The sequence below is a fragment of the Lontra canadensis genome, unplaced genomic scaffold (assembly GCF_010015895.1).
Source record: "Lontra canadensis isolate GAN:19392208 unplaced genomic scaffold, GSC_riverotter_1.0 scaffold97, whole genome shotgun sequence".
Classification (NCBI taxonomy): Eukaryota; Metazoa; Chordata; class Mammalia; order Carnivora; family Mustelidae; genus Lontra; species Lontra canadensis.
Window position 1 is genome coordinate 5,035,505 of NW_022631091.1, and position 142,931 is coordinate 5,178,435.

The 142,931-nt window shown below is 50.2% G+C and overlaps 2 protein-coding genes across 4 annotated transcripts; both read right to left on the reverse strand.

The window, feature by feature from the left end:
* Positions 1-11,993: 11,993 nt before the first annotated feature.
* TBXT (T-box transcription factor T) lies at positions 11,994-20,720 on the reverse strand. 3 transcript variants are annotated; one of them, XM_032837218.1, is made up of 8 exons: positions 20,515-20,720; positions 19,828-20,092; positions 18,910-19,044; positions 18,033-18,094; positions 17,858-17,919; positions 16,106-16,279; positions 14,428-14,557; positions 11,994-12,375 (listed from the first exon to the last, which is right to left on the reverse strand). In XM_032837218.1, exons 1-8 carry the CDS (start codon positions 20,718-20,720, stop codon positions 12,102-12,104), a joined length of 1,308 nt encoding a protein of 435 aa, XP_032693109.1. In that variant the 3' UTR covers positions 11,994-12,101. The 3 variants fall into 3 exon arrangements, with proteins under 3 accessions (XP_032693109.1, XP_032693108.1, XP_032693110.1); XM_032837217.1 differs by having other exon boundaries at positions 16,106-16,282; XM_032837219.1 differs by lacking the exon at positions 16,106-16,279.
* A 7,497-nt stretch (positions 20,721-28,217) lies between these two features.
* On the reverse strand, positions 28,218-78,982 carry LOC116854972. The gene is made up of 8 exons (XM_032837245.1): positions 78,905-78,982; positions 66,135-66,209; positions 42,133-42,219; positions 40,199-40,308; positions 35,814-35,874; positions 34,958-35,160; positions 32,504-32,589; positions 28,218-28,396 (listed from the first exon to the last, which is right to left on the reverse strand). Exons 1-8 carry the CDS (start codon positions 78,980-78,982, stop codon positions 28,218-28,220), a joined length of 879 nt encoding a protein of 292 aa, XP_032693136.1.
* Positions 78,983-142,931: the final 63,949 nt, after the last annotated feature.

Here is a 142,931-nt window from a genome sequence, read left to right on the forward strand (position 1 = left end):
AATGTTTATTATAATCTCAAACATTATATTATTTCTTTGGATCTGGTCAACAATGTTTATTATAATCCAAACATTATATTATTTCTTTGGATCTGGTCAACAATGTTTATTATAATCCAAACATTATATTATATTATTTAAATTATATTATTTAAAATCTAAATCCAAATATTATATTATTTAAAAATCATTCTTTCTAAGCACAAAACATTTCGCAACTTTTCCTATGAATTTGCATTATAAACTACAGACATCTCAATCCCAAATGAAAGACTCAAGTCGACTTTTCTATCTAAACCTCATGAAAATGTTGATGTGATCTGCATCTCAGTTCTTCTCTTAGCAAGATCTTTGGACCAATAAAATACTTTTTAGATATACTTTTAGAATGGTACCAAATTGCTGATATTAAATAAGTGTGTTCAATGTTCACTATCTCTTTTCCTGAGAGATGGTCGATACTTTCCACATCAGCACTGAAAGATTATAAAGACCCCTCGTAAAATGCAGAACAGATGCCCTACGGTTTGGCTTTCCCCTTCTGAGCTGATCACCGGGCCCAGAGGGCGAGGGCTTCCTGTGGCAAGGCCCATCCTGAACCGAGCCCTTCCCGACTGACACCCCTTCTTTTGTGAAATCCATTCAGTCTTATGGTTGGTAGACTAATCAAGTAAAATTTTATCTCTTTTTAAAGGAGACAAAAGAAAAGACGGGGCTCCTGGGTGGCTCAGTCGGTTGACGCCTGACTCGTGATTTTGGCTCCAGTCACGATCTCGGAATCGTGGACGGAGCCCGTGTGGGGCTCCCTGCTCAGCAGGAAGTCCGCTTGTCCCTCTCCCTCTGCCACTCCCCAGCTCATGTGCATGCTGTCTCTCCCATAAATAAATGAAATCTTTGTAAAGATGTGATATAAACAACGGGATATCATTTAGGCTTAAAAGGAAGGAAATTCCCTTTCACAGGGATGAGCCTTGAGGACGTTAGGCTCAGTGAAAGAAGCTCGTCACAAAAGACAAACCCTGTAAGATCTCACTTCTGTGAGTCCCTCGAGTCATCAAATCCCCAGGGACAGAAACGGGAAGGCTGGTGGCCGGGGCCAGGAGAGGGAGTGTTCGAAGAGGACAGAATGAAAATGTTCTGGCCATGGATGGTGGGAATGGTTCACGACGATGACAGTGTCCCTGAAGCCACTGAGCTATACACATAAAAACAGTGACGATGGCAAATTGTTTACGGTGTATGCATTTCACCGCGATTTAAAACCACCCAAGTCTTGGCTGGTCTTGTCCTGCCCGGTCCTGTCCTGCCCCCATCCCTTCTACCTCCCGCCCTTCTTTGCTCCCTCCACTCCATCCGTGTAGACCTTCCAGGTGCTGTCTCTGCTTGCGTCTGGGTCCCCAGGAAAGCGCTCCCAGCAATCTCCCCCTGCCTGGGGCTTTGGGACTCGGGCTTGGCTTCAGTCACTCCTTGGAGACATGTTCTTCACAATCTTCCTTAAAGCAGTCCCGGCCCAGGTTGCCCTTTCTCCTAAGACTTAGCATGATTCAAGTGTGTGTCTTCCTTTAAAACTTCTCTGTTCTGGATGGAGCGATGGGGTTTCCTCCCCACCCTGACACAAGGTGAGCACATACGTGTGTTCGCTGTGTCCTTGCTGACAGAAGGGGGCAGGACACCAGAGTGGTGGAGGTGTGGGGTCGGCGCGCCTCACTCTTCCAGCACCCGTCTGCACCTCACGACTGCCTCACCACCCTCCACGTTCCTCTCCCACCCCTTCCTCCTTCCACCCCTGCTCCCAGCATGCAGATGCAGCACCATCTCCCCTGTATAATGTCATTTAACCTATCAGACGCCTCTTGGCTTCCCCCTTGGAGCCATGGCAGCCTTGTCTGTGTGTGTGTCAACCCTCCGAGGTCCCACATGTCGGATCTGGGAGGCACACCTGCCTTAGTCCTGCCAAGCCAAGCACACTCGGGTTCCTGGGCACATGTCTTACCCTCCCCCCCACTTCCCAGCTGTGTGACCTTGGAAGCGATAGTTCATTACTCTCTACCTCAGCCTCCTTTTCTGTGAAAAGAAGACAGGTTGCTCAGGAGGTTGAGCTGACAGATGTAATGCACTCAGAATAGTGACAAATGCATCAGAATCACCCAAAATGACAGCTGTTACCAGCTTCCAGGATCTAAGGGCTGGCAGTCAGGTCGGCCGGCTTGCTTCTGTGGGTGGCGGGAACCAAAGCGGTGTGTGTCTGGGTGCTGGGAAGTGAGTGTCTCATGGGATTTATTGGGGGGAGTCTGGGACCTTTATGATGCCCTGAAATTGAACAATTGTCCTTTCGTTTGATGTCTGGAGGCTTTTACACCTGAGTCAATGAAGATCCTGGTGAGTCAGCAGTAAACCTTCCCTTTCAAGTGGAGAAGTGGAGGGGGGGCCATAGTGAGCAAAGTTGGGAAGAGGAACCTCCATTTCCAGAACCTCTGCACACAAATCAGCTCCAGGACAGAGTCCGTGTGGCAGGGAGGGCCGTTCCAACTCTCAGCAGGGAAACCGCTCTGCAGGGAAGGTGGGTGTGGACGCTGGTCTCGTACCATGCACCCGCCATTGTCCCAGCATTTACCCAGTAAGACCCCTCACTCAGCTCACAGACAAGTGTCTCGCTTGAAGTCTTCTCTTACTTTATTTGCCTGGTTTGTTTTCCAAGGGATTTTGTTATGTAAACATCTTTGTAATTACAACGTTTTCTCCCGCCAGTTTGTAGAACCAAATTTTACTTTAAGAAGAATGTTTATTAACGCAGGTTCTCTGTGAATCGTGGTATAAAGTAATTACAGGTGACAAATGAAGGAAAGGATAAAAGGGAGGGGGAAGCTTTTCTTTCATAAGGACTTTTAAAATAGTATATTTTAATGACATTTGAAATCATTTACCAAACACAGAAGATACATTAATTAGGACTGGAACACAAAATTTCTTAATTATACACATGACAAGTCATTAAGAAGCTATCACTTAAAAAGCATTTATTTGTCGTGGGGAAAAAAGCACTACATTATTTGGCTCAAAGTTGGAGAGGTGATGCTAAGCCGCGCTACTGTCTCCTAAATATTCAGTCTTGTCTCCACAGGACGCTCTGCGCAGGGAGTTAGGGTTCCCCATTCCACTGACGTGGGGCTTAGCCACGGGGCTTGACTTGGCTAGTAGAATATGGTGAAAGTTAAAGCTTGCCGGTTACCAGTAAAAGGTTTAAGAAACGTGGGAAGGTTGGGGAGGCGGGCAGCACCTGGGTGGCTCAGTTGGTTAAGACTCTGACTCTTGGTTTCAGCTCAGATCATGATCTCAGGGTCATCAGATCAAGCCCCACACGGGGCTCAGATTGCTCAGCAGGGGGTCTGCTTTTCTCCCTCTCCCCCTGCCCCTCCCCAAGCTCGCGAGCACACCCTCTCTCTTTCTCTCACCCTCTCTTTCTTAAATAAATAAATAAATCTCAGGGCACCTGGGTGGCTCAGTCAGTGGAGCACCTGACTCTTGGTTTCGGCTGTGGTCATGATCTCAGGGTTGAGAGCTCGAGCCCCACTCAGGGCCGAGTCTGCTTCAGAGTCTCTCTGTCCCTCTGCCCCTTCCCAACCTGCTCTCATTCTCCCTAAAAATAAATAAATAAATCTTTGAAAAAAAATGCTTTAAAGAGAAAAGAAAAAAAGGAAGAAAGAAGGAAACATTGGGAGTTTCTGCTGCTGGAGATTCTGTTGAATCTCTTACCACTTCCAACCTCCACCGTGAGAACTCAGTCAGTTGAGTATACCCAGACAAGGTCTCCCTCAAGCCTGGTCCCTGTGGAAAAAACCCATGGACAGTTTTTAGACCACCCCTGCCTGGAGCAGAGCCACAGACCTCAGTCATAAACAAGGACACGCAGTGTGAGTGAGAAACAAGGATTCGGTTTTCAAGAGTACCTGAGGTTTAGAGGTTGTTTGTTACACAGCGTTATCCCATCAAAAACCGATTAACACGGCTGGAGGACAAAGTTAGGTTCTACAGAACTGGGGGACTGAGTAATCAACATACAGCTCGCTAGGAACGTGGAAGCTCATGAAATGCCTTGTGTAATGAGACGCTCCAACCATGCAGTCATTGGAGGTGGGTGCACGGAGGCTTGATGAGGGGAGATGCTCATACAAACGTCAAATGCGATCCTGTAGGATCAGGGTCGCTCTTCCTTTGCTCACATGAGAGTGTAGGCTTGTTCTTAAACAGGCTAAGGGGGAGGTATCCATGAAAATGATGACCTCGTTTGTTAGGGATGGATTATTTGCTCTTTCTGAGAAAGAGAGAAGACTTTCAGAATAGTCTTTTCTGAACTAAGACCCTGAACAGATTGGTTTGCTCTCTCAGGCACCAAAGTTATCTACTGTGAAGACATGAGGCCCTTCACAATCCCAAACCTCTGTAAATGAAGAAAGACAAGGAAGAGAGAAATCTCAAGGCACTGCCTGTTTAATGAGAAAGAGCCTTGCTCAGTCTGGGGAGCATCAGACGCTTGATCCTCACGTCATGAGTTTGAGCCCCATGTGTGATGTAGAGTTCACTTAAAATATATATATATTTTTTAATTTTTTAAAAAAAGAAAAAGAACACTTGCTAACACACAGGTGTGGCCCAAAGAGCCTGTTGTCCCCTCCTCCTCAGGAGCTGGCCCCGGGTCCAGAGAAGGCATCTGATGTCTCCGTGGGGGACACTTCTTGGTGACTCTCTTTGCTTTGGTGTAGACGAAAGACACAGCCTACTGTGTGTCAGTGGAGGACAGGTGCTCACCCATCGACACTCGGAAGAGGCCTGTTGGTTACCAGCGGCTGGTTATCATCCCCTCACAGTCTTGCAGACACAGCTGCCCCTGCAAAGCCGGGTCTCCTGCTCGCAGAACTCGCTAAGAAATTCAACTTTCAGATGCAGGCATTTCATTCAGCTTCCAGGTGAGCTTTTACCGTGGAACAGAGCAAGCTTCACATCGCTGTCACCGAACTCAAACCTTGCTTACAAATTCTCTTACCTTCTATCGCTCATAGAGTGCCCCCCAGAGAATACTTGTCCGTGTTCCTTCTTCAATGTTCACTTTCTCGCTCCGGTGACCAGCCAAGCTCTGTGTCATCTGACACTCCGCATGGCTGGCTGGCTCCCAACTCTGTGCTCCAACCTTCAGAACCAGGGTGAACTGTTCATCTTCATCCCTAAGGCAAAGCATTTTCTGAGCCCCCTGAGCTGTCTGGTATTGTCTGCTCTGCTCTTGGAGCTCTCCGTGTAGCTGACTTAGCCTTTGCTCTTGGTGGCAGCTGCTCCGTGCTCTCTGTGGTCGAGACGTGTATTCTGACGTACACTCTGTGCTCTTCGTCGTGTGACTTACTCTCCTGAGTCCAACAGAGCTCGTACTTGACCTTCTCTTGGCTTAGTAAGATATCTTCACTTTCTCAGGTTTAACAAATTCTCTGTAGACCCTTACAACATTTCTATAGATTCCTGACTTTTCAACCTCATGTCCTTTTTTAAAAAAGATTTTATTTATTTGAGAGAGAGAGAGAGAGAGAACAAGTGTGGGAGGGGCAGAGGGAGAAGGAGAACCAGACTATCCATTGAGTGGGGAGCCGGATGTGGGACTCAAACCCAAGACCCTGGGATCATGACCTGAGCTCTAGGCAGATGCTTAACTGACCGAGCCACCCAGACGTCCCGACTTTTCAACCTCGTGTCTTTTCTTATTAGCTGTTGACCCTTACCTTCAAAGGCAACCGCATTTTTACTGTCTCAGATGGGATGCTTTAAGCCCTCTGCTCTGTCTATCCAGACGTAAGCCAACCATTCCCTCAGAGAGTCGTGTGTGGTTTCTAGATTTCCCATAGAGATTTTGCTGTTTCTCTCATGTTTTCTTAACATTCTAACATTTACCATCAGCTCCTCTCAAACTCGACGGCTGTCCACATGGACACAAGGGTAGCACCCCTGCCAACAATCTGAAACCCTCTTCAAACCCATTCGCTCCCATGGCCTCTGCGTCCTCACTCCCTGGTGGCCTCTTTCCTTCCTCCGGTACGATGCCTTCCTCTGTTCCCTTGTGCACTGCTGATGCAAGCTCCTGGTGTCATTTGGGTTGTGTGTCTTCTGTTGAATACAATTCACAGCACTTTTCAACCAGCCCAGCAAGTAGACAACGGGACAATCTGCTTGCTGTCCTGAAGAGTTCGTGTTCTGGAGAAAATAGATCCATATTTTTTAACACCATCCTGCTCCTTATCTGGAATCTGGCACTGTCTCTGCAAATCTTGGATGCTCTGAGGAGTGAGAAGGATGGTCTGAGACTCAGTCAGGAACATTCACCTATCTCACTCTCTCTTCCTCCATTTCATCTTTTATCCCGTGGCGTGCCCTATTGTTGTCTTTGGAGAAGACGCTGGGATTCAGGATACCTCTTGAACTTGGGTGAAGGGAGGTCTCCCAGCTACTTCCTCTGGGCACCTCCCTTCATACCTTGTCGCCACAAGCTCAACTTGAGGAGCCCCTTGAGAACTGTGGAAACTCCCACAGATCAGTGCTGCGCATTTATGTCCAGGTTTATGGCTGGACAAGTCACCGATGCATGACGGGGAGCTCAGGCTACACGGCCCTCTGGACAATTGAGGCAGGTGTGAGATAAAGTCCTTACAATTTTAGAGATGTTTTGCAGTAGAAAGGTTTTCTAGAATCCCCCTGATCCGTTCGGAAGTCTTAACAAAGGTTGTTTCATACCCTTGATTCGGTCTTCATCCCACAGCCGTGCAGTTCAGGCAGCGTTTCCGATTTGCTTTTGGCCCAAGCTGGACAGACTAGATGTGAGAAATGATTCCCTAGCAAGTTCTGGAACCTGTAAATTCCCTCTACGTTTTGTTTGGAGACTGGCCAGTTCCTTTTTTGAGCTCATCTCTTACTGTCTTACCAACCTGCTGCTGAAAGCCTTTCAGTCCTCTGTGCGGGCACCAGCTGCCCAGTCCCGCACGCTCCCCGGTGACTTCCCTAACTTCCCAGTTACCGCAGGTAAACAGTTTTACCAAATGTTTTGTGCTAGTGAGCATGGGTAGCCACACCCCCAGATTTAAAAGGTTCCTGGCCTTCCGCCAGCCATCCCAAAGCTAACCTCACACAGTTCAGTTTTTGGCTACGGTGGAGTCCCACTTCTAAGTACCAGTTTCCGTATCTGTTTGCTTTTGCTGCAGAGCAATCCCCCACAAGATCTTAGTGATGTGACACGATGCCCATGGGCCTGCAGGCAAAGCTCCCTTTGACACCGCAGTTCTGCGGGTCGGCTGCCAGGGCTCTGCTCCTTCCGTGTACCTTCTGGGCCCAAAAGAGAAGAGTTTAGCTCCCAGCGACATTCTCGAGGAAGTGGCTGAAGCCTTGTCTCCCCACCAACACATTGTCCCTCTTGCCCACGTTCCCCTGGACAAAGTAGGTCACACGGCTAATCTGGGGATGTGAAAAGTGAGAAAGGAGACTCTGCCCTTGGGGGAGAGGAGCTGAGCAGTCCCACGGTGAAGGGCGCAGATACAGGCAAGAGTAAAGAGGCCGATAATGACAGCTGTCACGGTCTGCCCTCGTGGGAACAAATGATCCCAGCATCAGACTCAGCACTCGGTCCTGTGACCTACACCACTTCTGGACGCCACTCTAGCAAATAAAAGGCTTCTGCCCCAACCCCCAGGCCCTACGAACAAGAGACAATCACAGTAAATATTCCCAGCAGTCGCCGGCCCACAGCAGGTGTCGCTGGCCCTGTCCTCCGGGTGGAAGACGTGCGTGGACAGGCCCCGCTCCTATGTCCTCAGGAGGCTCCCGATCCATTGCTCCCCTTGCTCACCTTATTCTGGACTATTCTGTGCTCTGCGGTCCAGCCTACGATCAACACAGATACTCCAGCTTCGTGTTGACCCGCATTTCTGCCCATGGCAAATCTTCTCCCGGGGTTTTCTTCTGACACATGGGCGTCAAGATTTCAAGTGCACTGGCTGTAGGGAGCACCGCTAGGTCTTGCTCGTCCCACGTCTGACAGCCCATGCCTTTGCTTTGTTCAGACTGCTTGCACGGACTCTAATTCTCGACAAGCCTGAGTTTAAAATCACCAGCTTGCTATTTGTTTTCCAATTGGCCCATCTTTTTCAACTTTTTCCTTCTTGTTTAGAACTGAATATTTTCTATAATTCTGGTCTATCTCTTTTGTTGACTTCCGAGCTGCAATTCTGTTATTTTCAAGGTTGTTTTGAGTTGATGGCACGTACCCTCCTCTCATCACTGCCGACACTCCAGGGACAGTGTCCCGCCTCCAGGCTGCGCGGCCACGTTACTCCATGGTGGCTACATGTCTCCCCGCCCCAGGGCTCTGCGGTCATATATTTGTTTAACATGTTATAAACCCACACGGCATTGCTATGATGTTTACATAAAATTTATTTGATAAAATACTAACTTTTTGCAGGCTAATGACATCATAGTTTTATACTAATATGTTTGAAAACTTCAAAACAATAAATTTTATTTATAATTCCTAATGTGAAATTATTTTTTAAAATATTAATTTATTTATTTCAGAGAGGGAGAGGCAGAGGGAGGGAAACAAGCAGATTCCCCACATGAGGGCCTCAATCCCGTGGCCCTGAGATCCTGACCTGAACCAAAATCAAGAATTGGACACTTAACCGACTGAGCCACCCAGACACCCTAGAAATTATTTTTTAAGTATTTTATTTATTTATTTATTTGACAGAGAGAGGGATAATGAGAGTAGAACACAAGCAGGGAGAGTGGCAGAGGGAGAAGCAGGCTTCCCACTGAGCAGGGAGCCCGATGTGGGACCCGATCCCAGGACCTCAGGACTATGACCTGAGCTGAAGGCAGAGGGTTTAAGACACTGAGCCACCCAGGTGCCCCTAGCCTCTTCCTTTTTTATATAAGAAAAAAATTAGAATTATAAACGTATTTAGATATGAGAAAAATAAGCTTTTCTTCTCACAACTATAGCTTTGGGAATTGAGGAGAAAGGATTTTAATCACAAGCCACTTGCCGGTTTCCGGGTGTACTGCCATAATCCAAATGCAGTGTTTTTATTATTAGGGCTCTATAATTTTCTAGTGTGGGATAATGCATTTTTAAAATATATATATAATATTATGCCAAAAAATAAAAAGAATTGGAGATTTAGATCCCTTTAACGTTATGTGAGCTTCTCGTTTTCCGATTGGCTGTAATTTTAACCTGATTTCAGATGTGCCATCTTAATCTTGCACACATATCATGGATTCACTTGCCCTTTTTCCTGGTCAGAAATGTGTTCATGACACATCTCCTTTTAAATACATATTTTGAAAAGTATTTTTCCTTTTAGAAGACATAATCCCTATCTATTACCACCACCTTCCCCAAAAAGAAAAAAGAATGAAACAATCTGACCACAGACATTCAAAGTGGCAGGGAACAATGTTTAAAGATCACTTTCACCTTGTATAGACCCTCTGGAACCCCAAAGACAAGGAGGTCAGATTGTATAATTCCTTCTTTTAAAATTGGGCTATATATTTATTGTTCTTGAAAACTTTAGAACCTACCTTAATCTTGGTAGAGAAACAACTCAGGACTTTCCCTTTGCATTCTGAGTTAGGACCGATGGCCAAGGATCTCAACTAGGTGTTCCTTCTATGCAGCCGTACCTCTTTCTAAGGGTTCCATAAATAGAGCTGGCAATAACTTGTTTTCTTAGCCTGGAATCTTACCTCCGATGCTATAGCACACGTCACTGTTTCTACCCACTTTCCAAGAGCTTTCTCTCTTTCATTTCTCACAACAACACTGATGGGCGAGCATTTTTTTTCTTTGTCTTTGCAGATAAGGAACTTGAATTCTTGGAGTGGGTAACTCTCACTCAAATCCAGGTCTTCTGCACCAAACTGCAGGTTCTTTGCACTATGTGGCTGCCACTGCCCCATGGCACAACCAGAAAAACACTGTTTGGTTTATATAAATATTAATTTTTGAATTTGAACTCTGGGTCACCTTTGGAAACTCAAATGTGTCAAGATCCAGTCCACCTTCCACATGTAAATTCAGTCTCTCCAGCCAGAGTGGAAAGCCCCTGCAGAAAGGGCCGTGTGACTCAGTCTCCCTGTGGCCCCCGGCCATGCCCTCCAGAACCCTCCACCTGGCTCCTCTTATGCCTTCAGGTCAGTCCTGGAGTCCTGACACTTGCTGGCCTGCCAGGGGACGGGCGCTGGGGTGGACCCTAGGAGGACAAGACCCTGGCGGCAGCCTTCACAGAGCCGTGTGGACTCCCAGCGCTGTGGGAGCCCAGGGGGCTGTCCACGCCCTCAAAGCCCAGCCCTTCTCCAGCAGCCCCTGCTGGCACCTCGGCCGGGCAGGAGCCACAGTGCAGACCGGGGCCAGTTTCATCTCCCAGCTCTATCCGGGAAGCAGCTTACTGAGAAAATATTCTTCTAATGTGTCTGTCTATAAATCATCTGATTTAGGACGCATCTGCATGCAAGCGGCATTAAATCTAGTAGTTGTGACATAGAGGAAAACTTTCAAGGGCAAAATGGTTGAGGAGAACCATGTCCCCCGTGGACGGCAGGCACCCGTACTCTAAATACTCAGCCCTCTGCACTGAGTTCTGGGTTCACACTCAGTAAGCCAAGTGGATCAGTGCGTGTCCCAGAAGGGCAGGTAGACCCGAGCGCTGGACTGCAACCCTGGCAATGATAAGGCATGAGTTCAATACAGTAACTCATAAGTGAGCAATGCTGACTTTTAAATGCTTCCCCCACTTCTTCAGGAGGGTTCAAAGCCCCTTAGCCTTATTCCTCTTAACCTCCAGCGTCCGTGATACCACGTGCATCCATAATGCTGCCTTACTGGCCAAGCCCCAGTGGATGGGCCATCCACAGCTCTCAGCAAGCAGAGCTTCTGAATATATTAAGCCCCAAAGAGTAGCATCAGATTAAGGATTCAGCCACTAGATGGAGAAATTGCCCCGATCAAGCACAAAGCACCATTCTGGTTCTCTGCTGGGAACACAAGCAGGAAAAATACTTACAAATGCCATATTGTCCAAACATACAAGCTGTAACTTTTTGTCAATTCATTTGATAGGCTTTTCTTTGAATTGCTTGAATCAGACACACATCTCACGCTTGTCTTTACTGTCCTATGCTGTCATTATCCGCAATTCAGTGCTGGCTACCTAAGCTCTTGAAAATCACTTGTCATCTTTTGCATGTTTGTGGTAATTAGCATTGAGTAAATGCATGCGGATTTCACTCGCTGCTCACTGGAGAAAGTATCAGGTTCACAACAGATTTAAAATGCTGGTTTGGGACAAGGTCTTCACACCAGCCATCACAAAATCCCGCCCCAAAAGAGGAGTCTAGATAATAACTAAACCAGCCAAATTTGGATATTGCCTTTATTTTGCAGAAAATGTTTCCTGCTGATTGTCTTTGGCTACTTAGAAGAAAAATATAAACAATCATAGGTTTAACAATACGAGAGATTAACTATCTATGCTTGGAACATTCTAGCAGGCAGAGCAGGCAAAGCCGCGTTTCAACTACGATCTGCGGTCCTCAGCTGTGATGACGGGATTCTGTCCGTCCCAGCGCAGCTCGCGCCATGGCCCGGGCCACAAAGGGCCTGGAAACTACCGCCAAGCAAAGGCAGGGAATTAAGTGTGCTTTTTACCTTGCCCATGTAGGACCGCTGGAGTTTATAGACTCCGATGGGCCAAGTCGCCCATGTGCCCTACGAGAGGCAGACAGTTTCTGGACCCTAGAAAATCATTTTTACTGCGAATCGCGGTAAGTCCGGCCAGCGGCGAGGCTTGCGAACCTATTCACCTGCGCACACCAGCGGCCGCGGACGGCGGGCACCGCGCTCCCCAGAACAGCAGAACGCGGCCCCTCCTCCCGCTTTAAAGGGAGGGTGATGGGGACTACTTCCTCCCCTGGACCCACGAGCTGCCGCGCTGTACCCGGAACGGCAACCAGGTCCACAGCGGAGGCCCCACACGAAGTCCGGCGTCTGTCCCAACGCAGGCCTCGCTTCACATGGAAGGTGGCGACACCGGCGTCCACGAGGCTAGGAGGCGGGCCTGCGCCGCCGCGTCGTACTGGCTGTCGGGAATGTCTGTGGCCGTGGGGGCCCCTTCGTACAGCGGGGATCCCGACGAGGAGGAGGCCTGCCCCGGGTGGGTGAGAGGCGCCGCGTGCGCGGGCGAGCCCCGGAAGAACTGCGCGCCGAGCCCGTTGGCCATCGCCGCCGTCGGGGCCCCGGGCGTGATGGCGCCGTTGCTCACGGACCACAGGCTGGGGTACTGGCTGAAGGGGAAACGAGACGCTCAGGCCACCGGCGACGCGGAGGGAGGCGCACGGGGACACCGACCCCGACACCCCCTCCCCCGACTGGCGCCCTGGGCGGGGCCGTCCCCGCAGGCCGTAGGCTCTGTCGGGTGCACAGAGCCACTGTCCCATCCGGCGGCGAGAAACCGAAGCAGCGGACGGGACCGCCTGCAGAGCTTGCCGAGCGCTCGTGCTCCAGGCCGGTCGTCTGGGGCTCGGGACCAGACACCCCGAGAGGTCCCGGGGGACATGCCCAGGCGTCTGTGTTCATTGGCCCCGCCAGGCTGCTGGGGCTCTTGCCGTGGACACGGCACCCTCCCGGACAGTAAGGTACAAAAGGTGCCCGACGCCGGCACCGTCCCCCGCGCCGCCCGGTGCAGTAGCAGGTCCACGGGACACCGCGCCGGGTGAGCAGCCCGGAGCCGGACCCGGGCGCAGATCCCAGTGCGGCCCTTCACGGGCTGTGTGGGGCCCCTGGGCTGCGGCCAGTTTCCAGTCTGTTTCCCGACGCGCGGAGGAAACCGCTGGACACGGTATGAAGTCCTTCAGTCTAGCCGCACAGATTTAAACCACATCCAACTATGCTAACGTTGCTTTGAGAAAATGTCTTTCTACAGAGGAACGTCTTTCCCTTACTCCATGTTGAGCTGTGCTGTTTACCAAGCCCCGCGCCGTATTTCAGGTGTATCTGACCTTGAAAACAAACCTGAGCTGAACAAAGTAGTTTACTGTCCGCTACATGGAGAGAAGAAACACCGCTGAGATGCCCCATCAGAATGGGACGGCAGTGGGACTGCAGGGACCCCAGAGCTAGCGGTTTGCAACCTGCAGGTTAGTCTGTTTAATGGTCTGCAGGTTCTGGGCCACCTCTGGCCCTTGAACAGCTGGCTGCTTTGTGCATTGTTCACTTAATATTTTAAGAGTAGACAATTAGGGGCGCCTGGGTGGCTCAGTGGGTTAGGCCTCTGCCTTGAGCTCGGGTCATGATCTCAGGGTCCTGGGATGGAGCCCCAAATCTGGCTCTCTGCTCAGCATGGAGCCTGCTTCCTCCTCTCTCTCTGCCTGCCTCTCTGCCTGCCTCTCTGCCTACTTGTGATCTCTCTCTTTCTCTCTCTCTCTCTCTGTCAAATAAATAAATAAATAAATCTTTTAACAAAAAAAAAAAAAAAAGAGTAGACACTTAGATTCTTATTATAAAGGAATTGTTTCCTAGCCAAAAGGATTAAGATTTTGGGCATGTTTTGGTATTCTATATACAATAAATCACACTGCTTTCGTAGTCAAGATAACCTGTCTACAGACTCACTCTGCTGTGCGCCAACAACCTGCTAAATCGTTTAATGTCTCTGAGCCTGTTTCTTCAGAAAACAAAAGTTGACTTTCAACTTTGACTTATTTTTTTAATAACCCTACGAAAAACAGCAATACATTTACCAATCAGCTTGATTTTTAAGGAAATCTCCCTGTACATTATTTTCAAGCTAATAATAAAATATTCACAGTTCTTTACTAGTTATCAGAGTATATGTTCAGGACTTTGATCCTGTAGCCACAGAAAAGCCAACACTTTCTTTTTTTCCCTTAATTTAATAGCTCTTGTCAAAAATGATTCTAGAAACATTTCTTCAAATTTCACCTGCTGATCCCAGCAACTCTGTAAAGACAAGCTGAGGACGGGTTATACAGCATATTTTTTTCTTGTAGAAACGAGGCTCAGAGAGTTTAAGAGACTTGTCCCCTATAGGAACTAGGAAGTACCAGAGCCGGGATGGGGGTCCTGGTTTCCCTCTGTTACAGCCCAGCTCCACGCCTGCCACCCCAAGGGCACTGGCCCTCCCGGAAGACAGACTGGAACACTAACATGCGGTCATGTAACCTGGGATCCCAGGTTAGTGACAGAACTACCCATGACAGCCCGGCTGCCCACAGTGGGCAGCAGAATAAAAACCCACAGTGGGCAGCAGAATAAAAACCAATGGTGTCACCCTTACGATCCCGGGACAGTGCAGGTCATGTCCAGACATGCGTTACCTGGAGCTGCTGGGCGGGCCGGCCCCGTGGCTCATGGGAAGCATGCCGGTGTGGGCAGGGGTCCCAAGGCTGGGCCAGCTCTCGTGGGATTGGAGCATGGACAAACACGGCGATGGATTGTCAGAATAGGCTGCGAGTATAAAAAAGCGTCATTAGTGGGGCGGGCGGGCTTCCAAGAGTGTCAGGATGCAGCGAAACACTAGCAACAAGTGGAGCTACCCCGCACTGGAGACAGAAGGGGTGCGGCATGGAACAGAAGGCTGTCCAGCCCGCCTGGAGGCTCCGTCGGGGAAGCTGCTGCCTTTGGCTCTGGTCATGATGCCACTAGGATTGGTTCCGCATCGAGCCCCCTGCTCGGCCAGGAGCCTGCTTCTCCCTCTCCCTCTGCCTGCTGCCCCCCTGCTTGTGCTCTCGCTCTCTCTCAAATGAATAAGTAATTTTTTTTAGAAAAAAAAAAAAAAGACTATCCATTGGCCCATTTAATTGGTCATCAAAGGCAAATAATTATGGTCAAATGTATATATTAGATAATAAATTCCAGTAAACCCAAGCTTTTTCTTTATCTTCACATCAACAGATGCCTTGTAGAAAAGGAATCCTACGATCACTTGATTGGGAATTAATTATCTTTAAAAATAAACATAAATATAACTTTAACCTGCCTTTTCCCAAATTTTTATTTCTTAAGAGATGAAAAGATCTTGGGGCACCTGGGTGGCTCAGTGGGTTAAAGCCTCTGCCTTCGGCTCAGGTCATGATCTCAGGGTCCTGGGATCGAGTCCCACATCGGGCTCTCTGCTCAGCAGGGAGCCTGCTTCCCCCCCCCCGCCACTTCTCTGCCAGCCTTTCTGCCTACTTGTGATCTCTGTCTGTCAAATAAACAAATAAAATCTTTAAAAAAGAGAGAGAGAGAGATGAAAAGATCTTAAAAACCATTATTCTGGGCAAAACGAAAATATGATCTTCTAGCCTCAGAGTCTAGCCGCTGGTTGAACAAGACCCCATGACCGTTTCTTTACCAAATCAGCTCCTTTCATTTCAAATCAGCTTTAATTGCTTAATTGTTTTATGGTGTTCATTAGCTATGTTCCTCCTTTTAAAGCCAGACAAAATTAAGTCTGGGCATACGTGGTGTTAGAGGAAGTTAGACAAATGGATCTTAATGGTCTGGCCCTGTGTTCATCGTCTGTAAGCACACATCGGGCTCCTGGGGCCGCTCATTGGGTACGCCTGGGCCAGGTTCGAGGTGACGCCTCTGCTGGTCCAGGCACCATACATGGAGAAACAAACTTAGGGGATCAGTGGGAGAATCACGGACGATCGTGCAGGGGTCTAGCCAGTAACTCTTACACCTGGTGGACCCAACATCATCACTTTGGAGAGGTTCATGGGTACCTAGAGACAGACCCACAGTTCTGGGGTGGAAAAGTTCCAGCAGTAACAGTGCATTCAGAACCACAAGCCCCTGGCCTGGACCTCATGGGGGCTGAGCCAGCAGCAATGGCATGGACCTGAAACAAAGGTCCCTCTCGAGCCACGGAAGACCTGGCCTGGGTGTGTGTTCCAGAAGAGGTCCTCCCCCGCCCCCGGATCGCTGGAGTCCGTCCTACAGATGCCTTCCTGCACAGTGCTCTTCCATCCACCCCCAAACCCAGGCCGACTTCGACGTAAGACTTACTTGGAGAATTATTCCGGTGTGCGTAAGGGCTGGGGTAGGGGGTTGGCCGGTGGTTCCTGAGGGCAGGGTACCTTTCACAGCCGTGCGTGGAGGGAAGAGAGAGGGGCCCTCCGAACTGAGGGTGGGGGGTGGCGGGTGGGCACAGGCTGCTGGTTCCAGGGATGAGCCAACCCCCTGCTGTGAGAAAAGAATGCTGAGTAACTGGCATTTGCGTTGCCTCCATCTGTTTAAAGGATGGACATGAGAGCTGAGACTAGGAATCTGGGGGTCTCTTCCTGAGGGGTCCCCGACCAAGTGAGGTCTCCTAGTCCAAGTCTTAAGGCATCTGGGCTTCAGCTCCACAGCAGAGGCCACAGGTTGACAGGATTTCCAAACCCACAGAGCACCTGAGAAGAGCTGGGGACCCCAGTCGTGGCCAACGACTACTGCTTCCTCAACCCTCTTTCTCAAACCTGCCAGAATCTTCCCAGGCCCGTCAGCTTCCAAGCCCTAACTGCTGAGCATGAGAAAACCCAGAAACATGAAATTCAGAGCCAGATGAGCTCGAGACACACAGGGCTGAGTCACGCCCATGGTGCCCCCAGCCTCCATTCAGCTGCTCCGACCACCTCCCCAGGACGGGGAGCTGTGTCCTGGCTGGACGTGTGCTGTTTTCTGCCCACTTTCCTTCTGCTTTAGGCTCACCTTCTCCCCACTGTGCATGTCTGCCAGAAAATCATTCTGACGCCACCCCGCCCACCTCTCACACTCCAATCTCTTCTCTAATCACTGCTTTTAAGTTTATTGTTGTTGTTGCTTTAAATTCAGAAAAGTAACCCCCAAGAGGACAACTACTCTGGCTGTAATTTCTGACAAACAACCTTCAGACAACATTGAAATGAGGGAAAGGTCCGGATCTGCCCACAAAGCCTCCCCTCTTCACGTGCCAGAATGATGGCACCCCAAGCCCCTTCAGGGGAGCTGTTGGTTAAATTAGTGCAACAGACGATTAACGGACAGAGAACGGAAAACGAGTGTCGGCGGAAGGTGCCGTTCTGGTCCCCACTGCCTCTGCAGGCGGCGGCGAGCCCTGACTCTCTCCCGATCATGTCAGTCGTCCAGGCTCCAAGCCCCTTCCCTGCATGGAGAGGGCAGCCACACGGGACTCTGTCTCCTACAGACGCTGCCCCACAGACCTGCACCACTTTGCTCCGGCTCATGGAACTCGGAAAGGAAGCTGGACTTACAGCACTTTCCCCATCCTGCATGCCACTGTTCCCACCACCAAAACCAGCCAGAGCTGCTGGGCCACTCCTGGAACTGAAATGGGCTTCGGGAGAAGCCCCATCTGCTCATAAGCATCGTTCCAAAGACGGCCCTTCAGTCCACCACCATTAACCCAGACAGAAACCATCTCCAAGTGCGGACGGTGAGGGGCTTCTCCCTCAGTCCGACAGAGCAGAGTCTAACCCCCACCAAGACCTCCACACTCCAACCCAGCCATGGTGGAGTCTGCCTGGAAGCTGAACAACAGAGCCTGGGGGGATTGTCCCCTGCCTTCTCCATCCCACGTGCCAGAAGCGCATTCACAACCCTCAGGGAGAGCAGAGGGTGAGTGGAGACCAGCCCTAACACAGCTCCAACATCACGCGCCCACGGAGGGCCACCTGCCCCCCAGCCAGAAACATGCTCTCGCCTGCATCCCCAGGTCTGGCTCTCAGCAGCCTGGTCCTGGAAGCAAGGGACGTGGGGACAGAGTGCAACAAACCGTACATTGGGAGTACCCGGACTGCTGGCTGTCTCCAGGTTCCTCCATCATATCTTTGTGATCACTTCTGTCAAAAAAGTGTAGAGTCGTCAAAAAGGAGAACATTCAGAAAATCGGATTTGCAGCAATATCTCTCCTTACTGTGTGTTTCTTTGCCCAAAGGGTAGAGAATTCTCTCACCTTTCCTTTGCATCAAGGAAAGCTTTTGCAAATGGATTGTATTTAATTTTAAGAGCCGTGATCTGAAAAACAAGAAACCACATTGACTGGTACACTGTCCATCAGCCAGACGATTTGATTTGGTCCTGAGAAATAGGGAAACATCAGTACCCTCCCACCCCCGCCCCCTTTAAATATTCAAACATAATCAGACTTCCTTCCAGATCTATTTTTCTATTTGGGTCTGAAGTGGCTCAGTAATTGTCATACTTCTCAAAGAACAGTACATTTATGGAAGTTCCTCAATGCTGCTTTTCTGAGTGGAATTCACAGTGAGTTCAACCTACTGCTGACGACATTCTCTGTGCATAGATCAAACAAACATGGCTCAAAGCATCACCAGAATTGGCTTAGGAAATAGCTCAACACTGACAACTTAACCAGCGAGTCACAAAATGTCTGTCCTTTGGGGTCAGACTTAGAGATGTACAGGCATGAACTGGGATTTTGTGTGTAGCTGCCCCTTCCGTTTGTAGGACCCTCCATGCTGCCCAGGTTTGCAGGGTTGCCCCCTACCCCTACCCTTCCGGGAAGATCTCCAAAGATTTCCTCTCTCCTTCAACTTGTTCTTAAGAAATTCTCACAGTATTAACCTAAATATTTGTTTTTTTTTACTTGGAGCATTTAATAGATGGTTCTTATTTTATAGACAGGTTTACAGAGGATTAAAGGAGAAACAGGTGAACAAGCACTTATCAGAACTTCTTCCCTCCGTCCCAGTCTGATGGTGATAGCAGATTACTTGAAAAGGCGAAACTTTTCAGTCTAAAGTCCACCAACACACAGGCTGTCTGCATTCTTCGCGACCTCCCAGGGCACATGCCACCCCGCCGCTCACCTCCTCGTTCTGGTAAGCGGTCACGGCGATGAACTGTGTCTCAGGGAAGCAGTGGCTGGTGATCATCCGCTGTGCGCCCCCTACTCTCACTATGTGGATCCGGGGCTCGTACTTGTGTAAGGAGTTCAACATGATCTGCGGGAAGCCCACGGACAAGACCGTCAGATCACAGGACGTCCATCTGCCCTGCTGCTGAGGACAGAAACACATCCAAGGAGCAGCAGACGCCGTCGCTCACAAGGAAGTGTCTTTGCTGCTGAGGCTGGTGGGTTTCCCTCCAGGTGCCGCTTCCCACGACTGGTTTAGGAAAAGGAGTGTGAGGTGCTCCACACCGTGAAAGGCAATGAATGCCCATCGTGAGATCCTTTGACCTGCTGCATTAATGTTCTGAAGCTCCCAGCACGGCTAGAGGCGCTTTAAAAGCCAGAGCTGGTTTGCGCTTTGCTTAAACATGGGGTCTCCCAGTAAAAACGCCCCAGTAAAGCCACCCTTAGAAGAGGACAAATCTACAAGTCTGTTCAGACCACGCAGCAAACACCGTGGTGCAGGTTGAGCCTGAAAGTGCCCCTTGAACACCAAGGCTGCTCTTTTGTCTGCCCCTAGGGAAGCTGTAGGCTTCAATGCGCAAGTTCCAAAGCCTGAGACCCCCTGAGTCTCCAAAGGTGAAGCTCAGCACCGCCCCCCGGCCCAGCTCCTCACCCTGGTGCTGCCGTCATCAGGTTACTATAAACAACACTGATGGCTTAACAGAAGAAGGCTGTGATGTTTCTCCCAAACAGATGTCACCTCCCGCTCAAGCACAGTCCCCTCCGCCATGAGGAAGGTGCAGACCCAGCCTGCTGGGCACTGTCCCCGGCCCCCCGCCATCCCCCAGCCCCCGCCCATCCCCTCCACCACTACCCCCTCCATTACACCCACCTGACCCCCTCCGTTGAGTTTGTTGGTGAGCTTGACTTTGCTGAAGGAGACCGGCGCCTTCATCCAGTGGGCCCCAAAGTTGGGGGAGTCCGGGTGGATATAGACGCAGCTGGGCGCCTGCGGCTCGGGCTTGCCCCCGGGGACCCACTCTCCGTTCACATACTTCCAGCGGTGGTTGTCCGCAGCCACAAAGTCCAGCAAGAAGGAGTACATGGCGTTGGGGTCCAGGCCAGACACGTTCACCTTCAGCACGGGGAACATCCTCCTGCAAAGGAAGGGGGGCAGCCGGCGGACCCCGTGTCTGAGGCTTTAGACCTTTAGATGTAAGGCAGGAAGCTTGGGACAGAGGCATCTGTCATTTGGGGGCAAGGAAAAGCCCCCCAGTACCCCCTCCCAGAGTCCCCCTAAGTCCCCAGCGTCCTCCACACTATCCCATGGCCCCGGGAGGCAGGGTCTGAAAGCACCGAGCCGAGGGTTCCCGCGAGCAGACAGGGCACGGGTCTGGGAGACTTCTCCCAAACTTCCACGGAGAAAGCCCCAGAGAGTGACAATTAGGGGACGACGCTGGGCTCTGTCGCCGAGAGAGAAAGGAGCAAGAACACCCCCACTAGGAGAAAACCGTCCGGCGGGGAACTTTCCCCCAGGCCTCCCCAGGCCGAGCGCACGCCCATCTCCGGGCGCGCCTACCTGCCGTTCTTGGTCACGATCATCTCGTTGGTGAGCTCCTTGAAGCGCAGCCACAGCTCGCTCTCCTCCAGCCCCACGCGCAGCTCGCGCTCCGTGGGGTCGCCCTTCTCGCTGCCCGCCTGCAGCTCGCTCTCCACGGCGCTCAGCAGGTGGTCCACTCGGTACGGCAGGCTCTTCCCCGCACTCTCGGCGCCCGGGGCGCTCATCCTCCCGCCCGCCCCTCCCCACCGCCCCCGGAGCCCGACTCGCTACGCGAGAGCCACCTTCACGCCGGTCAGCGGCCGCTTTCCCGAGACGGCGCGGGGGCTCCCAGCACTGGCCACAGAGGAGGGCGCGGACCGAGATCTGGGGGGGAGGGGCGGGGAGAGGGGTGAGGGGGGAAGTGACTCCACTTGAACTCCCGCGAGGCACAGCTAGAGGAGGTCTCTGGGGCCAGAAACTGCGTCCCCTCCCATAAATAGAGCAGCGGCGGCCGCGGAGGGGGCCGGCGGATTGGGCCGCGCGCCCTTTGAAGTGCGGGGACAGCTGCCCATTGGCCGCGCGCGGCCATTTCAGACCCGGCCGGCGGGCTGGGGCGCCCGGGGGCCGACAATGGGCTCCCGCGCCTGTTTCATGCAAATCCCGAGCCGGGCCCCGCGCGCCCCGGCCCAGCCCCGACACCTCCGCCCTCCCCCAAATGTTTGCACCTCCATCAAAGCGGCGGGGCGGGCCGCGGGCGCGGGGGTGGTGGAGGAGCCGGGCGCCCGAGCTCGCCCCGGCCCGCACGTCCCCGAGGGGCAGCCTGGCCGCCGGCGACGCGCCCCAGCTCTCGCACCGGTGCCAGCCTGGACCGCACCGCGGGCTCACCTGCGCCCGGCCGGAGGCCCTCCGCGCCCCGCCCGCGCACGGCGAGCCCAGCCCCGCGGAAGGGCGCGCCCTGTCCGCTTCGCCCGGGTCCCGCGGGTCTCGCTCCTTTGAAGGCTCAGCGCTCCACCGCGCGGAGTCCCGTCCCGACACGTCCCTCGCCCCGCGGCGCTGCAGGTGGCTGCGCTAACACCCGTCCAGCCCACCCCGGCGCCCCCCCTCCCCGGTTCTCGCGCCTTCGCCGGTGTGGAAGGGGGAGCCCCGCGCCCGGAGTCTCTGCCCGAGGCTGAGCTCCGCGCCCGCAGTGGGAAATACTCAAAATTCAACCAAAAGAGTCCTTTTAGGAAGTTTTCCCGCTTCCCGTAGGAAAACAGGACGTTGATGACGAGGTTTGCGTGGCTTCTGTGGGCTGATCTCTGTTTCTGTGGAAGGTGGGAGTGAGCAGGGGCTGGCCAGGGTGCTCTCGGGAGAGCAGGGTCTGGGGTGCGCCTCCCTGCCAGGCTGGCTGGCCGCCCCGCCTCGCGGTGTGGGGAGCGGGTGGTTTATTACCTTTCGGTGAGAACCTCCGCGGGGAGAGCGAAGGAAAGGTGACAATGAGCAGGAAATAGTTCAATAAGGTCTCTTTAAACAATAACATTTCTCCCAAAACTGGAGCCCAGGATGAGAAGAGGAAGCAGAAGCTCCGAGCGCTGGCCACGAGCCTCGGAAGCCCTTGCCCACCACTCTAGCCCGAGCGTGTGGTTCCAGACTGTTTCCCGGTCTTCTTCGCACGCACCCCACCCCCGCACCCTATGGGAACCGCCAGTGCATGGGGTGAAGCGCCCCATTTAGAACAGCCCTGCGCCCTAGCTAGGGGGTCTTCCGGAAGGACTTGGAATGTGCGCCGGGGCTACCCCTTTCCTGCCTGCGCCTGGCGCTCCAAGCCGCGGGAGGGATCCCGGCCGGGGGGCAGACGACCCCCGGCCTCTGCTTCCGGGAGCCAGCGCAAGGATTAAGGGTCTGGTGCCCCCCCCCCCCCCCCCACCAGCTGGAGTAAGGATGTTCCAGGGCTGATTTTGCGCCCCTTTCCAAATGGGTACTGAAAGTCTGGAAGCCCAGCACGCCTTGATACTATCGACATTTCTCAGTTTCTTTTGTTGTCTCAGATGCCTGGGATACCCAAGGGGATGACCGGAGTGGGGAGTTTTTCTTCTGGAAAGAGGCACCAAAAGGACTTCATTTGCCCCTGACACCCAGACCCTCCTGAGTCGCCCTCCATCCGACTCTTCTGGCCACGGGGATTTGGAGGACTTGTGAGTGCATCTTTCCTAAGAGAATAAAAGTGTCTCAAAGATCATTTCCCTGGCCTCAGACAGCCTGAGCTCCCACACTTGGAGGAAAGGTGAAAGGCTGGGTGTGAGGGGGGTGGGGGAGGAAGGGTGGGTCGCCAGTGGAGATGGTGGGTCTCCAAAACCTAGGTGGGAACGGAGGCATCCAATGCTCCCTGCCCTAAGGCTCCAGCTCTCTCTCCCTGACCGTCCTGGGGTTGTTTCCCCAAAGTCCAAAAGAGCTCACCAATGCCAGAGAGCTTTCGGATCCATCCAGAACGCTGGCTCTGACCTCAGCGGGCCCCCTAACAGCAGTGAGCACCACCAAATAAGGACAAAAGCCCAGGGAAAGAAAGTTAAATTTCAAACGTTTGCAACGACATTTTTACCCTCCACAAATAAAGTCCAAAGTGTCCAAGGACACCACCCAGAGAGGTAGCCCCACTTGCTGGCAGAACTAGAGGCTGGGAGTTACTGACTTTGCGTCCCTCTGGGGCTCTCCTGGCCTCCCTACCTATTCTTCCCCCACCTTTCTCTGCCTCATTTTCTGAATCTTTGTTCCTTGGTTCTCAGGACAAGCATCTCCACTCTCCAGGCTTTTCAGTGAAGGCTGTGGTGCATGACAGTTTACAGCCAAAAACTTCCTCAGGCCCAGCTGTAAAGGATTCCCAGTTAATAACAATGTGCCTCCTTGGTGGGGAGGAAGCACTTTTGGCTGTTTCTCTCCCAAGGTCTGCCTCTGCTTGGGAAGCCCAGCTATTGGAGTAAAAGGTCCTATGGCTGGGCCTCAGGATGCAAAGGGTCACCCCCAAAATAACTTAATGAACACTTTATAAGAAATCTCTCTAGCGTGCGCGCACACACACACACACACACACACACCTCAGTTCCCATAGAGGCAGTTTCCCCCAGCTCCCACCCTTCCCAAGCAACAAAACCATTTGTCTTTTAGGAGAAGGCATCGATGATGCCCCAACAGGCTCAAGGCCAGTGGGCACGGGGGACAGCATTGTGGGAGCCTTCTTTTCTGGGAGAAAAACTACATTTTTTTTCTGACTATATGCTTTGTGCTCAGTGTGGAATATAATATGTATTATGCATACAGGAAATGTGTGTGTGTGAACATAGAAACCTCAAGCATTAATCACAGCCCACATTTTGGTGGATTTTCCTCACCTTTGTTCATTCCATCCTTCTCTGGGGCTCAGTCTCCCTCACCGGTGAAGCAGAGTTTTGCCAAAAGCATTGGCAAGTCCTAAAATGTAAGAAGGGTGCTTCCCAGCAAACCGTTTCTGTCCCCAGTTGGTCTGTTTGTCTCCCCCATTGAAAGAAACCTAGTTCGTTTTAGTATGGCTTTTAAAGTTGATTTTGTAATTCTGTGGACTCCTCACCATTAAAAAATATTTTTGAGGCTGTTGGGTTGTTTGGGGGCACCTCTGGCTTGTGGAAAAGACACAGGTATGTTTTTCCCGAGTGCATGTGGCTGTTCCCATGGCTGAGGCCACTGTCCTGCGGCCACAGGCAGCCAGGCCTCCGGGCCTGAGCTCTGGCTTGCTCTCCGGGGCGCAGGCATGGATGACTGTCCGCTGAAACGCACTCCGAAACCAAATCCGTCCTCACTAGACATTCTGTGTGCTTTGTGGTGCAAGACAGCATACGGTTTCCTGACAGAGTTCACACATTAAAGACAAACACACGCGCGCGGCGGGAGAGGCTCAGGCCTGGGACGGTCCCAGGGCCCCTTCAGACCACAGAGCTGTCGCTCCCGTCCCTTTGGATTCAAGGCTGTAGAGCAGAGCTCGGGGGGCAGCCGGGCTGCGGCCCATCTGAGGGCGGGGACCTTGACCATCTTCCGTGTGGACACTTAACATTGTCTATCCCTGTCTCCGTGCCTTGATTCCCCTTGAATGCAGGGGAAGCCCTTCCGCGGTCTGTCCGGCTGTGGTCCGGATTGCAGTGACTGTCCCAGTCGTCCAGTCATCCTCAGGAGCTCCTGGCGTCCAGATCTGGCCCCGGTCTTGCTCCTGTGGCCGTGGCTCCTAGTCTTTCTGCGCTTATGAAGTGGCTCGTGATGTGTCCATTGGCCTCTGTCCTTCTGATTCTAGTGCCTCTGATGGGGAGCTCACTCCTGTGGCAGCCCCCATCCCATCCAGGACCCGGTCATGGCCGCACTGGCCTCTGGGTCAGTCTTGCTCCCTGAGGCTCTGTTCCTGTTTCCCACAGGCCACGGCTCTCCGGGCCTCCCTGAGAAGGCCCCGAGGTCTGCTGGGCTTGTCATCTGGTTCCTGTAGTTCACTCTCTCCTGAAGCTGCTTTTCTTCCGATCCTTACAGATAATCTCATCGCCCTCATCCGGCTCACTCCCCCCAAACAGCGCGGCTGGCGGCTGCTTTCCGTGGACCGGGGGTCGTGGACGTCCCCTCACAGCGGCACTGCGAAGACAGGCGAGCCGCAGGCTCTGACTCAGTTGCTGTGAAACCAGCCCTTGGCCCGTGGGGGGGGCTCGGCAGGTCCTCACCGAGGGATGGGCTTGGCAAAATTGAAATGCGGCCTGGAGTGTGTCTCTAAGGAGAAGCAGGAGCCGCGGATCCCGTATCCACCTGCACGTGGTCGGGAACGTTCTCCCACACGGGGACTCAGTGTTCATCCTTCCCACTTACGAACACGTCCGAGCCGCGGAACCAGACAGGCTCACGGATTCAGTCCGTGGTTTCGAAGACGTTAAAGGCGGGATTCCCTGTGGACATTGTGTATAAGACGAGGCCCAAAGGATGAACAGAAACGAACTCTCCCAAAGGAAGCGGTGAGTGTGCGGGCATGGCAGCCTCCCTCCAGGCTGAAAATTACTCCAGAAATCCTGGTGGGAGACTCCGCGTAACCATCTAAGTCATGATCACACGCGCAGCACGGCGACGTCATGACCACACACAGCAGGACGGGACCTTCTTTCTCCTTTCTTTATACCTTCTCTATACCTGCACCTAGATTTTGGAAAGTCCCGTGTTAGTGCCAAATGAAATACGAAGAGTCAGATCTATTCTCTGGTAGAAAAGGATGTTGGGAATGATGCAGGTTGAAGGGCCCACCCCTGACCAGCTCTGGTTTCCATCGTCGCTCCTCAGCAGGAAGGGTGGACATTAGGTCCAGAATCCTGACGGGTGGTGATCGTTGCTCCAACAAAGTCTGGTGCAGCTAAGAGCTCACAGACTGGACGTCCGTGTGAGGGGGCAGCAGCAGCCTCCGGGTGCGGACCCCAGGGGCAGGCCACACGTGGGATTGGAGGACACGCAGAGACACGGAGACCTGAGGAAGGCAGAGAGCATCCGGGATGTTCTGTGCTGATTCTGGAGCCATGGTGAGGACAGCAGCTAAGAGAGAGTGGCCTTTTCATGACAGCAGAGATTCGAAGACACACTCCCTGACCTAGGAAGGCCAACCCGGTAGGACATTTGTTGAGACAGATGTGCTATGGGTGTGATATGGGAAGAGAAAGGGGGCAGCGGGCAGAGAGGTATGGGAGTGAGGTCCCAAGCAGACTGCTTGAAGGGAGTGGGCTTTCAGCATCTTCAAGAATAGCTGGGAAGATCCTGAGAAGATCTGCAGAGTGGACTGGCAATGAGTGGGGCACTTCCAGGGGGATCCTATAGAAATTCCCATAAATACACAGATGAACACAAAAAATGAACAAAGAAGACTGAGACAACAATCAAATTGTAAGAATGGTTTGAGGGTAGCTAATCCAGGAGCAGGAGAGAGAAGACAAAGGCAGAGCCAGGCAGGCCCACTCCGGAGGACAGAGGATAAAAGTGCCGGAGGGGAGCTAGCCTGGCTCCCGTGTCTGGTTGGAAGGATGGGGAGGGAGGAGCTAAGGTGGGAGCTCCGTCCATGTCCGGGACCAGACTGATAGTAAAAATGGGGCCACAGGAGGGCTTGGCAGGGCTGTGAGGAGAGATTCTCAGTCAGTGGTCTATTTGGAAATGAGAATTGGCACATTATACATACACGGGAACTCACACAGCTGGCGGGCTCCTGCCACCCCCCGCCCCTGCTCACCGGTAGGAGCTGTTAGCCTTTGCCGAGGTCTCTTGCACACAAGGAATGGTCCACAGCATCCTCTGGGCACCAGCCCTGCGGGGGGTCAGAGCCCGGCTTGTATGTCCAGGTAGCTAAGGCCCCCCGACAGAGGAGAAACAGAGCAGCACACGGGTTCCTGACTTCTCTTGTTTTAAACTCACCGTGTTTCCCCTAGACCAGCTTCCATACACTGCAAGCGGGAATAAAGGCAACTTTCCCCCTTTCGCCCACCACAGGCACATGGCCAGGCCTAGAGGGGGACCGGTGTGTGTGTGTGTGTGTGTGTGTGTGTGTGTGTGTGTGTGTGGAGGGGGAACAGGTTGGCTTAAATACTTTTAAATCTGAAACAAACTTTAATCATATGAAGGATGACAATAGGCTGGGAGGTGAAGGGCGAAAATCTCATTCCTTAACTTGCCACCCAGGCAGAGAGGTTGGAAACCAGAGGCGAGCTCACAGCCGATACCTTCTCCTCGCCGCCTTTCTGCAGAAGCCCGTAGTAGTCCATGCTGTTCTCTCCCCCTCCGAAAAGCTGGCCATAGTAAAGTTAATGCAGATCTGGGAGGTGAAGAAGGTCCCCAGGGTCAGGCAGGGAGAGTTCCAAGTTATGCCAGAGATCTACAGTAATTCCAAAACGGAGTAGGAAGACTCAAGTCATGTTCCTAATCTTTTACTGACTCAGTCAACGCTTGTCCACTTGCCGCCTACCTTCTGGCCATCGTCCTTACCCCAGAGGAAGGCTTTGCAAGCACCACGCCACTACGAGATCTTCTTCACGGGGTGTGGGAGGGGGTCGTGAGATTGAAGGCCGTGAAGGAAACTCATACAGACCTCTCTGCCACAGTCTGAGTGCAGCTAGATGCAGTCATGGGTTTCTCATGTTTGGGACAAAACAAAACTGTGTTAAAATTTAAAAACCCAATTAAAACTCCAATATGTGGGAATTTTGTTATTTTTTACAACAGGCAATAATGTGAGTCATCAGTTGGCTAGTTGGCCAGAGAATCGGATTAAAGATCAGGTAAATTATGGCCTTCAAGTGAGAAAATCGTTTGACACCTGTAGCCTGTAGCCCGAGTTTCTGTCACCATTTATAACGCAGATACGCGGGTTCCGAGGAAAGGCCTGGGGAGGTTAACAAGATGCCATTCGGAATCGGTTTCATTTCCAGTTGTGCGCCGAGGTGGCAAAGGTCCTCCTAAAATCGATGGGCTCAGTGTCCAACACAGGGCCACAGTTTGTTCCTTAAGTCTTTGGAAAATGAGCACTCCTGTTACCAGACCTACAGGAGACTGAGGTCTACAGGACGGCGAGGTGCGGAGTGGTGTCGTTATAAAAAGAGTGCTCACACAAACACCGTCCATTACAAAAAATGCAACAAACATATTGAACCACTGATCACCTATTTGCCATAATCCTTTCTTAAAATATTAAATCCAATCTAGCAAATTCTTTACGTGCATTTGGCTTCCTTATCCGTTTACCCGTACACGAGCATCTTGCCCCTATAGTCTGTTTTCAACACAACAGTCAAAATAAACTCGTCTTCCATGTCCGTCCTTAGCCCGACACTTCTGGACAGCAAGGCTCCGTGCTGGCATGCTGGGCAATGACTCTCTACAGAGACAGCCTTCAAGCTCATGGCCAAGAAGGCTGTTGCTGAAATCACAGAATGGGAGGCTTCACAGACCAAATGAAGAGACTCAAATGACAAGGTTTAGTGAATCAACTGGAGACACAGCACGAGAAGCCGAGGAAAGGAAATGGGGCAGATCGGTTCACGTGGGCAGGAGACCCCCACTATCTGGGCCCAGGTATATGGCTCTCTTGGCTCTAACATGTTCCCAGTGATGGTGTGGAGATGAGGACCAGCCCTGAGGCTGAGCAAACCAGCTCAGCAGATGTCCAGAGAGTAAATCCGATGGCGAACCTTCCTGGATTCGCGACCCAGCATCAGCAAGACACACTTGTGGGGGCTCCTGTTTCATCGGACCCGTCACCCCATCTCCTCCACCTACAGCTCACTCTGAAGGGAATTCCAGACGTCAGATCTGCCTCTGTAAAAGAAGGATTGCAGTGTGTATCCCTGAAAGATAGGGTTCTTTTTAGTTAAAACTAACCCTAATACCATTCTCAAACCTAAAAAAGAATTCCTTAATATCATCAAAAATCTAGTCAGTGCTTGGGGCACCTGAATGGTGCAGTTAAGCATCCAACTTTTTGTTTCAGGTCAGGTCATGATCTCAGGGTCCTGAGATCGAGCCCCATGTTGGGCTCTGCTCAGCACGGAGCCTGCTTAAGATTCACTTTCTCCCCCTCTCCCTCTGCCCCTCCTACATGTGCTCTCTCTCTCTAAAATAAATAAATAAGTCTTTTTAAAAAAATCTAGTCAGTGTTCAGATTTCCCTGTTGGTCTCATGAGTTCATGAGAAAATTCTTACATGTATCTTTTGATGCCCTGGTGCAAGAGTGTGCACAGCTGGATTATAAACCTAGAAAAGGAATTTCCAGGTAATGTCTTCCTTCAGTGTTTCTAGAATATCTGAATTGTTGTCTAAAGACGTTACACCAACTGTGTATACCACCTACAGGAAGTGAGTTTCCACTCGCTTTGTAGCTTGCTCAATAGTGGATATTGTTAGATCTTATCATTTTCCCCATCTGTTAGGTAGAAAAAGAATGTTATGGTTTCAAATTGCATTTTCCTGATTACTAAGGATTTTTAGTATCTTGTTGAATCTTCTTTTTTAAATTCAAGTATAGTAGTCATTTTTAAATGCCGGTACCAATCATTGTCGATTTTACTAAGAGCAAACATTCTCCCACTCTGTGACTAGACTGTTCTGTCCTTGATGATGTCTTTTAGTGAAAAAAAAAAAAAAATCCCCATGTCAACATGGTCAAATTTATCACACTGTTCTTTCCATTTTACAGTCTTTGCACCTTTAAGAGAGCCATTCCTACCCCCAAGATAGTCTCCCATATTCTTAAAGTTTCATAGTCCTCTCTTTTACATTTAGGACTTTAACCCACATAGAATTGACTTCTGTGCATGAGATGAGACAGAGATCCATTCTCAATGGAGAAAACCAATCGTCCAAGCACCATTTGCTAAACCATCCACTGTCTCACCAAAGATCGGCAACAAATCTACCATGATAGTTTCCGTTCTGGACATGATTTTGGAGTCTGACTTTTAATGCTGGGCTCTTTATTCTAGTTCACGGATGCTTTTATCCACCTTGAACCAATAAACATCCATTTAAGTTGCTGTAAAACCTGAAATCAGGGCCCGAGGTCTTACAGAACAAGCCCAAGCTTACTATCTTCTGTTCTCAGTGTGACCCACCTGTTCCAACCAGTAGCTCCTCCACACAAACTTCAGAATTAGTTTGTCAAATTCGATGAAAAATTACTGAAATTGCATTAAATCTAAAAACCAGATTGAGGAGAACTCACACCATTTAAATATGTGGTATTTCTATTCAAAAGCAAAATGGCTCCTTTTACGTAGATCTTTTTAAATGTCTCTCAAAGAAGTTTTATGCTTTTTTTCACAAAGGGCTCACACATACTTTTTCCAAATTAACTCCTAGGTAATTAACTTTTATTGCTACCTTAAATGTAATCTTAAAAAAATTATTTTATAAAATAATAAAATTTTTATAGTTTTTATGTAGACCCTTCATCTCATTATAAAATTTCATATAAATCTCATACAGAATCTCATTATAAAGCAAACACTTAGTAACTACCACTAAGGTCAAGAAATAGGCCATTTCCAGCATCCAAGTTCCCTTCCCCATCAAGAGTCCCTCTACCCCTTTTAAAGTTAAGCATTTTCCAGAAATGTATGATACCTTTTTGTTTTTCTATGTTCTTTGGGATTTTTCTATTACAAAAAATAGTTTTATATCTTTTGTAAACATTCTAGCTTCTCTTTCTTTTTCTTGCTTATAATACTGGTCAAACTTCCAGAACAGTCTTGACTAGAAATGAGAAGAACAAGGATCCTTCTGTTGTTTCCAGCTTCACAGAGAGGTTTCAATATCTCACCATTAAGTACATGTTTTTTACAAATATATTTTTAAGTACACTAACAAATTGAGTAATTTCCTTCTTACCCATCAATTGTGATAATTTTTATTACAAAAGAAGTTATTGAAATGAACTCCACATTAGTGGGTTAATTTGTTAATATTTTGCTTAAGACTTTTACAGCTGCACTCCTGAATGAGATCAGCCTTCTAGGTTACTCTGGGTTCACAAAAAGAGCTGGGAGATATGCCTTCCTTTCCCATTTTCTGGAGAGCACGCACAGGAATGGTGACATTATTCCTTACTTAAGTATTCAGAGAATTTACCAGTAAAACCATACAGGCCTAGGGTTTTCTCATTTTCTCTGTTAGATGGTGTTGAAATTATATACTTAATTTACTCAATAGCTAAGACTATTTAAGTATTCTACTTCTTCTGACTAAAATAATTTATAAGAATTTATTCAATGTTACTATTGAGATGTCATGTGTTTTTCTCATTGTCATTCCCCTATAATGACCTGTCCTTTCTCTCCCACTTCTTTAAGCAATGTCATTTTCCATCTGTTGCCTTTGTGGTTCCTTGGGATCCCTAAATCTGAGGATTGGTTTCTTTCATCAGTTCTGGAATTTTCAAATTTTCTCATTGACACTTTTCTCTCGATTATCCCTACTACCAGCTATAACTAAATGTATGTTGGATTTTCCTCCTAGAGCCTCTGTTTCCTTTAACCTGTTACATATCCCATCGCCTTGTTTCCCTGTGCGCTATTTTGGAAAATCCATCTTGATCTTTATATTTCAATAATTCTATCCTTGGGCATGTCTAATGTATTCTTTAACCCCCTCAATATGAATTTATATATTTATTAATTTTCCACTCTGAAAGCTCTATTTCATCCTCTCTCAAACATCTTTGATTCATTTTAAGAGTCTCCTAATGCTTGCCCATAATTTAAAAATTCTTTCTGAAATTTAACCACATACATCATACTTATGTATTTTCTCCATCTGTTAATTTCCACTATCTTGACTCCGGTGAGGCACGTTCTGCTGACTCTTTCTCCTGTCTGTTCTCATTCATGGTTCTGCATTTCCGTATGAACAATGTCACATTTACAATGAGTCTATGATTTAGTCGACGATGCTGTTGTTGCTTGTCATAACTTCGAACAAGGAAATGGAAATCTGCCATTTAATCGTTTCTCTGAGAGCTTCAGCATTTCTTCGTCCTTCCCATCATGATAGGATGTGAGTCTCATTCCTGGTCCACATAGTTGGTCCAATATCGTCTTGTTGTCCTGGCCTCCTGCAATGAAGGTAAAGGAAAAAGATATACAAACCCCAAAGGCCAAGTGCACCTACTGCCTCTTAGAACCCTAACCCTTGGCTGTTTTTTCTTATTCACCAAAGAGTTAAGAAAAAATTTACCCCCACCCTTGCCCCCGCCCCTGGGGTCATACTGGGACTCTCCTCTCTTCAGGCTGTTGACCCAACTAAACCTCAGCCCTAATCCCTGCAACCTTCATCCCCCTCCACCCAGGGAAGGTGTTCCTGCCTCTAGGCATTGCCCAGAGCTGCTCAGATTCAGAAATCCCGCTCAGCATCCTGCTCTGGCCACAGCCTCCCACCCTGCACATCTCCTGTCCTCCTTCCCACTCTAACTTTGTCTGCTTGCCTGGGGCGCTATGTCCTCTCACCCCTGGGCAGAGAAAAGACAGGAGCCAACCACAAATTGCTTGTTCCAGAGTCAGAGGTAATGGGGTCATCCTGGGAGGAGCAAGTGTCCCCTTCTTGTGTTCTGGAAGCTTAATCCTAAAGGAAGAGAACAAGAGACAGAGAAACTTGATGACCGTATTTATTTTTGCCTACACGTGAATCTTAAAATGGTATTAATACTAGTGTATATTGTTTTCTGCAAATATAAGATTTTTTTCCACTTCATTGAACTTCATAACATCAAACACTTTTGGATCATTTTAAAGACCTTTGGAACCGCCTTTAAAACCTAATTTAAAAAAACAACACCCTATGAATCCCTTCTCTGAGAACAATCAAATGTGCATAATCATATACAATATATTTTAAGTATTTTTATACCCCACCAAGCTTATGAATCGTATGTTAAACACCAAAATCTACTATCCATTTGCCAATAGGTTTCCCCATTCAGTGGCTCTCTGAAGACTGTCTCACTTATAAATTTTTTATTGCATATATGTTCACAGTTGTCAATATCTATACATCTTTTTCTGGTCATATGAATTCAAGACTATTATATCTCAGATTGGAAATTTTGATCACTAGGGAAATTATGAAAATATTCTTCAAGATTCTAGAAATAAAGCATATAATTTTGGATTTGCATTTTATACTCAACAATTCTGCTTCGGAAAATGTTTTGAGAACCACAGATATGGGCTAAGTAAAATAGTATCTGCTTCTAGCAAAACACGCCAATCTCCACTGAAACCCATTGCCAGAGAAATGAAAACAAATCAGTGTTAACAAGGGTAGGGGCGCAAGCGTATGTGTGTTTGTGTGTGTGTGTGTGTGTGTGTGCATGTGCAGAAGAAACAAATCTCTGTTGCAACTTGCATGTAAATCCAAACAAATGACTCGAGGGTGTACACTTACACGTGTTGGCCTGAAGTTAACACCCATAAGCAGCTACAATTTAGTACCATTTGAGGGCGCCCCAGGAAACAGAGATCAGAAGACTGCTGTGGTGAGATGATCCTGTCCTGTCTTCAGTTATGGGTCTACACCTGGGTGCCCAGGAGAACACCACCTGTGACGTTTGTTGGAGGGCAGAGTCAACTGGAACTGAGAGGCGCTCCCGACTCCTGACCAGCCACAGTCAGCAATGAGTGTGCACCCAATTTCTCAGGCTCTCGAAAAACCCCCTGCCCCTGGGCTAAATTTCATCTTTATGGTGAGAGAGTATGATGCTTACACTTTAAAGGTCAAGATGCATTAATTAAAACATTAACTCTGGGGGCGCCTGGGTGGCTCAGTAGGTTAAGCCTCTGCCTTAGGCTCAGGTCATGATCTCAGAGTCCTGGGATCGAGCCCCACATCGGGCTCTCTGCTCAGCGGGGAGCCTGCTTTCCCCCTGCCCCCACCTGCCTCTCTGTTTACTTGTGATTTCTGTCTGTCAAATAAATAAATAAAATCTTAAAAACAAATTAACTCTGTTCCTTTCACTCAAGCTGGAAAGGACTCCAAAAAGAAAAGTGGATATTGACAAGATACCAAGGTGGTATCTTGTCCTGGCATCTCTCCGTGCCACATCAGAATGACACCACGGAAAACACCTGCCCCACATACACCTAATCAGGCCGGGCTGCAACTGCACTTCTCCCTGATAGGAGTCGGGCTGGCGGGCACTGCTTCCGCTGGCAGACTTGGTGCCCGTCACACACTATACGCTCTCCACGACCGCTCCCTGCTGTATGGCAGGGTACGTGGAGCTCGGCTGGCACAAAGCCCTCAGCATCAGAGAGCTGGGAGTATGCACCGGGTGTCGGTAAAACACCTTATCGACACTCCTCTGAGTGTGTGCAACAACCCCACGTAGGTGTCTCTGTCGCCACTGAACAAAAGGAGGAGATCGAGGCCAGGCCTGACAAAGGCAAACAGGGCAGACAGGAGTGGAATCAGGGATGTCCGGTAATGCCTCTGATGCCATCCTGCCTCGCCGTGAGACGTGGTGCGGGTGCAATACAGATACGGGTGGAAAGCTGAACCAGAAGGGGCTCCTGCATTCGTTCAAGAAAAGTCAGCCCAGCTCCTGCTGTTTGCAAGTGACGGGATCAGGAGCAGGGCCACTGCGGTGAGCAAGACAGCTGGTGTGCCCTCTCGTCCCCCCAGCACTGGGTTTCCAACCGGGGGGCAGCAGGGGAGGGGTAGACAGACAAGCGAAGAAGCCACCTGTGGCCGGACAGGGTCTCGGCCCTCAGTCAGAGGGACAGCACGGCACCTGCGCTCAGACAGGGACACGCTGGAAGGCTGCCCTGGGAAAGTGGGCTTAGGCTGACATCTAGCATGGGAGCCTGCCACTTGCCATCTGGCACTCTTAGCTCTCCATCCCACTTACCCTGTCACTGTCCCATTCTCAAAATCTGCAGTTTGGGATTTTTTGCAATGCTTCTCCTTTCTGGCACTTTTCTAGACCACTCACATGTCACAGTGGGCAGCTGGGTGTCCTCTGGTCTTCAGGCTGGGATCTTCCATTTTACCAGCTGGGGTGTCGCCTTTCAGGAAGCGGAGGGGGGGCAGTGCTGTGGGCGGCTGTCCAGGTGGCCCTGTGTCCCCCGTCCTCCTGCCCCTGGGCTCCGGCCGCACTGCACACAGCCCGTGTCCACGTGGGAGCATGTAATCCAGCTTCGGGAAGCAAGCGTGACCTTCAGTTTTTGCTGTTGCCATTTTCATTACAGTCAGAATATGAGTAATAACTTTTAAAGCAGAACTTGGTAGTTGAACGAGAAGGGTCATTAAGAGGTGGGTTTATTTATTCACATTTTAATCTTTTCATTGCATACCATTTGATATTTTAGGAGATAGTTCCTTATTGCCAAGAAATATCGTTACGTCCCCTGTAATACCCTGGGAGCTCATCTTGTCTGATGGCCCACCCCAGCAGCGGCCTTGCTGGGTGGTGCCCTGGCGGCAGAGGGAAGGGCCAGAGAAACCAGGGCCTGGAAAGGCTGGTGCTGCTTTGACTGTGTTTTGTTTATAAGTCAGACTCAAGGTTATATTTTTATTTCCGTAAAACTGAAACTGACCTCTCTATTCCACATCAAGATCCAGAATGGAAATGCGGTTGGGTACAAATGGCTGCTGCTTCATCCCTCATTCTAGATGACGGCCTCTGCTTACAGGCAGCCCTCCTACACGCACCAGAGCTGTCGCTGGGGAATCGGCTGACACACAGCAGGGAAGCTCCCCGGGGCTGGCCCCTCGCCCCCAGCCCCCCCTGCCCCCCTGGACCTGAGACAGGGCATCACTGTGCGGCGTCAGCCCAAGACCACACTGACCAGATCTCCAGCTCTGCCCTCTGGGTCCACATCTGCAAACCAGCCGTTCCTCTCCAGCAGTCTGCTCAGGGTAGCACCAAGCAGAGAAAAGCAAACACAGAAGTAAGCTGTCAAGCTCAGCACTCCTTGAACACACAGTGCTGTTGTTAGAAAGCCCTCGATATTTTCTCTCGCTGGGAGCCTCTGGCTCATGTTCATCTCAAACGAAGCAATCATAAACGGGGTGAGGAAGGTGTTCAGGGCTCACGTGGCATGCATTCATGGACGGACGAATTACACGGATTATATGGATTTTCGGTATGAAATCCACCTGTGATTATAGCCCATGAAATTGCATTTTCCTTTCAGTCCTACAGAGAATTAAAAGGAAGGTCTGGCAATAAAATGGGCCTCAATCCGGGAGGTTTGGGTCCAGAGAAGTGCCGACGGCTGGAGGGACGGCTCCTGGAGCAGGGCCTGTGTCTCTGAGGCTGTTCGTGGGTGTGGGCACGACAGCCTCAGAGTCCCTGAGCCTGTTTTCTGATCTGTGACGAGAACTCAGGATCAGCCAGAGGGACGTCAGGGGGAAGAAGTGACACAGGCCCTCAGGGAAGCTTGCACAGGCCTCCCCAGCCTCGGCCCTCGCTAGCTGCCACTTGCTCTCAGCACCAGTAAGCGATGAACGTGTGTCCCGGTGCTGTCCCATCCCCTCCCTCGCCCACCTCCCAGGCTGCCCTATGACTTCGGGGACAGAGGTGGGGAAGCTGTCTCCTGGGGAATTCCCCTCGGGCCTCCTTCAGCCCTGGAGGCTGAGGATCTGTGGGCTCCTCTGGGCTCTGTTCTAAGTCAAATGACAGACCCCGCAGTGACCGCTGCAAGGACGTCTCTCTCCCCATAACCCCATGGTGACCACTGCAGACCCCACTGGTTCTCACAACGGCTGGATGAGAACATGGAGGGATGATGGTCCTCACTGTGTCATGTTTGAGGACACCAACCCTAAAGCCAACAGAAGAACTTCAGTGTCGCCGGCCACGAAGGCTGGCCTTAGGCCAGGCCCCAGGGGACTTCATCCTCCTCCCCCGATGCTTCTCCTGGTGAGGTCAGGTGAAACAGGCTCCAGGGTGAGTCCCCCTGGGCAAGCCCACAGCAAGGCCCTGGGCGCTCTGAGCAGGACGGAGGGCAGGGGGTCAGCCTGCGGAGGGGAAGCAAGGGCCATTGCCCCCTGCACGGGCGCCCTTTCACGCTGGGATGAGGCAGGTGCCTGAAAGCCAGGCCTGCCATTTGTCTCTGTACACATGATACAGCAAACACCAAGGCAGAAACAAACAGCCTTTTATCAGCTCCTGGAGAACAGCTGTTGACAAACTGCTTTTCCTGGAAAGGGACTCAGGCCTAGGGAGGGTACACGGTAGTCAGGAGCTCAAACAGCTAAAGAATGTCCCTCGGGGAGGGGCAAGTTAGGCCCCAACTGAGGCAGGGGCTAGTGAAAGGAGTAGATAAATCCCGGAGTGCCTCCTGGAGGAGGTGATGGGTCAGCTACGAAGAGGGAAGAGCTGGAGGGTGTGGGTGGACTGCAGTCCCGGAGGAGCGCCTTTCCCAGTCATCTACGGGAGCGGAGCAGAGAAAGGAAGCTGGCCGGTCAGCCGAGGAGCGGCCGGACCGTGGTCCTGTACGTGCAGATGCCCTCGGAGGGCACGTCCGCGCTGAGCCCTGCCAAGCCTCTTCCTAGAGGTGCTCTGAAGGGGCGGGCGCGCGGGCAGAGCAGGCAGCCGCTGCCCCTGTCGCTCCGCTCCTCCCTGGCTGGAGCCTGAGCCCACCCCCGAAGGCGGGGTCCTTGTGCACCCCTGCCCGAGGCCTCGGGGTGCATGCGCCCTCCGGGGTGTTGCCCATGCCTTGGTCAACCAACTCACAGGGAAGGTATTTGGCCAACACCGGCCCCCTCCATCTGGCCGGAGCTGATGCCCTGCAGCGCTGAGATGCGCCCCGCACGTTCCGGGCCTCGGCCCAAGGATCAGGGCAAAAACCAACACACCGTGTGGAACCTTGCTCCCAGCCGGGCAGCAAACAGACATCCCCTTTTCTCCCTCATCACTGCGTGGCAAAGAATCCAGTCTTCACCCGAGGCTGCACACACACACACGCACACGCACACTCACGAGATACGCAAACATAATGCAGACCAAATGCAGAAAAGCAAAGCAAACAGGATTCTGGAAAACTTGGCCTTCCATCTATTTAAACTTGAAATTTTGCAGTTTTCTAAGCTACAAAAATGAATCAAAGTTCTCCTAAGCAAGGAAATTACATGTTCTAAAGTTCCCCAAGGGACTCAGGGACCTCAGCATCACTGACGTTTTGGACGTGACCCTTGGCTTGGCCACATCCAGGGGCAGGAAGCAGGGGTCAGCCCACGAAAAAGGGGCTGACCCCATTGGTGCATTTCTGTGATTACTTGCATCGGTTTAATATTTTGAGGACAATCCTCCCATTTTTGATGGGAGGACAGCCGGCCCAGGGTGGTCACTGGTGCTCACGGAGCTGCCACAGGCGGGATCAGAAGCTGACGTGGGGATCTCCGGGACAGGAGACACATTTGCACTTCCGAGGCCAGACCACACTTCTCCTATATATTGCCATTTCCCCCACTGTTTGAACTGATTAAAGGAGCACAGAAAAGTACTTAGGCCCCTAAATTGCAACAACAAAGGCTGGGTTTCTCTCTTCAATCAAAACAGCACGGCTGGCTGATTCAAATGCTAATAGCCGGGCCTGAATTGGCCCCTAAAAGGGAGACACTCTTCCCTGCAAATGACCAGAAAGTCACTCCTTTGCAGCAGCAATCTGCAGGATGCTTCCCATTGGACGTTCTGCGAAATCGCTCCTCGGGAAGCACAGCTGTGGTGGTCTGGGTGTGCGGTGTGCTCTGTGCACGGGGTTCTGCAGGGGAGAGGAGAGCCTTCCGTTGAGAGAGCCTCTGACTCTAAGAACGGGCAGTCTTCCCTGAGCCCCTCTCCCGGTCATGTGTCCCAGAAGATATCCGCAGGCACCTGGCGAAGCCCCCAGTTTGAGAGATGGTTGCCACCATCTGGATTCCTCCTAATTCCAAGGTGGCCTTGCCTCCTTGGGCTCTCAAGAGAGGAGGCAGCTTCTCCTTCCCCACTCCCAGCTGCCATGTTCTTTGGTCCTCCCACCAGGCTCTACAGGCTCAGGAAGCTGGAGGCAGCAGACTGACTCTGGGCTAGAAGATCCAAGTTCACATCCTACGTCTCAGGGTGTGACCTTGGGGCCAGGGGCCACGCTCTGTGTCTGTGTACACCGTGCACCTGTTCAGTCCTAGGGGAATAGGGAGACAGAGGTTTACCTCCTCCCCCAGGTGAGGACAGATACCTACGATGCTCCCCGTGGGGCACAGACTCAACAGATCACAGGCCATGGTACCTTCACCACAAAGTGGACACAGACCAGGCAGACGGTGCCTGGAGCCTGGCCCTGGTCTCCGTGACAGCACCCACCTTGTAACAGAGGAGGAGGGGCTGAGCTCAGGGCATCTGCCCCATGCTGGGGAAAGCCCTCGGTGCTGGAACACAGAGCCCAGGGAGGTGCTCAATCGGGGCAGATGATAGAGAGGTTTTTAAAGACTTCTCTCCTTGGCCTCTCTTTTGCCATTCTTATAGCATTTTTTTAAATATTCGGTTTCATATTTGCCTTAGCCACCAATCATGTGATTGCTCACATTTTGAGTTCGTGCCTGTCCAGTGCCCAGCGTGGGGCACATGGCTCACCCCGCCATGAGCTCTCATGTTCCCTTGGTGCGCAGGTGAGCTCAGCTCCATTCTGTCGATGTCACGTGCTTGGTAGGAGCAACACTGGATTTTAAGTTGGTGTGCACAAGACGTTCCAGCAAATTCCAGTCCCGAGGGAATTATTACATAATCCTCAAAGATAATGGTCCCTTTCCTCTGTGGCAATTTCCTACAGTCCCTGATAATCTCAAAGGAGAGAAGTTACTTGGTTTACTGTGTAGATCTACACTACGCCAGGTTCTTTCTTACTGATTAGCTTTTATGACACTTCTGTTACTGGGATATCATCTGCAACCCATTGGAGAGTGACAGTGCTTTCGTGGACCTGTGGAAAGACTGTGAACACAAGTGTGGAAAGACAACTTAAAATAGGCTTCCCCAGGGCACCTGGGTGGCTCAGTGGGTTAAGGGTCTGCCTTCAGCTCAGGTCATGATCCTGAGACCTGGGATCGAACCCCGCATCAGGTTCTCAGCTCTGCAGAGAGCTTGGTTCTTCCTCTGCCCCTTCCCCGATTCGTGCTCAATCTCTCAAATAAATGAACAAAATCTTCAAAAAAAAAAAAAAATCAGCATCCGCATGTGTTTTAGAAAGGAGCTCACCTCCTGGAGAAGTCCATGTTAGCAAGGGAAGATAAATACATCTGATGCAAGCGGCGAAGGTATACTTTACTTGGGGAATCCTTCTCTTCTGGTTTACAAGTAATCTTGGTCTGAAAGAAATGTTTGATTTGTATTTGACTTTCCTGTCCTGCCTCCAGAGCTAGAACGCAAGCTGTCAAGGACGAGTACCTGTCCCTCTTTACCTCTTCAACGCACACTTCTGTCACACACGGGAGCAGTGCATTGTGCTGTTTCTTCGAGCAAATCTAGCACTTACTCAACTGAGCTTACACTTACTATGCTTTCGGATGTGCGTCAAAATATTCTAGGCATGCTGTAAATACTTAGACTCCTCGGCCTCTGTCTTCCAGGATAAATTCGTTGATGAGAGACTGCAAATGTCTCTGAAAAGCAGTAGTCTCTGACAGAGAGCAAGGCTCCCCGGGCTCAGACTGGTTAAAATAAGTAAATCAATAAGTGGATAGCATTCAGTGTAGTGTAATTAAGGGCGTTATCCAGCACAGTATTTGAGGTAATATTTTAAGAGTCCAAAACAGTCACATAAATTGCACTGCTTTAAATTTAGAAAATGAGGAAAAATTATTTTTAAAAGATTACAGAAGTAGCTGGAAAGTTAAAGTAAAACCCACTTGAATCCCCAGGGAAAGAATATTAGGTTTGAGATCATTTCAAAGAGAGGGGAAAACAAAAAACAAGAAACAGGAATGATAAGGGTGGGTGTGGAAGGAGGCATAGGAGGGCATCTTCAAGCCCTCAAGGTCTTTGTGGAGGAAATTATTACAGGGAAATCAGAACACGTCCTCAGTGAGTGCTCCACTGGAGAAGCACTATCCATGATCATGACCCATCCTTGACTAGCCGTGATCGTGACCCATTCTTTTTTTTTTCTTTTTTAAGAATTTATTTATTTGACAGACAGAGATCATAAGTAGGCAGAGAGGCAGGCAGAGAGAGAGAGAGGAGGAAGCAGGCTCCCTGCTGAGTAGAGAGCCCAATGCGGGGCTCGATCCCAGGACCCTGAGATCATGACCTGAGCCGAAGGCAGAGGCTTAAACCACTGAGCCACCCAGGTGCCCCAATTGTGACCCATTCTTGACTAGCCATGATCAAGACCCATCCTTGACCTTCACGCCACCCAGACCCAACCAATAGGCTGATCAGTTCAGGATTTCCCAGACTTGTCCGATGACTGGAATCAAAGGAACTGTTTGAGGAGCTTGACCAACACAGACCAACTAAATCGGAGTCTTCGGGGGAAAAGTGTGGAACTTCCCGTTTTTACCCCATGCCCCAGGACACTGCTGTGATCTGGCATGTCAGGATTATTTGTACTGCCGAGCATGGCTCGGGAAGACAAACGGGTAGGCAAGAGGTTGGTCTTCTTGGAAAGCCCCAAACATATGCAAACAACTTAGCACTGTATTCTTCGCTTAAAGATAGACTATATTAGGGGCACCTGCGTGGCTCAGTGGGTTAAGCCTCTGCCTTCAGCTCAGGTCATGATCTCAGGGTCCTGGGATTGAGCCCCACATCGGGCTCTCTGCTCGGCAGTCAGCCTGCTTCCTCCTCTCTCTGCCTGCCTCTCTGCCTACTTGTCATCTCTCTCTCTCTGTCAAATAAATAAAATCTTAAAAAAAAAAAAGTATCAGGGACTCTTAAAAAAAAAGATAGACTATATTAGTAATAGGACAAGATTTGTTTCACAGCTGGGCTTCTTGGGTATTCTCACAATAAAGAAAGCATTTGTTTGAATCCTTTCATTTTTCCTCCTCCACTATCGATTCTTCTAGATTCCACTGGGAACCCCCACATCTTGGGCTTCTCTTAGCTAAGACAGTCCGACTCAACCTGGGAGGCAGGCAGAGAGAGGTGGGAAGGGCAGGGAGAGGGGTCAGGGAGGCCTGGCAGCTCACCTTGTCCTGGCCTTGGAGGACTCCCCTCTCCATGGCGTCTTGCTGCTCCCGCATTCCTCCCCACTCTGTGAGCCCAGGAAGAAGACCCTGAGAGGAAAACGCAACATGTGCTTTTGCAAACACCCCTCAGTGCTGCTGCTTATTGATCCCATCCGGGCGGTGTCCCTCCACCTTCACCATAACTTAAAAAGGGGGAAACCTGCCTTGTCTGTCGCACTCAGACAGCGGCAGGGTCAGGCTAAGATCCCAAACGCAGTACGGTGTTGCCCACACACAAACCTCATCCCTGCTGCTAGGGCGTGTACATGTCGCACGCCGCGGTTTAGGATCCCTGGTCTGATGGTGCCGGCGGATGTGTTTGGTTGGGGACGCTCTGCGCCTTACCCACAATGCCTGCTGACGCAGGTGCCCCTCGCTCTCCGGTTAAGTATAAGGGAACGTATCAGATATGTAGCGACACTGAGCGTCTCCTCCGCGCTTCTTCTCTTCCTCTCCTTGCGGATTCAGATTTGCCCAAACATTCTTTTCTCTCGAATCCTCTCCAGAGGAAAACCAGGCAAAATCTGTATGGGGGTGGGGAGTGCACTTCTCCCACTGACCTCCGCTGGGCCTTGCCGGCAGCTGCAGGAGGCGGTGGATGCAAGTGCATCTGCAACGTGGTCTTTCTGGGCTGACATTCTGCTCTGGCCCTTCTGTCCTGTCACTCTGGGCAATGACCTCACTCAGTGCCCCATTTTCTCATCGACCGGGTAAAGGCCATGGCTCCTAACTTGACTGTGAGAAATAGAGAACCCTGGCACGTAGTGACATTTAATCACACTGGTGGATAAGGATAACTGGCCGCTGCCTTTCAGCTCCCATGGGACCCTTTTCCGGAAAGCTGACAGTCTGATTTGGCCCCTTCTGACCTCCAGGACCCCTCCTCCAGCTTCCGTGACCACACATCACCCGCCCTGTCTCTGTTCACTGCGCACACCAGGCTGGGCCCACGCAGGGTCTCTGCTGCTCCCCGCCCCACATGCCTTTGTCTGAAGCTGTCGCTTGGCATCTCTGCCTCACTCACTCTTCACCTTAGCGTCATCTCTGCAGACTGGAGCCACCCAGGGAGCGTGGATAAGGAAAATGGGGTGGGAGGCTCGCCACAGAACATCGTGCAGCTTTCAGAGGCACGAGATGGGGTACAGCATTGCTCAAACAAAACAGCTCAAAACGGAGTCACTCGTGCTAAGCTCCACGTCACCAAACCGAGACTTAAGTACTATTTGGGTTTCCCCAGAAATGGAGTCTTTAGCCAGTCAACCGGAAATTGCCTGACCAGCCCTGTGAGGAACCCAGCTGGACTGGCCCCTGCCATCCCCGAAGCAAAGTGCAATCTCCAAGCTTTTTCTTGTTGCCTTAACCATTTCTTGTCCACCCTCCCATCTGCCTGTAAGTCTGCCCACTTGTACAGCTCCTCAAAGCTCCTCTCTGTGTGCAGATGGGACGCTGCCCGATTCATGAGTCACTGAATAAAGCCAATAAGACCTTTAAAATTCAGTCAACTGAATTTTGTTTTCTTAACAAAGTAGAAAGTGGGCAGACTGAGTGAGGCACATCGGCATAGAGAGACAGAAGCGGGCACACAGGCACACCTGCAAACACCTCCAAGGGGCTGCTGGGGGTGGGGCAGGGCTGGGGGTGGGAGGCAAAACGCAACCCCCACATCAACCATCACTCCGTCCACCTACATTCTCCAAATAGAACATATCACTACCTAGACCAACTAGACATGTGCCTAGTTAAATTAAAGGTGCATTCATCTATTACATGAAAAAGCACTTCAACATTTCAAATTCTCTCTTTTTTTTTTAAGTCATTACCATTAAAAGCAAGAAAACAATTGAACTTTGGACAAATTCAGAATTGAAATATCTCAGAAATATAGCTTTCATGTGTGAAGGGGAAATCTACTTTTAGTTACAAGTAAGAAGAAATTCGGCAAAAGACCATCCAATGCAGCAAAGACAAAGTCTTCGTACGATAAGCAGCACTCCGTTTTGTACAGACGCAATGACCCTTCACCCCTAAATATTTCATCATATATTTCCCAATAAAAAGGTTATGTTCTTATATTATCTTAGGAAAATGAACAAATTTAGGAACTGAATTTTGCTCTCATGCTTATTCTTTAATTTACAAACTAAATTCAGATTTTTACAATGGCTCCAACACATCAGCGAAGGTAATGTTTTAAGGTTATATTGAGATCCAGCCCACTAAGATAACAGGGATGGTAACTTCGAGAATGAATCTGTATCGTAAAGATTAAAAAAAAAAAAAAAAGAAAGAAAAAGCCAGTTTCCAGGATGAGAAACAGATTCGATGAAGAGGAATTACTTAAGCATCAGAACAGCTCCTGGGTTGATCACTTCAGCTGCACATGGCAAAAGCAACACAACACTGAGATTCTCTGTAAGGAGGCACATGAATTCTCAAGGCGTTTCGTACTGTTTCCAGAAGGGGAAGAAATGGTTGCGAGTGTTACGAACCTAATTGCGATTCTCCCCAAATTCACATATGGAAGTCCCAACCTTCGATGTGAAATACAGAGAGATAGAGTCTTTTAAAAAAGTAATCAAGGTTAAATGAGGTCACAAGGATGGGGCCCAACCCAATAGGACTGGTGTCCTTATAAGGAGAGGAAGGGACACCAGGTGTGCACTCGCACCAAGGACAGGCTGTGTGAGGACATGGGAGAAGGCGGCCATCTACAGGCCAAGAGGAGAGCCCCACCGGGAACCCACTGGGCAAACACCTTGATGTTGGACTCGGAGCCTCCTGGACTGTGAGAAATGCATCCCTGTGGTTTAATCCCCCTGTCTGTAGTGTGGGGTGAGGTAATGGAGCACCCGTCTCATGAGTTTCTTAAATTAGATTTCATTGTAACACCAAACACTAGAACCCCACCTGATGTGATGCACAGGGTTTGCAGAGGAAACGCTATGTCTTTAAAAAGTGGAAAGGGTAAAGGGACCTAAATGGACGTAGACATTCAAAGCTTCACTCAAGGCAGTAAGACTTTGATACGAGGAGCCTGAGGTAAGTTTCTTCCATATTGTAATATCTAGAACAACCACGCAGAAAACAATACAAAGTGAAATGATCAAAAAACATGGTAAGTACACAAAAATGGAATTCCAAAAATGCCAGTGTAATCTGCAGAAAAGCCAAGTAGAATTTTCAGATATGCAGAAATGCTTCAATATTCAAAAATTAGTCACTATAGACCACCTTACCAATAGGCTAAGAAACCAACTGATGCAGAAGAAACGTTTGACTGAATCGTACACCCATTCATATAAATCTCTCAGCAGCAAACTAGGAATAGAGAGGAACGTCCTCAAGACTGGGCAGTTGTGCCCAGCAGAGTTGTGATAAAGGTGCAAACACAGTTCAGGGGAGGGGATAGATTATTCCACAAATGGTGCTAACGCGAATTAACTGTATGGGGAGAAAATCCTTCTCAAGAAAATGGGCTCATGACCAGGTAAAGTGTATCCCAGGTGTGCAAGGCTGATTCAACATTCACAGGTCAATTAATGTAATCCATGAGGTCAATAAATAAAATAGATGCAAAAAATCATTTGACAAAATCCAACACCAATTCATGATAAAAACCCTCAGCAACCTCGAAATAGAAAGGAACTTCCTCAGGGTGCCTGGCTAGCTCAGTCCGTAGAACATTGTGACTCTTGATCTCGGGATTGTGGGTTCAAGCCCCATGTGCGGTGTAGGTTTGTTTGTTTTTAAGAAATTTCCTTATTGATAAAGAACATCTACAATTATCTTGACACTTAATGGTGAGAAACTAGATATTCTCCCCTAAGAACGGAAACAAGGCAAATATGTCCTTTCTCACCACTCATAGCCAACATAGTACTGGAAATTCTAGCTAATGCATAAGGGAAGAAGAAGTATATAGATTGGGAAGGAAGAAAGAAATCTGTCTTTGTTCACAGGTATTTTGTTCATGATTGTCTATGTAGAAAATCCCAGCACTAGCCCCCCAAAATTTTTTGTCTGGACCTAGGTGATTATATGAAGGTTAGAGGATACAAATTTAATGTACAAAAAGCAATCAATTTCCTACATACTGCAATGAACAATTAGAATTTGGAGTTTAAAACACAAGACCATTTATATGGTCACCTAAAAAAGTACTCAGGAATAAATCTAACAAAATATGTATGAGATAGATAGGAAAACTACAAAACTCTGATCAAAGAAATTAAAGATCTAAATAAAAGGAGAGATTCTTCACGTTCAGGGATGGGAAGATTCAGTACTGCTAAGACACGAGTTCTTCCCAACTCAACAAATAGATTCAGTACAGTCCCCTCGAGAACCCCACCAAGTTCTTCTGCAAATGTCAGCAAATGACTCTGAAGTTTACATGAAAAGTCAAAAGACTCAGAGAAGGACACCTGGGTGGCTCAGTGGGTTAAGCCGCTGCCTTCGGTTCAGGTCATGATCCCGGGGTCCTGGGATCGAGTCCCGCATTGGGCTCCTTGCTCGGCGGGGAGCCTGCCTCTCTCTCCGCCTCTCTCTCATCTCTACCTGCCTCTCTGCCTGCTTGTGTGCTTTCTCTCTCTCTTTCTGACAAATAAATAAAATCTTTAAAAAAAAAAGACTCAGAGAAGCCACCACAATAGTGAAGAACAAAGTCAGAGGACCGACACTATCCAACTTCAAGATTTACTCTCAGACTACAAAAATTAAGACAGTGTGTAATTGATGAACCAACCGTCAAATGCATCAGTGGGACAGAATAAACAGGTAAGACACAGACCTTCACAACTACAGCAACTGATCTTTGACAAAGTCTTTTCAAGAAATGGAACAACTGAACACCCATGTGAAAGCAAGAAGAATTTAGAGAGCACGAACCCAAGTTCAGAATGGATCATAGACCACACAGAGAATGCAAGCCCCAATGCCTGTAGGAGATCCCACGGAGAAGCCTAATTGACCTTGGCTGGTGATGTGTTTTTAAGGTACTACACTAAACGCAGCACAGTCCATGAAAGGAGAAGTTGGTAAGTTGGATTTCATTAAAATTAAAACATCTGTTCTGTGAAAGACAATGAGACTGAAGAGACAAACACAGACAGGCAGGAAAAAATTACAAAAATATACCTGAAGACTTGCATTGAAAACACATAACGTGGGGCACCTGGCAGGCACAGTTGGCTAGGTGCCCAACTCTTGGTTCAGCTCAGGTCATGATCTCAGGATCATGGGATTGAGTCCCATGTAGGGCTCCAAGCTCAGCGTGGAGTCTGCTTGGGACTCTCCCTCTCTCCTTTCTCCTCTGCCCCTCGCCTTGCTCATGGGCACTGTCTGTCTCTCCGTCTCTCAAACAAATAAATAAATATCTTAAAAAAAAAAGGAAATACACAAAGAACTCTGAACACTTAACGAGAAAACAATACAATTAAAAATTGGACCAAAGATCTTAACAGGTAGCTCACCAAAGAAGAACAACATTGGCAAAGGATTATTTGAAATGATTTGAATTATCTCATATGATTATATGAAAAAATGCTGCACATCATGTCATCAGGAAAATGCAAATTAATTACTATTTCACACCCAATAGAATGGCCAAAACCTGGACACTGACGCCAGCTGGCGGGACACGGGAGAGCAGGAATCTTCACTCATTGCTGGTGGGAAGACAAAATAGTGCAGCCACTTGGAAGACCGTTTGGCAGTTTCTCACACAATTACACAGGCTCTTACCATATGATTTAGCCATTGTGCTCCTTGGTATTTACCCAAAGGAGCTGAAACTCACGTCCATGCGAAAACCTGCACACAGATGTTCACGTCTGCTGTATTTACCATCGCCAGAGCTTGGAAGCAACCAAGATGTTCTTCAGGAAGTAAATGGATACATGAACTATCAAGCCACGAAGAGGCACGAAGGAACCTTAAATAATATTACCAAGTGGGAGGAGCCAGCCTGAAAACGCTGATGAGTCCAGCGATATGACATTCTGGAAAAGACAAACTATGGAGACAGCAGGATGATGGCTGCATGCCAGGTGCTGAGGGCAGGAGGGACGAAGACACAGAGCGTAGAGGATTTTGAGGGCTGTGAAAATGACGATATTAAAATGGAAGGTACAGGACATCACACATTGGTCAAAACCCAAGAATGAACACCAAGAGCGAACCCTCATGTCAGCTGTGGGCTTCAGTGTAGTAACAACGTGATCGTTTTCTCTTCACCGTGAAGGATCTGGATTAGGCAAGGTGGCAGCCCACCAGCCATCTGTCACCACAGGAAACGTCTGCCTAGAATAAGGGCGTGTGATTCATCTGATGTTGGAACGTTCCAAGCGCCCCTCTTAGAAGACAGTGCCCACATCATGACACATGCCATGACAGCAAGCCCCACAGACTTCATGCTTTATTTTTATTAAAGACATTCTTCGTCACTTTGCCCACGGCCAGATTCCACGGATCTCGCCGGTGTTTGTCCAGAAACAATGCCGCGAATTACTTTTGCACAAGATGCCCCGTGTCTGTCTTTGCCCCGGAATCATCCTCTGCTCCTTCCCGCCAAAGCTGTCATGACATCAACAGGTGCATTTGCACCGATCTCCTGTCATCTTTTTAAATTAAAGAGGTGATTTACTCTCGATAATATGTCTTCATTGAATATACAGCCATGTGGAGATTTTGAAACGTGTAAACCGGTCACACAAGGCCCCTCACTACGCGGACGGAAGCTGGCTGCCCGGGCTTGGGCGGCTGGATGGCCGAGCGGCCTGGGTGGGGGACGTGGGGATGGCTCCCTTGGGGCAGGGGCTTCTGACCCACCTGCGCAGAAAGATTTCAACGCATCAGCAACTCACAGCTGTACCGACACGTTCAGACCGATGGCCGCCCGTAGGTAAGCACAGATTTCTTCGTAGGAAAAGGTGCTGATGGACGCATGAGCTGAGAGCCTTGCTGGCTTCCTACAAAGCATCAAGGGAAACTCCCACGTTGGAAATTCGCTATAAGGCTGGTTTCCTTAGGCCTGTGGATCCAACAGCACTTGCATTCTCACGGGCCACCCCACTGTGCTCTGTGGATTATTTCTGCGACTTTTATCTCAGTCAAAGGACAAAGTGTTCACGAATGATACAAGGGTGTTTCATCCATCTCTGAGGAAGAAGCCTCGGGGAGAGACTTCTTATTGAGCCTCACCAAGTTTCAGGAAAACTCTGCCAAGCATCATACGCAAGAGTGCGTGATTTCAAACATCCCGGGAACTAGAGCAGTTCAGGAGGAAGTTCGCGATGCTTCCTTTTTAGCATCTTCCTAAGCCTTGAAGGCCTCATGGGGTCCTTAGCCAGACTCCCTGAAAGCGCAGGGTGCACGAGGGGGTTTTGCCTGCATGGGAGAGTCGATATGAATGTGCCTTTTCAGTGGGGTTTGGGTCATTGTTTTCCCAAGTCAGCCTCTGATTAGATTGTCATGTCACGTCCTACTCCCATAAAGCCAACCAAGAGCTCATCCTAGGCCCCAAAGGCTGTCTTTTTTTGCCATTTTCTGTGGCTTCTCACTGCACTGGGACCACCACCGATGTGTGGAGAAGCATCATGTGTGAGCCCACTTAACCAAACCCAGGAATGGTGGAGCTTCCCTGGGACGGGCACGGCCTGTCCCACCGGGTGGCCTCAGGATTGTGCACTTACAATAGAAGACTTTTTGTTAGATAATCCCCCAAATACCACATTTGTTCTGGAAGGTGTCCAAGCTCCAGGCCCTACAAATCCTGGGCACTCTGTCACTGAAGGCACACAGGGCGGGGGGCCGCCAGGGTCCTCCTGTGTATTGAATATTAGTGACACTTAACACCTTTTTTATTTTTAGAAAAAACAGTGGAATGGAAGTTTTCTTCCTCCCCTACATGGGCAATGTGGGACGCCCTACTTCGGAGAACATGGACTCACAGGCTTGAACTTCAGGATTTTGTCCCCTCCTGAGGGGAGGGCGTTCTCCACCAAAGCGGGGAGCACAGGGGCAGGGCAGCCCGCACTCCCAGAGCCACTCTGCAAAGTCCCTCGAGTCCAGGGCCACACAGCAGTGACGCATTCCACTCAGTAAGTGTTTCCAGGAACCCGCCCGGTTTGAGGAGATACAAAGGAAATGCAAGGTCCCCCCTCCCAGCCCCGTGGGGGTTTGCTGAGCCGCTGGGGAGAGAAGAGCAGGTGAGTCACAGCAAAGCAACACAAATGTCCCCAGGCCCTCAGGGAAGGTGGGAGCAGCCTGCGGAGACAGAGGCTTTGGGGCAAGTCATCTTATGAGGAAGACTCCTCTGCCCTGATGTGAGAGGAAAGGGGACGAGGGGTGGTTCTAGCATCCCCCCTCCCACCGCCTTTAGGCTGAGCCGCTCCCATAAAGAGAGAACTCCAGCCCCACCCCACCCCCACCCAGGCCCTTTACAGAGAAAGCCAGCACCCCTGGAAGGTATACATAAGCCCCAAACCTACTAGCCACTGATTCTGACTAACCTGTGAATCCCCTAAACTTTTTTTCCATAAAGTATTTTTTACCCTCCTATCGGGTACAGCTGATTTAGTAACTAGACCAAGTGCCTGGGCCTTTCAAGTCGGTTTCCTTGGTCAGGCCCAGCAGATGAAGGGTGTGGAGGGCCGGGCCTGCGGGGCAGGGGGGCGGGTGGCAATCCGGCCGCTTCCTGTTGTTCCAACATTAACATACCTGCTCCCCGGATCAAAGGGAGCCTCGCCTTCCCTGTGTGCTCCCAACAGGGGAGAAAAAAGTCTAATATAATTAAAAATAAGCTGCAATTTAGTATGATCTGAAACTGACAGTTTGTTACCAAGGATTCAGGTTTATGGAGAGCAGCTGATCGGGGACCAATTTGAATTCTCCCGAAATATGAACCTTTTCTGTAGAGAATTCACTCTCTTTGTGTCTGCTAAGACATTTTCCCAGATCCCCTCCCTCTATGGGTAGAAACCATTTATTTCTAAGGTGGACGCCACCACATTTTCCTCCCACAAGTGCAGTCGGCCCAGAGTGGAGATATTTCATTTTATTAAACATGATCCCATCATCTCAAATAATGGAAGAAAAGAAACAGCTACATAAGAGTTCATTTTATGTGTCTGACTCCATCAGATGGCTTCATTACACTTATCCTTTCACTTGCTTATTCACTCCATAAACGATTTATCGAGTTGGTCGGACCCTGTGGCCGCCATAGTGGGTCTGACAAGAGCAGCACTGGCCGGATTCCCGTCTCCAGGGAGCCCATGGTTCACCGGGGAGACAGAACCACGCCCACGGCTCTGAGGGGACAAGTGGTCGGGAGGACGGGAACCCCAGCCCTGAGAACTAGTGTAGGAGGAGGACATGCCCCCCAGGAGTGAGGCCAGGCCAGCATGGGACGGAGGAGGAGGGCAGGAGAGGAAGCGTGTGCACTCCCTGGGAAGAGATGCTCCAAGCCCTGCAGGGACCCGAAGGCCAGGGAGGTGGGAGACAGGGACAGAGCTCTGTGGATCACATCAGAATTTCCATCTCTATCTTAAGAGCAGCAGGAGACACTGAGATATTTTGAAGGGGAGGCTGACATCCTTTGATGTATTTGAAAATCAGTATCCAATTGAAAATTGATGTAAGGAGGGCGAGAGTGGACACAGGGAGGCCCCTGGTCCAGGCAGCAGGTCATGGGGGCCTGGCTTCAGCATGGAGACCCCGAGAGATGTCAGGAGTTTGGGATATGAGAACAAGTTTGGGGGCACATCAGATATTGGGGGAAGAGAGAGGTAGAAGGGATAACTCCAGGCTTCCGGGAGGCCATGCACAAAAGTCCCTCCACACTGCCACCCTGAATCATCACAGTGACGTGTAGTTTCACCCTTGCTGGGTGCAGGAGGAAAGTGGCAGAGACAGAAGTGCCTTTCCCAGAGCCTCATAGCTGGGTGGGTTCCCACGTGGCCTATCTGCTTCTATCAGCATGCTGCTTTCCCAGCATGGGCACCCCAGAATCTCCCTGGAACCCCACTGAACCCACCGACCAGGTGAGTCCAGGATCCTCTCTGAAATATACCGACAGGTCCCGGGTTGGGCTGAGCCCGTGGCAGGCCCCTCGGTGGGCAGCCGTGTGGCTCCTTCCACCATCAGCCCCACTGAAGCCAAGCAGAGTCACCATCCAGGTTTCATAATTTAGTGAACCTTCCACATCATCTCATAAGATAGACTAGTACAGGGAGTTAGTTCTAGAAAAACAAAATCACTGTGCTGACCACTTTGGGGAAAAGTGATAAAAGTGTATCACCAAAGAAACTACCAGCCAGTTGGTGACGGTGAGAGAAACGCCGGGTTTGAATGGCCTCACACCAGGGGTGGCCGCCGGGTGCTGACATCATCCCTCACCGGGAAGTCCAGGCCGACACTGCATCTCGTTGTGGAGGACACAAGCAAAACCGCACCAAACCGGTCAGCAGAACCAACCTCCAAGGACAAACCTTGCCCTAGACCGCAAAGCCCTGGCATCCATACGTAACTGTGTATTTCCTTTCAACATATCTACATTAAGTAATTCAAGAACAAACCCCCGGTTTTAATGTTAACTGACCTCCAACCAATCCAGATGGCTCGATCAAATGTTATTATTTGGGCCATGAATCTCTAGGTTCCCTCTACTTAATCAACCACACTTATTTTTTTTTGTTTTTATTATTTTTTAAAGATTTTATTTATTTCCTTGAGAGGGACCAAGAGTGAGAGAGAGAGCACAGAGGAAGAGGGAGAAGCAAATTCCCCGCTGAGCAGGGAACCCGACTTGGCACTCAATCCCAGGACCCTGCGATCGTGGCCTGAGCAGAAGGCAGACGCTTAACGGACGAAACCACCCAGGCATCCCTCAAGCTCACTGTCTGAGCGCTATCGTAACGTGAGTCTCACATGTAGGAAAGTAACAAGAGGGACTCATCCTACGTGATGCTGTAACGTGCTGTCCCAGGAAGCAGTTGGACAGAATCAAAATACAGAAAAAGACCCAACTAGCTTTGAAAAGGTAGGCCGCGATAGAGAATGAATGCTCTAACAAACAGCTTTAAGACAGACGGCTGAATGTTCTGGAAATATAATGTCAGATCCCAGCCTCATCACCAGATAAGGGTGGAGAATGAAATCATGGAAGTGATGCGCAGCTTGAACAGGAGGTTTCCAAGTTCGGCTGCGGGCGGAACTCCCTGGTAGCTGGAAAGGCCCCAGCACCCTCTTGTTCTCCAGCTCCTCAGAGGGCTCCAATGTGCGACCAAAGTAAAGAACCACAATACAGACCAATATTTATATAATATTTCCTTTGGGAAGATAAACAGCATAAAGGAAAAGACTGAAACATTTCAATGACCTCAGAATTAAAACTATCGGTTGATTCCATAAATGAAAAAAATAATGCAAGTCATTGAAGGGTGAATGACAAACGTGTAACTTTTTGCAACTCCGTGACAGGCACAGGGTTAATATCCCAATGATGAGATCGTACAAATCAAAAAGAAATTGGACTATCAATGCACACACTCACGCACATCCCCCCCCCACACACAGACATGGCTACTCATGAAAGTGATGTGTGAGACACATAGCAATGAAATAGGGAAGGTGTGTTCTAGCTCACTAGTAATAAAAGATGCAAAACTAACCACTTTTATTTACAATATTGGTAGAAAATGATTTGGGTTCAGGTCATGATCTCAGGGTCATGAGATCAAGCTCCACGTTGGGCTGGCTCCGTACTGGATGTGGAGTCTGCTTAAGATTCTCTCCCTCCCTCTCCCTCTTCCCCTCCTCTCTCTTTCTTAAAAAAGAAAACAACAACAACAAAATAAAATGATGACTCAATAAACTTCCAATAGTAAGTAAGCTATGGTTGGAGCACAGAAGCCTGGAGATCCCCAGGTTCTGTTTCTCTGGTATAACATTTCAGGTGTGTTACAGAACTTACTGCCAATCTGTGCTGGGGGTCTGCCCTCTCCTCTCTGTGCAATGCACTAGCCACGAGCCACGCGCACAAACTGAGCACTTGACGGGACACTTCGGTGGCTCAGTTGGTTAAGCCTCTGCTTTCAGCCCAGGTCATGATCTCAGGGTCCTGGGATGGAGCCCCACACAGGGTTCTCTGCTCAGCGGGCGCCTGCTTCTCGCTCTCCCTCTGCCTGATGCTCCCTTCGCTTGTGCGTGCTGTTCTCTATCAAATAAATAAATAAAATCTTAAAAAAACAAAGAGAAGAAAGGAAACAGAGCACTTGAAATGTGGCTGGTACAACCAGAGGACTGAATTTTAGTGTTACTTAACTATATTAAATTTAAACAGACACGACTAGTGGCTACTGTATTAGACAGAAGAGATCTGGATTGATTGCCTTGTTTCTCTAGATAAGGAGCCTGAATCCCAGGAGGTAAATGACTGGTTCGACGTCTTACAACTAAGTAGGCAAAGACCACGTACATCAACAATGGTATCATACAGCCCAAATAGATTCATCCCCACGTTAATTCTACCCTACACGACAGGGTGCAAGGATTCATGTTCTTTTGAACACTTTTGAAGAAAAAGTGAGTGAATTATAAGATTCTTTGTTCTAAATTTTCTGCTGGTCTCCAAACAGCTGTCTGTGATGACCTTAATTCTTACTTTAGAACGTAGCATCAAAGAGTCTAAATCGGACCCATTTTGCCCACGTTTCATTAAACAAAGACCAGAATTAATCTGGAAATCATAACATGAGGTGTGCCGTGTGATTTGAAAAGACTTTTGGGGCGCTGGGTGGCACCGTCAGTTAAGTGTCTGACTCTTGATTTCCGCTCAGCTCAGGATCTCGCAGTCATGACATTGAGCCCTGCACCAGGCTTCCCGCCAGGTGTGGAGTCTGCTTCAGACGCTCTCTCTCTCCCTCTGCCCCTCTCCTCTCTCTCTCTCTCAAATAAACAAATAAAATCTTTATAATAATTTTAAAAAGACTTCCAGACTTCTCTCACGCATTCTCTCACGCACATCTTCAAGCTGCAGACTCAAACCCCACATCCTTCTCCAGAAGATCAATGCTGCTGAACCCGTATGTGTGCATCATGCACACATGTGCACACGTGTGCGCTGGTAGCTGAGCGCACGCACGCACACAAGCACGTGTATACACACAAGTACACACATGCACACAGATGTGCACACGAGCACACACGTGCACGCATGCAGGCGTGCACAGGAGAACACACGTGCACAGACGCATACACGTGTGCACACGAGAACACACGTGCACACTGAAGCACAATGTCCCTCCAGGACATTTCTCCCAGAGTTATGTTTTTAAGCAAAAAGAAAATTACTGAAAACAAAGTGGAAAGGAAAGGCATTAATTAGAGATGAAAACTCGGGGGAGAACATAAGGGCTCAGCTTCACATCTCTTCTTTTCAGGACAAAAGCAAGAAGGCCCAAGGCAGGTAAACACACGGGAAAGGTGACTGGGGGCTGCTCGCACCTTTAACCTTCAACTTGAATCCAGAAGCTCTCTGTGTGTGAGTGCGTATTTCCAGGACACTGTACGCGTTCACTCCTTTGGCTAAAACACTGCTTCTCATCTGCTCAGAGCAGATGTCCCCGCCCCCCAATGAAGAAGGCCACTGAGCACGGCCGGTATTCAAATGCTGGGAATCGCGCAGCCCTTAAGTGTTGGGAGGAAGTGGGTCTTTCCTTGTAAAGTTAGCTGATGGTTCCTCTCAACATACCTGGGACACCAATTTAAAAAGGAAAAAGGAAGTGGTCAAAGTCATGCTTTTTTGTAAACTTCAAAGCTTCTCTCTCCCTCCCCCCGCTTTACATTTTACTGTCTGGGGAGCTGACTCGTCTGCAGCTGTTGGCAGAGACTGTGCTCCATGGCGTCAAACCTGCCTCCTCACGGCCCATAAAATTACAGCAGGGAACCAGGACCCGCAGGTGTGGGAGGGAGAGGCCAGGATGCCCCCTTAATGATTTCTCTGACACCCCATGCTGAGCTGCTGGAGGAAGGGGCTGGAGCGAGATGTGAGATGTTGTCTCTCGCTGATCGGGAGGCTGTGCTGGGTCGGCTCTCCCTTCCAGGACCAGCGGTGGCTTCCAGCCCCTAAAACTATTCCCAAAATTACTGTTGCTACATGTGCTGGGGCGTGGGGAAGCCCCACAGAGACTTGTGTCCCCTGTACGAATCCACCGAAACTCAGACCACCGAAGGAGGGAAGCAGAGAGAAGCCAAATCAGATCCAATATCTGATAACCCAAGTTCAAAAGACATCAAACTACATCAAGTACTATAGCAAAGTGCTTTAAAATCTGCAAGCCCACGTTCTGTTTCCTCCTCAAACTGGGAGAGATAAATAAACAAATAAACATCGTACACCTTATCAAAGATGTCAGATTTCTATTGGTACATAATAGGAAGAATGGAATACATTTTGTCCTTTTTTCTTTTAGTGATAAAAGAAAATAATTTAGACTATCATCCGTTAGTCAATTGTAATACAATTTTGCAAATCACTGGCTCATTATGCCTTATAGTTTTAATCCCATATTTTTGTGGGGTTTCGAGTTTGTTTTTTAAGATTCTATTTTTAGGTAATCTCTACACCCAACGTGGGGCTTGAACTCACAACTCTGAGATCAAGAGTCGCATGTTCTCCCAACTGAGCCAGCCGGACACCCCTTAACCCCATATTTTGAAACAGAAGGTGTAAAAAGCCAGAAAATTGATTTAAAATAATCTAAAATTGCTTATATTGTTTTTGTTGGGCAGATCGAAAAATGCACACATTTCTTTAAAAAAATGGAAAAACGGATGTGGCGTTTGCAAGAGGAAAGAACAGGGAACAGGAAAGATCCATCTTAGGGATGTTTGGGAAGCAAAGTGCGGGGCTGAGGTACCATTAAGCCCCACCCTGTGATCCGCAGCGTGGTGGGGGCAGGGGTAGGTAGGGACGACGGGAAAAGAAGCATGAAAGAAAAATTAAAAGTTCCGGGTTTGCCCTCAAGGACATTCTATTTTTTTTACTGAAGCATGGTTGAGATACAATGCTGTCATCATTGAAATCGGGGATCCCCGACACACACACAAACTGGACTAAACATGTTTTAAAACTCAGTAAGAATTTATCTTGCACCCTTAAATTACATTTACTCTGTAATACTGGGTTTGCGTTATGCATAATACTGCTCTTCGAGGGAGCAGCTTGGATAAGTTGCATCTGTTGGGCTCCCCACTAACGTCTAGAGAGAAGGGTGGGGGAGGGGTGGCCCCGAAACAGCACTGTTCAGGCTGATGGTAAAACAACCATCACTCAGAAACAAAGCTGCCCTTTCAGTGCTATAGGATTAGAGGAAAATGAGGGAATTAAGTGAGGAAAATGTAAATTAAATTAGAGTAAAATGAGGTATTAAGTGGCAAACATTTTCTGAGAACCTACCATAGGTCAGGCACTGGGCTGGGGGTCTTGGTGCATAAAGATTAAACACGGTAAGGCACAGGGCGTCAACAGAAGCTTCAGGATCATGAAGACACTCAAGTCCAGGAAGGAATGACCAAGTCAACATCATGGATCAGAGGTCGGTGACCTCTAGCTTGTGGGCCCAGTATGCGGTTTTCACATTTCTAAATGGTTACTAACAAGGAAGGAAGGAAGGAAGGGCTATGTCACAGTGACCAAATCAAATGTGACCCGCAAAATGACGGGCGTCTAGTCCTTTCCAGAAAATGTTTGCTGACATCTACGAACAGCTAGAAACAAGCCGTGCCTACCCCCATGCTATCCCCTTCCTGCTCTTAGAGGTTTAGGGGTTTGCGGTGTCCAAGGGCTCTCTATAGAAGTTAAAAGCCTTCTGAACTCCTGCTTTCACATGGATTGTGCAACACCTTTCTTAATAAAGCAATCGGTACACTAAACATTTTAACAGTATTCAAATGTCGCTGATTTCTGAAAGGTCTTTTGGCCACTCCATTCTGCTACCTCTTCTAACTCAGACACTGTATGTGGTTAAAGTACGTGTATGTGTGTGTATAATAATCAGCACGTGTAAGAACCACGGTTTCTATTTGTAATTAAACCACAAAGATTGGTTCACCTGGGGACAAAACTACTTTTCAGGCGTAACTGAAGACAAGACTGTTTAATCACCCAGTTAAGCCGGTGCTACCCACTACATGACTTAAGAAGAACAAGGAAGCCATTTCCGCTTCTGTTGATAATTCTTCATGCTGCCCTTCCCACGTGGGTATGGTAAGCTACTCACAGTCTGAAGTTGGAATTTTTCAAAGTTTTACATTATGTATTTTATATTGGTTTTAAGTATATTTGGTCGTGAAAGGAAATTTATACATTTTGAAAAATTAAGACAAAACAAATCTGCCTGGATTTATCTATTCATATGGACAGTGTCTAAAAAGAAAGCGAATCAGGTAAGTAGGAAATTTATTTTGGACTGTCTTCATTTTATTGACTACAGGGTTGCTTTATATAAATGTAACAAAACCTGCTCTTCTGGAACCAGCCAAAATAAAAGTCTGATCCTTGATCTAAGTGGAGGATATGGTTAGTTCCTAAAACCAATGACTCCATTTGGCGTATGCCCATTTGAGGTAATTAATGCCATTTGTACTAGCCAGAGCTGCAGTCACACTTCCCAGCCAGCTGGACCCAACAGGGCCAGGCACTGGCTTACAGACCACAGCCTACCTGCAGGACAAGCGGGGTCTGATCACGAACACGCTACCCGCTTCAACTACGCAACAGCACGTATGACGCCCAACCCTCACTCTAGTCTAAGGACAACAAGAACTTATTTCTCAGTCTGCATAATGGCAAGTCCTTCTGTCAGCTGCAGCTAAACATTGCCCTGAAGTCTGGTTTTCAATCGTTTTGCATAGAACGTAGTAAGTAACACACATCTTTGTGGCCCAGTGGATTCTGCCAAGCTGCAAAGTGTTTGGAAGATCTGTTACAAAATAGACACAATTATTTAGGAAAGATTATTGGAGTACATTTGAGACAAAAGAGGTAGACAGACTACAAAGTTCCAAGAATTTTGGAGAAAAGACATATTGATGATAAGCATGAATGTAACTTTGCTTTTTAAACAAAGCCACTCTCCTGAGAATGATGCGGTCTGCCTCTGACCATCAAGCAGCCAGCTCCTCTCCGGCGGAGCACCCGGCCGGTGCAGTGCTGACCACACACCCCTCCTGGGGAGGAGCGTCCCACCAGTGCAACGGGGGTCTCACACCGCTCATGGGGAGGAAAGCCTGGCACAGAAAACATGGAAATGTGCAATCCTGTTTCCTATACATCTTTACAGCCTCAGTCTGCTGGCTAGCAAGCAAACCTTCCCACCCCTACTCATATAAAAGAATAAAACTGTGCATTGGATTGATCCGATATGAAACTATTTCTTAAATTTATTTTTTAAAAATATTTGTTTATTTATTTTAGAGAGAGAGTCCGAGCGAGAGTACACGTGGAGAGAGGGGCAGAGGGAGAGAATCTTCAAGCAGACTCCCTGCTGAGCACCGAGCCCGAGGGGAGACTGGATCCCACCACCCATGAGTTCACAACCTCAACGGAAACCCAGAGTCCAAGACTCAACCCACTGAGCCACAGAGGCGCCCCCCACAATTTATAAAACAATTAAGAGAGTCTAGCTTGACATTATCTGAATGATCAAACTTATTCTAAATAAGAACCAAATTATAAGCAGAGATGCAGTACAGTATAAGTTCCTTTTCCATCATTTTCAATTCTTTACATCATATTTCTATCAAAAATTTTAATTTACATTAGCTATTATTTTTTAAATTCAACTCACCTGGAAAAATAAGAGAAAGAAGAAAGCACATTTAATGAGTGGTAAATTTGTGGGAGAAGCTTTGTATAATTTATTTCATTAAATTCTTCAGTAACCCTATCAGATTAGAATTATTGCACCCATTTTTAAAGATAAGAAAGCTGGGGGCGCCTGGGTGGCTCAGTGGGTTAAGCCTCTGCCTTCTGCTCGGGTCATGATCTCAGGGTCCTGGGATTGAGCCCCGCATCGGGCTCTCTGCTCCGCGGGGAGCCTGCTTTCCCCCTCTCTCTCTGCTGCCTCTCTGCCTACTTGTGATCTCTGTCAAATAAATAAATAAAATCTTTAAAAAATAATAAAAATTAAAAAAACAACCGGCACTCTTAAAAAAAAAAAAAAAGATAAGAAAGCTGACACATGTGCCTTACACCTGTCAGAATGACTAAAATCAACAACACAGGAAACCACAGGTGTTGGCGAGGATGTAGAGAAAGGGGAACCCTCTTACACGTTGGTCGGAATGTAAGATGGTGCAGTCACTCTGGAAAACAGTGTGGAGGGGGTCCTGGGTGCTTCAGTCATTGGACGTCTGTCTTTGGCTCTGGTCATGATCCCAGGATCCTAGGATCCCAGGATCAAACCCCAAATCGGGCTCCCTGCACAGTGGGGAGCCTGCTTCTCCCTCTCCCTCAGCCTGCTGCTCCCCTTGCTTGCGCTATCTCTGTCAAATAAATGAGTAAAATCTTAAAGAAGAGGAGGAAGAGGAGGGGGAGGAGGAGGAGGAGAGGAAGGTGGTAGTATGGAGGTTCCTTAAAAAGTTAAAAATAGAACCACCCTACAACCCAGCAATTATACTCCTGATTCAAAGGAATACATGGACCCCAATGTTTATAGCAGCATTATTTACAATAGCTACATTATGGAAACAGTCCAAGTGTCCATCAACTGATGAATGGATGAAGATATGGTGTGTGTGTGTGTGTGTGTGTGTATTACATGCATCATACACACACATACACACACACACACACACACACACACACACACTAGAATATTACTCAGCCATAAAAAAGAACGAAAGCTTTCCCTTACAACATGGGTATACCGTGGATGGAGAGTATTATGCTAAGCAAAATAAGTCAGAGAAAGACAAATACCATATGATTTCACCCATATGTGGAATTTAAAAAACAAAACAAATAAGCAAAGCAAAAAACAAAAAGAGAGAGAGAGAAACCAAGAAACAACTCTTAACTACAGAGAACACAGTGATTGTTACACAGGGGGTTGAGGGGGTATGAGGGAATAACGGACGGGGATTAAGGAGAACATTTGTTGTGATGAGCACGGGGGCTGTATGGAAGCATTGAATGACTTTATTGTACATCCGATGCTAATATAACATTTCGTGTTAACTGGAATTAAAATAAAAACTTAAAAAAATGAAAGCCGACATACAGTAAACATAAGGGACTTAAGCAAGGTCACTGACAGGCAACTAAAAACCAGGATCAAAGCCCAGGTCTAGGTGATTCAGAGTAACTCAATAATATTGCCTGTTACAGTCTAAAACATTTTCCAATAAAGATAAAAAAGTAGAGGCTCTGAGCCATAATTGAGACTATGCTATATGTGGGTAGTAAATAAGCTTTCCTGCCTCTCTGTGTGCATTCTGATTGGGTAGAACCTATATTTGACCATTCCCAATGGGGGGCTGCCTGGTGAGCTGATCACCTCTCTGGGGAGCTCTACCCAAGGTCTACCCAAGGTCATCAGTTCTCAGGACAACTTCACGACCCGGAGATACCCCCGCACATGTTATCACGGGTCATTCTCATAGCCCAGCACGGCGGGCGAGGACTTCACGCACCCATTCTTTCCTTCATTCTTCCTTGTACCTGCGTGTTAATTGTGCTCCTCCGAATGACGGGGCCACCCCCTTGACAGATACAGACAGAGATCTTGTTCTGGCCTGAAAACACCCAGTTTTATACACAGAGTGAATAAGAAAACAAGATGAGTGCAAACACTCTCCAAACTGAGTGTGCAAAGCCCAATCAGAATTGTATTTTCCAAGGAAAATGGAATATTTTAAAGGTAGAGGCCACCCGCTGTGAGACGTCATCAGAACCACTTATGTTTTCTTCCTTGGACGTACCCTTCATTCCTCTAACGGGTGTAATACAGCGTCTCTTCACCAAAGCACAGTCAGCAGAGTTTAATCGTCTCTCTGAGGTCATGAGCATGTTGTTCATGGCAAAGAAAGAAGAGATTTCCTGAAATGGAACTTTTGACCAATTTTTTTGTTTTTAAACAAAGGGAAGGGAACTCAGCGATTGTCTGTGAGCGTTAAGCATGATCCCAAACAGACTGGCGCCGCACTGAGTGTCCTCTTGACGGTGCAAACTCAAGAACACACGGACTGGCCCCAGCGCAGGGTGCGGCTCGCTGTTCCCAGCTCAGGAAGCAGGCGGGTGCCTGAAAGGAGGGGCTGCCGCCACGGACGGAGGTCTTCTAAGTCTTGGAGTGGACCCTTCCCCTGGAGGGACCCCGCGGTCATGGCTTCAGGTCCCCCATTTCTAACCAAATAATCCACGTGACGCATGGGGCCCGTCCGAAAGCTGCTCTGCGCCTGCGGAATGGTGGACCCCGGGCAGGTGACACGGCTGCGCACAGAAGGCGCCGGCGAGACACCGAGGCGGGACACCGTGCAGGGAACGTGGAGAGCCACGCCAGGCCAGCCTGCCACACGAGAGGGCTGGTACCGGAGCCGGGGCTCCCGGCCGGCGTTCCCGTGGCCAGGCCGAGCCCACCAGGAGGCACCAGCGCTGCTCGAGGCCCAGCCCCGGGGGATGCTGAAGCAGGGGCGGCCCTGCCGCTAGGAACCCACGGCCTCCTCCAGGACCGCGGTGTGCACGGGTGTGCGCGGAATCCCGGAGAAGAAGGGGCATCCCCAGCTCTCCGCAGGGAGGGCGCGCGGAGGCCGGAAAGAACAAGGGAAGAGAAAGGGCAGGGCAAAGGCTGAACGGGGGCGGAGGGGGTGCTGGGCAGCAGAGGCCCAGGGGGGCAGGAGCTGATGCGTGGGAGGCGGGGGTTGGAGGGATCGGAGGGTCCACGGCTCCCAGCAGCGGACACCCAGGTTGCAGAAGGCCGCCAACCCAGGCTGACCGCATGTGCCGCTTACACAGCCTGCATCTCCCCTGCGCTTGGTGTTCAGGAGCTGCACCTGACGGAATCCAGTGGAAAGTGTTGCCAAGGAAAGCAACATTTCTTAGAAAATCTGCTACTCTTTTCATTAATTCATCAAGTATTTATTGAATGCCAGGCATTTTTTTAGACACTGGGGATATACAGAAAACACAAGACAGAGTGAGAAAGACACTCTGGGGAAGAGGAGAGAGACACACTAAATAAGAGAATAAATTACATAGTATTTTACTACGTAAAATAGTAGAAGGTGGCGAGGGCTAAGGAAGAAAACCAAAGCTGGCAAAGGGAATTAAACACAGGGCAGGGCAAGGAGGCAGTGCAGAAAGGTCGGACAGATTTCTCAGGGTGAGCCTTCTGAGTAAGGAAGGAAGTGGAGGTGGGTGGTAGTGGGGTTCACTGCGGGAAGGGCATTTCTGGAAGAGGGAACTGTACATACAAAGGCCCTGGGGTGGAAGGCTTATGGGGCACAGGATACCAGGGTGGCCAGGGCAGAAAGAGCAAGGAGCAGACAGCTAATGGGGAGAAAGCTGGGAGCCTGGAAACAGGCAGCTGAGACCCCAGACAGAGTCCACGGAATGTCATCAAACCCGCAGGGCGAGGACATGGCTTTTCAAGACAGCCCAGCGCCATCAGTACATCGACCTCACTGTTGAGAAGTCCATTCACAAATTCTGGCTGCTTCCACACCTCATGAAGGGATTTAACAAGTCCCAAACGTTACAAACTCCTCTGGAGTCCTCCTGACACATGAGGAAGCCTCTTCTAGAAAATTGGTAAAAGAGGGAGCCCGTCCTTGTGCCCACAGTGAGACCCCAGGTCCCGGGAAGCAGCCATGCCCGCTGGGCGCACACAAGCCCACCTTGGGGAGGTGGCTCTCTTAAGAACAGTCCCTGAGACAAAGTGTTTCCTCACATGGGAGTTTCATGTGCCTGTAAACGACAGTGGGGGCCCGGGACACCCCGTCTGGGTCCTGTGCCCAGACAGCCCTGAGATGACAGAGGAACACTGGATGTGAGGACTTGCATCCCGAGTGGGCCTGCAGGACTTTGCATGTGGGCTCTAAAGTGCCACGGTCTGGAGTGGGTCATGAAGGGGGCGGGGAAAGGTGGCCTCTGTCCTCACCATCACATCGATGGGACAGACAGCCAGGTCCCAGTGGTGCCCCTATGCTCCCTAAAACCTGCCCCACGGCTTTCACCAAGAAAAGCTGAGTCTGGTTAACAAACATGAAGGCTTCTTAGGGAACGGACCCACCACAAGTGCATTTGTCAAAATGGCATCAACTTGAAGCCTGAAGTGAAGTAAATTGCAGTATTTACACGCCAAGGCAAATGTTCAAAGGGAGGGCTCAGACACAAAGAACAGATGGCGGGGGGAGGAAGCGAGAGTGGCTTTGCCAACACCCACAAAATGCAGATTTTTTAAGTGCCTTGAAGGATGTTTATGGTCTGAGCACCCGGGAACCAGCCCCTTGGCTCCAGGAAACTCTCTTTCAGCGTCCACACTGCGTCCTGGAAGGGACCTTGTGGACCATGTGCAGACCCCTCCTTGGGAGATGCCTTTCTCGTGAAACATCACCTCTGTCTGGTAAAAGGCAGTCACGGTCTTTCCGTTTTGTTTTACAACGTGAAAGGGGAGGAACTGTTTGTGGCTGATGCTCAGAATGAAGAAAAATGGAGAAAAAGGGCCACCCCAGTCACACTGTTTGCTTCCAGGGGTGGTTCAAACCCTTAGGGATCGTGGACCCACAAAGATGTCTTCAAAGGTCCCATTATAGGCGCTCCAGAAAGAGCACTGTGGGTTTTTTTTTTTTTTTTTTCCCATTTTAGGAACACCTTTGCAAACATAACTCTATATCAGGGCCTCCCTGTCCAGTGCAGATGGTGTGGGGTGAGTGTAAGTGCAGGTGGGAGTGCGCCTTTAGGAAAGCGAAGGGACAGGGAAACACTGAGTTGCTCATAGTCAATCGGGGAGAAGATGAGGGGACAACATGTGTTTCATTGACGTTTTCTCATTAGCTGTTGCTTCTCATCCCTTTAGATACTTTCTTACACTGGAATCTTTTTTTTTTTTTTTTTTTTTTTTTTTTTTAGGGAAAAAAAGATTTTTTTTGGGGGGGGGGGGGGGGGGGTGGGGGGGGTTGGGAAGGGACAGAGGGAGAGGGAGAGAGAGAATCCCAAGCAGGCTCCACATTCAGTGTGAAGAAAGATACGTGTGGAGCCTGACACGGGGCTCGATCTCATGACCCTGACTGAGATCATGACCTGAACCAAAATCAAGAGTCTGATGCTTCACCAACTGAGCCACCCAAGAGCTCCAATACTGGAATTATTTTTAAGGAAAAAAAAGTTAAATTTCACCTACATTATCACAATGAAAAATCACTCTACCACTACTTCTAAAGCCCAAATCAAGTTGCAGAACAATAAATGCTGAAACATTTATCAAAGCAGGAGTCACCTGAGGAGTTGGTTCCTGTCTTTCTCCCTCACAGAATCTCTTGGTGTGTTCTCTAAGGGGTTTCAGTAGATGAATACACGGGTGGGGGGATGGATGGATGATGATATTTGATCAAGTTTAGAAGTAAGCACTAGAACTTCAGAGACGGACACCCTCAGGTATAGGACAATACACTCACGGGAAGGACAGTGATAATACACTCCCAGTTTCATCTGCACAGAGAAGAGACTTTCACGTACACAATCTCAGCACACACACGCATGCCCACACACACACAGTCATGCACACACACAGATACACGCACCCACACATGCACACACACACACACACACACACACACACACACATATTCTACAGCTGATGTCTGCAGAAGGAATCACATTTTCCACCACATTGAGTCCAGGTTCAATTATCAAGTTGGTAAATAACCTTCAGATTTCAAGGCCACACGGAAGAGTTGCTCACCTTGGGAAGGGGCCGCTGAGATTCCTCCCGGGCTTGGAGTGGATGAGCAGCTGATTCCAAGGCAGAACCCCTAACCTGTAAAGAACATCCAGTGGTCAAGCCCCGTGGGCAGCAGCTCCAGTGGACAGAGTCCTCATCGTACAAAACATTTCGCAAAAACAAAACACCTCTTATTTGGAGATGTTACGTATTTTGATGTTTCTGGAGTGAAAACATACTTTTACATATACATTTGGTAATTCCAATAACTTTGCCCGCTCGAATAAATACAGTCCTTCTATCAGTCTAGATTCACACATATAACAAGGCCTGCACATAAGGCACCAAAAATGTATATAATTTTGTAACATTTTTAGAGGAAAATTATTTTTGGTTCTTGAAAATGTCTTTTTATGTCAATATTAGTGATTGACGAGATTTGTAAAACATAGCACTAAGGATCCAAGGCTGTATTACTTATTGCTCCTCAAGAGATCTAAATATGCTTTCAGTGCAGGTTCTGGCCAAAATAAGAGTGGGCTGACAGGCTGTCAAGAAAAATAACTTATAATTGGAAAATCTGAGCTCATATTTTTTGTAATTTCAGGTTCATTAAAAGTGTGCAACGTCAAATGAGTCTGTAGTTGATATAACGTTGATTGTTTTATCTTTTCATTTTTGAAGTTTGAGAAGTTTTATTATTCCCCATAAACCAATAACAAATATCGCTTCCATTTAGGTTTAAGTAACATGAAGATTTCAACAATGAGCGTCTACTAAAACGGAGTGTGGGCTGGTAGTTTGCAGCTAAACTGTGACGGCTTCGGTGCCGAGAGAGAGAGGGAACAATGGCCAGGTGATGGTCTTCCAAAAGAGCATTCCCACGTTCCTATGTACCCTTGACATTTAGACACGTGAATCCCTCCTCACTACGACCCTGGATGCAATGTCACTGTGACATGTTTTTTCTTTCATCTTACTGAAAACATGAGCAGATATCTCTCCAGTGGTATGACAACTAAGGGTCCCCTCCCAGACTTGAGGGTTCTGTTGTTGAACAAAGTGCCAGGGACTAAGCTTCTGGAATGGCAGCGGCGTCTGTGCTGCTCTGTGAACAGACTAACTTCATGTCAGGCCTTCATGTCAGGTGGGTTACACCCCTCCCCCCAAATAAGGGCAATTAAAGGGAAAAAATCAGCACTGGACATCCATCAAAGCTAAAAATATGTTGTTGCCATATTATTCCAATATATTTTTAATCTTCAAATTGGTGTGTCTTTGTTTACCAACCAGAAGACTCACTTGATAGGAATTCACAGGTTAACATGGTACCAGGGGAGATGACAGATTGACAGGTTGAGGACTAGTTCGTTGGGAGTGAAGGAACTTCTCTGGTAGATCCTGGGAATGAACAGGCCCAGCCTGGGCTCCCCTGGTACCGTCCGTCAGCAAGCACAGGACTACCACAGTGCGCCCCTCACTGGGAGTGGCTGGCCACACGGGGGGAGCCCACGCAGTCTTCTTCAGACAGCATGTTTGCTCTAAACATAAAAGCTCAAGTCAGATCCAGGGCAGTACTTTCTCTCTCACATTCTCCATGACTGACCATGCCGTGAAACTCTCTTACCTGCCCACATGCTTCTAAACACAGGCAGTTAGCTGAAGACACACATATGACTTTATCTGAATGTGCTTATGTATTTCTCCTCTACTCACTCAACAAATGTTCGTTGAGCTCTTCCTACTCATGGGCACTGCTCTGGGCATGGAGGATAATCGGGAACAAAAGAAAAGCTATGCCCGTCCACGAGAAAATCAGTCCAGTGAAGGGAGGCGGACAGACAGACAAACACATAAACAAATGGGTCTCATTGGCTCCTACAGCACATGGAGTCTTTCAAGGACATTCACAGGAGCGGGCTGCATCTCTGGCAGCCCAACTCTTCTGTCTTTGTTCATCTTTGTGTCTGCTCCCGGGAGGACTTGAGATGGGTGTCCCCTCCCCTTGCACCTGGGCAGCGCTGTGACTTGCTCTGACTCACAGAATGTGACAGAGCGAAATTCTGGGACTTCCAACGCAGGTCCTAAGAGGATGGTCTGTTTCTGCTTCCTTCTTCTTAGAAGACAGTCACCACTCAGTAAACAGCAGCCCTGCCAGAGAGAGAGAGAAAACCAGAGAGAGACAGAGAGAGCAACAGAGACAGACAGACACAGAAACAGAGATAGAGACAGAAATGGAGGTAAAAAGAGACAGAGAGCAAGAGGGAGAGAGAGAGAGAGAGAGAGAAAGAAAGAAAGAAAGAAAGAAAGAAGAGGTCTACAGCCATCTTGGAGGGACTGGAGTCAGTCCAGCTCACAGCTGAATGCAGCCACATGGTTAAGCCTTGGGGAGACCAACAAAAGAATCTTCCACCTGAGCCCCAACCGATCCTTACAAAATATAATGTCGTTTGAAGCTACTAAACTCAGGGCACTTGCTACATAGCAACAAATGTCTAAAACCCTACACAGGACTAGTCTGGCCCTTGTGTTAACACTAGACTCCATGGGTGTGTTGGAAGCTAAGGGCGATGATTTGGACAAGAGGTGAACCCGGCTTGGACGTGGGTAATCATACCAGGCTCTGGAGTCCCCGGACCCTGGAGTATGTCTCCATCTACACAGAGTTCTGATACAGGCAGAACTCATCTGTGGCTTCCCCTGGATATGTTCTGAAGGAAAGGCCTGCACAACTCTTGACATCGTGTGGGAGCTGAGACAAAAGAGACAAGTCAAGGCCAAAGTCGACTTCATACCTGGCAGCTCACTCTTCCCCAAAGCAGCAGCACACACACTGTCCAAGATCTCCATCATCAGGTTCACCGTCTGAGAGGACAAGGCAGGTCCCAAGACCCAGGAGAGGCTCCCGCACTCAGATGTGTGCCAGCACTGGGAGTGAACAGAGCTATGGGGAGTCACCCGTCCCCCAAGGATGCACAAAGGGTTAGGAATTTTCTAGAACTTCATGTACAGGTGTGGAGACCACAAGGCAGCTGCTGGGACCAAAAGACTCAGGACCAAAGACTCTTCCAGAGTCCTCAAGCAGTTCTGGGAGGCGAACTCCAGTGGTGGTTTCCTTCTGAAAGCTGATCAGTAGATCCGGCCTTTCTCATTCCCAGGAAGCAGGTTCTGTTTATTTGCTCACAAAGGGGACACAACGCTGAATGGGAAAGCAGTCATTAGGGAGAATTCGTGAGGGTAGCATCCCAGGGACTCCAAGTTCACATTCATGTCTCCCTGGACACTCCCCCAGGGAGAACGGCCTTTGCCCGCCCAGACAGCCAGGTTACAGATGTCTACGCAGGTGCGCAGGTGATGGACTCCTCCCCGCAGCACATCGCTGCCGCTCCGGACCCCTTCCTGGCGGCTCCCGCCCGAGCTCTGGGCCCAGAACCACAACACTCATTTCCAAGGACTCGAGCTGGGGCTCCGTCTGCCTCACGGGGGATCCAGCTCCGTGACTCCTTTGGTTTTCCTGGAGTCCTTCACTCAGTCCGTGACTCTTACCTGGCACCTGCTTTATGCCCACGAACACGTTGCTTCTGAGACGGTCTTTATTCTGAGGCGGAACACTGAGGTTCCGATCTGGAACTTTGAAAACCGGTAGTTTGTCCATTCTCCTGCATGCCATGGCCATGCCAGGGCCCTGAGCTGGCCGAGGGGCCTCCACAACCTCCCTTTTAGGAAATCTCTCTCTAACATTCTCTACGAGGGGTCACAGATGCTCCTCGTTTCCCGCGTTTGGCTCTCCTCGCCTCCCCTTCCTTGCCCTCCGCCGAATTCCCCCGCTCACCTGCAGTGACGTGGGTCTGGAGCCTGACGGGCACCAGTTCTAAATCTCGTGCTGCGGAGGGTGAAGAGATGGGTCCACGGTCTCAGTCACCTGCACGGCGAAGCAAGCTCTGAAGACAGCCACGTGCTCTGAAAGCTCGCTGGGATTCCTCTGTGGCGCAGGGGCTCTGCACGCCCCGGCTGGTCTTGCTCACATGGGATCAAAGACGCAGAAGGAAGCCTACCAAGCATGCCGGTTTGCTCCTCCAGGAACCAGGGCTGGTCCCTGCCCTGTGTTCAGTGGGCCTGGGACCCAAATTCTAGGAAGTGCTAAACAGGCGATTCACACAAATGCTTGTTCACACCACGAAGATAAGTCTCCTCCCCATCTTCCCCAGGCCGGGCCAGTAGGAGATGCCCCTTAGCAGGTTCACCCCTGGATCCCAGGGGCTTAGGCTCGGGGCTAACAAAGTCCTAGCTAGCCTCAGAGCAGAGCAGAGCAGCTTAATCACAAATGAATTTCTCACAGATGTGTGCCACTGGTCACCCAGCGCCCAGCCAGGGCAAATCCACCCCCGCCAGGGAAGAAAGAGCTCAGAGCCCAGGCAGCCTGGTGGCTTGTCAGGGTGCTGCAGCAAGGCACGGGTGGGGTCCCCATCGCTAACCCCACCCTCCGGTCCCCTGCGCAAGGTAGACAACACCTGCCTTCAGACGCAAGCCCTGGGGTCATTACTTAGAGTGGGGCAGTCCTTCTGTAGCCGACCCAAGAGCCAAACAATTAATCCAGACCACAAAACCCCAAGTTGGGGCTCCTGCGGAGGGTCTGGTTCTCACACTCCAGCTGCATCAGAATCCCAGGGGCCTTGTTACAGCTGGGCCCACCCCAGAGTTTCGCGCGGAGAATTTGCATTTCTAAGAAGTTCCCAGTAGGTGCTGGGCTGGTCAGGACCGCTCTGGCTGACCCAGCGTGTGGTAAGGGATTGGGTGTCTGGTGTCTGATAACGGGGCAGAATCTGTCCAGCACAGGCCCAGAATGTCCGCATTTGCTAATACTCCCACGCTTGTGCCGTGTACCATCCCCTCACCACTCGAGTGCCACGCCCTGGTCCCTGGTGCCGCATCCAGAGGTGAAGGGGCTGGACAGAGAGGCTGATTTGCAGCAACAGGACTTAACCAGGCTCGTCCTAGAGCTTCCGAGTGGCTTCCAAGCCATGGAAAGCCCAGCTGCTCCGTCTCTGAAAGGCAAGGTCTGTGCGGAACTATTTGGTAAAATACAAAAGTCAAACCGTGATAATAAAATAGAGTGTTTGGTGATCAGTGGAAAGTGAACTCCCGACGTAATTCAACCAGCAACCCGACACCGGGCTTCAAAGGGGGCAGCTCCCACCGCAAGACATTTGTGCTCTGTGGCAAGCCAAACCCCGAGCCCACTCTGCTCAAAGCTCCATTGTCTGAGCTCTGGCAGGTGGCTAGTGGTGGCTCAGAGGGGTCCTATGGCCACACGAGCCTGAGCTGCCCCCAACCACATGACCTGGTTTCAGTATTTTGAAGGCATTCTTTCCAGGATTTTTGAAGTTCAAGTAATTAAGGCCGGGTACTTAAATTTCATGCAGCCCCTCACACCGGCGACCATGGTCACGCACCCTCTTGGATCACATTGCCGATAAAAACCCCAACTCTGTGCCACATGGTTTTAGAAAGAAAATGTGAAGCTGCCCAGCCAAAACTGTAAATCTGGGCACACTGGAATCCACAGATACGTTCCCCCCTTTCTCCCACTTTTCTTTAATTTTCTCCACTGTCATTCCTCTAAAGCATGGCTTGTCTAAACTTGTCTGTCTTCTCTGTTGACAAACTGTTGGAGCAATCACCTCAAATTCATTTTGGATGTAATTTCAAGTGGCACTTCTCCTTCTCCTGTTAAAAACGGTCTTGCCTCATTTCAGTTTTATTTTTTTCTCACCTTTCTGTGAACACTCTCCTCCTTGGCCAGCCACTGAGTAACGATGTTGAGTCAAAGATGTGTTTGCCTTAATGCGAGCAAACCAAACAGGAGCTCCGTGGCCAACAGAGACCCAAGGGCCAGATAAAAGGCCTGGAGGCTTTCTCACAGCTAGGTGCGAGCTGCACCCACCGAGCTCCGAATTCACCTGAAGGGTCCTTCTGCAGAAAGGTTTCTGTGAAAATACTTCCATCTAGCAAAAAGCAATGATTAGGAAGGGACTGGCAAACTTCAGAGTCACACTATATCATCTTTTTTAATTGGAAAGTTTAGAAAGTAGTCATTTTATTTTCAACATACATATAATTGTGTGTTCTATGGTTTGTCGTTTTGTTTTGTATTTAATGAAGACTTTGTTTTTAGAGCAGTTTTAGGTTCACAACAAAATTGAGAGGGAGGTACAGAGACATCCCAGAGGCTTCCTCATAATCAACAACACTCACCAAAGAGCTACGTTTGTTACTAAGGATGAGCGTACTTTGACTCAAAATCGATAGTTTGCCTTGGCACCCTTGATGGTGGACATTCTCGGGGTTGGACATTCTGGGGATTGAATGACATATATTCAACGTCATCGTATCAAACAGAATATTTTCACTGCCCTAGAACTCCTCTCTCCTCAGCCCATTGTTCCCTGCACACCCCCCATCAACTACTGAACTTTTCACTGTCTCCATAGTTTTGCCTTTTCCAGAATGTCTTATAGTTGGAATCACACAGTACGTGGTCTTCACAGACTAACTTCTTTCACTTAATAATACACATTTAAGGCTCCTCTATGTCTTCCGTGGCTTGATAGTGCATTTCTTTCTAGCACGGAATCGTGTTCCATTGCCTGAAGGGACCATCACCTACGGAAAGACATCTTGGTCGCTTCCAAGTTTAGGCAATTATGAATGAAGTTTCTATAAACATCTGTGTGCAGGCTTTTGTAGACATAAGTTTTCAACTCCTTTGGGTAACTAATGAAAAGTGTGATTGCTGGATCGTACGACGAGAGCATGCATAATTTTGTAAAAAACGGCCAAACTGTCTTGCACAGTGGCTGCACCATTTTGCTTTCCCGTCAGCAGGGAATGAGATTTCCTCTTGCTCTACATCCTTGTCGACATTTACTGTTGTCAGTGTTCAGATTTTGGCCACTCTAATCAGTGTGTTGTGGTATCTCATTGCTTGATTTTGCATTTCCCTAATGTCATATGATACAGAGCACCTTCTCCTAGTTTATATCTGTGTATCTCTTTGGTGAGGGGGTCTCTTACAATCTTTGGTCCATTTTTAAATTGGATTGTTTTCTTATATTCTTGTCTTATGAGATCTGTGTACGTTTTAGATTATAGTCCATTATCAGGTGTGTCTTTTGCAAATATATTCTTCCCATCTTATGGATCGTCTTCTAAATTCTCTCGGCATTGTCTTTCAGAGTAGAAGCTTTTTTTGTTTTGTTCTGTTTGTTTGTTTGTTTTAAGGGAGAGAGAACACAAGTGGGGAGGGGCAGAGGGGGAGACTGAGAGAGAGAATCTCAGGGAGGCTCCATGGGCAGCACAGAGCCCAATGCAAGGCTCCATCCCACGATCTTGAGATCATGACCTGAGCCAAAATCAAGAGTCAGATGCTTAACCAACAGAGACACCTGGGCACCCCATAGTGTAGAAGTTCTTAATTTTGTAAAGACCAACTTATCAATTAGTTCTTTTGTGGACAACGCCTCTGGTGTTGTATCTAAAATGTCATCACCAATACCAGAACATATAGGTTTACTCCCCTGTTCTCTTCTAGGAGTTTTACAGTTTTGCATTTAGATTTAGGTATAGAATGCATCGAGTTAACTTTCATGACGGTGTACAGTCTGTGTCTAGATTCTTTTTTTTTTTCCATGCAAATCTCCAGCTGTTCTAACTCCACTTGTAGCAAAGGCTCTGTTTGCTCCATTGTATTGCTTCTGCTCCAGACAACAAATTCATGTGGATCTGTGTCTGGGCTCTCTACTCTCCTCCATGCTTCTGTTTGTCTGCTCTTCTCCACTACCTCACAGTCTTCAGTACCGTAGCTTTAGAGTTAAGTACTGATGTAGGGTAGTGTCGGTCTTCCAAGTTCTTCTCCTTCAATATTGTATTAAGTATTCTGGGTCTCTTGCTTTCTATATGAACTTCCGAAATAGCTTGTTGTTATTGATAAAATACTTGCTGGTATTTTGCTTGGGATTGACCTAAATCTACAGACCAATTGGAAGAACTGATATCTTGACACTACTGGGTCTTCCTATCCAGGAATATGGTGTCTTTCTCCATTTATTTAGTTCTTTTGACTTTGTTTGTCAGAACTTGGTAGTTTTCCTCATATAGAACTTGTCCATATTTTGTTAGACTTATACCTAACTCTAATACCTGAGTATTTATTTCTTTTTTTTTTTTTTTCTGGGTGGCCGGTGCAGGGATGCTAATGTAAAGGTATTGTGTTTTTAATTTCAAATTTTACTTGTTCATTACTGGCCTATGGTAAAACAACTGACTTTTGTATATTAGCCTTATATCCTGCAACTATACTATAATTACGGATTAGTTCCAGGTGGTTTTTTTTTTTTTTGCCCATTCTTTCAATTTTCTGCATAGATAATCATGTCATCTGTGAACAAAGATAGTTTTTTGTCTTTCTTGTCAATCTGGATACTTTTTATTTCCTTTTCTTATCTAATTGCGTGAATAAGGACTTCCAGTACAATGCTGAAAAGTAATGATGGGAAGGGACACTTGCCTTGTACTTGATCCTAGTGAGAAAGCCTTGAATTTCTCACCATTAAGTATGAACTTAACTGTATGTTTTTGTAGATATTTATCAAGTTGAGGAAATTCCCCTCTATTTCTACTTTACTTAGAGGTTTTTGTTTTTTTTTTTTAAATCATGAATGAGTGTTGGATTTTGTCAATTGTTTCTTCTGCATCTACCGATAGGATCATGTGATTTTTCTTTTTCAGTCTGTTGACATACTGAAATACATCAATTGACTTTCAAACATTGAACCAGCCTTAGATACCCAGGATAGATCCCAACTGGTTATCATATATAATTCTTTTTATGTTTTGGAGGGTTTGATTTGCTACTATTTTGTTAAGAATTTTTGCATTTATGTTTATGAGAGATATTGGTCTGTAGTTGTCTTTTCTTGTAATGTAATTTATGTCACTTTACTAATACACATTGATAACAAAATTGGTGGACTGTTGCTCCCTGGTCACAAGGAAGGGCTTCTTTGTACATCTGCTGCATGTTCTCTAGTGACTTTGTGCTGTGCCATAGATAGGCATGGCAAGGTCCACAGGCTTTGGAGATAGGCTGGGTTTGGATTCAGGGTCCGTGCCATGTTAACTGGGTGCCCTGTGCGAGTGAGTTGTTAATTGTCCTAAATTTCCATTTCTTTATCTGCAAGACAGATTTACTAAAAAACAGCAGTACACCGTCTCTCAGGGTTTGTGTGAAGATTAATTGGTATAATCCAGGTGCGGCACTTGACAGGTCGTATTAAATACATACTGTTACTATCTTTGCTGTTCGCCTCGCCTACATCTTATGGCTTTAGTATGAGCTAAACCCCAGGGTGTCTGGGTGGCTCAGTCAGTTGAGCGTCTGAGTCTTGGTTTCGGCTCAGGTCTTGATCTCAGGGTCATGCTCTAGTGCTCAGGGAGATCCTCTCCCTCCTTCTCCCTCTACCCCTCCCCCACTTGTACTTGTTCTCTCTCTCAAATACATAAACGTTCAAGAAATATATAAGCTTAAACCCTTTTTTCCCTTATTGTACTATTTAATTAGGACACTTAATTTTTAGTCTCTTCCCTGGAGCCTTTTCCCGTGGCACTGGGATAGTGCACATAGATGCCTGCAAAATCAGTCTGTCTTAAATTTAGCAGTGATTTTTTTCATCTATAAAATAATATTAACATCTCCTAAAAAGCTATAAAATGAAAAACTCTAATTAATCATTACACATGAACAGCGGTGCCTGGGTGGCTCAGTCATTAAGCGTCTGCCTTCTGCTCAGGTCGTGATCCCAGCATCCTGGGATTGAGCCCCACACTGGGCTCCCTGCTCCACGGGAAGCCTGCTTCTTCCTCTCCTACTGCCTCTGCTTGTGCTCCCTCTCTTGCTGTCTTGCTCTGTCAAATAAATAAATGAAACCTTTTAAAAAAAACTCATTACACATTAACAAGCTTGCATGTGTAGTGTGGCTTCAGGTTTATAAACTAGCATCTATACTCAGTCTCCTGAATAGTTTTCTATACAGTACGTTTGTTTTTCACGTCCTGTGTTATTTTCTAGTTGTTTTTCTCTCTGTATCCAGATGATTATACACTTTGAAATGGGAGGAACATTAGCAGCTGCCTAAGTAAACTTCTCTCAAAAACCAAAATCCCTGGTGTGGGGGTGAGGGGAGGGTGGTAAGACAGGGGAAAGGTGTGTGGTGGTCCTGGTTCAGGCTTACACACTTCCAAGTTACCCAAACTTAGCCTGGAGCAAAGGTACACCTTTAGTCATTAAAAACATGCCATTTCATATTGAACGAGATTTACTTCTTTGTAACTCCCTCCCTTGGGCCCTAGCCTGGTCTCTGAATCTACTTAGGAAAAACATGAAATACATCTGAAATATGCTTTTTGGAATATGAAATAATATGAAACCCACATGAGAACCCCAAGTCTCTGAAGACGCTTACTCTCCCCTTACACGTGTCTTCCCAGGCTCAGGTAAACCTGTTTGAGCCTCCCCGGTATAGAAGTTTCTAGAGCTTTACTACACAGTCCAGCTTTGTTTTGCAAAGGCAATGACATTTTCATCTTTGCCTTAAAATGTGCATGAAATCCTGTAAGTTGTCTACCAGATCTCCCCCACGGGAGCAGGACTGCTTCTGTACACATGCGTGTATGTGTGGACAAAGAGTGTGCTTTCAGTTCCTCTTTGAATAGAGGGGGTGGCCTGAAATCTTTCGCATCAAAGATAGTTGTAATTTCTTCAATTTCTCCACAGACACTGAAGCCTTATTTTCAGGCAGATAGTGATTATTTTTTTTCCCAAAAGCTCCACACTTATTAACATTAATTGAGAAAACCATCTTTCCTAGTTTAACATGTAAGACTTATCTTGATAGAAAGGTGTTAAATGGAACTTCTGAGTCTGGAATCATGAGACCATGTTGTCTTCCTTAGAGAGAATGCTGTACATAAGACAAATGTTGGCTGCAAATTAAACTTTCAGCCATCTCCAACCATCTGACAAAGGGGCCCCAAAAATGCTACCCTGTCTAGCAGACCGAGAGCGATGTGCTCCTTGCACCCAGGTGCGAAGGGCCAGCCTTCCTCCACTCATCCAGGAGGGCACGCTGAGCGGTATGCTGTGGCTGGCTGTGCCCCCAACGATTTTCTGGTCAAGAAAAAATTCAGGACACAACCTACCAGGTTGTTTAGTAAAAAGAATGATGAAATGACTCACAACAAAACAAAACATACTTTAAACAGCATATAGTCTTCATTTTTGTCTTTAAGCGGATTTGTGCCAGGCACTTTCACGCTGGGTTCTGCTCACAAAATAGGCGCTATCATCACCGTTTCTAGATGAACTCAAGGGGCTGACGGCATGCTCAGACCACTTTAAAGGAACAAAACGAGGAGTTGGACCCAGATTTTCTTATGCCAAGATGGAGCTGTCCCTCCGCTGCTTCTGCCAGGTGCAAATATGCAACAATAACAGCAAAATCCAGCACCATGATCCAAGGCAAAGGAGTTATCTGAGTGCTGATCTCTAACCCGTAACGTGCAGGTACAAAAATGCATCTCAGAATATTCTATATTTCTATCCGAGATCCTTCTGTCTTTAATTTCCAAACTCTGCCATCTAGCTTTGAAATAACAGGCAAAACACCACTCGGGGAAGGAATGGAGATGCACAGAATAGCAAAGGAAGAACAATGGACCGCACCAGCCAGAAGAAACACGCCCCCAACCCCTGTGACCATAGCCGGTGACTTCAAGAGCCACACCAGCTAAAACCAGCTCAGGAGACCAGACACACACCACACACCGGGACACGTACTCTCCTTTCTGGAAAAGCAAACTATTGCAGACTGTGCTAAACCTGCTGTGTATCAGGAAACTCCTTGCCTCAGGTTGCCTGGGTGGCTCAGTGGGTTAAGCATCTGCCTTCAGCTCAGGTCATGATCCCTGGGGTCCTGGAATCGAGCCCTGCAGCGGGCTCCCTGCTCAGCTTCTCACTCCTACTCTCCCACTGCTCCTGCTTGTGTTCCCTCTCTCACTGTCTTTCTCTCTGTCTCTGTCAAATAAATAAATAAATTTGAAAAATAAAAAAAAAGAAACTCCTTCGTTCATTTTCATCCTGATTTTATATAATAAGGAACAATCATAACTTATTTTCTTCCTCTCCATACCTGTGGAGAAAAAATCACCTCCTTGGTGATTTTGTTACTCTCCTTGTGCCATTTTTAATAGGTTTTATCTCCCCAGATACAGTCTCAGGGGCAGGGACCATGACTGTCCTCTTTAGGTCACCCAAGTAAGAACTATTTGGATGACACAAAGCATTACTTTGAGTAAAAATAAGAATGTAAACATGTGGGGCACCTGGGTGGCTCAGTTGATTAAGCATCTGCCTTCAGCTCAGGTCATGATCCTGGAATCCCGAGATCAAGTCCCACATCCAGCTCCCTGCTCAGCAGGGAGTTTGTTTCTCCCTCAGCCCTCTCCCCTTTCATGCTCTCTCTCTCATTCTCTCTCTTTCTCAAATAAATAAATGAAATCTTAAAAAAAAAAAGAATGTAAACATGTTTATTACACTTGCCACTTGGCTGAAATGAATATTTTAATTCTAAGTAACTAAAAATCATGGAGCATAGGAAGCACACAAAAAATATTCCCTAATGGATTTAAAACAGAGTGTTAGAAAATACATTTTTCATCAGTATGAGAAACCTTACCTCTTCCCTTTGATCGGCGTTGACCATCAGCCTAGTTTCTCTTGTCTTAGGAGCAGCCCAGGGTCTAGGAGTAGACATTGGAAAGAAATACTTTAAAGTTATCAAGGACTCACCTACTTATGTAGTAACAATGTAGCATTTGATATTATAAATTTCCACTACTATATAAATAGAATAGAATATGAATTCACATTGGGATACATTGCTTAATATTTAAGATCAAGTTTAACATTTGAACAATAAATTCATCCTTTTGGCACAAAACTGGAAACTTACAGTCCTTTCTTTCAAAATTTACTCTGGTATTTCCATATTTAATATTATTATTTATATGCACAAGTGCCGGTAGATTTTTTATTTATCACTGTATAGAAAACAAGAATTATATCAGGATGTTTCAATCCTTAAAATTCCAAGAAAAACTAAACTTATTTTGGTAGAGACAAAAATCACATTTTATATGTAGCATTTAAATATTCCAAAATTTTGACAAACAGCATTTGTATTTGGAACAAGGTCCTGCATGTTCCAGAAAATGTTACTATTTTCCTTTTGTGAATGTTTATGAGCAGGTCGCTAACTTGACATCACGTACGGAGGTCTAGTCTCACGACTGCAACAGCTCTATGATTACCAGATGATGACAGAGATTTCCAGTGTTTGGGACGTCTCATCACACTGATCTATTAGGAAACACAGAACACTTGCTAATGGTGGAAAGAAATGTTCTGACAACAGATTCTCTTCCCTGCTCACCACAGAACCTCCCTAGGTCACCTGCACACGTATCTGCTCTCAAGAGTGAGAACCATTGTTTTGATTTTTTTATTCCTTCTATCTCTAATTTAAAAGCTTCATTCAGATGTCCTGGTTTCTGTGTCCACTCAAAAAGATCCACAGTCTGTGTGTTCCCAGGCTTTAAGTTCCGTTTACGTACATAAATGGGCAGGTCAGAGTGAACGGCCAGAAGCCATTCATACCCCAATGACGGGCTCCAAACTGTCCCTCCTTTGTCCTTCCTGCTTCCTTACACTGGGGAGCTCCAGCCCCTCACCCTGAATTCCCAGGTGGAGGCGCTTTCTCAACAGGCTTCCCACACCACCCCACTCTTCATTCTTTGGGAGTTCCATGGGCATATGAAAAAGTGACAGGCCCTTTTGCTCCAACACACCTCACCACAACTTGCCCTTGAATTTTTCTGTTCTTAAAAAAAAAAAAAGTTACTTTACTAACAATGTTTAAATCTTCTCTGGAAGTTGACTTTGTTTGTTAAATGGGTTAAGTGCACAAATCATGGAAGAAACCTGCAAGTTGGAACAAAACATTTTTAGACATTTTTATGGAAACAGCACATAACCATATTTGGGGTAATGTGAAAGATAACATTGTCTGTAAGCCCCAGAGCACACGTTAGGGAAGAGAGTCTAAAATATTCATGCAAGATATTAATGTGAATGCATAGCTAATAGAAGTGGTGCTCACCTAAACCTATTTCATGTTAGCGTTTTGCCCAAAGAAAAATGTGTAAATATCAGTCGGTCATGTTCACCGAGTACCAACACCACCTACATCAGTGCCTGGCATGGTGAACATTTAATGAGCACTTAGGCAAGAATCCGGGAGGACTTCGTTCATCCTGGAGCGCTACAGACCTCAGAGAAGGTAGCATTCATCTACGGACCCTGTGAAGCTCTTCCATGGGCTGCTTGATCCAACCCACTCATCTGAATGCACCACGAGCCACCCAACGGTGCTGGCCGGGTTTCCCTCACTCTCCCCTCATTGGCGTCTCCTGCGCGTGTAACAGCTGTGCTTCCGTAAGCCTCCGTGATACCGCTGGGATGAAACCCACCGTGGGGTATGACCAGTGTTATGGGACTTGACAAAGTAAATTTAACTCACAAAATTTCTTGCAGCCCTACTTTAAAATCTCATGTTTTCACACCTCAAACACTTTTTGGGAACATTGGCTTTTCATCCCCCAGCTACTTATCGCATGTCTTTGTGCAAAGGACTTAGCAAGAAGGACATGCCCAGCGTTTATTAAAATGACTTTCCTCACTCTGGTGAGAGAGGCAGCCCAGGTCCTGAGGGAAAAAGTGTGCAGTGTTTTCTGACTCTGCGATTTGGATTTGGTTCTTGATGATTGCTGTCATGGATGTTAGTTCACTAAAGGAAATATCAACCACATAAGTACGATTTTACAGGGCTCATTTATTTAAAAATTATACTGAAATCAACATAGTTTCAAAAACATCCCACCTGTAAGGTTAAACTAACCGGAAGGCGGATGATATCACTACTTCCCAGAACTAAGTGCTAAAAACTGAAAACACTTATCAAAATCCAGAAGAAACAAATAGGAAAAATACACACTTTTAAATTTTATGTTCTAGAGCTTTTGTTTGATTTCTGTTCCTCAGGCTTCCTCCTGAATCGGCTTCCAAAACTCCTCACAAGGGCTCACGCTCTTCAAGGGTCCGCATTTGGCCTACTCCTTCCGCCACTCTGTAATCTTATTTTCAGAGAGAACAATAATTGTATTTCAGTGATATTGTAGTGGCAAATTATGAGTCAGCAGATAATTAGGAATTTAAAATCCCATTTCTAAGCCTCAGAGTCTAACATGTGGACACTTGACAGGTATCTAATTAGGAAAGGGTTATTTTCAACAGTAACTTCTGACCCCACAAGAGTAATACCTTTGCAAGTCTTTGTCCCTAAGTTCCAGGGGCTCAATTGTATTGAAGTATTAAAGGGAACAATTTGAAGGGAAGTGAACTGTGCTTTTTTTTTTTTTTTTTTCTTTTCTCCTTCTCTTTCTCCTCCTCCTTCTATCCTCAGTGATAGTAGCTAGGAGTTAACATACGGAGACATCTTTGGACAAGCTGGTGAAGCAGAAGAGAGCAGGCGGGACGAAATGGAGAAAGAGGGAAGAGCAGCCTTGAGAACTGTGAGAGGAAGTAGATCAAGATAACTGTCTGCTACAATTCCATTTCTAATTTTATCTCCCTTTGACGGGGAGACTTTGGAATTACCACACCCTATAAACCAATTGTCACATAGAAGCAGGCTGGCGTGGTAATAAATGACGGCACCAGGAGTCTCACCTCCTCTAAATATCATCTCTTAGAAACTGGGAGGACATGTCACACTGATAAGGCCTGTTTCAGTTAATAAGCATAACTAGATACATGGAGAAGCTTCTTTAGAAGAAGAACTAATTAGCCCAGGGATTTTTAACTCTGGGGTGGGATTCCCTGTATCCCTTCAAGGAGAATAAAATCAGGAAGCACGGGGTTCTAAAAAGATTGGGGGACTTTTTTCTTTTTTTCTTTCTTTTTTTTTTTTTTTTTTTTTGCTGCTGCTGCTGATGCAAATGTAACTGACGTCAGCACAAGTCAGACAATGTGTTCCGTCCAGTTTCTAAAGCAGCTCCTCACTAGGTGAGGTCGATCGGCGGAGGCTGCGGTGGCCCCCCAGGTAGGTTCCCTCCCTCCCTGGGCAGGAAGAGCTTTCACGCGCCGAGGCTGCTCCTGGGGCTCTGCCCCGAACAGAACGGCCCTGAAACGACAGGGGCGTCTGTCGTGCGCGTCAACACGAGTGCCTGCGAGGGCACAGAAAGCAGCCCCTCAGGGTGTAGGTGTTTGGGGGGCATGGTGTTGGGGTGTCCCCTCCTGACCACCTTTCTGCGTCTCACGTGTCCCTGAGGGGCTGACAGGGTCTGCCACTGCTTCCACCTACGCAGGGCAGAGGGGCTGCCCGGTCCGGGCCCCCCAGTTCCTGGGTCGCACAATTGAGAGGGGACACGCGGAACACTGCCTGCGGCAACGGGGGTGCCTGTGCAGGGCTTCTCAGCCCTGCTCCCAGCTTGCCCTAAATCCTACTGGGGAAGCGCCAGAGCGCGAGGTACGTGCGCGCCGGGAGTGGGGGGCACTCGGGGAGGCCACCGGCAGGGCCACATGTGTGCCCCAGGTGCACGCCCGGGCGCGATGCGCTGCGTGGGGCGCTGCGCGGGGTGCATGCAGGGGTGCGGGGAAACGCGAGTTATTTGCGGTGCGTGGAGTGCCGGGCGCGGCGCGGCGCGGAGGGGGTTGGTGCAGGCGAGGAAGCGCTGCTGGGTTGGCGCTGCACCGGGCACATGCGGGGGGCGGTGAGGTGGGGGTGTTCGCAGGGCGCGGGGTGCATGCGGGGCGCCCGGAGGTGCGCGCGGGGCGGGGGGTCTCGAGGAAGCCTGTTCACCCCCGGGAGCAAGCTGCAAGGTTGGAAAGGAAAGTCGCCGTCAGCCTGCGGTTCAGTAGCGGGGAGACAAAGGCGACAACAAATGACAAGTAAACATCCAGCCACAGGAAGCCATTAAGGAGAGTGGGCGCTAATGAGCGCGCAGCGGGGACCGGCCGAGGAAACGCCGCGGGCTCCCGACCCGCCCGGAGCCCCGCTGGCAGGCCGTAAACCTGCTGCGCGCCTCTGTCCCCCTTTCCAGTTGCGCCATTAGAAGCCGCAATTACTGGCATCCCAATAAGAAGACTCCAGGGGTAAAAAGAGAAAATTGGGATTCTGTGATCTGGCACATTCTCACGTCCTCCCCTAACTAGCCGCGTGTGAACACGAAGCTCTGAGTATCAAGCCACTTTCCAAGGAGTCTTGTGAAATAGTTTCTCCTAAAAAATCAACTCTTCCGAATAACCAAATGTCCCTTTGTGCTCCCTTACATTTTAAACTATTAAGAAATTTGTTTTCAAGTAGCAGTGGTCAAGCAAGGGTTCGTGGCCCCGCTGTGACTTTGTGTCTGACCTATTTAAGATACTGAGAGCTGGTTTTAATTTTTGGAGCGAGCTCTTTCTCAGGATGGCTGGATCGGGATTGGGCAAATACCCCTGGGGCAGGTGGGGCCGTCCTCGCGCGGTCCCCTAGCATCGCTGCCCGCGGCCACCCCCTTGGTCGAGGACCCCAGGGCAGCGACAGTCGGAGGCCCCGCTGCCCACCGGGTGCAGCTGGGCCGCGTCCACTGCGGGTCTGGGGACCTGGCCGGGAATCCACAGGTACCAGACCACACACAGAGATATGCTTAGGAACTTAGGGAGCTCTGGAAAGGCACTGCCAACAGAGTCCTGCCTTTTAAGCTTGTTTACCTTAAACATTTGAGAAAGTGAGTGGAAAAGTGGTTCAGAGTAAATTTCATTTCAGAAAGTCCACTTCAGATGCTTGGGCACACAAGCATTGCCAAGCATTACCAAGCGTTACCCAAGACCTGGGATTTATTTCTTGATGATTTCTTTATCTGTGGTGTTCCCTTTTGGAGAAGAAGAGAATAAATCTAATCAAAAACGTATCTTTATAGATAACCTACGGGAGTGTAAACACTGATGAAGGTTTAAAGAGACAAACAAATCATTTTAAATAATCCCAAAAGGAACTTCAGTGTCCGGTGGCATCTCCCCACAGAGGCAGTCGCGTCATCTAGTTTGTGCCTTGCCATCTCGGTGACTTTTTCTTGGTGAAAATTCAAGTGTGTTCTCATTGTTATATTTCTTGTGTTGTGCCCTGAATATCAAGTTAGAATAGGCTGATTAAACTTTAATAATGGTATCACCCTCTCCCACTGATTCTAACTGAACTAGAAACCTGAATTCAGAATAAAATATATATGTTCAATAAGTATGAATATATTCTATTCATTATTTTTAGTTTTGAACCAACATTTCTGATCCTGACACTAAAACTCCTCCTAAAATGAATTGGGTCAGACGGCACCTCCAGTCCCTTCTGAACCTAAAATTTTAAATTTCTGTATCATTTTGTTTTAAAAATCACGTTAATACACGTGCGTGGCTTTTTAAAACCATGTTGTTCAGAAGGGCTTAAGATAAAAAGCATCTGACTTCTGTTTCAGCCCACTCCAACACCCAGCCGGCTTCACAGAAATTTCAACTCGACCCACTTCTGTTAGTAATGATGTTTGCATGAGTCTAGTCCTGAATAGAACCACCACCAGCCCAGGAAGAGGTTTGAAGCCTTCTGCTCTCTCTCTCTTTTCTCTTTCTTTGGATATATAGAAAGTGTGTTTACGGTTCCCCTTTCCCTTTCATTGTGAAGGAGTGACACCTCTCAGAAGAAGGGAGGCATCCAGGGAGAATTTCCTTAGGCAAACCTGGAGTCCCCTAGATTTTCCTTTGTCTTGAGTCATAGCTCACTTGCATTCATTTCCCAGAACGTGCAGCACCAGGCCCCTAACTCCTCAAGACCCCTAACTTTACCCTTTACTAGTTTTCCCGTGCTCACTGCTCACTGAGAGGCAGCTTCAAGTCAAGGAACCATAGTGGCTTTGAGAATCTAATTGCTGGGAGCAATTTTAACCCTCAATAGTCATGAATGGTAGTATCTACATACCAGGTACGCCAGATTTGTTCATTTCAAATCAATATTTAGGGGAATATTTCCCCTATGAACACAGAAATCTACAAATATAAAATTATCTTAGAGATACTCTTAGACCATGACAAGTTATCCAAAATTTGCTTTGGCTACTTGGGGTCTTTTGTGATTCCATACACATTTTAGGTCTGTTTGTTCTATTTCTGCAGGAGAAAAATGTCATTGGGATTTTCACAGGGACAGCATTGAATCTGTAGATTGCTTTGGGCAGTGTGGACATTTTAACATTATTCTTCCAACCCATGACCATGGACTAGCTTCTCATTTATTTGTGTCTTCTTCAATTTCTTTCATTAATGCCTGGTAGTTTTCAATATACATGTCTTTCATCTCCTTAGTTAAATTTATTACTAAGTATTTTATTCTTTTTGATGAAATTGGAAGTGAAATTATTTTCTTCATTTCTCAGAATTCATTATTAGGGCAGAGGAATGCAAGAGATTTTTGTGCATTGATTTTGTCTCCTGCAACTTTACTGAATTCTTTTATTAGCCCTAAGAGTTTTTTGGTGGAGTTTTTAGGTTTTCTGTATGTAATACTGTGGCCTTTCCAAATAGTGACAGTTTTATTTTCTCCTTTCCAATTTAGATGCCTCATTTCTTTTTCTTGCCTAATTGCTCTGGCTAGGACTTCTAATAATGGTGTTGAATAAAAATGGCAAGAGTAGGCATCCTTGTGTTGTTCCTGATCTTAGAGAAAAAGCCTTCAACCCTTCATGAATATGATGTGGCTGTGGCTTGTGCTATAAGGCTTTTATTATGTTGAGAAATGTTCCTTCTGTAACCACTTGTTGAGTTTTTATCATAAATGGATGTTCTATTTTGTCAAATGTTTTTTTTTTTTTTTGCATCTTTTGAGATGCTGATGTGATTTTTATCCTTTACTTTGTTAATGTGGTGTATCACATTGACTAATGTGCAGATGGTGAACCATCCTTGCATCCCTGGGAGAAATCCTACTTGATCATAGGTTATGAGCCTTTTAATGTATTGTTCAATTCAATTTTCTGATATTTTATTGAGGATCTTTGTATATATTTTCATCAGAGATACTGGCCTGTAAGTTTCTTTCCTTGTGACCTCCTTGTCTGATGTTGGTATCAAGATAATGTTGGCCTGGTAAAATTAGTTTGGAAGAATTCCTTCTTCTAGTTTTTAGAAGAGTTTGAGATATTAATTCTCCTTTGAATATTTGGTAGAAATCACCACTGAAGCCATCTGGTCCTGGATTTTTTTGGGAGGCTTTTGATGAATGATTCGATCTTCTTACTAGTAATCAGTCTGTTCAGATTTTCTGTTTCATCATGATTCAGTCTCAGTAGTTTGTATGTTTCTAGGAATTCATCCATTCCTTCTAGGTTAGCCAATATATTGGAGTATAATTGTTCATAGTAGTCTCTTGTGACCCTTTGTATTTCCGTGGTTTCATTTGTAACATCTCTTTCATTTCTAATTGTATTTATTTGAGTCCTTTCTCAAATAAATGAATTTATTTATATATTTTTTGCCAACTTTGCTTATCTTTTCAAAGAAACAGCCCTTCGTTTCATTGATCTTTTCTATGTGTTCGTTTTTTACTTGTGTGGGAATCATGTTTTTAACTTTTTGAAAATTATACTTGAAGGGCTTAGTAAACATTAATTTCTGCTCATTCATACCTAGGATAAATATAGAGCCCAGTATTCTTTGTAATGAAAATATTTATGGAAATAATAAAGTGAAATAATGTAGCTAACAAATAGCAAAATGAAAATTACTTATTTTGCAATTTTGTAATATTAATAAAAGACACTCAAAAATATTTGGTGAGGGAATAAGGAAAGTGCTTGCATTTCCACTCTGTCATGTTTTCAACATAATTATGACAATTAAAAAAATTTAAAGAGCCTTATTTTAAAAGTGTACTGGTAGGGGAGCTTGCGTGACTCAGTCAGTTAAGTGTCCAACTCTTGGTTTTGGCTCAGGTTATGATCTCAAGGTCATGAGATTGAAACCAGCATCAGGTTCCATGCTCAGAAAGTCTGCTTGAGATTCTTTCCTTCTGCCCCAATCTCGATTCACACATGTGTTCTCTCTCTCTCTCTTTCTCCCTAAAATAAGTAAATCAATCTTTTAAAAATGTACTGGTAAAAGCAAATAGATGAATAAACCTGGGGGGAAAGAATCTCCTACTTTCAGTTTAAAAACTTAGAAAATAAGCAACATATTATAGGAAACGGACATGAGCTTTGGGGTTTGTCTAACTTGGGATCAGATCAGAGCACAGCTTTGGGCAAGTTGCTTAACCTCTCTAACTCTCGTTTTTCCAGCAGAAACTAACTTAGTAAAAATAGCTTCTTCCCAGGATTGTTCTGAGAGCAAGACGCTGTCTGTGATGTGCCCAGAGCAATCTGGCATACAGTAGGAAATCAATGCATATTAAATAATCCTTTTGTACCTGTGAGCCTTAAAGTTTTATCTAATTGTATCAACTAATTTAAGAGCTAAGTATATAGAGGAATCACCACTATGTGTAAAATTATTTAAAAATCTTTTATCTATTTCATGAATGAACTGGGCTATTAATATTCTAAATATGTTCAGATTAATAAAAATGATACAAACCAAGAACCATGTAGCCATTAACATCTTTACTGTGTACTGGCATCACACTCCTTACTGGTGTTAATGGAATAAATGGAATAAATTCCATGCATTCATTATTTATTGCTGTGTAACACAGTACCCCAGCTGTAGCCACTTAAAACTGCACACATCATGACCTCATAGTGTCTGTGAGTCAGAAACATAGAAATGGATTAGCTGGGTATTCTGCTCACAGACTCATGGTCACAGTCAAGGTGTTGGCTGGGCTGCATCCTCATCTGGAGGTCTGACTGGGGAAGCATATGCATCCCTGCTCACAAGGATGCTGGCATCATCAGTTTCTTTCGTTACAGGATTTATGGCAGCTAGCTTCTTCAGAGTCAACAAAGGGAGAGAGCAGGGTGGAGTCTTATATGATGTTCTGTGATCCCCAGAGTGGCATCCTTCATTGTCATCATATGCCATTGGGTAGGAACAAGTCACATGTCCTGCTTTGTGATTCAGGGCTGGGGATTACACAAAGGCATCAATCCTATGAAGCAAGAATTGTGGGGACCCCCTTGGAGTCTGCCTGCCACCATCTACCCTCTGTCTCCTATGTTCATAAGCCTCCCACATGCAAAAGACATTTAGTCTCTCCCCAGGTTCCCAAGATTCTCTTCTCTTTGTAGCATCAGCTGAGAGTTCAAAATGTCATTATCAAAATCACATCAAAGGTCAGAGAAGGCTCCTGGTATAATCACTAAGTTCAATTCCTGGGGCCCAATTCCATCTTTGGGTCTGGGAAACCAAAGAGAAGAGTTGTTTACTCCCAATACACCAAGCACACACTGGTGGGACCAGCAGCCGACAATAGCCACAGACAGTTCTGCTCCAAAGAAGAAAAAAACAGAAAGTCTAAAGGAGCCTCCGAAGCCAGATGGACAATGTTGGAAGTTCCTTGATGACGTTTCAGGCCTGGGAATAATTCTTGGGGGTTCACCGTCTGGGGTCTTGGTTCTGCTTTCTGAGTCTTCCTTGCTTTGAAATAAAAGGTGGCACCTGTTTGCAGATGAGCCTCTTTCTCAGCCTGCTTCCTGATGGTAGAATCTGGGGAGTAGGATGGTCTCCTTTCATTTTGTACTCTCTTCATTCCTTGCCAAGGAATGAATGCAGAAACCCAAGCTGGCAGGTTTCTGCAGAAGCGATTTTCTCAAAACTGTGTGTCTCCCATACATATCGATGGGACTCATTTCATGAAACAAAGACTTCAGCCACAGATCTTTTTGAGATGCCCCTTCTCTACCTTTGGATCCTGCTGAGATGACACTGCCAATGCTCTGAAGCTCCTTAGAGGCTCCAGAATTGATTGACAGGCTCTGAGGCTCACCCATCATTTTTTGAAAGGTCCTTGTGTGACTGGATTTCCTGACCTTAGGATCTTTGGGAGACATCATCTGAAGGTTGTACAGTCACGTCTTTGGCTCCTCTGAATCATAAGGTCTTCATTTTTGCATGCTTTGCCCTCTAGAGTGGTTGACACTCTGATTTCAGACTTCTCCACTCCAGAGCTGTGAGGAAATAAATTCTATGGACTACTCCATTTGTGGTCATTTACTGTGAACCCCAGAGCCGATGTGGTGAGCTACAGGATACATGTGGTGCTTCTCCCTCCAACGTTGTGTGAACTCCACTGTTTTATCAACCTAGAGTCCCAGGGGCCATGTACCTGCGGTTCCATCAGCTGACTGCGAGATCATCTTTACTTCCACGAAAAGATCACGTCTATATCTCTATTTTTATACCCTTCACATTTTAGAGATTATGCCGGCTAATGTGCCTCTGCCTCTTCCTGGGCTGAGCTCCCATCTCCAGACTTCCAAAGCTCAACTCCTAGCCCTGGTGTTTTCTAGTTGGGTTTCTGGGAAGTTCCATGACCTCTCCGTGTTCCCTGTTTCTCATCTGTGGATGGCAAGGGCAACAAGAGAGCCTACCTACCTGGTCGACCTGGGACAACTGAACAGGTCCATGTCCCTTGGGCTGCTCCCTGGGTGATCTGCAGGGTCGGGTGCTCATTGCTGTTACATTGTATCCCGACTGCTGGTGCCGGAGATACAAACACATGCTAAATGAGCTAGGATTTGATACCATGTCCTACACACTCAGGTTTGGCATTACAAAAAAAAAAAAAGTCATGTTTGTGTGTATGTGTGTTTCACATTCCTTCAGACCATGGGTATCAATTGAAAACAATTTATGAGGTCCCTTTCTACTCTAGAAATCCAAGAAATAAATCTTCAGCCTTCCAGAAGCTGAAGGGAATGAGACAAGCGGGATAGTCAGGTTGCCTAGGTAATGGGATTTAAAAATAAAGTTTAAAACATTGCATTCATTTTTCATTTGATATTTTCAAAAATGCATCAGCTTCTTGCTATGCCTTTTTCTTTTTTAGTGTATATTATTATAGTCAATTTTATAAAAAATAAACTAGTAAGATTCAATTATTAACCCTTTACCTGGTTCATTTCCTCTTGTATTTCTAGAAACGATTAAAGGGAATTCCTACCAAGCACCAGGCACTCTGCCAGTTCTACTTTCATTACCTAATTCAGCAATTATGTATGGGACATGTTTCAAGTCAAAGCCTGGTCTGCACTCACATCGCTTTACTAGAACCTTCCAAGGTGGATATTTCTTTTTCTGGGGGAGAAGACAGACACACAGCTAAGACAGGAGGCTGGGATCTCATGGGGAGCTCCCCCCTGCTCGCCGTCTGCTGGGGCGGTCTCCCGCGCTAACCGTGGACAGCCGTACCTCACACGCCTGTCGCTGCTTTGCGCACTTCAGTATTTTGATTTTGTAATTCTGCTGTGTGTGCCTTTCTACATAATGCAAGTTTTATACAATTATTAAAGTTACATTATTACAACTCCTTTACTACCTTGATCCAGCTAATTTCCATTCAGTAAATATTCATTGTTCATGTGCCAGCCCGTGTCAGGGATTTTTAGTTTGGCTCTTTTGGTAGTAAAATAGTAATAACTCAAGTGACTACAATTTAAATTTACTAGAGGAGCTGAATGTTTTTCTGCAGAAATCGATTTCTGTTCCCTCCTGTCGGATTCTAGTCCTGGCTCTGTCCTGTGCCATCTGAAAGAGGACATAACCATGTCCTCTGAAAAGCGTAATATAATCTGTAGACACAAGGGCTGTTGTCGGGGTGGAACTGTTAGTACCCGCTGACTGTTTGTTTAGCAGATTATCAGTTCCGTATTCCTTAATAGCAATCCATATGCATTTTGGATGCAAACTCCCATCACATTTCCACATTTATTGTTTTTGGATTTCATTGTCTTTTAACATGAAGTTTTATTTCACTGTATATAAAGGTTTCTACAATGTTTCTGGGTTAAACTTAAATGCTGTGTCTGACTATATCAGTTCTATCCAAGAGACAAAAGTTAACTTCTCCTCCATCACTGAGATGAGGGCATTGCTCTGGTAAGAAACAGTGGACCGCTCAGCTTCCCCCGGTAGCTGCGGGAGGGTAGGAAGCGCCAGTACATGGCATTTGTTCTGTAGTTCATCTCTTCTCACTGGTTATAACAGGCTTGTTATACATTAAACATCCATAATTTGGGGTGCGGGGTGCCTGAGTGCCTCAGTCGATCAAGAGGCTGACTCTTGATTTTGGCTCAGGTCATGATCTCAGGGTCGTGAGATCGAGCCTTGCGTGGAACTCCGTGCTCAGTGGAAAGTCTGCTTGAGATTTTATCTCCCTCCCTCTACACTCTCTTTCTCTCTCTCAAATAAATAAATAAATCTTTAAAAATAAATAAGTAAACTTCCATAATTTGGGATTTCTTCCCGCAGTGCAACAATTCCGCAGGGATCATTACAACGCCTTCCCAACCCGCACTTGACAGAGAGAACGGTGAGCCTCCTCACCCAGTCCAGAGAGGGCAGAGGGCGAGGAGCAGGAGCCTGTGCGGCAGTGACCCAGTCCAGCAGTACCGCACACCCAGGCCTTGAATCCGCTCCACGTAGTACCAGCCCTGAGCACCTCCCGCGTCCGCCCACAGCCTGGCCTGCTCTGACCTCCAGCCCCAGGTGACTGGTTTTCTGCAGCTGGCCAGGTGCCTGCTGCTATGGCCGTTCTCCCGTCTCCTGCTTTGGTGACAGATATGCTGCCCATCACCCATCCAGCCGGTCTGAGGGCACCAGCCTCACTCGGCTACCTGCTCCATCAACCCCGACTGCTCCACGGGGTCAGGTAGGAAGGAAGGGTGCCCCCCTCAGGGCTCACAGCGCTGCTGGCCCTGACAGCTGCTCCTGTAAGTTCCAAGGAGCCAGGTGGAATGCACTTTAGTGACATGAAACCCCAAGATTCTTTCTTGCAGAAGGTCCACCAGGGGCTCTGTCCTTCAGCGTGGGACACATCTCTAGGGTGCTCCTGGGGTCCCAGTTGGCCCTGGAGCTCTCAGCACAGTTTCCATGGGAGGCTCAGCTCCCCCACGCCTCATGGTCTCAGGCCTCCAAGGGCTTGTGTGTGCAGCCCCAGGTGGACCCTGCCCAGAACCTTTCTGGATTTCAAACACAGCAGAACATTTCTTGCCATGCAGCCAGGCCTCCAGGACCACAAATGACTCCTCTACGGGTACTAGAGGGACAGCATCAGGGTCGACACGGAAACAGCCCAGCTCGCTTGCCTGCCGTCGGCCGCCGTGACTGTTTTAATTCATGGGTTCTAAACTGCCATGGGCTTAGAGCTCGACAGAAAATAAGAGTGTAGAGAAGTGTGCATAACAACCATATTTTATAAGCAATAGCAACAAAAGAATCAGATAATTGGCCAACTATGAAGACAAAATTCCAATGAATGTCTACCCTGCCTGCAGGGGAAACGCCTAGTTTACAAGGTCGCTTTTACACAAGGTCATGCGAAAGGCAGCAAGGATGAGTGAAGTAGCTTAGGAGCTGGGATCTTGAGGCGCTGGTCTGGGTCCATTTCCAGCTCTGACACGTACAAGCTACAGGACGGTAACAAGTCACTCTGTCCTCCCTCCGTTTTCCTCCTCTGGGGAATGGGCTTGAAATCAGTAGTGCCTCCCGTCTGTGGTTTCCTCAGGAGCCAAGTTCACTGATGCGTGCGAAGTCCTGAGAGGGGTCTGGCTGCAGGAAGTCTGCTGTCCGTGACGGCTGCTATTACATTTTCCATCAACACATCGGTAACCACGTTCCTGCGGTACACGGACTCTGTGACATGTATTTTGAATTCTTTAAGGTCATTTGGCTTAGTTGCTGTTATCAGCAAAGTTCCAGATGGCGTAGCGTGCTGGATCATTAAGCTGTATTTAGAAGAGACGTCACTAAATGCCTCAGTGATGCCCTCCTGAGGATTTATAGGGTTGGTCTTGATCTTTCTTCCTAGTATGATTTTGAAGGACACACACATATCCACAAATAACATGCATGTTCCTACATCTCATGCGCTCGTTTGTGCAAAACCATGCAGGTAGATTTAACGCCACCATGACGAGCAGAAAGCACGGGGCCGTGAGTGACGGCAATAATGAAGCCAGCATGCTGAAATGGATTATCTCGCTTGCTTCTCATTACTCTGTTGTGCCTACAGTGCAGTGTTTCACGGTATAGTCTTCTCCACTGGGTTCAAGTTCACAGGAAATTGTAGACTAGGTTCCTTGACACAAAGCACCATTTTGATCAAATAATGGGTTATTGTTGGTGCTTTGTAAGCAAAGCTCACACAACCAATATTTATTATGCAAAGTGTAATGTACACAAAGTAGCAAATGAAATATATTTTTTGATTATTTTGAAAACCATTAAGTGATTTCTGGTACCAGAAATGATAATTTAATTATAATCATTTCCTATTATACATACATATATATTTTTATTGATTATCGATTTAATATAAATTTCCTCAAGTGTAATGATTAATAGAACAATGCCCACTGGGAAGAACATTTGCTGAAAATAATTAATGATATCTTCCAAACCCACCCAAATCCACCAGATGCCGGTACTTTCACCTACGTCTCAGTTCCTACTGAATTATTCACATTTAACAACGTCCATTCATGATAAAAACATCTGCAAAGTAGGCCTAGAGGGACCATAATTCAACATAATAAAGACCAGAGATGAAAAACCCACAGCTGACATCACCGAACTCAATGGTGAAAACCTGAGAGTTTTTCCCCTAAGGTCGGGAGTAAGACAAGAATGTTCACTCTCAGCACTTCTAGTCAACACAGTACTAGCAGTCCTGCCTCAGCAATCAGAAAACAAAAAGGAATGAAAGGCACCCAAGCTGGAAATTAAGAAGTAAAACTCTCACTATTTGCAGATGACCAGATACTATACATAGAAAACCCTAAAGATTCCACCAAAAAACTACTAAATGGATAAATGAATTCAGTAAAGTCACAGGATACAAAACCAAGGTACAGAAATCTGTTGCTTTCTTATAGACTGATAATGAAGCAACAGAAAGTGAAATTAAGAAAATAATCCAAAAAAAAAAGAAAAGAATCCCATTGACAATTATACCTAAAACAATAAAATATCTAGGAATAAACTTAACCAAAGAGGTGAAAGAACTGTACTCCGAAAACTATAAAACGCTATTGAAAAAAATTCAAGATGATGCAAAGAAATGGAAAGGCATTCCACGCTCATGAGTTGAAAGAGAACAAATGTTGTTAAAATGTCTCTACTACTCAAAGCCATCTACAGAGTTAATACAGTCCGTATCAAAATACCAACAGCATTTTTCACAGGACTAGAATTTTCTAAAATCTGTATAGAACCAAACAGAAGACTCCCAATAGCCAAAACAATCTTGAAAAAAAGAAAAAAATAAGTGGAGACATCACAATTCCATATTTAAATTATATTACAGAGTGATAGTAATTAAAAAAAATAGACATATAGATCAATGGAAAGAATGGAAAACCCAGAAATAAACCAACAAATACATGGTCAATTAATCTTCAACAAAGCAGGAAGGAATCTCCAATGGGAAAAAGACAGTCTCATTAACAAATGGTGTTGGGAAAACCAGACAGTCCCATGTAGAAGAATGAAACTGGACCACTTTCTTACACCAACACAAAAATAAACTCAAAATGGGTTAAAGACCTAAATGTAAGACCTGCAACCATAAAAATCCTAGAAGGGAGCACAGACAGTAAGTCAACGACACTGGCTCTAGCAACATTTTTCCAAACATGTCTCCTGAGGCAAGGGAAATAAAAGCAAAACTAAAGTAAAATAAAAACTTTCTGCACAGTAGGTTGCTAAAAGGCAACCTACTAAATGGAAGAAGATAATTGCAAATGGCATCTCCAATAAAGGGTGAGTATCCAAAATATATAAAGAACAACTCAATGTACAAAAAAACAAATAAACCAATTTAAAAATGAGCAGAAGAGGGGCACCTGGATGACTCAGTCAGTTAAACCTCTGCCTTCAGCTCAGGTCATGATCCGGGGTCCGGGGATCAAGCCCCACATCCAGCTCAATAGGGTCTGCTTCTCCCTCTCCCTCTGCCCCTTCCCTTTGCTCATGCTCTCTCACAAATAAATAAATAAATAAATCTTAAAAAAAATCAAAAATGGGCAGAAGACATGAACAGACCCTTTTCCAAAGAAGACTTGCAGATGGCCAATAGACCCATGAAAAGATGCTCACCATCATTCATCATCAAGGAAATACAAATCAAAACCACAGTGAGATACCACCTTACACCTGTCAGAATGGCTAAAGTCAACAACCCAAGAGACAACTGTGTTGGTGAGGGTGTGGGGAGAAAGGATCCCTCTTGCACTGTTGGTAGGAATGCAAACTGGTGCAGCCACTCTGGAAAACAGTAGAGGTTCCTCAAAAAGTTAAAAATAGAACTGCCCTATGATCTAGTAATTCAACTACTGGGTTTTTACTAAAAAAACACAAAAACATTAATTTGAGGGGATACATACTCCCCTATGTTTACTGCAGCATTATCATCAATAGCCAAACTATGGAAACAGCCCAAGTGTTCATTGGCAGATGAAGGGGTAAAGAAGATGTGGTTCATAGATACCGTGGAATATTACTCAGCCATGAAAAAGAATGAAATTTCATCATTTGCATCTACGTGGTTGGAACTAGAGAGTATAATGTTAAATGAAATAAGTCAGTCAGAGAAAGACAAATACCATATGATTTCACTCATATGTGGAATTGAAGAAACAAAACAAATGAGCAAAGGGGAAAAAAAGGAAAGAAAGAAAGAAACCAAGAAACAGACTTTCAACTGTAGAGAACAAACTGATGGTTACCAGACGGGAGGAGGTGGGGGATGGGAATTAAATAATATACTTGCCATGATGAAAAAAAAAATAAATTCAAAAAGTAAACACCCACATTTCTTATATTCAACTTCTCTAAGTTGACACTGTTATCTTGGTAACAACCAACTCAAGAGAGAGCAAGTTTACAGAGCTCTAATTCTGTAACCAAGGTGAGTTGATAATTTCAGAAATGGGCAAGATTACAATCTACCCTCTTTAGGCTTAAAACAGGGGATCCTAAAATCCCAAATTAGGTTCCTTTCTGAGGGTGGATGTTGGAAGATGCAGTACTCTGTCGAGTGAGTCAGGCCAGGGTTAGTGTCTTTTAGGTGGGCTTCTGAGTACCAGCCGCGCCAGGTTCTTCGCGGGGTCACCATCTAGCTCGTTCAGAGGAAAGAGCTCTGCCCTTGGGAATCGAGGGGCCGGGGCCTGTGCGAGCTTTCCACTGCACCTCTGTCACTCTGTCCTCTCAACCAGAGACGTCCTGCCCTTCGCGACGAACGCCATCATCCAGGAACGCCACAGGCAGTGGGTGAGGAACTAAGGGGCACACACGCTGATTGCTACTCGGAAAGAAAACATGGATTTTGTATTTCATGGCAAAGACAGCGGTGCCCAGAAAACACACTTGGAGACCCGGTCTCGAAACACGAGGAAAGAGGCTCTGCTCCTTGGGGCCTTGAGGGGGCCGGGGAGGGCCCGGGTGATCCGGAGCCCCAGAGCTCCCGCTCAGCACGCGCGCCCTTTGCATGACTGTCCGCTTACTCCGCGAGTTCCACGGCCCGCTTGGCATTCCCATCTGCTCATGTTCTTAAATATGAAAGTCTGGAGCCTCTCCATGAAGGAAAAGTCGAAACCGAGAAAAAGGAAAACCGAGTCAGCGTCGCAATCTAGCGAAAGTAGCGCAGTACGCCCCAACCCACGCGGCCTTTGAACGCCTGTCGCCTGCCGGTCTCTGGCTCCCGGTGGACGTGCGGCACGGGAACCAGTAAAGCACACTAGTGAGGAAACGACCCATTTTTGAAGCCCAACTAACTCAAATCAACATACAGTCACTAAAAGCCGAAAACACGGTCATAACTGCAACGAAGCCCGCCGCGGAACGCACGCGAAGCTGGGCCGCTGTTTGAGAACCAGCGAACTGCCCCCGAGGAAGAGCGCGCCCTGGCTTGGGTGAGGCAGTCCGGGTCCGCACAGCTGGCTCGGCCAAGCGGAAGACACGGGTCCCCTCCCGACCCGGCTGAAAGCCGCCTGCTTCGTCCCCCGCCCTCACAGCCCGCGAGTCGGTCCCTCTCCTCCGTCTGTCTGCGCCTCCGTCTCCAAAGGCAGCGTGAGGCGCGCGGACCTTCGGGGCTCGGAGTCAGCGGGCTCATACTCCAGCGCGGGATGTTCACCTGCACCACGGAAAACAAACCAGAAACGGTTATTTCGCCTTTCGTCACACGACACGCGTCCCCCTCGAGTGGGTTCATAGGGCGGTGCGGCTTGTCGGGCAGGAGACGCCCTCCGGGAAGGGCCACGTCAGTCACACCTCAAATGCCAGCGAGGGAACGCGGACTCAGTGTCTGAGTCGGACATCCCTCTCGCCTCTCGTGGAAACGCGGGTACATAAAACCTGTCCAATCCCTCAAAAGCCAAATTTTAAAAATACGTTTTAAAGCAGACATTTTGCCCATCACCCGCAGAAATCCTAGCTTCTGAGTGTGACGCTGTGACGCATGCCTCGTGCCCCAAGAAGGTTATGAGCTGAGAAGCTCGGGAAGGGACAGCCAGGGACACACGGCGTGGCCCCTCCAGCCGCCCCTCCCTCCCCACACACCCCCTCGACAGAGGAGGAAACCAAGGCAGGAAAGGGAAGGGGCCAAGAAAGCCAAACAGGAAGGATGCGCAGAAGCTCAACTCTCCTGTCCGTGCTCCGGTGGGTAAGGACTTCCAAGTCCGTGGGGTCGGGACGCCTGGTGGCTCAGTCAGTGGAGCTCCTGAGTGTTAATTTCAGCTCAGGATCATGATCTTGGGTCGTGAGAGCCACCCGTGTGGGGCTGCGTGCCCGGCAGAAAGTCTGCTTGAGATTCTCTCTCCCCCCGCTCTCTGCCCTCCCACCCCTCTCTTTAAATAAATAAATACAATCTTCAAAGTCTTCGGGTGTCCATAGCCGCAAGTACTGGAGGTGATCCGGAGTTGAGCCTTGACTGCCCGAGTGTAAGGAGGGCCCGGCTCGTCCCCTGTGGGGGTCGGTTTGGCCACACAACAGTATGCCCTCCCGCCCCTTCTATCACGGGGAAGAGAATGATTCCTCTGGGGGCTAAAAGTTGTTAAATACTGTTCCCGGGAGGAATGATCCGGGAGCATCTCGCTCAGGCTGAGAGCTGAGAAGGGTCAGAAGGCTGCTGGCCGTCCTGGCTGCCCATCGCCCCGCTAGAGATCGATCTCAGACACAGACTTTCTTTGTCAAAAGAATCCTAGGGGCACCTGGGTGGCTCAGTGGGTGAAGGTCATGATCCCAGGGTCCTGGGATGGAGCCCCCCATGGCATCCGGCTCCCTGCTCAGCGGGAAGCATGCTTCTCCCTCTCCCACTCCCCCTGCTTATCTTCCTTTTCTTGCTGTCTCTCTCTCTCTCTCTCTCTGTGTGTCAAATAAATAAAATCTTTAAAAAAAAAAAAAAAGAATCCGATTTTGACTTGTTGGATGCATCAGAAACTTACCAAAATATTTGCTGAAGGTTATTAAACATTACAAAAGTTTGCATTAGAAGTTGATGTTTTTCCTGTTTTTACTCTCAGTCCATCTTTAATCCATGGTAATGGTAAAGCTGTGTCAAGGACAGCGCCCTTTCCTTCATGTCGGTTAGCATTGGTGAGAGGTCTTTTTATCCTTTCCTCTGAGTCTGTTGTGCGTCCGTGACTGTTTGCCACACACACACACACACACACACACCTGTGAGCTGCGCGTTCATATAAATTCTGCACAGAATGTGTCACTTTTAGTCACTACATTTCCTCAGTATTTTCCAAAGAGCCTCTCGCCCTGCAGCCTTAAAAAGGAGAGGATAGGGGAAAAAAAAAAAAAAACAAAACCGCCAGTTGCAATCTCCTGCTCTCATTAAGGGCTCCCTGTCAGAAATGGGCTAAGGAGAGGGGAATAAGGGGTAATTTTCCTTTAAAATGGAGAGGAGTTTCTTTCAGAAAGGAAGTTCCCCGAGGAAGTTGTTTTAAAACCAATAACTGTTCGGGAGGAAGCCAGCAAAAGGTGGGAAGCGTTTTGCTTTGATTTCCCGTCTGTGTATTTGGGCTCAGCCACAGACAACGTTTTATGCACATATTAACAGAATGTTAATGAGTCTCCTGGAAGGACCTCGGTATTTGACACTGAGTATTGTCAACAAAAAGGGTCTTGGTGTATTTTTTAATCCCATCAAGGTGCCTATGGGGGAGGGGGGTGCAGTGCTGAGGAGGTGGGTGATCCCGGGGCCTGGGAGCGCATTCCAGCTCGCCCTCAGCGGGGCAGAGAGGGAGCAGGAATGATCTCCACATCAAGGAGTCTTCTGGGAGGTGCAAACGTCCCCTTCAAAGTCTTCAGGTGGCGATATTTATCTAACCCCCGAGGGGGAGCAGGGGTTCCCAAACCCCAGTGGGAATCGGAATCCCCTGGAAGGCTTCCTGGGGCATCTGGCGAGCCCGCCCCTGCGGACCCCGGCCCCCGGGTGGGCCCAGCCGCCCCTCGCTGCGGTCCAGGGAGCACAGCGAGAAGCCCTGCTCTCCAGCATTGATTCTCAGAGACTCTAGAGCTTACCTTGTTCCTAGAAGGCGGGCAGCAAGGGGGAGAGAGGGAGCAGCTGGCAGGAGGCAGCAGGGAGGCACAGGGAGTGGCCGCCGTGGGGAGAGGGGACCGCAGGGCTGCGTGGACCTGGGCCAGGAACCAGGAGCCACTGTCGTCCCGGAGAAGGGCGGTGGCGACCCGGCCCTGGGACGGGGTGACGGTGACCAGGGCAACAGGGATCCACACGCAGTGAAGAGCCTGAGGTTTGCGGGTGGCCACAGGGTTGTCAAGGGCGACCTGAGGTGGCGTGATTTCCTCAGAGACACACACAACGACAGCTGACAGTTGACAGTCGCCAGTCAGCTCCTGATCCCCCAGAGAACGTGCTCGGGACAACAGTGACGCTTCCTTCAGGGTCTGGGGATGGCAAGTCTGAAGTCGGGGTTCCTGCTCTGTCGCCAGGCTCCAGGGCAGGACACTGCGTTGCCTCTCCAGAGTCTCTCACCCTCTGCTCTGTCTTCACGTGGCCTCGGCCACTGGGTTCCAGCCTCCCCTTCTTATTAGGACACCAGTCATTTTGGATTTGGGGACCCCCCTTTCCATCTTCTTACATCTTCCATGAATCTATTTCTTTTTTAATTTTTAAGTAATTTGTATGCCCCGCGTGGGGCTTGAACTCCGAAGCCCGAATCCAGAGTCACATGCTGCACAGACAGAGCCCCCCGGGTGCCCATCCATGACCCTATCCCAGAACAGTGCCACATTTTGAGTTACTGAGGCTTGGGGCTCCCGGGTACCTTTTATGAGAGGACACAGGAGACCCGATGACTGAGAGTTCACGCACAATGTCCCTCACAGAGAGCTCGCAAGTCCTTCTGTGGGCGCGCGCTTCTTCTGCCCCGGCCTCGCCCTCCACCACTTACCAAGGGCCCAAGGCAGTTAATAAAGGTGCAGTGTGTTCCCCGTGACACATCCTGGGATTCTCTCACAATGGGTGTCTTCTGCAGCCTCACAGAGGTACCCGGCTCTGTCATGCCCGGAAGCAGGAGCATCTCGGACAGATTCCAGCTGCTGAACATGCCACATGAAAATTAACACAACGTAAGCCCGTCGGAGGACGCCTTCACGGCAGCAACAAAACCACACGGAGTCTGGGTGTGTTAACCGTGAACCCGTCAGCAGTCCGCATGCCTCTGCTGCTGGAACCCCGTGGTGGCTCCTTGTCTGACCCAGAGTAAAAGCCAAAGTCCTCTGTGGGCCCTCTAGGCCCCTGTCCCCTGACTGCCACGTCTCTGCCCTCCAGACTCATTGCTGACCTCACCAATCCTAGCATGCCACACACACCCCAGGGCCTTGGCACCTGCTGCTCCTCCCCTGGGAGGGTCAGACCTAGAGACCCACCCGCCGCTTCCCTCTCCTCCTCTGAGCCAACCTCCTTGGGGTAACCCTGGTCATCTCATTGAAAACGCAGCCTCTCCCCAGCACCCCAACACCCCTGAACCTGCCTGTTCTTTCCCACAGCCTGTGTCCCTCCCTTCACACCACCTTCCTTCTTATCTTTTCTTTCTTTGTCTTTTGTGGGTACAAAGTAAACTCCATGAGGCCCAAACTGGGTTCATCATGTGCCCCAAAGAGGGTTCCCTAATTTGGGCCTCCTGATTTCGGCTCTGGTCACGATCTCAGGGTGGAGGGACTGAGCCCGAATTAGGCTCCAATTCAGCAGGGAATCTACCTCCGATTCTCTCCCTCTGCCCCTCCTCCCCTGTGGGCTCTCTCTCACCCGATCGCTAATAAATAAAAAAATCTTTACAAAAAAAAAAAAAAAGAGTAGCCCCAAATTTGTGGCACTCGATGGCTTGGGCCGTGGTCTTCTGTGCGAACCACAAAGCCGGCAAACCTCCAAACGTGGGTTTGTGGGGGACAGCGGGGGGGGTGGCAGTGCGCACCAGGAGCCAGTGAAAAGCTTTCTGCACATCCCGGTCCTGTGGGCGATCGGGAAGGAGCCGGAGTCCGCACGGAGACCGCATCAGAACTTCAGTGTCCGGGCGGCTGAGGCGCGTCTCTGGGGAGCCTCCCGAAGCCACTCGGACAGAGAAGGGGGCAGGAGGGAGCTGGCCAGGAGCTCTGGGGCCTGGGGCGGGGTTGTGGCGGGGCGGATCCTGGCACTGCCGTCCCCTGGCCAGTCCTGCGCGGTTTTCCCCCGAGCCTCAAGTTCTCATCCCCGCAGTGGGCGGGATGAAAGCCAACAGGAGGGTTTCGTGGTAAGTGAACGAGATGGACGAGCGTAACTGTGGGTGCCCAGCGCAGACAGCCGGGCCTCCCGCAGGGCACGTGGCAGGCGCCGCGGGACACCCCACCCCGGACCCGCAGCAGGTGGCAGACCTCCTTCCCCTTGGCCTGGTTTTCCTTCAGCCCCCGCCGGGCCCTCATTTCCGTGTGGGGCACATTCACGTACTTTGCACGGGTGGCATTTCCCAGTCCCCACGTGTCCTTGTGGAGCTCAAGGTCGTGCCAAGGGAACTACCGCATTACAGAATTAGGAACTGATAATCAAGATTGCCCGCAGCACCAGGGGACCCACCAGGGGCAGAACACCCCGTAATCTTGATGAGGGCAAAGGCTCTGAGTTGTACCCATTTGTCACACGTCATTTCACCGGGCCCCTCAAACTGTGTGAACTATATTGTGTGTAAATCACACTTCAACCAAGTTGATTAAATATATGATGTTTTAAGTAATAAAATACAACCCATCCCTATCCTCCTTTCTGCATCCCAGGTGGCCCTTCTGAGATCTACATGGAAAAGCTCTACCTGTCCAGAAAGACTAACAGCCGCACACAGGCGCGAAACCCCGGCTTACCGCTGCAGGACTGCTTGGTCAAAGAGGGAAGAATGTGTTGTCGTCCACGGTCTACCGCTGTGGGTGATTCAGAATTGTATTTGAGAATCACATTTATCCCTTTGACTGAATCCGGAAAAACTCCGTGTTTGGGTCGGAAGCATGCAGGATTAATCAGGCGCAAGCCTAGATTTCTCCTAATAGCCATGAAGGAGCATGTGCTCTCATTCAGGACAAAGTAGGAGAAAAGCCTTAAGAAATGCCCACCTTCCAAAATGTAAACACTTTTTCCCCCTTAAAAGTTGGTAGGCTGCAGATTTCATACAAAACCCAAGGTTGACCCCTGAGCACACGCACGCTCCCTTCTGGAAGAGAAACTCTCTGTCTTCCGCCAAAACCGCTACGCAAATCTTTTTCAGGGCCGGGGAATATCGCTGTGATTTAAATCAACATCAATAAAGTTAAAGGGGCCAAAGGCGTCACCGCACTTGACATTCTTACTGCGTTTGTCCTTCTTCCTCCTTTCACTTTAAAGGAAATGATGCTCCTTGAAGTTTCTTTCTCTTAGAATTTGAGTATGGGCTAACCAGGTCCACGAACCGCACCGAGTCCTCCTTGACGGGCTCGAGCAAACTGAAACAGGCTGAGTTTATGCAGTTGAGGCCCGTAACGGACTCCGGAATCTGCGACTTCCGGAGGAGGGAACAGACCCCAGATTCGCACCACGTGTGCGCAGATGGAGGCCGGAACGTGAGCGACCGCTAACTGCCACTAACGGCCTTCTTCAGGCACGTGACATCCAGATCTCTGAAGCGTCGACCTTCATCCTGGTGCACTACGGGCAGTGGGCCCAATTGTACCTTTTCCCAAATAACGAGCCACTCGTCTCCGTGTCATCTAGTAAGGAGCCCGTCTTTTCTCCCAGTGATCTGAGATGCTGCACTGATCTTCCTAACTTTCCATACACGCTCGCCCACATCTTGCTTTTCCATTCTGTTCCAATGATGCATTACTACCACTCTGTTCTACTGATGGATTTCTAATATGTCTTCATGTCTGGAAGGTTTAGTCCTGCCTCCCACCTAAATTTTTCATTTTCAAGGTTTTCCTGGTTATTCTTGTTTCTTTCCCCATGTAAACTTCAGAATCATTTCATCTAGCTCCAGGAAAAAAAAAAAATGGCCCGTTTTCACTTGGGATTACATAATTTTTGAAAATTAACATAAATCTTCCTATAGAGGAACCTTGTACATTTATGCAGGTCTGATCTGCTGGCTTTCGGGAACGTTTCGCAGCATTTCACGTATACGTTTGCACATATATAGTACATAATTGATGCATATATAATTTATATGTTTGTACATATATAATTTATTCTCTAATTAAACTTGACATGTTGAGATTTTTGTAGGGCTGCTTGCAGCTCTGAGAAATGGTGCCCAGTGCTATGTACACTTTCCAGTTCCACCCGTGGATAATATCTTCCAAAACTAAGGCCCGATATCACAACCAGGCTATAGACATTGGTAAAAATCAAGATTCAGGACATATCTACTTCTACAAGACCCCTCCTCCATGTCCCGCCTGTCCCCACGCCCTCCATAACCCTTGGCAACCACAAATCTGTTCCCCATTTCTATAAGTCTGTCATTTTGAGAAAGTTACAGAAGCGGAATCAGACCGTATGTCGCATTTGCGGGCTGGATTTTTTACATGTAGTGTAATTCTTTGGAAATTCATGCCAATTACTGTATACGTCCGTCGTTCGTGCCTTTTTCTGGCTCGGAGATACTGGGGTGGGGTTATTTAACCATTTACCCGTTAAGGGACATCTTGGTTGTTTCCAGTTGTCAGCGATCATAAAGAAAGCTGTTAGAACATTCCTGTACAAGTTAAGTCTTCATTTCTCTGGGATGAACGCCCAGGAGGGCAGGGGTGAGGTCCTATGGGAGCTGCACACAGGGCTGTTAGGAAAGCTCCAGACCGCTTCCCGGAGCGGTGCCCGGTCCAGGCTCCCAGCAGCCGTGCATATGCACTGCAGCCCTCACAGCCTCACCAGCATCCGGTGCTGTCACCGTTTTTCATTTCAGCCCTCCGATAGGTACGTGGTCTGACCTCACTGTGGCTGCGCGGCCGTTAACTTACTGGCTCGCAGCCCTGAGTATCTTCTCGTGGACTCAGGGTCATCTGCATATCTTCTTCGGGGAAAGGTCCCTCCCTGTCTTCTGTTCATGCATTAAGTGGCTTCTGTGCTTTTTACTGTTGAGTTCTGAGGCTTGTGTACACGTTCTAGAGACCAGTCCCTTATCCCGAGGCGGTCAGCGGATACTTCCACTCTGTGGCTTCTTTGTGTCCTCTTATCAGGCCTTTTGCAGAACAAAAGGCTTGGATTTTGATTAAATTCAACTTACCAACTTTTCTTTTCACAGATGTTTTGGTATCAAGCCTAAGAAATCTCTGCCTGTATTTTGAATTTTTTGTCTCCTGAGTTTTCTGCTACAAGCCTTAAAGTTTTACAGTTTACTTTTAACTCTGTGCATGCTGGAGTGAAAGTTTGTATAAGGTGTGAGGCTGAGGCTGAGGCTGAGTTTCACGGGGATTTCCTCCGCGGTCCTGTGGCCCCTGGACACTGGAGTTGTTGCACTTCTGTTAACTCAGCTGCGAAGACTCATGTGGGTCTGTCTGTCTCTGAGTTCTCTAGTGCGGTCCGTTGTTCCAGCGTCCATCCCTCCACAGATGCACAGGGTCTGGACTACTGTAGCTTTATAATAAATCCTGAAATCAGGTAGAATGACTTGTCCTGTTTTATTATTCTTTTAAAAACGTGTTTTAGTGATTCGAGTCCCATTGGCTTTCCATATACATTTTAGAATGATCATTTTCTATCCACACACACAAAAAAAATCTTGCTGGCATTTTTGATAGGAATTGCATTACACCTGTAAATCGATATGCGGAGAACTGACACCTTGACTGCGTTAAGCTTTCCCAGTCCATAAACACGGCATGTCCCCCCATCTGTTGATGTCTTCTTCGATTTCAGGCGTCTGCATCGTGTAGTTTTCAGCCTGTGGATCCTGTAACGGTTCCGTTAAGAGTACTTAATTTTTTGGAGTGATTGTAAACGGCAAATAGAGACATTTTTATTTCTTCCTTTCTAATCTGTATACTTTTTATTTCCTTGTCTTGCTTTATTGAGCTGGCTACATGGTGAATTAAGAGGCACAAGGGCAGACATTCCTGCCATCTTCCCAGGCTTTGAGAGAAAGCATTCAGGCTTTCACCATGAAGGCTGCTGTTAAGGATATGGTCCCCGGAGAGACTCTTCACAAGGAATCCCCTCCATTCCTACTCCTCTGGCACCTTTTACCATGAGTGGGTGTTGAATGAATGGTGTTTCTCTGCATTGACTGATACGATCATATGAGCTCTAGCGGCCAAAAGAGTGCGTTAAATTGACTGATCTCTCAAGTACCAAGCCGGTCTCGAACACCCGGAGTAAGTCCTACGTGGTGGTGGCGTACTTTATTTAAGCTTCACTAGATTTTATTTGCTAATATTTTGTTCAGGGTTTTTGTGTCTATATTCGCAAGGGATGTTGGGTACTGTTTTCTTTTGTACCAACTTTGTTTTTGATACCGAGCTAAAACTAGCGCTGATTCACTTTAAGTAGCAGAAACACGATCAGGTTCATGAACCATGTTAAAGCTGTCAGGAGCGTCAGCGTCTGCTTCAGGAAGACCGCTCTCGGACCAGCTCTTCCACTGGCTGGTCGCCGGTCTAGCCCGGCCCCCTTCCTCCTTTGTGTCCGCATAACGACCACGCCAGGCACATGTCCCGAATGCTTGCTTTAGGGCTGGACGTAGTACGACTGTGCACCCTTCACCCGGTGCGCTGGCCTAGGGACATGCCCTCTGTCGCGATGGCTGAGGCACAGAGGGCATGCCCAGCCAACACGCTTTAACCCCAGCATGCCCCATGGGTCTGCTAAGATCATCAGCCAGAGAAAAACACAGGGCCCAGCCACATGCCCCCAGACACACGGCCAGAAAGCAGACATCCCGCCGAAATGAGAGAAGCTGCACACGGACGTGGCAAAGCGTCAACTACTCCATCCACCACAGCGCTCTTGACCATTTTAGCAGGAAGAGTGCTCAGCGAGCGGCTCTGGGTTCAAGGATGAGAGCTCATTGCTGCTGGGCTGTCCTTGCTTCTTGGCCCTTTCAGTGGACTGAAGTGAGAAAGCACATCTTAAAAGTTGGGGATCCTGGGTGGCTCCGTGGGTGAAACGTCTGTCTGTGGCTCAGGGCATGATTCTGGGTCCCCGGGATTGAGTCCTGCATCAGGATCCCTGCTCGCCTGGGAATGCTCTTTTCCCTCTGCCTCTGCCCGCCACTCCCCTGCTCTGCACGCGCGCTCTCTCTCTTTCTCTGACAAATAAATTTTTAAAAATCTTTAAAAAAATAAAACATGACTTCATGGCAGTATTTTCAGTGTAAATGTAACATTGAAGGTTTTACAGACATTTGCCCACTTGTATTTTCTCTCTCACACGAAAATCCTTCATTTATAAGAACATTAATAAAATTGCTTCCTTTTATCTTATGCATAAGATAGATTCAAAGTAACAATCCTTTTAAAGAAGATTTTATTTATTTATTTATTTATTTAGGGAGAGAGCGAGCAAGCGAGCGAGCAGGACTGGGGGAGGGCAGAAGGAGAGGGAGAGAGAGAACCTCTAGCAGTCTCCGTGCTGAACACAGAGCCAGACTCAGGGCTCGATCCCATGACCCTGAGATCATGACCGGAGCCAAAATCAAGAGTTGGACGCTTAACCACCTGAGTCCCCCAGGTGCCCCCAAAGTAATAATTCTAATAGGATTCCTAAGAACAAATTACCATGTGAGGTTTAAGATTTCCTGTGATTCCTTTTGTAGGAGACCATCCTCCCCTGAGCCTGTGTGAGTGTACACAAGTGCCGGCCATGAAGAACCGGGAATTAAACGTTTCCTCTACGCGGCTACGCTGTCAGTTTGATATACGGCTGGCTTCACTCGTTAGTTTTCAATTTTAGGAATTTTTGTCCTGTTCATTACGTGATATAATTACACGGTCCGCAGCTCGAGGAGGGTTAGAGGCTGAAGGACTGGAGTGTCCCGTCTGCGGGAGGCTCGCTCTTCCCCACGGGTCCCACCGGGCCACCCTCTCACCTCGGCTTCTCTGTTTCTGCTGATGCGCGACTACGAGCCTCATTCTTACTTCTCGCCCGTAGTACGCGAGATGCAGCGTGTCCTTTCTTCTGTTCTTATCCGTGCTGTTTCCCACCCGTGGTGATGTTTCAGAGATCGTAGCGCGTCTTGTGCAGAGACGTCCCTCCTTCCGCCGCTTCTTCCGTCCCTCCTTCCGCAGTCTCCACTCGGGAGACTTCCTCGTGTCACGGCAAACAAGGCTGCGGTGAGTGACCCTGTGCACAGCGATCTGCGGCAGGTTCGCCTTGGTGCTCGGTAGCCAGCCGTGGGGCAGCCAGGGGAGGGCAAAGGCAGCTGCTTTGTTTCTCCTGATGTTTAGCATAAAATAGTGTTTTTAATCTGAAGGCGTCCTTGGCCGATCTCACCTGTGTTCGATGAAATCATCTCTCAAACCTGTTTGAGACCAGGGTTAGGCCCTTAGTGTTTCCTCGTGGTAGAACAGTAGCTTCTACTCTCCATCCTGAAGCCTCAGAAGGACTCCCTGTGCTCCCGAGCCTTCGCTCGCTTGTTTTCACTGTGTCTTTACTCTTCAAGTGTGCTTGAAGGCTGTGCTTGTGCCCCTGTGTGGGGGTGTGCCTGTGACTGTCCGTATCTGCTTCTGTGCGCATGTGCAGTCATGTGTGTCTGTGTGCATGCTCCTCTGTGTGTCTCTGCATGTGAGCCCGTGTGTGTCGTGTCTGTGCTCCGGTGCATATCTGTTGTGTGAGCCCATGTGTGTCTGTGTGCCTGTTCCTGTGTGTATCTGTGTGTGTGAGCCCATGTGTGTCATGTCCGTGCTCCTGTGTGTATCTGTGCATGTGAGCCCGTGTGTGTTGTGTCCGTGCTCCTGTGTGTATCTGTCGTGTGAGCCCGTGTGTGTCTGTGTGCACGCTCCTGTGTGTGCATCTGTGTGTGTGAGTCCGTGTGTGTTGTGTCCATGCTCCCGTGTGTGCATCTGTGTGTGGAGGCTTCATGAGTCAAGGGCAAGAGGGCATGAGGAGGGTGTGGTGCCGAGGGGTAGCAGGAACTATACTTTTTCCCATATTCATATTTTGGGTTTTTATCTTTTTAAAACATGTGTGCATCTCCCATTAATATCTCTTAATTTATGAAAAAATAGGGGCAGTGTTCCTGACCGCGTGCCTGGGGATCCCTCGGACCAGAGATCAAGAAACAGTCGGTGATCGAGCAGCTCCACCCAGGCTTCTCCGCACCTGCTTCAGGTGAGGACAGAGGCGAGTGGCCCCGACTCCTGTGTGCGTGATTCCCTCTGACGGGTCCCTCAGCCCTGGCGGCACTGGCTCCGACACCATCATCACCACCGGCTTCGTCGACCTTCTTTCTGCGGGAGCCATCGAGCCGGTGTGGTTCAGCTCTGTTTTATGCAGCCCAAGACGTAGGCGTGAGTCTCAGCCTGATTTCCACAGGTGCTGACCTCAGCACAGAGAGGTTAACCAGCACTGCTGGGGCCACACGGCACAGCATACGAACTGAGAGTGACAAATAGAAATCGTGAAGACCACAAATCAAGTTTGCTGACACCCACACAAGCAGTCACCGCCTCTCCCAACAAGACTCAGATCTTCGCCTTCCCGCTGCAGCCCCCAGCCCCGTCTGCACCTCGCGGGGCCGGCTGGCTGGCTTGCTCTCCGCAACACGTACCTTCAGTGGTACCAACACCCACACACCTCAGCGGCAGACCCTGCCCTTCCCCCATAAAGAGCACAGAAAGCTTTGGGATGGTTACAAACCCATTCCACCAAATCCTGGAAGCCTGCCCGCCCTGCCCTACTGTCCTGCCGCTCAGGTGGTCACTAGGGGAGGGACCTGGAGTCTCCCTCCTCCAGGAGCCCTGCGTCAAAGCCCCGGGGCTGGACACACTTTTTTCCCCCTGGATTCAAGTTTCTCAGCTTTCAATTCAAAGGCTGGATTTAGAGGACCCCAGAGCGTTCGTACAGACTGAGACGAATTCTCTGTGCAAGTGGGGGCACATCTGGTTTCCGGCGATCCCACCTGCCGCCTGCTGTGGGCACCTGGAGACCCTTGGCCCCGCGCCGCTGCCCTTTCTCCCCTAGAGGGCGCCGTAGGACAGGGAGCCGCGGCTCTCGACACCCGCCGGCAGGTCCCCACCAGCAGGAAAGGAACCTGCGGGGCGCGGAGTCCACGGGTTTCCCTAATACAGATCTCGATTTGTCACCTTCTCTTTTGTGACCAAGGACGCCCAAAAGCTGTGTGAATTTTTCATACGCATTACGCACATATACGGTGGGATTTACTCACCATAAACCACGTGATACTGTCATGGGCAACGGGTAGAGCTGGAGTGTCTGATGCGGAGTGAGAGAAGTCGGAGAAAGATGATCCCACAGGACCTCACCCGTACGTGCAATTTAAGAAACCAAAGAAAGAAGAAAAAAAGCAAAAGCAGAGGGTTTTTTTTAGAGGAGAGGAGGCCAGAGGGAGAGAATCTCAAGCAGGCTCCCAGCCCAGCACAGACCCCGACCTGGGGCTCCATCCGCAACCCTGTGAACACGACCTGAGCCGAAAACAAGAGTCGGATGGTCAACCGACTGAACCCCTCAGATGCCTCCCAAACAGACTCTTACCTGTAGAGAACACATTGATGGTCACCAGAGGGGAGGTGTTTAGGGGGATGGGGGCACAGGTGCTGGGGACGGAGTGTCCTTATGACAACACTTAGTAATGTGTCCAACTCGAATCGCTCTGTTGTATGCCTGAAACTAATATAACACGTGTGTCCATTATACTTGAATTAAAATAAGCCATGATCGCCAAACTGTAGAAAGAACCAAGATGCCCTTCAACGGACGAATGGATAAGATGTGGTCCATGTACACTATGGAGTATGATGCCTCCATCAGAAAGGATGAAAACCCAACTTTTGTAGCAACATGGACGGGACTGGAAGAGATTATGCTGAGTGAAATAAGTCAAGCAGAGAGAGTCAATTATCATATGGTTTCACTTATTTGTGGAGCATAACAAATAGCATGGAGGACAAGGGGAGATGGAGAGGAGAAGGGAGTTGAGGGAAATTGGAAGGGGAGGTGAACCATGAGAGACTATGGACGCTGAAAAACAACCTGAGGGTTTTGAAGGGTCAGGGGGTGGGAGGTTGGGGGAACCAGGTGGTGGGTATTAGAGAGGGCACGGATTGCATGGAGCGTCAACAACAGGCATGTCCCGTCTCACTGTTCTGGGTCCACATGTCAGGGGCCGGGTGTGGATAGGCTGCTTCCTTCGGGGGTGGATCTGTTCCAGGCCCCTGGCCGGTATCTGGGGGTCTGACGGTGCCTGTGATGCCCGTGGGCTCTGGCACCCTTGCCCCGATCTCTGCCTCCTCTCCACGTGGAGTCCCCGCACGTGTCTGTGTCCGAAACTCCCCGTTTCTCAGACGCCCGTGATATCGAGGAGAAGCCCACACTGCTCTCGTCTTAACTAAGCACAGGGAGGGGGAGGGGCAGAGGGAGAAGCAGGCTTCCTGCGGAGCAGGGAGCACCACGTGGGACTCGATCCCAGGACCCTGGATCATGACCTGAGCCGAAGGCAGACGCTTCGCCGACGGAGCCGCCCAGGGGCCAGAACAGCGGCTTTCTCTACAGTGACTCCTCTCCTGTCACGGAAAGGGACAAATTCCCGACGCGGGTGTAGACACCCATCGCCGTCGAGAGCGTGGCGCCGAGTGAAAGACAGCGGACGCGAGACGCCCTGTCGTCTGGTTCCACGCGGGGGAGATGTCGGGAGCAGGAGGGTCTGCCGCGTGGGTGGGCTAGGGCTGCCCTCACAAGATGCGGCCGGCGGGGGACTGGCCGACAGACGTTCGTGCTCCCGCCGTTGTGGAGGCAGACGTCCCAGAGCAGGGCTGGGCAGCTTGGTTCCTTCAGGTGCCTTGCTCCTTGGCGTGCAGACGGCCGTCTTCTCCTGGGTCTCACAGCTTCTCTCTGAGTGTGCCCGCTCCTGGCGGCTCTGTCCACCCCACCACTTGTAAGGGCAGCAGTCAGATCAATGTAGTGCCCGCCCTAAGGGTCTCGTAACCGAATCGCCTCTTTAAACGCCCTATTTCCAAATACTGCCACATTCTGAGGAAACGGGGGTCAGGACTTCAACATATAAACTGTGGGGGGGCCCCAGCTCAGCCCCTAGCGCTAGTAGAGGCAGAAAGCGGCTTGGTTGTCGGGGGCTCAGGGGAAGGGAAATCAGGAAGGACGGCTAATGGGTTGGGGGTTTCCTTTTGGGGTAATGAGCATGATCCAGTTTGATTGTGGTGACTGTTGTGCTACTTGCAAATATACTAAAAAAAAAAGAAAAACCCCACTGAATTGTACCCTTTGAAATTATGTCTGTGAATTATGTATCTCAATTAAAAATCAGTATTTTGCTGACCTCGGGAAAAGATTACAGCGGGCACCAGTGGAAGAAAGATGGGAGAAACGGACAAAATCACAAAGCAAGTGTCTTCCTGCGGCTTGCCAGGCCCCCTTGGCTGGTTTCCCAGCCTTTGACGGCCACCTGCTGGGGACACCCTCCTGCCCCAGCCCAGCTGCGTCCACCCCCTCCCCCCCACACCCTCTCCTTCCTGTTGCCAAGCTCCCAAATCCAGGAAGCAGGAAAGCCAAGAGAGGACCAAGGGCCTCGTGGTGGCCACGGACGGGTCCTGGTGCGGCTCTCGGCTTCTGTGAGAGCAACAGAGCAGCCTGGGGCTGTGCGCGTGGAAAGACAGGCCCCGGGAAAGAGGGGCCGTGCACAGAGCCTGTCCCGGGCTTGCAGCACCCGCCACCTGGCAGGAGAGCACCCGCCGTGTCTCCTGTCCGCCCCGGTCAGCCTCTGTGCCATGAGTCGGCACAAACTCAGCACCGCGATGTCCCCCCCAGCCAGAGCTGTGAGGAAAGACACAAAGCAAAACACATCTTGGAGTAAAATTAGCCTGACCCAAAATTTGATACACAATTTTTTAATAGGTTTTATTTATTTATTGACAGACAGAGATCACAAGTAGGCAGAGAGGCAGACAGAGAGAGAGAGGGGGAAGCAGGCTCCCTGCTGAGCAGAGAGCCCGATGCGGGGCTCGATCCCAGGACCCTGAGATCATGACCTGAGCTGAAGGCAGAAGCTTAACCCACTGAGCCACCCAGGCGCCCCACATTTTAACAAGATGTGTGACTTAGGATGCCACAAATCTTAATTGTAAAGGTTTGTTTGTTTTTTCTGTTAAAGATTTTATTTATTTATTTAAGAGGGAGGGAGAGAGAAAGAGAATGAGAGGAGAGAGGTTGGTAGAAGGAGAAGCAGACACCCGGATAAGCAGGGAGCCAGATGTGGGACTCGATCCCGGGCCTCCAGGATCATGACCTGAGCCGAAGGCAGTCGCTTAACCAACTGAGCCACCCAGGCGCCCTTAAATGTAAAGGTTTTTTACTGATTTTTTTTTAATTTTTTATTTCTTTTCAGCCTAACAGTATTCATTGTTTTTGCACCACACCGACGGTGGGACTTGATTACTTGATTACTTGATTACGGCAGCCCCAGGAAGCTGGTATAACCCCATCTCTGAAATGCAAGCGTTTTTATTGATTTCACAGGAGAAAATGTTTTTAAAAAATCACAGACTATCCTGGGTCAAATTTTGACCTGAGAGTCGGTGATGTGAAGCCACTCGCCCGAGGAAGAGGAAATCAGAACTATTAAGTTCTGGGGGAAAAACTGAACACAAGGACCTCCCGGGAAGACAACTGCAGACCACCCGTTAGCTCGCAGGACCGTTGGCCGCGGGGTCAGACCCCAGGACCGCAGGTAGAGCCCGGCCGCCGAGCAGCAGGACGGCCAACACGGTCAGAGGGGAGACTGGCCGCTGGACCGCCCAGTGGGGAGCGGGCCGCGGAGACCTGGGGGAGCCGCTGGCCGAGCACGGGCTCCTTCTGACACGCCCGCCACCGACCTGCAGGCCTGCGTTCTGCGAGGCGTGATCAGCACCGGGTTTGCTACCTGGGACGTTACTACAGGCTGCAAGGGTTTTTGTTTGTTTGGGGCCTGCCTGTCTCGGATGCGTCAGACCCCAGCCCCATGACGGCGTCCGTGGGTCCGTACCACATTCCCGTGGTTAAGGAGAGCCTCGTGTGTCTGCCCATCCACGAAGACTGGCTGCGTGGGGCACCCCCCGGGCCAGCGGCTCCCTGTCCACACAGCAAGCTCACGCTGATGTTCGCTCAGTCCGAGGCTGAGGCCACGCTCCCGTGTGAGGTCTCTGTCTCCCGCTGGCCTCAGCCACCTACCTCAGGTGCTAGGCCTTCAGCACCTGCTTCGAGTCTGCTCTGTGTCTACACAGAGGCCATCCCGACTTGCCCCTTCCCCCTGGACTCCAATAGCCCCTTCCCTGATCACTCGCCCAGCATCTGGTCACCAGGGACACTTGCTGTCTGACCCCACACCAGGTGTCCGCTCCCAGACCACACCTGCTACGACTTCTGCTCTGTGTCTGCCCTTCTAGCGCTGGCCCTTGGTGCCCTGCCAGCAGCACCCCCACCATCACTCACGTCAGTCTCCTCCCGTCCTCCCCCGTCACCAGCCTGGACTCGCTCCAGGACCCATTGTTGTGTTGTTCTCTTCCCCACCCTCGATCCCTTTATCCCTCGCTGACCCTTGCAGGGCAGTCCGACCCAGGTCACCCCACCTCCCACGGTCCCCAGCACAGCACAGTATCATAACTGCCAGGTCAGTGGTCTCCGGCCAGACTAGAGCACCTGCTGCCCAGCGAGGCTTCTCGCTCCCAAATCCACTCTACGCAGGCCGGTTCGAATGTCCTCTCTCCCCGCAAGATTGCTGACCGCACGCCCTTGGCTTAATAATGTGACTTCACATCCGTCCTGGGGAAGAGACTTCGCGACACCGAGCCTGTCAGTCACCTGCTCTGACACCTGTGCTCTCCTCCACACCCGCTCCCTGTGATTGCTCCCCCTCCTCGCCAGCCCTCCGTCCCGCTGCAGTACTGACCCTCCCTCTTACCCTCCCTGTAGGCCTCCACCTCCATCCTCTCCCCGTATCCTTTCATCCCCCATAAACATGCTCAGGTCTCTTCCGTGGATGAAACTAAACAAACGCACGTCGCAGTCTGGTGCGCTCCATGGCCGACCTGCCACCCCTTTCCCACGGAGACGCTGCGATCCCGGACGGCTCCCCGGGACACTGCTCCTGCCCGCACGGCTCCCAGTCTCCACCCGGCGCGTGCCCGCCCGCCAGCCCTCAGAAGCCCGCGCCAGAACACTGGCGATCCGCGAGCTGCTAACCCTCCACGCCTGTCGGTCTGTATCTCGCCGGCGCACCTGACACCCTTCTCCCAACCCCCACACTCTCCCAGTGACTCCCGTTCCCTTCGTCTTCTCACGGTCCTCTGTGTCGCCGTCCTTGGATTTCTCCCCTGACATCTAGCACATTCTGTCCAGACGGTCCCTCCCATGCTCAAGCCTCCTGGCACCGCCCGACCCTGTCCCTCCTCACTGTGTCACTGTCACGGGGTAGGAACTCTCATCGGGCGTCTCCTGGACTTCCGAAAAGCAGCAGGGTCCCAGCTGACCCACACGTGCGTGCCCTCCCTTCAGGCACGAGCACCCTCAGCGACACATTGACTCTGGTGGGCTTCCTCATCGCCCTCCCACCGCAGCTGGTACCAACTCTTGTCCCTTCCGCGCCTGCACCCCCTGGAGTGCTACCCCGCCCCCTCCCCACTGGGACACATTCGATCAGGGATCACTCGCCTGGATGAATCCAGCCGCCCCCAACGTCTAGTCCTCCAGCCTCCAAACCTGTCACCCCCCACGGCCACTGAGCCGTGTCCCCAGAGGCTGACCCCATCGGATCGTCGCCCTACTCCCCTCGGACAGAGCCCACACACTTCCGTGTGGCCTACAAGACTCCCTTTGACCTGCATGTGCTGCCTCTGGGTCCCTCTTTTGAACACAGTCCTACCCTCCTTGTTCCCCACCACCTTCTCGGTCCCTGGGATTCTCCTGCTCACACCCCAACTTCCTCAGGAACGCTGTCCTTGCGACTCTGGCGGACGGGTTCCCACAGGTGTGCTGTGTGCTAGAACACCTGCCCCCCATAGGGACACTGGTGCCATGAATCAGGGCCCCAGTCACAGCCTCCAGCCTAGAAAGGTCCCGTGTTTCTGCTCCAGTTCATTTCTCCTGAGTTGTTTTTGTTAGTGAGTTTGGGGCCCCTGTGGGCTCATAAGACCGTCTGCACAAAGCAGCGCACTACGGTCCACACGCGAGGGCCCTGCACTGCAGTGGCTGTGCCCCACGGTGGGGTGGGCGACAGACACCCGAACAGGGCCACAGAACTGGGGCACTTTGGGCACTGCCGGCCGGCCACGCTGAATCCCAGCCCCCACCCCGCTCCTGCCCTGGGGCCCCCTCGGGGAGAAGCAGCCCGGAGGAGATGGAGGTGGAGAGCGTGAGGAGTGGGGAGAGACCCCGAAGAAAGCCAGTCTGGTCAAGCAGCCCTCGGAATGCCACGTGCCCCCGGGGGTGCCTCCTGGAAGGCAGGTCTGAGTCCCACAACATCATTAGGCTCCAACTTCGCCTCGTCAAGGATGGGAGTGTACACGTAGGTGCCCCGGCCAAGTGTGGTCAGCCCGTCCCAAGGTCCCAGCAATGGGAGGCACAGGCTCGCGGCTCAAAGGAAAGACGAGCTCACCAAGTACACGCACGGACCAGTGCGGCTCTGGCCGGGAAGGCCTGGCTCTGGCTGGCGCCTGGGGATGGTCTCCCCGTGCAGAACCCAGAGGAAAAGAGCGGCTCCAGCCACCTCCCGATGCAGCTACCCTCCCCCCTAAACACACATGCCTTTTAATGCCGCACTACACGCCCGCCCCCAGCCAGCTCCTGCGGGGGCCCCAGCCCGGGCAAGTTCACGACCCACCAGAGACCCTGACCCTCCATCTGGGCTCTGCCGCGGGTTTTCACTGGCGCTCACCAGGGAGGCTCCCGCCGCGGCTCCTGAGTCGCTCCACTGAGGCCAGAGCAAGAGAGACCCCTTGGCAGGACAGCGGCCGGCACCGTGACGGCCCTCGTGACGGCAGCCCAGCTCCCCTGGACCGCAGCAATCTCAGGTCTCTGCTGAGGACGTGAGCCTTTACCTTCGGTACCTGTGTTGTGTCCCTCGCAACCGACACTCAGATTTTCATCCCAACTGCGCTCCTTGCAGGAAAATATTCTTACGTGACGAGGTGCCTGTTAAGGGTATGAGGAGTCCTTGTTGAACGCAGTCGTAGATCCGCTTTGTTTGCTGGTCGACTTATCCCTGTAAGTCTAGTGCAAAGGCTGTTACCCAGTGTGGGGACTTAAGTCTCTTACTAGAAGAAAAAAAAGATAGAATCATGTTAAATTTTCTTTGTTTTCTCTACTTTATCAAATAACTAATCTTTTATAATTTTTTTAAATTTTTTTCTTTTTATTTTTTAAAATAATCTCTACACCCAATATGGGGCTCGAACTCATGACCCTGAGATCAAGAGTCACACACTCTACTGACCAAGCCAGCCAGGGCCCCCAGGTTTTTTGTTTTGCTTTTCTTCTTATCCTTGGTTTTTACTTAATTTTTTTTTTTTTTTGAAGCTCAATTTTTTTTTCATTTGAGTGCAGTTGACGCATGATGTTACGCTTCTTTCAGGAGCAAGGACAATGACTCGGCCCGTCTTCCCATTATGCAGAGCTCACCACACCGTCTGTCACCACGCATCTCCGTGACAAAGCCACTCAGTGTGTTCCGTAGGCTTGTGCTCCCGTGACTTTTTCGAGACCATTCGACGTGGGATGCTGTTTCTCTACGTGACTCAGTACTGAATGCTCCCTTTCTCCTTGTAAATAGCTTCTTCGAAAAAAATGTGAGTGTGTAATTCCTAAGTTCTAAGGTTTAGGAGTTAAGTTCGTGAAGTAGTAAAGTCATCGTTTTACAATGGTGGTTATTAAGCATAGATATGTTGGAAATGTGTGTGACTCGTGTGTGTGCGTGTGTGTGTGTGACTCTTAGAAGCTGCCATCTGAGAGAGTTTCCGTTCTCGCTTCACCACTTTCTCTTCTGTGGCATCTGGCTCTGACTCCGGGCTGGGGGGATGCCACGAACTTGCAGATTCCCTGGGGGTTTCCGTGGCAGCAGAGTCCAGAGCTCCGAGACCAGGTCTTGGTGCCGATATTCCACTTTCCAAGCCTCTGCAAAGCCAACTTCCTGCACAAGGCACTGTCCGTGGGACAGAACACCCCCGGCAGGAGGAAACCACGCCACTGAGGTCACTTTTGCACCAAAGGACATTACGAACCGCAGACCCGTTTCTGCCGGCGGCACGCTACGGTCAAAACTCAGGGAGGGAGATGGCAGCCTTCGATGTGTGTGTGCGGGTGTATGTGTGACAGAGCATGAGTGAGAGCGTGTGAGTGTGTGAGAGTGAGAGAGACAGAGGGTGTCCGTGAGAGTCTGTGAGTGTGTGTGAGACAGGATGTGACTCTGTGAGAGTGTGAGAGATTGAGAGTGTGCGTGGGAGAAAGTGTGTCTGAGAGAATGAGTGTGAGAAAGTGAGAGGGAGTGAGAGCGTGTGTTAGAGTGCCTGAGAGTGTTGGAGAGAGGGTGTGAGAGTTCGTGAGTGTGTGTGAGAGTGTGTGAGGGTATGAGCGTGAGAGCGGGAAAGTGTGAGAGCGTAGGTGTGTGTGAGTGAGTGTGGGAATGTGGGAGTCGTGAGAAGGCGTGTGAGTGACAGTGTTGTGAGAGTGTGTGTGTGAGACATGAGTGTGTGTGTGAGGGATATGAGGGTGTAAGTGAACGAGTGTGAGTGTGGATGTGCGTGTGACAGAGAGAAGCGGGGAGGGAGGAGGGAAGAGGGCAAGGGGGAATACGAGGGGCGTATGTGGGGCACATCTCTTGGGTCGGAGCACTTAGGGCTCCTGTCTCCCCCCCGAAGGACCCTCCGGCGCTGGCTTTCCACGACATTCTCCAGTTCCGACGTCGAAAGCTGAGGACACATTCTGGGGTCGCTCCTTGGCTGTTTCTGGCAGGCACCATGTTAACGTCCTGCCGGTGGCTGCCATGGCCAGGAGGCAGGGGAGTGTGGCTGGCGGGTGACCTGGAAGGGTCCCCTCTCCTTCATACCCCGCCCCCCAAAAAGTGAGGTCAGTGCCATGCAGCTGCTGCTCGAACTCATTGGAAAGCCTTGTTCTCCCAGAGAAAGACGGCATTGTTGTCGATTTTGTTTGTTACACCCAAGTTCAGCTTTGCTGAGCGGCCCAACCTTTCATGTTTTCATTTTAGAGGGAATCTTCCTAAATGATGCCGTCCATCTCTGAGGATTTCTCTGCCCCGTCCCTCTCCACCCCTGCTCTCATGGCAGGGGGAGGCCAGGCAGGCTCAGACAGACAGACCCCCCGCCCCGGCGAGGGCCGTGAGCCTGGAAAGGAAGACAGACGCGTGGACAGCCTGGGCATTCAAGTGCATGTCTTGGGGGACTGTGGAGAAAGATCGCGGATGGTTCCCAGTAGACACACTCAGCCTCGGGAATGAATGGGGGAAAGACAGATTAAGTAGGAAACAGAGAAAGGACAAAGGGAGGAAGGAAGGGAGGATAGAGGGAAGCTGGAGGAAAGCACAGAACAAAGTTTTTGAGATTTGGAATAAATCTTATGCTTTTTTACAATAATGATGTTTCTTTGTAGAGCTTTTTTTTCCCCCAGTAAGTAATTATACGGTGGCCATGGCCCGTCCTCATGCACCATGCTGTGTACTACCTACAGCTCCAAAGTTCATAGCACCAAAGTATAAAAATAGAAAGAAAATATTTATATAAACTCAATTTGAGGACAAAAACAAAAAGAGACTAGAAGTCATTTCTGGAGACTTTTTTTTTTTAAAGATTTATTTATTTATTTTAGAGGGTGAGAGTGTGAGCAGGGGGAAGGGCAGAGGGTAGAGGGGGAAACTCAAGCAGACTTCCCACTGAGCACGGGGCGACCCCATGACCCTGGCGTCATGACCCGAGCCGAAATCAGCAGTGACCGCTTAGCGGGCTGGGTCACCCAGAGACAGACACTCCTAGACAAAAATGCTTTCACACCGTACATAAACTTTCCAAAGTGGAGGAAATGATCCCAGGAATTCTCCCAAATTTTGAGATGAACTACCTTGGGCTACTGTGAACTCCTAAGCATATTAACTCTGACCTCTGAAAAATGTGTTAAACAGAGAAGGGAAGGCAGAGATGCTATCCCAGTGCCCTCAGAGACGGGATCCATCAAGGACGGGCCCTGGCATCTCAGTGTCAAGTCACTCACACGACTTAGAAAGCAAAGCACTTGCCTACCATTGCAGACGCCCCTTTCCCTCCGGGAGAGGTCAGGACGGACCCTGAGCCGACCACCCCCCAGCTGTGAGACTTCACGCTAGGACCTTCGCAAGTCACACCTGTCTGTGCCTCTGGCTGTGTCTAGTCCCGTTCCCTGACCCCAGACTGACCCCGCAGATCTGCATGTGGAATTCCCAGGCTGCGCGGCCCCATTAGTTAGTTCCGGGTCCCTCCGGCTCAGCCCTGAAGCTGAGGAGGGGAGAAGGAGGACCCCACGGAGGAAGCCCGAAGTCGGAGGCCGCCCCTTCTGGTCCAGCAGAGTAACCGGCACAGCGTCCGCCGCGCTCAGCCTGCCACGGTTCCTGGGTCCTCGAGCCAGTGCAGCGGTGTGGCCGGCCTCTTTTAACTCGACAGAAGAGACAATGTGACATGCTCTGCGACATCAGTCCTAGAAGAGAGTTCTCCCAGGGAGGGGCGCACGGTGGTTTCATTAAAGGGTTAGTTTCAAATACACGCACACAAGGGGAAGTACGTGTGCTTCTTTCTGGAGGTCACGCTGGGGTCTGAAAGCCACCCTCCTAGAGGAAGGGAAGGGAAGAGCGAGGGGATGGAGGTGGGGGAGGAAGAGAGTTCGGGAAGGCTGGGCTCTCCCCTTCCTTGGTGCCCTCTGAGCCCAGGACAGGATGCCAGCAAGCCCGCCTGCCCGCCTGCCTGCCCAGGGCCCTTGGTGGAAGAGGGGAGTCGGGGAGGGCGGGAGGGCGGCCACAGCAGTGAGCGGTTCCGGAGGGGGAACGCCGTGGCTCTTCCAACAATCGATCACCCAGCCTGAAGACGGAGGGCTCTCCCAAAGGCTGATGCTGCTTTCGCAGCAGAAATCAGGGCAGGTGCAGAACCGCACACGTGGCATTGCTATGGCAACCTACTAGCACCCCGGCCTTCTGCGCATTTGTGGGACCTTGTCATTCCCGCCGCAGTGCCTCCAGGAGCCCGGGCTCAGGCCTGACGCCACCAAGCCCAGGGAGAAAGGAGCCCCCCAGGAGCCACCCAGGAGCCCCCCAGGCCCGCAGCCACGCTGGCAGCCCCCCCACACCACCCCCGTGCGAGTGATTGACTCTGCCAACAGGCAGGACGCTTGTCCTTAGCTCTTCCTGGGGCTCTGGTCTAGAGGACCGGCGCGGGCTGGGGCCGGCACAGACACAAGTCCCTGTTCCCTCAGTGACCGCCTGAACCCCATTTTGGGAGGGGGCAGCAGACTCAGGAGGGGCTCCCAGCCCTCAGTGAGGAGCCACGAGGTGGCACGAGGCTGGCCCACGGCCAGCACACGGTGGCACACAGAAGGCCGCGGAGGCAACCGCGGCATTGTTGCAGGTGCAGCTCACAGAGAGCACAGAGGGCACTCGGGCTTCTGCTCCCGTCCCGCGTCCTGTCCTGCGCATCTGCTGTGGATCCTCCAGCCACCAGGGAAAGTCAGCTGCAGTGCTCGGGGACAGAGTGGCCAAGGGAAAGGAAATCATGGAAGAAAGCCACACCCTACGGCAAAACTTAGTGTTCTCGAAATCCGTTCTATTTTTATCACCAAATATTTAACCTCTTTTCAGTGAGTTCAAGGGAGTCTTTCAGGCTAGGATGGGAATAATAATTAGGAAACAACCCATCTTAAAAACGGGCCAAAACGGGATCAGAGAGCGCACCCCGGCGGGTGCCGCGTCGCATCCGTCATTGGAGAGAAGAAAAGCAAAGCCCCACCGAGATGCTCCCACGCACCCGTGGGAGGGGCTCAGATTCCGCGTGGGACACGGGCGCGGGCAGGGAGCGGCCCAGGCAAAAGGCAAAAGGCTGTTTGACCCCCAGGCCTCACCGTGCATGAGAAGCCGGAGGGTGGTTCGGGAGCCTGGCCAACCTCCCGTGTCAGAGCGCCGGCTGCCGCGCTGTGAGGTGGGCTCGGGAATGGGGACTGGAACAAAGCCTGGGTGCAGAGACTTTGATTTGGGGATGCCGCACCCTGCGCAGCCTCTCCAGCCCAGGAGTCGGTGTCCCCGAGGATGAGGGGCTCCTTCCCCCTGGGACACACAAAGCCCCGTGTGACTGGCTCCTACCCTCCCAGCGTGATGCCCCCGGAGAGGAGACATCCAGCATGTCCCAGGACTGCCAGCTGACTCCCCTCCAAATACTGGGTCCCTGGCCGCTTTCAGCAGGTAAATGTCCGCTCAGAAGCTTCTGCCTGGATATGGTTCAGCTTTCCAGAGGACACCATAGTGTCATACGCAGGCAGGGCATCTGCGGGCAGGAAACACAGAGGCTGCCTCCGGGCATCACATGGCCTTCGTGGAGTTAACTAGGTGTTTTCCAAAGCAGTCAGGAACCGGGGAGATGACGTCATCGGTGGAGAACGGCGTAGCGCTGGCAACGCAGCTCGGGGACCAACCCCGACAAGCCCACACTTGTCAGGCACATGGACGCCTCCTCTAGGAAGCCAGGGAGCACAATGAGCGCTATGTAAAACCAGTCGCTTTGATCAGAAACAGCCAAGAAGAAAGAATAGCCAGGATTAATGGTAGAAACAAAGCAAAGCCTGAACGGAAGCCTCGGTGTTGTGCAAGCAGCTCCCCTCGGCCGGCTCTCACGTCCCACTCGTCGGGATGTGGGCCGAGTCTCCTCGTCATAAGGCGCATGTGGAAGATTCTGAACGTTAACACACGTGCAAGCACCCACAGACTCCCTCTGAGAGGCGAACCTCTCTCTAGGACCTGACACGCGGTGTGAGCACAAGGACAGGACTCGACAGCGAGCACGGCGGAGCTGTTGGGTCTAATAACCGACCGTGCCGGCCGGTGTTCTGATGTCTAGTTCACTGCAAATGCGATTGCAAACAGGAGAAAACACGACCCTTAGCTGCAGATCCCTGGACCAGCAAAGAAAATATATGAAATGCTGGGCCGATCTGTGGAAGCGAGAGTTTGCAGAAAATGGGTTGGATCCGTATTTCCCGTGGAACACAGCCGTGGCTGGAGGGAACGGAGGAACGGCGATGGGGCTGCGCTCACCCGCAGGGGCGAGATCCTTCCTGTGGCTCGTGCCCCGAAGGCTCAGCCACAAGCCAGGGAGACGACTTCCGAGGAGGAGGAGGAGAGCGGGAGCGGGTCAAGGAGCACGGCCGTCCCCACCGCCCCTCGCGGACCTGCCCCCTCGGATCTCCACCCCAGATCCAGGACTTGGAGCCTGCTGGATGGGACTCCAGAGGGTCTCCCTTGGGCGGAGAGGGGTCTGTGTGTGGAAGGAGGGGAGCCGGTGTGATCAGGAGGGGGAGCTCTGCTGGCCAGTTGTACTCACTTGTACTTACTCGGGGCGTCCGCTGCCCGTCCTTCCCGGCCCAGCCCGCGGGAGAGATGCCCCCTCCCTCCGGCCTCAGGCCAGCCCTGGGCCAGCAGGAGCCCCGAGGGACTATTAAGGGCCATCACGTGGTTTCTCCATGGAGCGTCTCCGTCTGGTTAGAGGGCATGTGTCCTGTGAGGAGGGACCCCGACAGGAAGCCCGGCCTGGAGCTGACAGGACACGGAAGCCCCCGGATGGGGTGGGGGGTTCTCACCACAACACAAACACACCCAGCCAACACCCCCCAGCAGGGCAAGGACGTCTAATTCTCTTTGCTGTTGCTGTTTGCACGTTCACACTGAACCCACTGAACACGAGGGGGGCTCGGTTTCGTGCTGATAAAGCACAGCGTGGGAGGTCACGCGACAGAGACGACCCCACACCAGGAGCCCAGAGAGGAGCCCCCAGCCAGCCTGGACCGCGGGTGAGCGAGGGGAAACCCGGCCGAGGGAACGAAGGCTGAGCGGGGCGGGAGTCGTGTGCCTGCGAGTCCTACGGGCTACGGTGGGTGTGAGCAGCGGCGCAGGGCAGGGGGCGGGCAGGGGGGCACCCACTCCTCCCTGCCGGGTCCCCAACACACACGCCAGCCGGCCAGCTCTGGCTCAGCTTTAACTTCTGAGTGGGAATGAGTTTGCCAGCAGATACGGGCTCTGGGGGCTCTGGTACCAGCTGGACAGGGCTGGGTCTCCCTGGAACGGAGCACCTGGCCTCCACTCTGCCTTCACCCCTGCAGAGGGAAAGGAGGGCAGGCAGACGTGGCTCGTGCTGGGGGAGGGCCAGGCGGCTGGACACAGCTCACACCGTGTCCTGGCTGGACATCAGAGGTACAGACATGAGTCATCCCACGTTCAGAGAATTCACACACACACACACACACACACACACACACACACCGTATAACCTAGCCAGTGCCATCGTGAACATCTCTGGGATGTCTCTGGAGGCGTGGAGAGAGCAGGACCTGGGCACTCACAGACCAGAGGTCACCCTCACGTGACAAGGAGGGGAAGGAGGAAGAGCGGAGAGAAGGGAGAGGCAAGGGTTCAGGACTGTGCTCAGAGAGGAATCCCAGGGGCCCCGACATGTGTCTCGTGTCAGTTTCTGGCTCTGCCCCCGGAAGACCGTAGCTCTGGGTCTGCAGTGACAGATGGAACCTCGCGGATGGCCGGTGAACCTGGCTGCTGGGGACCAGACCGCCGGTGTGTGTGCAGTTCTCTCTCCGAGCAGGAAGGACAACAGGACGCTGTAGGATATTCCCACACAGGGTCCCCTGATGGCTGGATGTCCGTTTGACTGTGTGGGGCTCAGTGGAGCTGCGGTTTGATGGGCATGAGAGGACCGGAAGGCTCTTGAAACTCTCTTCCTAAGGAACAGCTTCTTCTGCAGGTAGGACAGACTGTCACAAAGGTGAGGTGGTCTCCTCCCCATATGCCACAGGTGCCCTTGCCCGAGTACGGACTTCTTGGGCTGTTCCTAGGCCACCCGGGAGCTTGTGGGACACATTCCTGACCCCACACTGGGGACTCTGACTCAGCAGGTTGGGGGTGGGATCGTGGACCAGACCCAGCGCTTGCTGCCCACCCTGGCTGCACGTGAGGCGCGCCAGGAGTGTCATTAACAACACCTGAGTCCGAGGCCCCCCACTCCTGGACCGTCTGACTTGCTCCATCAGGGCAGAAACCCCCTCAGGGTTTTCAGAGCTCACGTGCGAGGCTGAGACCCAGCCGTGTAAGGTGGGGCGGGCAAGGGCAGGCCTGGGAGCCGGCCGAAGCACGAGGGGACAGCCTGGGAGGGAGGAAGGCTGGATTTGGTGGCTAACGGAGCTGAGGACCAGCACGGCTTTCTCCCCCACAGGAAAGCAGCAGGAGGAAGTGGTCCAGGACCAGTGCTGGGTTCGGGGTTTGGACACTGAGGGGCGGGCAGCACAACGTTGCTTATGACCAAGGTGGAGTGGGTTTGTGGGGGAAAGCATGGAGTGGCATTGATGCCTTCGGAGACACTGCCTTGGGGGCCCCTGGTCTCAGCGTGCCCGCCACACAGCCTCACAGCCTGACCCAGGAGCTCCCATCCTCGCCGAGAGCCTCGGAGCGCATCTCTTCTCCCAGAACGGAGCCGGCTCTGGGAGGGGCTGGCACAGCACGCGGGGCCCAGTTACCCCCGAACCTCACCTTCCGGGGTCCAGAGCCGGCATCTCTTCCCCGTTCAAGGGTGAATTCCAACAGGACGAGGACGAGTCTGACTCCTCTTCTGCCACCAGGTCCCTCGGCATCTGGACCACGGGGACATCCGCGTGTGTCCGTCACATGTGGGAAGGCATTGGCTCCTGCTTCAAGAATGTGAGAGTGTCTAGTGTCTTACAGTGTAAGGGTCGGTGAAGCCCCAAGGATACGGTTCGAAGCTAGGTTTAAACCGTGTGGTGCACAGAAGAGGAAGTGATAGATGCGCTTCCTGGCGCCCCGCAGCAGGTGCTTGGAGGGGCCCGTGGGCGGAGGACGGGAGGCTGAGCCGGCCCTGGAGGACCCGGGTGGTGGAGCCAAAGGGGAGAGTGGCTCCGGCCGGGAATGTCGTGAACAGAGGCAGGACAGAGGAGAGGAGGACAAGTGCTCGCTGGGACGAGGAGAGCTGAGGCCGCTGGCAGGTGGGAAGGACCAGGGGCTCCAGGAAGCCGATGGAAGGTCACCTCGGGCATGACCTGGGGTAGCCAAAGGGCCCCCGCGAAGTTGAAGCTTGTCGAGCGAGGCCCCAGGAGCTTCCTTCCCCTCGCACGCTCGTAGCTCAATGGTCTGTGATCGCCAGCAGCAAAGTCCTGGGCAGGAGGGGAGCCCTGCTGGGCCGACTGTGCCCGTATGCTCGGGACTGCGCCACTCTGCTCCCCGGGGCTGGAAAAGCCACTTCGTCTTGCCTCTGTCTCTATCCAGGGACGGGCCTTCTCCCCACGGCCTCCACGACTGGGTCTCGAGGGGCAGGAACACAGGCTGGGGGGCCAGCCAACCCCTTGACTGCCATCCTCCCCTCACCAGAAAAACCGCATTCGCTCTTGACCTTGGGTGCGGTCTGAGCTCTCCTGCCCTTGCACAGGGCTGCCCCCTGCCTGGGGCCTCTGAGGGGGCTTAGTGACGTCCCTGGCCCGGTCTTGGGGCACCTCCTGGGCCATGGTAGCTTCTATTCAGACCGCTGCCTCCCTGCCCACGCCGGCTTCTGGTGGTCCGCCCCGCACAGAGCCCGTGGGAGCCGGCCGCGACCCTGACGGCAGGGTCCAGAGCTCCCCGAAGGCTCTGTCCCCAGCCCGCAGCGGTCAGGAAATGCTGGCATCCCCTACCCCAGCTCTGCAGCTCCTGCTCTCTGTCTACCTGGGGCCCAGGAGCCGCTGAGCCTCACCCTTGGGTTTTCAGGCTGGGCAGGGCACCTCCCCAGGGGAGATCCCCAGGGGAGCTGAGGCCCCCGCCCTGTACTTACGACCAGACCCAGCTCCGTCGTGGGGCTCCAACACCAGGACACCAACAGCCACCCCCAAACGAACCTCGCCGTCCCCACCTCACTGAGCCCGAGACCTTCGTCTTGTGAGAGGTGTTCAGCCATGTTCTTGGCAAGTTCCCTTCCCAGCGTGGGACGCCTACGGGATCCGGGGACCTTTGTAACTGCCAGCCCACAGGCCCAGCTGCAGCTCCCCGGGAGCTCCCCGCTACGTGACCGGCGGCCCCACGGGTCCCGAGGGTCTGCACGTGTTACACACGGACATTTCGTGCCAGAGGAAGGGGCCATCTGTGTCTCGGGCCTGGAGGGTCCCAGACCCCGCCCCAGGAGCGCCCACCGTCTCTAGAGGGCTGGGGGCCAGCATCCCTGCGGGGAAGAAGCGGTCAAAGGGCTAGAACGGAAAGGGGCTCGGGTCCTCCAGCCTTCCCACAGGTGACAGAACTGGCCCAAGTTCACAGGTGGTGACGCTCAGGTCACTGGGGCCACAGCTTCCGATAAGGGCCAGTTCTAGAAGGATGAAGACAGCGGACACTGCGCCAGGGTTTTCTCTCTTCTCCTCCGTCCTTTAACCCCCGCCCTCATTCTCACCTGACGCCCGCCGGCCTCCGGACACTTCTCGCCAGCTTGGGGGGCCGTGACCGTAGCTTCTCGGGAGGCCGGGCTTCTCCGTTTGGGCAGGACATTCCGAGGTGTGATGACACTCGGGTTTTACAAACACACCAGTTGCAACAGCTGTGACTGTATTAAAATAAGCATGAACACGTCCTCTCGGTCAGAGGAACGGAAAGCGGAAACACTGGCGAACGATTGTCTGCCTTTTACGATGAAGGCGCTGGCGTGGTCCTCGACGAGGCCCAGGAGAGCGGGAGGGCCCCACAGGGTCTTCTCAGGCACCCCTCTGACTGTGGGGGAGGGTCTCTCGTGGTCACACGGCCCAGCCTGTGGCTTTGGAGCCCAATGGGACCAACAGGCCAAACCCGGGCACCACCTCCAGCAGGTCTCCCTGCGAGATGAGCGGAGCATAGGACAGGAGGCCTCCTGGCAGTGTCTACATGATCCCCACCACGGTGCCACTTGGCCCTGTGACTGACAAGTGGAGAAGCGGGAGACTGTCCCACCCGGGTGCTCTCTGGGGGCTGCTCCTTGCCTGGCTCTAGATCCCAGCACCCTCCCGTGGGCATGGAAGCAGGAGGCCGTCGCCCTGGGACCTCTGGCTGCACACTCCTAAGGCCTCATCCCGTCCGTACCCCGGACCAGCCGGAGGCAGCTTGGCTCTGTCGGGTTCTGCAAAGTGCGGGGTGCTGTCCCCCAGCGTCTCGGGGAAGGCTCACGTGTGGGAAAGCCAGGAGGCAGCTCCCACGGATACTCACGCCAGGATGAACATTTCCCCGGAGCGTCTTGCAGCCCTCCATCTCCAGGAAGATGTGATGCTCTCTCGGGGCCTATATTTGCAAGGTCTTTCCCTAAACAACGAGGAGGAAAGAAACAGAATTCCCAGATTTTAGGTTGCTGGGCACGTGACATGTTTAAGTAACTGGTCCGTGCTGCTGGGGTGCAGGAAGTAAGGTTTTAATCAGGGGTTCCTGACTCTGACCACGGAGCTGGGTTCTGGCTTTGTTCTGTCTTTAACAATCTAGGGGCAGCTGGGGTCCAACACAGGAGAGCTCTTAACTCCGCTGAGAAGGAAAAAAAACATTTAACGGTGCTGCCATTTAAAAACCATTTTAATGACAAAAAAAAAAATACATTATCAGCAAGAGGTTTAAGAATGTAATAAATTTCCTTTCTTCCTGAGGCTTTGTCATGAAAATTGGAGGGGAACCACAATCCACTCTGGTTGCTAGCTTTATTCTTGCAAAATAAACGGAAAAACTACAAAAGCCAGCAAACAATGTAATGTTTGTTTTTCCCCAGTAGTATTTTACATAATGTGGCTTTACAGGCCAGCCAGGCAATTTTAGTCAATTTTAATCTCCACTAATTCCCTGGAGAAACAATCAGGCGGGCGTCCAGCCTGGGCCAATCCGGGAGTCCAGGGGGCCTCACAGTGAGGCCGGTCTTCCCCGCTTCTCTGGTCCTTCCTTCCACTGCCTCCACGGCCCCAGTGGTCTTTGTCTCCACTCACCCACCAGCTGCACCTTGACTCCCCCTGCCCCGAGAACCATGCCCTGGCACAGCGCCCGCTGGCGGGGTCCCTGATCTGGGCATGTCAGGCCTGGGACTCACTGTGGCCCCGCGTCTCCAGCGTTGTCACAACAGAAGCCAGCCGCCCCAGCAACCAGCACACACTCTGTGTCCCCAGCCGTGCTCCCTCACTGCTGCTAAGACACCGTCCGGTGGCCACTGTTCTGCTCAAGGGCCACCTGGTGGGGTGGGGTCGGGGTCCGCCGCTGCCGGTCCTTGCTGCACGCTTCTTCTTCTGTTTTAGGCTGGACCCCTTCCTCCCAGGAAGCTCTGAGGTTTCGGGGCCTCGCTCTACCGCAGGAATGGCCAGGCACGCGGGAGCTCCCGCTCTGGGCCCTGCAGGCAGCGGGATGCGCAGAATGACACTCCGTACGAGGCTGATAAACACCCAGTGGAAACGGGGTCACCCTCCGTGTTCCTTACTGAGTCGTTACATCATTTCCGACTTTCCATGCTTTCACGGGTCCAAATCCTGGCCTGGGAGGGTGGGAGGAGGGTCCTGGGTGTCCTGGGGCTGGGGAAGCTGTGAGCGAGCCCAGTCTGTGGGGGCGGCATGTCCCAGAGATGAGGAAATGCAACAGGAGATCCTTCCTTCTGCCCGTAGCGCGTGTCTACTCCTCCCGGAGGGTTACCGAAACCCAGGTTCACCTCCCACCTGCTGAGAGGCCCGTGCTCAGCCAAGAAGTCCTTCGCGAGTGCCCGTGGGCACCGAGGACCCGGGACTCCTGGCACAAGCTGGGAGCACTGAGGTCACTCAGGAGCTGACCTCACCAGCCGCACGTGGTCAAGAACCGGCGCGGCCCACGGCGCTCCCTCGCCCAGTTGAAGCCCTCCGGGGCAGGCAGGACACCCCAAGTCGGCCCTCGGACAAGAGCCCGCCTTCTCCCCAGGTGACCCGCCTCTTAGATAAAGCTCAGGTTCCTTTTCAAACTGGGCTCTTCTTTCTGCAAAGGAGGGTAAGGTCTCTGGACGTGCAAAGGGAGGTCAGTAAAGCCATGTGTGTAACCTTAAAACAGGAAAACTCCTTGTCAGCAGATGGCGGGGCTGATCGGAAAGCCCAGGCGGCTGCAAACAGACTTCTGGCCTCTGCGCCCAGGGGGTTCTGGTCCTTCTCTCCCCAGGGTCAGCGGCCTGCAGATCTCAAAGAAAGGTAACTGGTTCTGTGACAGATCAAGGGCCTTAGGTCGGCAAGCAGAGTGTGTTACCGTGAACGAGTTAACCCTTTAGACCAGCTGGCGTGCTCTCCCGGGGCGCTCAGCCGTTAAACTCACTCGAGGAGGCGGATGTCCTGACTTACTCCACTGTAAGCCTCGTCTGCCCAGTTCTCAGGGGCCCCAGCCAGGCACAGCCTCTCCTGATGGAAGAAAATGAAAGCAGCTGGGGAGGGTATCTCTTTACTGATGAGGCAACAACAAGCTTCCTCCCTCCGTCCTCGAAGCCCATGGCATGCATGCATGGCTGTGGTCAGGAGCTGGCCCGGGGAGCTGTGACCCTCAGCTCCCACCCTTGCTGCTGGGTGACAGCAGGCAGGCCGACCAGCCTCTCGGGGCCTCCGTCTCCCCCTCTGCAAAGTAACACCGACCTCATGAGGACGTCAAGATAATGAAATGGTCTCTGGTGTCAAAGAAAAAATTATTCTGCCGCTTGTAAAGACGGTAAGGAAGACTGTGCTCATGAACGTTAGTAATTATTGTCGCATTTCATGTGCAGAACAGAATAATTTAAAAAACGATGTGTCAGAGAAGATGTAGAGTCACCACACAGACATAAATAAGTTTCATTTTACCATTAATCAAAGAGATCCAACAAGTTGTCTCTCTCTTTTCTTTTTTCCCTATCAAATTAACATTTTTTAAAAAAAAAAATTTTATTTATTTCACAGATAGAGACCACAAGTAGGCAGAGAGGCAGAGAGAGGAGGAAGCAGGCTCCCCGCTGAGCAGAGAGCCCGATGCGGGGCTCGATCCCAGGACCCTGAGACCATGACCTGAGCCGAAGGCAGAGGCTTAACCCACTGAGCCCCCCAGGCGCCCTCAAATTAACATTTATAAAATGATCGTGCTGAGTGTTTGCAGGTGAGTGGAAGGGACATCCTCAGACACACTTTGGTGTGACATCAAAGTTCAATACGCTCACGCCCCCAGCAAACTCTTCCGGAATTCAGCCCGGGAGGGCAGGCGCGTAAAGAGGCATAAACCGTACTGGGCTGGGCAAAGTGCTCTTCCCGGGTCACAAACACACAGACTAAGCGGGCACAGGCGCTCACCCCGGTGCTATTACAAGCCCCAGAGGGGACCTGCCCAGTATTGGTTTAGGGAAATGGTTTTTAAAATTATGGTAAATAAAACTAAAATAAAATAGTAAATGAAAACTATGGTAATAGTGGAAAGCGGCAGAGCCATCCGGTCACGTGGCAGGAGAACGCTGAGCTCCGTGAGCACATCGTCGCGAGAACCCGTGCACGCGCCCCCGGCGTCTGCACAGGTGCCGGAGGGAGACTCACGGGGATGACCAGAGAGGCGACCGCCACGGAGAGAATCGCCAGTGCGCATCCCCGAGGCGGATCGTGCAGAGCCCCAGGAGCAGGTCGTTTACAAGCGGGACATCCCTAGTTATCAAGACAGGGGAAGAGCGCGTCATTCACTTTGATATTCAGGAGAAACAGTCCCTGGAAGTGGGTGGCTTCTTCTTCGTACAGACATCGGGAGACGTCCCAGGATCATCCGGCTCCCTTCCATCCGTGTTGAACCGCATTCAAATACCTCATCTCCCGAGAAACAGGCTTTTCGGGTGTTTACATTGGTGGGTAGGACGAAGCAGATGGAAATGTCGGGTACTATGATCCGGAAGCCAGTTGTGGGTCCTCATGATACAAAGAGTTACCCTCACTCCACTCAGCCAGCTGGTGCAGCCTTCACGGGGGTCCGAGTCTCAGTGTCGGGGACAACGCCCACGGGCAGAGCTAGAGACAGTCCCCGGGGTGCGGCAACGCTGGCTGAACGCTGGTCCTTCCTGGGGAGGGCGGAAGACAAGATTTCCTTGCCTTTAGCCTCCAGCTCTGCCCACAATAGCTGTGCAGGCTTGGGTGGGTAACTTTAAGCCTGCCCAGTACTGTCCTCAGGGGGACCCTACAAGACGCCACGTGACCCGCCCCACGCCCACCCCTCTCCTCCGGGCTGGCAGCCCCGTGACCCGAGCTTCCCTGCGGCTCAGTCCCCCCACTTGCCTGACGCCCTGCCTGACCACTAGCCCCCCAGGCTTGCTGGCCAGCCCCTCGCCCTCCCAAAGTCTTTGCTCAGACTCCCCCTCCCAGTGGTGTCCACCCGGCTACCTGACCCAGCACGGCCGCCTGCCATCTCCCCCGCACGGATCCTTTCATTCCACCCACGTTTTCTTCTTCCCCTGCACAAACCGCCTAGGAACACGCATCCCAGGTCTCCGCCCAGCGCCAACCCACGGTCGGCACTGGGGAGGAGTGACTGTGTGCCATGGGCCAAGGCACACAGGGTGCCCAGCGCAGCGTGGGGGCTCCGTGTCCCTGAGCTGCAGTGGCCAGCAGCATCGCTCCACTCTTCTCTGGTCAAATGTCCCATATCCCCCGCCCCCCACCCCAGCAACATGTGAGGTGACACCACCAGCGCCCTCTCCCCAAGACCCAGACAGACCCCCTTTCGGTGCCTGCAGCCCGCGCACCCTTCCCACAGCCCCTCATCCTCCCCGGACCCCACGGCCCTCTCAGAACTTCCTTTTTTTGCTCAAGTGGGAGCAGAGTTGGCTTCTATTTCCAGAAACCAGAGAACCCTAAAAATAGATTTTGCTTTCTCTGTTTCTCTACTTAAATGCATTTAGGGGTGGTGTAAACCAAGGTTAGGAAGTCATTTGTCCTTAACTTCCCAAGTGGACCGAGTCCCCTAGACGGGCCGGTGTGTATCTCCCCCCAAGATGATGGCGGACAAGTGGCTTCTGAGATCTGGAAACACCTGGGGCGCCATCATGCCCCACAGGCTGCAGTGGCCGTCTCCGTGCACACCCCAAGGCCGTGGGGCCTGCAGAAGCTGTGGCGTGGGAGGTCAGGTGCTCGTGACCAGCGACTAGCAGGACCGAAGGCCAAAGCAGCGCTGTTAAAAACCCGCCCAGACTTTCCCAGTGTCCAGCGCCCACCCCCCCCGCCCCTTGCACTCTTGCTGGCGAAAGGACATCAACCTGTTCGGGCCTTCCTGGTTGCTACGGGCACGCCCCACGGATGGATTTCTGTGTTACCGGCTCCCTCGCTGCTGTGTTGGGAAATCACCAGATGACCAGCTCATCTGTCTGCCTAATACCTTAGGTAAAGATTACAGTAAAGGGTAGGTGAAGAGTAAACAGGGCAAACGTTCCATTATGACCTGGATTGCTAAAGTCTCGAGGTGCTGGGCGATCCCACCCGACTTTGAACACCCACCACATATGAGAGCGACAGTCCCAACCCGTGGGCGGAAACCTGGCTGACGCCCCAGGACGGGTCTCCTCCGATTCCCCCGAGATCTCTGGCCGCGCCCCCACCGCCTACTGTAGATTTCTCCACGTGCGGGAAACGGATTACAGTCCGGCGCGAGCAGGAAAGGGAGCTGGCGATGAGGGCTGGTTCCCGGAGGGGAAGGCACCTGAGCTCTACTGCTGTGGCAGTGACCTGGGCACAGATGCCTACGGGGACAGCTATTGGTGGCTGTAAGTCTGGAGCTCGCAGGAAGTAGCCGGAGGCGACAACGAGCTGAAGGGAGGGCTGAGGACAGGTCCCAGGTGCGGACCAGACGCCCGTGCAGGACATGAGTCCCCTCCCCCTGCCCCAAGGGCTCCTGGATGAGTACCTGTCCTTTTGGTGGTTTCAGCAGAAAACAGCAGCGTTCCAAAGTAGTGTTAACCATGAGTAGCTGCACGAATAGTGACTTTACAGGAGGGAAAAAGGCCAAAAGGGGCTTCAAATAAAAAAAGGGGGTCACTCGGCTCGTCTGTGAGTGGGAGGTCAGGACGAACGGGTCCACGCTGTTTCATCCTGAGAACTCAGGATCAGCTTGAAGACGACCACATTCATGTTCAGATCCTAGCCGATACTAATGCCAGGGGCGTGAGGCAGGAAGCACTTCCGTTTAAATCCTGTTTCTTTGTCTGCTTAAAGAAACCAGAAGACGGGAGCCAAGAGAACATGGATCTTTTGGACCAAGATTCCAGTGATCGCGGGAGCCTTCCCTTTTCCTTTGCTTCTAGGGGACCGTTTACTTTTCAAATTTTAATTTAAATTGTAAATAATTTTAAATAATAATTTAGATTGTACTATTACATAGCCATGAGGTTGTTAAAATGTCATAAGGGATGTAGTGCTTCTATTTATTGGGGTTTATAAAATTTGTACTTGATTGTAAGATTCTATGAGATACTAAGTTTTTTTTTTCTTAAAGCTTTTACTTATTTGAGAGAAAGAGAGAGAGAGAGAGGGAACACAAGCAGGGGAATGGGCAGAAGGAGAAGCAGGCTCCCTGCTGAGTAGAGAGCCTTACTTGGGACTCGATCCCAGGACCCCAGGATCATGACTCGAGCCAAAGGCAGACGCTTCACCGACTGAGCCACCCAGGTGCCCCTTAAGTGTTTCAAGAATGGAAAAATAAATGAGTAACGGCCTGCAGTCAAATTAGTTGATACACGAATAGAAGAGACTTCATGAGAGGCCAGAGGGACCTGTGGACGCCATGGGAGAGGTTTTCTTATCTTTTACAGTCTCCCGTGTGTTGGTTTTGATGGTGACCTTGAGTTGGAGAGCACAAGTGTCTCGCTTGCCCTTGGCTCACTTTTTGGTGTGGTTTTTGTTATTTTAAGTGATTATTATTTGACCAAGAAACTAGAGAATTCTGATTGAAGGCGATCTCTTTCTCATTTGGGGTTTACTCTGCACTGAGGGGCTCCTTACTCAAACGCAGCTGGAGGAGGTCGCTAAGGAAGAAGGCGGGAAGGAGCTTTCAGTCCTTACAGCCGTCCAAGGGGAGATGCCCACCCTGGCTGCCAACGGCCGCGTGTGTGACGACCGTCTACTTCTCCCGACGTGACATTATAAGAGACATGGGGAAAGAACCCTCGTGAGCCAGCCTGTCCCTGGACAGCCCAGACTTGGTGGTTCTGATGAAGGCATAGCTTTGCATTTCCCTGCGTCCAGGAATGACGGGACTCGTCAAGAGATGATGTGAAGGTGCCCGCAGCCCGAGTGATGCTTGATCCTGCTGACGGGCGCAGGTGTGGGGCCTCCTCCCCAGAGACGGGGCCCAGAGCAGCGACATGCCCCTAGTAACACTCCCATTCCTTTGGAGCCCGACAACCACCAGCCTGTTTGCCTCGTCCTTGGGGACCCCAGGGGGTGTGCCCTGGGGCCCCTTTGGTTCCCATTGACAAATTCAACCTCTTTTGCTGGACAAGGGCACAAGGCTTTTATCTATCATCAGATGAATATTTTCTTAAATACACTTTTTAAAAAAAATTTCATTTGTCTTCTTTTTTCTTTTTTTTTTTTTAATTGGAAAATTCATAGCATAGCATCACAATCAGCAAGGATAATAGTAACCCTGATGCTGACAGAAGAAGGTTGGAGGAACCCACTCCAGGTTCATCTTGGCTACTTAGAGAGGAGGGCCGTGGGGCACCGGGAACGGGGACTCCTTTTTCTTTGTATATCTGGTATCTTTGGTCACACTGAGCACACGGAATTTAATAATATGTAAAAAAAATCTGGAAAGGGCGCCTGGGTGGCTCAGTGGGTTAAGCCGCTGCCTTCGGCTCAGGTCATGATCTCAGGCTCCTGGGATCGAGTCCCGCATCGGGCTCTCTGCTCGGCAGGGAGCCTGCTTCCCCCTCTCTCTCTGCCTGCCTCTCTGTCTACTTGTGATCTCGGACTGTCAAATAAATAAATAAAATCTTTAAAAAAAAAAAATCTGGAAAAGAGAAGTTTAACTAGGGGGCGCCTGGGTGGCTCAGTTTGTTGGGCATCTGCCTTCAGCTCAGGTCATGATCCCGGGGTCCTGGGATCGAGCCCCAAGTTGGGCTCCCTGCTCAGTGGGGAGCCTGCCTCTCCTCTCCTTTTGCCTACTGCTCCCCCTGCTTGTGCTCCCTCCCTCTCTCTCTGTGCTCTCCCTCTCTCTCCCAATTAAATAAATAAAATCTTGAAAGAAAGAAAGAGAGAAAGAAAGATAGAAAGAAAGCCTTCACAATAAAGTATTTTACTGTATGAGGCCTGATGAGGCATGCGTTCCATAAGGCAGAATTTTCTGTTTCCATCTGTCACGTATCTGGGATTGCGGAATCATGTGAGACAGCGTCTGGGCGCTTCCAAGATGAGGGGTAAACAGATCCCAGCCATGTCAGCACAACCCCCTGGAAACCTCTCGCTCATCATTCAGGGATATCGAAGAGCAGATCTTCGGAATGGAGCTGGGTCACAGCTCCGGAAAGACGTCCGGTTGTGTCCTCCTAGAGGCCGGCGCCCAAACACCGGTCCTGGGACGTGCCTGGGAGGGAGTTCGCAAAACCAGGCCGGGGAATCCGTGGTCTCTCGCTTTGCGTAACAAGCCGGAGGTATCAGCCATACCAGAGGCCTTAGTCACGTTCTGGAAGCCGGAGGCGCCGGAGGATCCGCGGCTCCGTGGGGAGAGGCAAACACGGTCCTATCAGAGCTTCAGGAACGGGCGTGTCTCCCTGGGTCAGGGCTCTGAGCCACAGCCCGAGGGAGCGAGTCTGGACATTTCCAGAAAGCCCGTCCACACCAGCAAGGCCAGCGCGGGGCACGGGACGCTTCTGTCCACACGTCTCCTGGGAGCAGGGTCTGAACTATGTCCAGTGTATGTTTGAATAATGATGTAATAGTATTAATTTGGGTTGGATTCTCTAAAAACAGGCGCTGAAGGCATTTCCCACAGAGAAGTATCAGAAGTATTTTAAGCTCTGGAGGGCTGGTCAGACCCACAGGACAGGGAGGGGGCTGGAGCCACGGCTGGCCTGTGCCTTCCCAGGAAAGGGGCCTGGGGGGGTGGGCCAAGGGGGCAACCCGGGCACTTCACGAGGCCCCATCCCGGGCCCTTCCCCTCCCTCCCTGCTCCCGACAGAGCAGGGACAGTGTGACAAGCCCGTGCCCGTGTGACAAGCCAACCCTGTTCCTTCCATTCACATCCCCCCAACTGCCCGACCCCCACACTCCACCTGTGCAGACGCTCCACGCCTTCCCCTGTCGCCTTGGAAAAAAAGAATCCCAACACCGTTCTCCGGAGCACGTGGGCCCAACCTAGGCTTATGGATATCTGTGCTTTAGGGCGAAGGGAGAGTCTTCAGGAACTGACAGGTGTGCGGCACGTTTGGCGGTGGGCAGGGGCTCCAGGAGTCACGGGGTCAGGCCACATCCCGCCCCAGTCCTGGGCCCCAGTCAGCGGCAAACAGCTGCATTCCTGATCAGAAAGCACCGGGCTCTCAGCCCGCAGACCTCCACGGAATTCAAGGCGCTCCCCGTCTGTGCCCCGCGCCCCTCTGATCTCCCTAACGAGCTGTGTGGGCAGTCCCAGAAGGCAGGAAAGCGTGATGAGAATACTACCCGGGGCATTACTGATACGGTCCGTTCAGCCTCGCCGGCAAGCCCGCTCCAAGTCCGCGCGCCCGTTCTTCCAGCGTGGGGTCCCCTCATGCCAGGCCACACTCACAACGTTTCAACCACATCTTTGTAAAATTCTGGCAAATGCTCCAGTGTTTGTGGGAGAGAGGGCTCTTCTAGCAGTTGTAGGCTCTCAGCACAGACGGGTGTCCCCAGAGAAGGTGGGGAGCTCGGAGACACTCAGGTGGGGATGGAAAGCAGAGCCCGTGGGTGCTGTGGCTGGGACGGTGGCCAGGCACCCGACTTACTGTGCTTCCCACAAGGGCCAGGGGACCCGAGCCACTGTCCTGGGTGCTGGCTCGTGTCTGGGTTGTGGAGGAGAACCGCCCCAGCCCTGGCCCCGCCGCCCCATTCAACCATTCAGCGCTGCTACAGCCAGGAGAGCGATGTCTGTTTGGGAAGTGGGCAGCGCAGGCCCACAGGCACTGACGTCAGCCTCCCAGGGTCTGGAACCCTGCCTCCAGCGGTACGGGCGTCCCCAGCCCACCCCGCCCCTGACTGAAGAGCCCCCCGCCCTCCCGAGAGCCTGCTGGGCCCAGGCCCTGGCCAGCGGCAGGTGCCACTGCGAGCGGACTCCTGGACCCCACACCCCTCTCCACTGGCATCTGCCGGGTGGTCGGTTTCGTCCCAGTGTCTTCTCAGACAAGCCCTGGGATGGGTTTTTCCTGCTATCATCACAGCAACCATGGGATCCTGTTTCCGCCCCTCTGCTGTGTGGTGAACTAGTAAAACACACGTGGCTTTCTGTGACTCTCATACAATCTTCTCAAACAGAAGGGTGCTGACCCTCTGCTCACGAAGAGGCGAGGTCCAGCTGCAGCCCCGGGGCTGTCCTGCGTGGACGTGAAGAGATGCCGCCCCGAGCACCAGCGGCACAAAGGACAGGAAGCGGGGAGGCCACATCTCGCCCCTGCAAACCCAGTTACGCGGGTGGTAATGACCAGGCATCAGCTCTGAGTCCCAGTGTCACTGGTACCCAAGAGGTTGGGGACATATCACCTAAAACCCCCTTCGTTTATAAGATTGGCCAAAGAGTGTTGTCAAAACTGGTGGTGAAGGTACCAGAAATGAAGACTAATCCCCTGACTGTTGCCCTGAAAAGGCAAAACAGGGCTGGTCGGCAGCCCTGAACACTGGAGGGCACAGGCCACAGCCCAGCAAGGGGAAGAGCAAACCTGTGGGCCACAGAGGACACAATGGGATACTGTGAGATACCGTGTACACTGTGGGACACCCTGGAACATCATGGGACACTGTGGGACAAAAGGGGATACTGCAACGCTATGAAACACTGTGGAGCATTGCGGGAAACCAGGGACACCATGGGACTGTGGACGGGGAGGTGGAGAATGCCCACTGATGCAGGAGAGACTCCTCTCACTGAATGATGTCACCATGACATTCAGGCTCTCCTTGCAAAAAGAAACTATCCTTTCCCACATAGTAGGGACTGTGTGTGCTGGGGAGTTGTATCTGTTCTTTTGGGAAATAAAAGCAAAATCCTCGGGGCACCTGGGTGGTTCTGTTGGTTGGACGGCTGCTTTCGGCTCGGTCATGATCCTGGAGTCCCGGGATCGAGTCCCGCATCGGGCTCCCGGCTCCACGGGGAGTCTGCTTCTCTCTCTGACCTTCTCCTCGCTCATACTCTCTCTCACTGTCTCTCTCTCAAATAAATAAATAAAGTATTTAAAAAAAAAAAAAGCAAAATCCTCTTTGCATCCAATCTGATGAAACACATTGCAAAGTCAAAAACACGCACGCCTGGGTCATAAATATCTGCTGTTTTTACCATGCAGCAAAATAGACAGGGATCTCAGAGAGGATATTTTCTGGAATAACGAAGAGAAAACATTGCTGTGCCTGCTCTGAGCAACACTGTTGATGGAAGGCTGGAGGCTGGGCCCTTGCTTTTAGTCCATGCTCTGGTCTGATTACCATTTCAAAATCCGTAGGATCTGTAGTTATAGCCCCTCTGTTGCTCCTGACCTAAACAATCTGTGACTTTAAAAAAAAAAAAATTCTTTTTCTCTTGAGTCTCGCTATGGGTTGCACAATTTAACTAGTCTTTAAAAAGAACCAACTTAAGTCTCTGTTAATTTTCTCTGTTGTTGGTACCCTGGTTTGTTGACTTCTGTTGTGATCTTTATCCATGAAGACTTTTAAATCAGTGTTCCACAGAAACGTCAGGAGGAGGTTCCTCGAAGTTGCACTGTGCACAGTCCTTGCTGTTTGCTCATTGTGTCCACCCTGGTGCTCAGCTGCTGGCACCCCTCTGGCCCTCACAGCACTGAGCCAACTCCTTGGCATGAAGGCTGGGAACCGGAACTCGGGTAGACCGGGGTCTGAGGCCCAGCTCAACAGCTGGGTCACCGAGAGGTGTCAGTGTGAGCTCTTTACCCTCTTAACTCTTCCTGCACCTGTAAATAGAAGGAAGGTTACTGTGAGGACCAATATGCCGGTGCCGTTAGCTCAGCACCTCAGCCTTCCTGTGCGTTGAAGGTCCGGGGGAGGGGGGCATGTGGAGAAAACCACCTCCAAGCGTCATGACCTCCTGGTGCATCACCACCAAGTAGAAACCACTGTAGAAACTCAGGCAGGGGAAGCTAACAATGCATTGGTTTCAAAGGGTTGGAAGGTCTGGAGGAGCAAAAGGGAGCACACTGTTCTCCATCCCTCATCCTTCAGTGGTCTGCGGTGCTCCCAATGCAGGTTGCAACGGGAAGGCCGCTGGCGAGAGTCTGGGAGATGCTGAGGATGGATGACAATGGATGGAGGGGATGGAGATGAGAGCCAGGACCAGGAGCTGCACATCCTGGGGGCTGATGTGGCAGGTGCTAAGCCCTGTCCGCCTCTCTGCCCACATCATCTCTCTATCCACCTGTGTACATATGGATATTTCTCTCTCAGTTCCAGCTTCTCTAACAGAACACTGCTGGCTTGGGGGTCACACAGCAGTCACTTACTCCCCACAGGGCACAAACCCCCCTTTGATGGAGGGAGACTCCTTCCCATGACCTAATCACTGCCCCACAGCTCCTTATACCATCGCATCCGCGGTTAGGTCTCAATGCGGGAATCCGGGAGAGACACAGACATTCAGCACTCTATCTCCATTGTCTATCTGTCTGTCTGTCTATCATCTTCCCACCAAGTTGAGCTGTTGGTGTGTCCTCATTCCTGCTCTGTTCACTGACGCTTGTAGGTGTAATGACAGCCTTCTTGATTTTCACAATATGTCACAAACAAATGAATTCATGAGCCTCGGTCTTTACTCATTCATCCCACACACTCTCACCCCGTGTCCCTCATCACCTGTGAGTTATCACTCTTCCGCAGCCCCAGTGTTCTGCCTCCTGACACTTGTCACCTATGACGTAAACACTAAGAAATGAAACAGTGCTTCACCAATAGAACGGGGGCGAGGGTGTGGGGAATGGACAAGGTTTCCTTTTCCACGTCCAGTATTTGGTACCGTGGAAGGGAAACCCTGCAGAATTCCTCAAGTTGACCTCTCGTACGTGTTCAGCATTTTTCGAGCCCCCGTTGGATGTGATCTGAGGTGTATCCTAGAATCAAGCCCCATCACTTCAAGTGCAACTGCTCACATAAATGCTTCTCCAGCAGCATGTGTGTGTGTGTGTGAGTGCACACGCGTATCTGAGCACGTCTGTGTGCATGTGAATCCACGCATGTGTGCCCGTGCAAATACGCTTGCGCGTGCAAAGATGCAGACACAGAAAGGAAAAGGAAGGACATTAGGACTCCCCGCGGGCCCTGCCAGGGGCCCACAGCGCTCTCTCCTCACCTCTTCGCGTGATGGTCTCCCCGACAGAGACCGGACTATAACTGGGTGCCTTCCAGAAACAACAGGCAGTAACAGTGTCCCGGAAACAGCTGCAGCCCTGGAACATGGCTTTCAGGACCAAGAAACGCAGCCACGAGGTGCTCAGAAGAAAGGCAGAAAGGAGGGGTGGGCCAAGGAGAGACAGGATGAAGAAGGCAGAAAGGAGCTTGTGTGCGAGTGTGCGTCCGGGAGAGCACAGGGCCGGGCAGCGAAGCCGTGTGCGCAGCCCCCCAGCACGGGACCGAACCCCAGCCACTGCCAAGCCTCCCCCTGCACAGCCCCTCCCGCCACCAGGTCCCATCGCTGAAGACCCCATCAGGAGCTCCAGGACAGGAGTTCACACCGAACCAAGCACAGGGCAGGGAAAAGAGAGATGGAGGGCAAAACCAACCTTGAAAATGTTAGGTTACGTCAAGCTGGAGCCCTTCTGACCAGCGGGGCAAATCTCTTCACCTCCATGTCCTTGTGTATAGAAACACAAAAGAGGGACTATTTTTTTTTTCATATTTCAGTAAAAATTTCTTTTCTCACTTCTTCATGCTTCCCAAAGTTGTGTGTGTGTGTGTGTGTGTGTGCACGCACACCTTAGTAGTAGGAGGGAATTGAGATCTTATCTTACTGTCATACATCAATGACCTTAAAAAGCACCCAAAATCATGGACCGTGTTATGGACTGAGTGACATCACCCCAAAGTCCACATGTGGAAGCCCTAAGCCCCAGCGTGACTGTATTTGGAGTTGAAACCTTAGGAAAGGGGATGGGGGCGGGCCTGATCCTGTAGGACCGGTGTCCTTACACGAAGGGAGGAGACCCCGGAGCCCTCTCTCCGCTGCTCGCAGAGGACAGGCCATGTGAGCGCACGGTGGGGAGGCAGCCGTCTGCACGCGGAAGGGAGGTCTCACCAGATGCGGAATTGCTAGTACATTGACTTTGGACTTCGAGCCTCCAGAACTGTGAGAACAAACATG

Coding starts and splice junctions, on each gene's coding strand:
- TBXT (XM_032837217.1), bottom strand. CDS start 20,720: ATGAGCGCCCCGGGCGCCGAGAGTGCGGGGAAGAGCCTGCCGTACCGA. Junction 19,045..19,827: donor AACTCAACGGAGGGGGTCAG/GTGGGTGTAATG, acceptor GGCTTCCCGCAG/ATCATGTTGAACTCCTTACA. Junction 18,095..18,909: donor CCGCTTACCAGAACGAGGAG/GTGAGCGGCGGG, acceptor CTTGTTTTTCAG/ATCACGGCTCTTAAAATTAA.
- LOC116854972 (XM_032837245.1), bottom strand. CDS start 78,982: ATGTCTACTCCTAGACCCTGGGCTGCTCCTAAGACAAGAGAAACTAGG. Junction 42,220..66,134: donor CTCAGCGGCCCCTTCCCAAG/GTGAGCAACTCT, acceptor TTTTCCTCTCAG/GGTCTTCTTCCTGGGCTCAC. Junction 35,875..40,198: donor AACATGGACTTCTCCAGGAG/GTGAGCTCCTTT, acceptor TACCCTGAGCAG/ACTGCTGGAGAGGAACGGCT.